The sequence below is a fragment of the Monodelphis domestica genome, chromosome 2, assembly GCF_027887165.1.
Source record: "Monodelphis domestica isolate mMonDom1 chromosome 2, mMonDom1.pri, whole genome shotgun sequence".
In the NCBI taxonomy this organism is placed as follows: Eukaryota; Metazoa; Chordata; class Mammalia; order Didelphimorphia; family Didelphidae; genus Monodelphis; species Monodelphis domestica.
In genome coordinates, this window is record NC_077228.1 from 326,291,829 (window position 1) to 326,436,007 (window position 144,179).

Below are 144,179 nucleotides of genomic sequence, written 5' to 3' on the forward strand. Positions count from 1 at the left end.
TGGGGGGGGAGGAAAAGAAAATGATCTTTGTTTCCAATGAGTAATTTTTGAAAATGACCAAATAAAATAATGTTTAAAAAATAAAAATTAATTAATTAATTAATTAAAAAATAAAATAAAAATCAATTTCTATCTGTAACTCCTTTAATTTTTCCTTTAAAAATTTAGATGTTTTACCATTTGGTGCATATAAAAACAGCAATGATAATACTTAATTTCTATAGTACCTTTTAATGTAATGTAGTGTTCCTGTTTTTTTAATTAGATCTACATTTAGCTTTAATGTTGTCTGACGACAATATTGCTTCCTTTGTTTTTTTCTCAGCAGAAATATATTTTATGCCATCCCTCTCTTTTTACTGTATTCATGTCTCATTTTTAAATGTGTCTCTTTCAAACAACATATTGTTGAATTTTGTTCTTTAATCCACACTGTTGTTTTCATTTTATGGGTGAATTCATCCCATTCCCATTCAAAGTTATAAATATTAGTTGTAAATTTGTCTCTACTCTGTTTTTCTTTAAGTTTTCCCTTCTTTGTTTAATTTTTAATCTTATTTCTCTTCAGAAGTCTAATTTCCTCTATCTACTACCTCCTTAATACTGACACTCTTTTCCACCTTTATTTTCTACCCCTACCCTTCTAAGTTTCCCTCCCTTTTCTCCTCATCTTACCTTCCTAGTCATTAATCTATGTATACCTCTAAAAATCCCTCCGTTAACCCACTCTTGCCCCATTTTTGTTATTATAAATTACCTCTATTATTCTCTACTTTGTGTTATCCCCTTGTTCTATCATTTTCTAATCTATAGGCCTTTCTAAAATTCTCTCTTTTAAGACAAATAATAAATGTTGGAGGGTATGTGGTAAAATTGGGCCACTAATACATTACTTGTGGAGTTATGAAGTGATCGAATCATATTGGAAGGCTACTTGGAATTATGCCCAAATGGCTTTAAAACCCCCAAAACAAAACCTTCCTTCCCCCTTAGAATCAACACTTCATATTTCAAGGCAGATTTCAAGGCAGAAGAATGGTAAGGGCTAGCAATGGTGGTTAAGTGAATTGACCAGGGTCACACAGCTAGGATGTGTCCGGCACCAGATTTGAGCCTAGGACCTCAGTCTCTAGGCATGGCTCTCAATTCACTGAGCTATCTAACTTCCCCCTCCCAATGGCCTTTAAAATAATGTATTCCTTATGATCCAACAATACCACTACTGGATTTGTACCCTAAATAGATTTGTTTTCAATGGGAAAGGTTCTGCTTGTACAAAAATATTTATAGCTGTCCCTTGTTTGGGGAGTGGCTGATAAAATTATGTTATATTATGGTAATGGAATACTATCATGCTATAAGGAATGATGAACTGCTTGATTTCTATGTGAACTGGAAAGACCTCCATGAACATGCAGAGTGAAATATGCAGAACCTGGAAAATGTTATGTACCATAACTAAAACACTGTGGGACCATCAAATGTAATTTACTTTACTACTATAAGCAATGCAATGATCCAGGACAACTCTGAAAGAATTATGCAAAAGACTGATATCCACATCTATAGAGAGAACTTTGGGAGTAATAATCCAGAAGAAAACATATGATTTATCACTTGTTTTTATTGGTATATGATTTGGAGTTTGGATTTTAAAAGATTACTCTATTACAAAAATGAATAATTAAATAGGATTTGAGTAATAATATATGTATAACCCAGTGATATTTTTGACAATTCCACAGGGAGTAGGAGGGAAGAGGAGAGGGAGACAACAATAATCATGTAACCATGGAAAATAATTTTAAAATAAATAAATAAATGAATAAAATTCTCTCTTTTAATTTTTATCCCTTGCCCTCTTATCACCCTATAAGTTGTTTCACTCTTTTATGAATTTTTATTATTTCTTTCACCCAAATCTTATTATAATAAGGTACTAGTATTACCATCCCTCCAGCTCCTCCTTTCCTTTGTTGTAAATTATTTATGTGTTTTTATATGAGATGATTATTCCAATGTATCCCTCCCCATTCATTTTATTTCACTTTTTCTCATTCTTTTCTATTGAATTTTATCTTGAGACTTCTACTTATAAATTGTGCTTCAAATCACATAATCTCAATTAATAATATTATTCTAACAATTTAAGTATAACATTTTGCCATGTGAGAAGTAAACATTTTAATCTCATTAAATCCCTTCTAATTGGTCTTTCATTTTATCTTATGTTTCTTCCCTTTCTTTTATATCAAATTTTCTATAGATTTCTGGACATCAAGAATATATGAAAATCATTTTTAAGGTATCTATTTCTTTAATTTCATGATGATACTGTCAGATAATTTTAGGGTTGTGACTTTTAATCTAGATTTAAAAGGTCACCAAATAAAATTCCCAAGTCAGTCTGGAAATTTATGGTAATTTAATTAATATAGAGGGAAGGAATTTAAGGAGAAGGAGGAAAGAGGATATAGGATTTCTCCTACCTGGCCTATGCCAGGGGATGTTTTAGACTCCCTATCTCTAGGTCTCTGAAAATATTAGAGACATCTGAGAGGAAAAAATTGGAAAGTAAAGGAGCAAAATTCAGCCAGAAACTGACCACCAAACTGGCAATAGCTTGTAGCCATGCTAAGATGCCAAAAGGCTCAGCATGGAGCTCTCAGGTAACTCTTCACCTTCAATCAAGGACAGAGAGAGCGAGAACTTGAGGGACGAAAAATCTCAAATATATAAACCTTTAATCTTTGTGTCTCCTCCTCTAAATTTTCACATATACCAATCACATTAAAGGCTTTTTTTCCAGGACTGTCCATACTTTTAGTTCTCACTTTCTTTGATTTGATTATATCTTTAGAGTTACTTAACACTTCTTTGTTAAGTTCAACGTTTTTGAGTTACTTGACCTTTTTGTGATTAATTTAACCTTTATAGTTACTTAACACCTTTTTGTATTAGATCTAAAAATAGACTTAGCTTAAAGTTCTAACTTCACTATAAGGTGAGAACTAAGTACCTTCATTGTTCAATCAGGAGATTACAACTATATATTCCCCTAAAGTATGGTCTAACTAGGGTGGTGTAGTTTTTAAAGTTCAAAATATTCAGTTTTGCTGGCTAGGTTATTCATGGTTATAAACTCAGATCCTTTGCTCTTCAAAGTGTTGTACTGCATGACCTTCATTGTATTCATGTAGAAGATGCTAACTTTTGTATCATCTTTATTGTATTTCTAGAGTACTTCAAAAAAATTTAGTGGCTTCTATTATTTGCTCCTTAACCATGTCATTACAAAATTTAGCTATAATATTCTTGTGATGTTTACTGTTTGGATTTGTTAGAAGTGGTAATCAATTAAATCTTTCAAATTCTAGTTTATCTTCTATTTCTAAAATTGCAGGGCAATATTTTAAAATAATTTCTTTATGGAAGGTGTTTAAATTCCTTTTTAATCATAACTTTTAAGTTGTCCAAGAATTCTTATATTACCTCTTCTTAAACTATTTTTCTAGTCATGGTATTTCTTAAACAATTCATGAGATATATACTTTCCCCCTTCTTAAATATTTTCTCTCTCTTCTATACCTATGTATTAAATATTAGCTTGCATTTCTAGAGCACTTTATCCTAAAAAGTGCTATTACAATATTAAAATTTGGAAAATCAATTGGGTTTAGTACTTGTAAAGATACCTATGACCCTAAAAAATAGTAGACATAGTATGTCATAGTAGAAAGAGCATAAACTTGAGCATCACGAGCCCTGGGTTGAGTTCTTTCTGATATTAAAACTCAAGCAGTTGACATCATCTTTCTGAATATGTATGTATGTATATATATATATATACATATATATATATATGTAAACATATATATAATGTAATATATAATATATATTAGTATATAATATAATAGTAAAGGTGTAAGCTAAACAATATTTATTTTGCTTAGGCTACAGAATTGCTATTACAGAAGTATGTTGAAATAGTATATAATTTAAAGCATACATTTCCATAGGATGAGCCACTAAGTTGGAATAGAGAAAACTCAGCTGAGCTATCTCAACATGTATAAGTTATAATAAAATTGGTATAGGTGCTAAAGGATATGGTGATAGATGGGATCATATTAAAGTGAAAGTTTGCTTTCCAGATAGGGAAGATTTGTGAGTGTTTGAATCTATTGAAGAAGGTGTGAATTTTAAAACTCCACCCTACTCCACCCTACTCAGATTATACTTTAGAAGATCCAATTTAGCTATTTCCTGATTAGTAACAATGGAGATACCTGGTTTAACAGAATCAGGTCTTGGAACTCTACATTACTCCACCCTACTTAGTTTAACAAGGTCAAGAATGTATACACCATACTCAAGGATTAAGTATCTGAGGAAATGGCCTAAAACAGATATGTGCAGAAACAGCAGACAGACCCCTGGGCTGTCCTAAGTTAAGCTAAAGTATAAGGTATAAGGTACAGATGAGACACAGGAAAGTGATGTAAAACCATCTATATAAGGCACATCACTTCTTTTGCTCTTTTTCTTTCCCTGGAGAGGAGTCTCTGACTGTCAGCATGCTAAGTGTTCTGACATCTTGGTGTGGTGCCAGCTATTTGTCTGGGTTTGGCAGTGAGTTTGCCCTTGAGCTGATTCAGGTTCAGGCATCTTGGCTGAGCCCTTTTTGGAGTTCAGGCTGATTCCTTCCTCCTTACTCTCCAAACCCTTACCTTCCTAGAGCATCTGGTCTTCCTCCTGGCACTAGCCAGGCAGAAGAAATCCTACACCCTTTCTTTCTTCCTTCTTCTTAATTTCTTTCCACTATATCAATTAAATCATCATAAATTTCCAGTTGACTTGGTTATATTTTTTTATTTGGGATATCCATGGCTACCAAATAATTAACTGAGTTTAGGTCACAATGCTAAAATTATCCTTTCAGTTTTGGCTGACCACTTCAGTTGTGAAGAAATACCCTCTATCTTCTTAACTTTCCTAAATGTTTTCTCTACTGTGACTATCCCTAAGTTTAGCTTTTAATAGCTTATTTTGATCAGCTGTAGAGGTAAGTACATTTTGAATTTTTTCCCTCTCTCCAATTAGCCACAGGACTGGGAAAGCTGTTTATCTACAAATCACCTTTTCCTCAGGGAACAACTGCCCAGATTACTCTTAATAAGGAGTGAAGGGGATCTAAAGAGTATATGTGAAGCCCAATATTAAAATAATTACTATATATATATATGAATATACATATACGAAAATATTTATGAATATATATATGAATACTACATTCTTTGACATTCATATGGTAGTTGAATAATTAGGGACATTGAGGAATTCAGCATATCTCCAATTTTTTATATTATTAGGTAATGTCATTTTTGTACTCCTCAGTACTGTGTTTAGAGAGGCTAACATAAAAAAAAATTATTTGAAGCTGAAATTCAGAAAAACATGTAAAATTACAAAGCTAAAATACAAGAAATTATGCAAGAATGTGAAACTAAAATATAGAAAATTATGCAAAAATCTGAAGATAAAACACAGGAAAACATAAAAAACATGCAAAAAAAAAAACACCAGAAAATATTTTTAAAATTGCGGCTAAAATTCAAGAGAATATACAAGTCCAATTGGATGATCTAAAATGTTTCTTACAGGATCAATTGCAAATATCCACCCCACCAGAAACAAGTCTGGACATGACAGACTTTTTTTTTGAACCTCTAAATGAGGAAATTTCCTTCCCTGAAATAGAGATGGAAAACACCTTCCCTATAGGTCAGCTAACAGACTGGTTCTCCCATGGTCTGCAAATATTGGCTGAACTTAATCCTCAAGAACCTTCCCCTGCAATCCCAGTTTCTCATGTTCCTCCTCCTACACAAAACCAAATTCCAGCCCAAAGAAAATCTCATCCTTCTAAAGAAACTTGTCTTAGTCAAACTGACCCACAGGTACCAAATTCAATTAGAGGCATGTTTCCTATAAGAGAAGTATCTGAAATAAGATGGAATGGGGATGTCGTGACTTTAAGGCACAATATATAGTTTAATCTCCAAGAAATAAAGGAATTTACATGAAATATCCCCACATATGAACAAGATCCCTTTCTAGTAACAAAAAAGATGACAGACATTTTTTTCTGTATAATCCGCCTTACAAGGACATTGAAAACTTGTTACAGACTTTTTTAACTGAACGTGAGAAAAATAAAATAATTTCTTATGTCAACAAAACCTGGGGGTGCAATGCAGCACATTGGCCATCTCAGGATCCCGAATGGTACTGTAATGACTCTGAGGATCTTTTACAACTATACCATTATAGAGAGGCCATCTTAACAGCAATGAGAGAGTATGCAGACAGTACAGATAAATGGACAGAATTTGAAAAAATAAGCAAAATGAAGAAGAGACACCCTTCATATTCATGGACATAATAATCGAGTTTGGGGTAGATACCTGGATTTTGACCTATTTAAAGAAAATTGCATAAGATGATTTATAAGGCTCTTTGTCAATAACTCTTGCAAAGTGATTAGGGATTATTTTAGAACACATTGCCCAAGATGGCCAGAGATGGACCTTTAAGAATTGTGGAAAACACCTCTATATGTTTCAAAGGTAAACAAAGAAATGGAGGAAATAAAGAAAGAATTTAGATGTTTAAAAAACTGAAAAGATAGAGATATAGATGGATGAATATAGAAGGAAAAACCCAGAAAGAAAAGTAGTTGTAAGTAAGGTGAAGAAGTTGACTAGGAAAAGCAAGGATATCTTGTTGTATAATGGGAAGTACACTAGATTTGGAATCAGATAACCTGGGTTAAAAACCAGACATGGACACTTAATACTTTATGACCTGGGAAAAGTAGATTAACAACTCTCATCTTCAGTTTTCTCATTTGCAATATGAAGGACTTACACTATATGTTCACTACCATAAATATGTAAGTATATGATGTTACTTCCTTGTGAAAAGAGTAACAATAAGTAATGAGTCCTCAATTTATACCCAGAATATATGAGTTCAAATACCAGTTCTTCTCATTATTGCATTGTTTGCCTTCAGTAAGTCAGCATCCTCTAGAGACTTTGGTAACCCTGTCTGTAAAATGAAGATGCTGGTGGGATATTTTGGAAAATTCCTTCCAGTTCTTAAAATATCATCTAATTATAAGCCTGCACATTATATAAAGACAGAGAATCATAAAGTAGAACAAAGAAAATAAATGAAGAAATGTGTTTGCTATAGTAGATGTTTAATTCATTTGCAAAAAAAAAGGAATGAGAATGGAATTAGGGGCTTGAGTAGAGGTTAATAAATTGAAAACTAGAAGGCAGAGTTAAGATGGCAGCAGAGAGGCCACAAAATTTCAGACTTTTGAAAACCCATCCTTACAGATTACAAACTGAATGCTCCTAGGGGAATGAAAATCAAACCTAACAACAAGACAGAGGCAAGGAACACCCTGCTGGACTCCATTCAAAAGGAATTACCCCCAAAAGCCAGAATTTGAGAATACTCGGGTTGAAGGGGAAGGCTAAAGGAAGGTCGCAGGACCTCTCCCCCAAACCTAGAGTGCTAAGCCTCCAGTGGCAGCAGTAACCTCTGGGCAGTCAAAAGTGATGGGCTTGAGGGATTACCTTGTGTGTAGGGCTGTGCCAAGCTCAGAGTGTTGAACAAAGGCAGTGGGGAAGGAGCTGGAGAGGGAGCACAGAGCAGGCAGCCTGGTCACAGTGGTGAAGACTCTCCATATTGCTCCAGCCTTCCAGGAGGTTTTGGTCTCAGGGCACATCCAGCCCAACCCAGCTGAACTTAATCCCATCAGAAGTCTTCAGAGCTCAGAGAAGCTCAGTTCCAATACCCCTCCCTCCCAGATGGCTGTAATTTAATCCAATCAAAAGCCTCCAGAGGACAGGGAAGCTCAAGCTCCAACACCCCTCACCCACAGACTTCACTGAGAGATCTCCTGACAAAGCTCTAAGATGGGAGACTGACAGAAAACCCCAACACCAAAAATATGAGAGGAGTAAGAGCACAGATAACCACAGGGAGTAAAGAAGGGGTAAATATGAGGAAACAACAGAAAAAGAAAAAAGAAATTATAATCGACAGTTTCTATACAGGAAATGAACAAAGAGCAAATGGAACAGAGGAGGATCAAGGAATGTCAAGCAAAAACACAGAAACTCCAGCAAATTGGACACAGGATTAGGAAGAACTCAAAATAAAATTTAAAACACAATTAAGCAAGGCTAAAGGCAACTGGGAAAAGAACTTAAAAACTAAGATAAGTCATCTAGAAACAGAAAATAGTATTTTGAAAGCCAAAATCAACCAGCTTGAAAAAGAGGCAAAGGAGATGAAAGATGAGGTAAAGATGATGAAAGATGAAGCAAAGGATATGAGTGATGAGATAAAGAGAATGAAAGATGACCTCCAAAGAAAATCAGACCAGAAGAAGAAGGATAACCAAAAAGCCAGGGATGAAATCCAGTCTTTAAGAATTAGAATACAACAAGTAGAATTAAGTGACCTCACAAGGCAGCAGGACATTATAAAACAAAACCAAAAGAATTTAAAAATTGAGGAAAATATGAAACAGAAGATTTAGAAAACCATTGGAGGAGAGACAACTTAAGAATAATTGGTCTACCTACGTGAGGTTAAAGATGCTAGTCAAGAGGGTGTACCCTGTGGGCAGAGCTGTACCAGGGTCAGAGCATTGAACACAGGTGGCAGGGAAGGAGCTGGAGAAAGAGAGAAGAGCTGGCTGCCTGGACAGAATGACTGAGATGCTCCATATTGCTCAAACCTTCCAGGAAGTTTTGCCCTCAGAGCACATCCAGCCCAACCCAGCTAAACTTAATCCCATCAAAAGTCTTCAGACCTAAGGGAAGCCAGGACCCCTTCCCCCCACCTAGAATGCTAAGCCTCCAGTGGCAGTGGGAACCTCTGGGCAGGCAAAGGCACTGGTCTAAAGGTTGTACCCAGCGTGCAGGGCTATGCCAGGCTCAGAGCATTGAACACAAGTGGCAGGAAAGAAGCTTGAGAGGGAGCGACGAGCTGGCAGCCTGGTCAGAATGGCTGAGACCCTCCATATTGCTCAAGCCTTCCAGAAGGTTTTGGTCTCAGAGAACATGAAGCCCAACACAGCTGAACTTAATCCCATCAAAAGTTATCAGACCTCAGGGAAGCCCAAGTTCCAACACCCCTCCCTCACTGACTGCTGAACTTTAATACAATCAAAAGCCTCCAGAGGACAGCAAAGCTCAAATTCCAACACTCCTCCCCCAGAGCCTGCACTGAGAGATCTGACAAAGCTCAAAGATGAGAGACTGACAGAAAGCCCCAAAACCAAAAAAAAAAATGAGAGGAGCAAGAGCACAGACAAATAAGGGAAGCAAAGAAGGGGTAAATATGAGCAAACAACAGAGAAAAGAAGAAAGAAATTACAATAGACAGCTTCTGTACAAGCAACGATCTAATAGTGAATGGAACAGAACAGGTGGGGTCAGCAAACAATAAATCAGAAATCCCAGCAAATTGTATGCAGGCTTTGGAAGAACTCAAAATGAAATTTAAAACACAATTAGGAGAGGCAGAAGACACCTGGGAAAAGAACTTAAAAACTAAAATAAGTCATCTGGAAACAAAGGCACTTGAACTAAAATGAGAAAATAGTTTATTGAAAGCCAAAATCAACCAGCTGGAAAATGAGGCAAAGAAGATGAAAGAAGAGGTAAATAGGATGAAAGATGACCTCCAAAGAAAATCAGACCAGAAGGAGACAGATGACCAAAAAGCCAGGGATGAAATCCAGTCTTTAAGAACCAGAATAAAACAACTAGAATTAAGTGGCCTCACAAGGCAGCAGGACACTATAAAACAAAACCAAAAGAAGGAAAAATAAGGAAAATATGAAGCATCTCATTCACAAAACAGAGGATTTAGAAAATCATTCAAAAAGAGAAAATTTAAGAATCATTGATCTACCAGAAGACCATGACAAAAGAAAAAGCCTGGACATAATATTACAGGAAACTATTCAAGAAAACTGCCCTGATATTCTGGAACAAGTAGAGATTGAAAGAATGCACAGATCACCTCCTGTACTTAATTCCCAACTGACAACACTCAGGAATATTATAGCCAAATTCAAGAACAATCAGACCCAGGAAAAAAAACATTACAAGCTACCAAGAAGAAGTCATTCAGATATCATGGAACCACAGTGAGGATAAAACAGGATCTGTCTGTATCAACACTGAAGGACCAAAAGGCATTGAATATGATATTCCAGAAAGCAAGGAAACTAGGTCTACAACCAAGAATCAATTACCCAGGAAAACTGACTAAATTCTTATAGGGGAAAGTATGGTCATTCAACAAAATAGAATTATTCCAAGCATTTGTAAAGAAAAGACCAGACCTGAACAGAAAATTTGATGCCCAAACAGAGAATTCAGGAGAATAATCAAAAGGTAATTTAAAAAGAGGGGAAAAAGAAAAAAAAAACTTTTTTTAAGAGACCCAATAAGTTAAAATGATATGTATCTCTATAAGGAAAGAGGTCATTGGTAACTCTTAAAAATTATTATTATTACCTGGTCAGCTAGAAGAATTACACTTAAAGGGAACAGTGACAAACTGTATAGGATTAAATGACAATAGATAAATATGTATATACATATATGTATGCATAAATACATATGCATGTATATATATACATATATATACAACAAGAGCTAAAAAGACGTTAATACTAAAATTAGTGGGAAAAGAAACAAAAGGGGCTAAATTTATATGTCACAAAGAAGATCATGGCAGGAGGGGGGAGAACATCAATACACTGGAAGGGTAAAGAAGTTGGAGACAGGAAATACTCAATTCTTGCATGCATTGAAATTGATCTAAAGAGGGAAGAACAATCTAATTCATTGGGGCAGAGAACAGATTTGCACCCTATAGGGAAGTAGGAGGGTAACAAATGGACTGGTGGGGAGGGAAGCAGTACAAGGGTGGAGGTATAGTTTTTAAAAGACTGCAAAAAAAATAAAGGGGGAGAATAAGAAGGGAGGGGGGTAGAAAGGGAAGTAAAATAAGGGTGGGAACTAGGGAGACTGATTATGAACAAATATTGATGTAGAAGGAAATAGTGAAAGAGGAAAAGGCAGAACTAGGATTAGAAATCAAAATGCTGGAAAATACACAGCTAATAATCATTACTCTGAATGTGAATGGAATGATCTCACCCATGAAACACAAGGGAATAGCAGAGTGGAATAGAATGCAAAACCCTACCATATGCTGTCTACAAGAAACAAACAGGAGGAAGATAGATACACATAGGGTGAAAGTATAAGGATGGAGCCAAATCTATCAGGCATAAACTGATAAAAAAAAGAAGGCAGGAGTAGCAATCATGATATCTGCAAAGCCAAAGTAAAAACAAAGCTTGTTACAAGAGATATGTAAGGTAATTACATCCTGATAAAAGGCAGTATAGACAATGAGGAAATTTCAGTACTCAACATCTATGCACCAAATGGCATAGCATCCAAATTTCTAAAGGAGAAACTAGTTGAGCTCAAGGATGAAATATATAAAATACTCTACTATTGGGAAACATGAACCTTCCTCTATCCAATTAGACAAATCAAACCAAAAAGTAAATAAGAAAGAGGTAAGAGAAGTGAATGAAATCTTAGAAAAAGTAGAGTTAGTAGATATGTGGAGAAAAATAAATAGGGACAAAAAGGAATATACCTTCTTTTCTGCAGCACATGGTACATTCACAAAAACTGACAATGTATTAGGGCATAAAACATTTCAAACAAGTGCAAAAGAGCAGAAATAATAAATGCAACACTCTCAGATCGCAATGCAATGAAACTAATAATTAGTAAGGGCACATGGAGAGGTAAATAAAAAATTAATTGTTAATTAAATAATATGATTCTCCAAAACTGGTTATTTAAACAACAAATCATAGAAACAATTAATAATTTCCTTGAAGAAAATGATGATGATAAGACATCCTTTAGCTGTAGTGATTAGAGAAGCAAAAGAAATTGAAAGTATTAAAATAGGCAATGAGGAGACCAAGCTATCATTCTTTGCAGATTATATGATTGTCCACTTAAAGAGCCCTAGAGAATCATCCAAAAAGCTAGTCAAAATAATCAACATCTTTAGCAAAATTGCAGGTTACAAAATAAACCCACATAAGTCATCAGCATTCCTATATATTTCCAACCCATCTCAGCATCAAGAATTAGAAAGAGAAATTCCATTCAAAATAACACTAGACAATATAAAATACTTAGGAATCTATCTGCCGAGACAAACACAGGAACTATATAAACACAACTACAAAACACTATCCACACAATTAAAACTAGATCTAAACAATTGGAAAAACATTGATTGCTTATGGGTAGGACGAGCTAACATAACAAAAAATGACAATCCTACACAAATTAATTTACTTATTTAGTGCCATACCCATTGAACTACCAAAAAACTTTTTTACTAAATTAGAAAAAGCCATAGAAAAGTTCATTTGGAAGAACAAAAGATCAAGGATATCTAGGAAAATCATGAAAAAAATGTAAAAGAAGGAGGATTTTCAGTCCCAGATCTTAAACTATACTATAAAGCAGTGATCATCAAAACAATTTGATACTGGCTAGGAGACCAAAAGGAGGATCAGTGGAATAGACTTGGGGTAAATAACCTCAGCAAGACAGTCTATGATAAGCCCAAAGATCCCAACTTTTTGGACCAAAACACACTATTTGATAAAAACTGCTGGGAAAATTGGAAGACAGTATGGGAGAGATTAGGTTTGGATCAGTATCTCACACCCTACACCAAGACAAACTCAGAATGGGTGAATGACCTGAATATAAAGAAGGAAACTATAATTAAATTAGGCAAATATAGAATAGTATACTTGTCAGATCTTTGGGAAAGGAAAGATTTTAAAACCAAACAAGAGCTAGAAAAAAATCACAAAATGTAAAATCAATAATTTTGATTACATCAAATTAAAAAGCTTTTGTACAAAAAAAAAACTAATTCATCCAAAATTAGAAGGGAAGCAACAAATTGGAAAACAACCTTCATTGCAAAAACCTATGACAAAGGTCTAATTAATCAAATTTATAAAGAGCTAAACTAATTGTACAAAAAAAAAATCAAGCCATTCTCCAGTTGATAAATGGGTAAGAGACATGATTAGGCAATTTTCCATTAAAGAAATCAAAATTATTAATAAGCACTTGAAAAGGTGTTCTAAATCTCTTATAATTAGAGAAATGCAAATCAAAACAACTCTGAGGTATCACCTCACACCTAGCAGATTAGCTAACTTGACAGCAAAGTAAAGCAATGAATGCTGGTGGTGATGTGGCAAAGTTGGGACCTTAATTGATTGCTGGTGGAGTTGTGAATTGATCCAACCATTCTGAAGGGCAATTTGGAACTATGCCCAAAGGGCACAAAAAGACTGCCTGCCCTTTGATCCATCCATAGCACTGCTGGGTTTGTACCCCAAAGAGATAATGAAGAAAAAGACATGTACAAAAATATCCATAGCTGTGCTCTTTGTGGTGGCAAAAGATTGGAAAATGAGGGTATGCCCTTCAGTTGGGGAATGGCTGAACAAATTGTGGTATCTGTTGGTGATCGAATACTATTGTGCTCAAAGGAATAGTAAAGTAGAGAAATCTCATGGAGACTGGAACAACCTCCAGGAAGTGATGCAGAGTGAAAGGAGCAGAACCAGGAGAATATTATACACAGAGACTGATACACTGTGGTACAATTGAATGGAGTGCATTAGTGGCAATGCAGCGATCCTGCACAACTTGGAGGAATCTACAAGAAAAACCACTATCCACATTCAGTAGGAAAACTGTGGGAGTAGAAACACTGAAGAAAACAACTGCTTGAATACATGGGTCGAGGGAATATGGTTAGGGATGTAGACTGAATGAACATCCTAGTGCAAACATCAACAGCATGGAAATAGGTTCTGATCAAGGACACATGTAATACCCAATGAAATTGTGGGATGGCTTTGGGAAGGCTGTGTGGAGGGGAGGGAGGGAAATATTGTTATTATTGTAACCAAAGAATAATGCTCTTAATTGACTAAATAAATTAATTCAAATTTAAAAAAAAATGAAAACTGATTTTTCCATTTGCTATGTATGTTTCTGTAAGCTTAAGTTGAAGTTGAATGGACAGATTCTTTTCAAGTTGATTGTGAAAGATGTATAGTTTCCAGCTTCTCCTCTTGTATGCAAAACAAAGCAAAGAATACCTTCATGTTATTTCTACATTACTCTCTTTCTTTTCTATTATGGAATAATGTGATTTAGATAAATGAAATGTCATCAAATCATGTCAACTATACAAGAGTTGAAACTACAGATATAAGAAGCTACATTTTGTCAAAACATCAAACCTATGTTTTTTTCTTATTCTTCCTTAGTGACAATCTAAAATTGAAACTGCTTAGAAGACACAGAAAATGACAATTAATTCTTGAAAACAAAGATAAAGGAAAACAGACATTAAGCATGGAGACAAGATTAGTTTCTAGGAGACCAGCAAAAGTTATAACTCCAAACAGTTCAAAAGAATAACTAAATAAAGATAAGCAATGGTTCTCAGTGTGTGGCTTTTTTTAAAGTACAAAATCCTAATGAATCAAATTAACTAAACAAAATTTTGAAATACACTTTCTAACTACCATTCACTCTGGAGGGCTACTTCCCAACAAAATTTTATAATTCTTTACTCTTTAAACATTAGGGTTCAAGTTTCAAAAAAAAAAAACAGAAGGGAAAATACATATTTTCCCTTTGTTTTAGTTAAGCAAAAGCAAATTAAGAAATACAACATCTTCAAGAAATGTTTAAAAAGGCAGAAGTCTCTCTGAGATTCTAGAGGGAATAGTATATTTTTTGTATAATTCTGAATATACATATATTCATATGCATGCTATATTTTAATCAAAAGTTGATTTGTAGGGAAGTTAAATGATTGGCCAATATATTTGATAGACTTATTAAGGTGAGAGAAAGTAAGAGATCATTAGCAAACAGGCTGAATCAAGATGTAGGGCAAAGGAGAGCTTACATTGCAGACTTTGGGGGCAGAACTGAGGAAAGGAAATAATGAATGATCTTAGAACCAGAAGGTACTTTAATAACTAAGTAGAGAGTTAAGAGAGCCTTAGTCCTGTATTCTGCATATGGCCATACCCAGCAAGAGAACTGAAGCTTTAGGAAATATAGTAGGTGCATGAGGAAATTCCAATCTTTCCTTGAATCTCCTATGGTACTACACTAAATCGAGGATGGCCCCACTTTGAGGAAACCAACAAACAAATACATGCACTTTAAAAAAGAGCCATCTGAGTCTCGTATTTTAATAATATTTGGGACAGTAGTATGTCTAGGGGAAAGTGACCAAGAAGTAATGGGATTCAAAATTGTTTCATATAAGGAATCATTGAAAGAATTGCAGAAGCATGACATCACTTTAATCTTCATATCCTTAGAGGTCATTGTATGGAAGACAAATTTTCTGTTAATTTTGTCAAAACCAGTTGGTATTGGCTACATTAGTTAACTCTCCTGAGGGTAGCAATGACCATAATGAATCGATGGCAAATTGATCAAATACTCTCTCTCAACTCCCACTTTAATATACATGAAAGTCTGATGGAGAATGTTAGTAATACCCTTGAGAAGAAAGCATCTAGGGTGAGTTATAAAAGGGAGAGAGGAAAAAAGGAAGTCCAATTAAAACTGAGTCTATATAATCCAAAATGCTAATTTAAAATCTACTCATTCATGCACACATATTTGAATAAGTGCTTTGGGGCCTCTTCTAGTTAAATATTCAGATAACTGGCTGAATATTTAGTTTTTATGTAGATATATCAGAACAATACATCAACTTCACAAAAAAGTATCATGAAAGAAAAAAATTAACAATAGGTACTTTTATTCTGTTTTTGGTACAATCTAAGGAAGAGATCTCAGACTCAGACACATGTTTTGATTCAAACCGTTATTTCCCCCTTTAATAAGTTTATTATTTTCTTTTGGCATAATTTTAATTGAGTTTCAAATAATCTCATTTTCCCACCCTTCCCCCACTGAGAAGGCAAGCAATATGATATCAATTATACATGTGAAATCATGCAAAACATATTTCCATATTATCCAGGCTGCCAAAGAAGCAAGGAAAACAAAGAGAAAAAGTTATACCTCAATTTGTACTCATGGTTCATCTCTATGAAAGTAGATAGTATTTTTCATCTCACTTTTATCTCGTTTCATTTCTGAATTGTCCTGGGTTATTGTTTTGATGAGAATAGCTAAGGCTTTCACACTTTGAAGTGTTATTGTGTATAATGTTCTACTGGTTCTGTTCACTTCACTTTGCAAAAGTTCATAAAATCTTCCCATTTTTTCTGAAAAAATCTTGTCATCCTTTCTTGTAGCAGAACAGTATTCTATCACAATTATATGCCACAACTTGTTCAGCCATTCCCTGACTGATAAGCATCCCTTCAATTTTCAAATCTTAGCCATCACAAGACAAACTGCTATGAATATTTTGGAACTTCTAGATCTTTTTTTTTCCTTCTTCTTTGATCTTTTTGTGACATAGACCTAGTAGTGGCATTATAGTTTTACAGCACTTTGAGCATAGTTCCACATAATTCTCCAGAATGGTTAGACAAGTTCGCAATCCACCAATAGTGCACTTGTGTCCCAATTTTTGCACAACCATTCCAACATTTGTCATTTTCCTTTTCCATCATGTTTGCCAATATGATATGTGTGAGGGAATATTTCAGAGTTGTTTTAATTTGCATTTCTCTAATCAATAATGAATTTAAACATTTTTGTATCATTTTAGGTAGCTTTGTTTTCTTCTTCTGAAAACTGCATAAAGAAGAAATTCTTAAGCAAAAAGAGATACAATCCTTAATACTAATTGTTAATAACATTTACTATTTAATGCATTTTGGGGTAAATGAAATCCTTTCGCCAAGATAACTCTTCTGTCCACACATTGTATTATTTAAATCCCAGGAATTTAGTTGTTTTGTTATTGTTGTCAAGGTGTTTTTTTTTTTTAAATAAGCACATAAGGAACCAGAAAGAAATGTAAGAATAGCCAATTGAAAATTCATCAAAAATCTGCTGTATCATCACAATGTAATCCTAAGAAAGCTTGATTATCTACTAATTATTTTGTTCTGATTAATTTAGTGGTTTTGAGCTATGGCATTATGAAATGGAGTCACTAAACAGAGGAAACCCATATTATCTGTTTGTTGAATTACTTTGAGAGTCTGTAGAAGTGATTATTTACATATTGTACTTCATATTTTCTCCTTTTTTGATCAGGTTTATTAAAATGTCCTTATTATATATATGTATTTTGGTATAACTAAAAACAGAAGTGGAAATGCTTGGAGGCTGAACCCTCTTAAAATTTATTTTAATTTTTAAATTTAATCCCCAGTACTATGCATGGAAAGCCCAGGGGAAAATACATGAAGGGAAAAGTAAAGACATCTGCAGAACCCTGGCAAAACGCTATTCAAATTATAGAAATATTATAATAAACATTAGCTAATTAAAATCATGTTTCTAGGCACCTGGTACCTTAACATATTCAAAATAAGTACTCTAATGGTTTTCTTTCATTAGAATGAATATTTCATGGGATTCTATAGAATAGTTGATAGAGCTTACTAGATCTATGATTTCATTAGTACATGAAATACCAATAAGAAGAATCTTCTTGCATTAATGCAAATTGACATCTCTTCCTATTACATCTTTAAAAAGAAACATATCTTCCGTCTTAGATTCAATACTGTGTATTGGTTCTAAGGAAGAAGAGCAGTAAGGGCTAGGCAATGGGGGTTAAGTTACTTGCTCAGGGTCACACAGCTAGGAAGTATCTGAGGCCAGATTTGAACCTAGGACTTCCCATCTCTAGGCCTGGCTTGCAATCCACTGAGCCTCCTATCTGTGCCAACCTCTCCTCTGCCATTATGTTTTAAAGAATTACTTAGAGTGTTGAAAAGTTGTGACTTACCCAGGAACACGAGTCTTCATGGCTTCTGGGCTAACTTTCTATTGAGCATGACAAACTTTCAGTAAGCTTTGATAGCATAATTTAATTGAACGTTAATAGAGTAAAGCTGCACTAAGCCTTTTGGAACACCCATTATTTTGCAAGAAATGAGAAGCAATCTTTGTAAAGTTCCTCCTACATGGCACTGCTCATCTTTTCATGGTTTCTTGTGTAAATGTATGCTCACCAAGAGAATGAAAATATGAAGAAAAATGAGTACAAAGGTGGGAATTTCAGAATGGAAATAAGATGGGAAAAAAAGAAACTAAGCTAAAGAATAATGGATTTCCTAAGAAGTATGCATTTTTTATTAAAATGATCCAGATATTTTAAAGTTTTCAAAATTCCTTTCAATCACATAATTGTAAGAATGTAATAAATGCTCACAGATTTTATGGTTCATACCACTTCTCTCTAGCCATGATGATCCAATGACCATATGATTTAAAACTCCAAAGTTAAATGTTAACCCATGTCCTGCCTGACCATATTTTTTCATCCTAGGAGCTAAATATAAAGGGACATTATCTCACTACCAGGCTTCAGGGACATGAAGAACAATTTTTTATGGAGTTCATCTAGAAAAACAAGATAAAAGCTATGGAGGATGAAAACGTATAGCTGGGTTGGGATTTGAATCATTGGAATGATTAGTGACAGCACTGAAATCAAATTGTTCCAACATTCAATCAATAGCATTTATAAGCTGAAAGCACCTATCTCACACCCACCAACTCAGAAATTTTCTTGTTTATTATCTCTAAATGTCTTGTTCATTTATAAGTATATTTAATGTTTCTAGTGATACAATGTAAGCTCCTTGAAGTCAGGGGTGGATTTCTTTTTGTTTTGTTTTTAACCTTCCATGCCTTGCACAGTGCCTGAAAGACAGTAGAAGCCTGCTGATTAATTACTAAGGGCAAAACCCTGTGAAAGGTACCAAAAATACAAAGAGAAAGTTAAAATGATCCTTGCCTTTAAGGAGCTTAGCTTCAACTAAGGAAATACAAAAAATGTAAATCATTAAATGTAAATATATAATGTAAGTACAAGTAGAAAGAAAGTAAAGTATGGCAGATGGATATCTGACCTCAGCACTAATGAATGGCAGCCGGGTTCCCATTTATCCTCTGATTCTTACTGTCTAGGTGAAAAAGGGCAATTCCTTTAAACTCTCAGGGCATTGTGCAGCTCTCTAAGACAAGAAAATTGAAGGGAAGATGGGGATTTGCATTTGTAAAAGGTTTTTCTCATCTCTGCCAGTGAAATCTTGGCCTGGACCCTAAATATAAGAAGAGAGCTCTAACAACTAAGTCTACATGTACAAGGTGGCCCTTGAGGTGAGCCTTCAAGCAAGTTACAAATTCATATTCAAAGGAGAGGTGTGAAAAGAGAGTATTCCAAGACAGCCTAAAGAAAGACATAGAGATGGGAGTTGAAGTGTCATTTATGAGTCTGGCACAGTTGGAACATAGAGAATAAAACACAGCATAATGTGAAGTCATTCTAAAGAAGTTTTCTGGAATAATTAGCACCAAATGGAGTCTGGAGTTTTTAGGTGGAGACTGAAATGCTCATAACGTAGATAGTGGGAACTTTAAATTTTATACAACAGAAGTTTCATATGTAATTTATTCTAACCTCTATAATTAACAAATAAAGAAACTGAATCTCAGGGAGGTAAAAGATTGTTGATGTTTAATCATGGCTGACTCTTCCTAACCCCACTTGGGGTTTTCTTGGCAAAGATACTGTAGTGGTTTGTGCTTTCCTTCTTTAGCTCATTTTACAGATAAGGAAACTGAGACAAAGATAATGTGATTTGCCCAGGATGACACATGATAACTATCAATGGCTACATTTGAATTTAATTCCTCCTGACTATAGATCTAGCATTTTTATTCACTGAGTTATCTAACTGCCCATCAGGTAAAGTGAGTAGCCTGATATTAAATAAATAATGACAGTACTGATTCTAAAGCTAGCGTCATTTATTTCAACATGGCAACAATATGATTAGATTTTCCTCTCCACACAATATGGAACTACTTTAGATCCTTCTTAAGTGGAGTAGCAACATGGTCCTCCCTGGGCTTCAGGTATATCCATTTAGCAACTGAGTGCAAGAGGGATTAGAGATGGGAGACTAGGGACAGGGAGGCTAATTTCAGGGTTTTGTTTGGAGAGCAAAGGAAGCACTTTTAAGACTAAAAAAGGAGGTTTAGTGAGTCCTAAATTAGTAATAATATGCTACAAAGATATAGTGGTACTTGGGTTCTAAAGATATGTCTAACTTTCTTTCATCTTCATATGGAAAGTCAGTTCAACAGAGCCATATGCTGACTATCTGCAGACATTCAACACATCAGAGGGGTACAAAGATGGAGATAGAATATCATATATAGGGATGAGTATGTAGGCTAGTTAGACAGAAATGGACAGTACATGAAGGGTTGTAATGGGTGGTCATTCTAGAAAGATAAGCTAGAGACAGATTGTAAAGTACTTTAAATATGAGTGCCAGGAGCCAGATTTTTTAACATTAGAAGAAATGAGAAATTGCTGAATCTTCTTGAGCTTCCTGGAATGCTTTTGGAATATCAATTTGTCAGTTATGCAGCATTCTAGGAATATTTATGGAGGAGAGATATTTTAAAGCAGGGAGACTAATAAGGAATCCCTCCCTTAATCCAGGTGGGAGGTAATGAGAATCTGATTGTTGATCATATGAATTGAGAAAAGAGGATGAAAGTTGCAGAAATACAAATATTAAAGAATTTGATGACTGATTAGATATTGGGAAGTAAAAATGAAAACTCTCAGATGATTTTAGCATGACAAACATGGATTACTGGTGATTCACAGACAGATTAACAGGAATAGAAAAATTTGTTCTTGTTGTTTATTTTTTAAAGATAATATGATAAAATCATATCAAAGGACTCAAAATATGTCATCTACAAGCAGAGAAAAAATTTACAGTCTGAGTGCAAATCAAACATACCAGTTTTTATTTTATTTTCTTCATGAGTTTTTTCTTATATGAGTGATATGTCTTTTTTCACAACATGATGAATACAGAAATATGTATTTCATGACACCACATATATAACCTGTATCAAATTGCTTCCTGTCTCAAGGAGGGGAGAGGGATGGAAGTAGGAGAACATTTAGATCACAATATGTCAGAAAACAAGTGCTAACATTGTTTCTGCATGTAATTGGGGAAAACATAATACAATATTATTTAATAAAAATTAAGGCAATATGAGCCAATCACCAAAGATGAGTCTGTTTTTAAATAATAAGCAAAAGTGAACAAAAGCTTCTCAGTTCTAGCATTATTCTTTATCTTCTATTTATTCAGTTGCATGGATTGTCATTTTCATACTATGTGCAGCCACTACATTCAATTCTGCATGACATTCATGAAGGGACACTATACTCTTGGCAACTCTATCTTTCTAGATATTTTGTATTACCCTTGTAGTATAATGAAAATTTTATAAGACTACATGAGTTGTGTTGGTCCTTTTATCAAGGCAAATCATTGCCTCTGCTCTCCATGACTAAGTAGATCAATTAGTATCATATGCGGCGATTGAACCCAGGTCTTCTTGATTCTAAGCCCAGCATTCCCCTAACTACAGCATGATACCCCCCATCTTTGTGAGTTTAAAGAGACCCTGAAGACTGCATGATCCCAAACTCTCATTTTAAAAATAAAGAACCACAGGTCCAACAAGACCAGTGTAAATGACACACAATGAATGAATGTTTTCAAGGATGAACTGATAGCAATTTTCCAGATTGCATGCCATTGAGAAGTACTGAAAAATGGACAAGAGATTTATCCTCTGCTAATGTCTTAAGACATTCTCATCCACCCTTGAGTACTTTTTGACACATTCTCCCTTCATGTAGAAAACTTGCCTGCTTACTTTCTAAATCGTGTGCATTCTGAATGTTACAGAATGTTACAGCATTCTGTCAGCTTGGTAAAAGGATTTGGCATTGATTTCATCTCTGAACACTTCATTTTTTCCAGGGGTCTCCCTATTTTCAAAATCATAGCCCTCTAATTGTAATTATCTAAGACACACAAAAGGGCCAACAATGTATTTGAACCCCACATGAACTGTAGTGTGGAATAGATTAATTTTTGTTTAATTTTATTGTTCACAAAGAAAGTAGAAAGTTGCATGAGGGAATTTTGGAGGCCAAAGTCATCTTTATAAGGAAATAGAATGTTAAAGAAAAACAGATTTAACTAAGAGTTACACATACATAAATGAAACTTGGCAATGTCTCCCATGAACTAATAAAGCCAGAATCAAATAGGAAATAGATGTCTCTTCACTGAAGAAGATATAGTATTATCACTAGACATCAGATGAATGAGAGAAAAATCTGCTTCTCTATTGTATTTTTTGCATTGTTAAAAACCATAATAATTTATAAAATATATAAATGCTTAAAGAGAACTGTTTGTCGCTGAGTGTCAAGGTGCCTCAGGATGTAGGAATCAAGCCTTGGAAGCCCTGAAAGCCCCGAGCTGAAGGTTGCCATTAGCTAAAAGCACTTAACACTGCTTTAATGGCCCAAAAGTGAAAAAGAAAGAGTTTCCTCCAGCATTTGAGTAGAAGAGTGGTCCCAGGCAGTAAAAACTCAATGCTTACTGTAGCATGTTCTCTATAGAGGCTACAGAAACCCAGTTCTTTATTCCATAATTATAAGTTGCCCCAGGTACATGAGTTTTCTCTCCCCATGTACCTCACTGCTAAGTTATTCTGTTTGTGTTTACTTTCCCCAAAAAAGATATTGTACTAATAGTTGGGAGAATGTTACTCAGATTTCTAAATATTTTTGGATTCAAATTTTTTATTTCTGTTTAGCAAATATTATGTTATGATTATTATTAATTTTGAACTCTGGTTTGTGTTCCATGTTTAATAGTTAATATGCTTAGCACAATGTCTGGTACAGTAAGTATTTAATAAATGCTTGATGGCTTAAAATATACATACATTTTTATATATGTTACTCTTATTCTAGAGGTAGAATGCTCTGGAGGAAATAATACTGGAATTAAAAGCAAAAAATCAGTATTCAAATCTTGTCTTTGACGCTTCATATCCACATGACCATGGGCAAGTCAATTAGACTCACTAAACCTCAGTTTTCTCTTCTGTAAAACGGGGACAAAATTAACTGTGTACTATCTCTCTCACAAGGTTGTTTTGAGGCTTCAGTGAGATCATAGTTCAAGGTACTTTTTAAGACCATAATTATTATTACTTTCTACTACTTATTTGACCTTGAGCATGTTACTTTAATTCTTTGGGTTTCAGTTTCCATATCTGTAAACTAATGAGGTTGGTCTAGATAGTTTCTAAATTTTCTTTCCAGCTATAAAATAACTAGAATCTATATTTATAGAACTGTCTTCCTTCCATGAAAATAGGCTCACTTATCTTAAACTAGAAAGGATCCCACAACATAATTGGGAACATCAGTACTCTAAGCATCTATTCCCTAGTTTTATTTGGCCAAGAAAAAGAAAATCAATGCTTTCCATATGTGTACTCAAAACTAAACTCATTCACATTTTCAGAATTTTGCTATCTTAATTCACAGGAAAAGTTTAAGGTAAAAAGGCCAAGATATAAATAGGTAATAAATAAGCTCATTCTTTAATGGTTGATTCAAATGGCTGGAGAGTGTTTCTTTCAGAAAGTCATTACCAATTCCTCCATGGCACCTTTCATCAGGGATGTAAACACCTTGGCCCCAGTCTATCTTTCCAGCCTCATTGTACATTACTAACGCCATCACCTGTAGTCTATAATCTAGCAAATTGTCTTTCTCTCTTTACCTCATACACAATAAATTATCTCTCCTCTGTATGACTCTGAACTGGTTGTCCCCTATCTCAGGGACAGGGACACTTGCTGTTTGTTTCCTCTTTGGTAAGAGCCTTACAAGATCTTGAAAGGTAGATGGCATCTTTGCTTCTTCCTGGGCACCAGAGAAGTTGGAGATCAGCTCCTGGAGAAATTAAAATTGCAATAGCAGTACTAGAAGAGGTACCACCAGACTGCCTAAAGAGAAAGAGTCATCTATAGAGAGAAAAACCACTAGGGAAAAAAAGTCATTTGCCTTTGATCAGGTTATATTCAGTAGAGGTAAAGTATAAAATGGGTAACGAGTATCACTGGTACACATATTCCAATGAAGTCTCCATACTGGCCTCTCAACTTAATTTAATCATTCTAAATTTTTTTTTATTACTTAGTATTGGCTTTCCTGTGTGTAGGAACAAAACTACTTGTCTCATATATGATTCATCTTTGTATTCTATATACTCTTTTTACTTCTTCCTCCAAACCTTCTGTTGGGGAGAACACTTTAGCCAAAAATAGAATTGTTCCTCAGGAAAGTGAGGCAAAGTAGTTAAATTATTAATTGAGTTAATATTAGCCTAATATTAATTAAATAATTTAATTTGTGACATCCTAGTTCCCCTTACAGGATATAGGCAACTCCTGAGCTTTAAACCCAGAGTAAACCTCAAAGAAAAATGTAGGACTGGACTGGAAAAGTCACCAGCTCCTGTGACCTCAGCCTAACCACACCTGGCTGATGATTGTGTTAGAATAATTTTAATTTTCTAGTCATAAAAACAGGGTACTTCTTTGGTCCTGTGATAATGCTTGGGATGACTTCTGATGCTACTACTAGATATCCTGTCCTATTCCTCCAAGAAGTCTGAACATCCTGATGGAATGGTACCACAGAAACTCCCATTGATTAAGCCACCATCTGAAGCTTATTAGCCAATAAAAATGGAGATGAGGGTGAAAAAAGGATCCTTTCTTGGCTTCCTTCAGTTAAAGGTACATAAAAGGTTCTGCGGCTGTATTTTATGACAACTTCTGAGATTATAGTGCCTTCAATTTCAACATGACTGAGTAATTTCTTCCCCACCTTTTCTTCCTTTTCTTCCTTCCTTTCTTTCAATTTCTTTCTTCTTTCTTTCATTTCTCCTTTTTTCCTTCTTCTTTTTACACTTCCTTCCTTTCCTCATTTCTTCCTTTCTCTCTACCAACAAACCCAAGACCTACAAGATTCCTTGTTCTTGATTTCTTAGGTAAGAAACATGTGCCTTCCTTAAGATATCCCCTCTATTGACTTCAAGATTTAATAAGCTTATAGTTGCCTTTTTCATCTGATTAGGGATCTCAAAACTAAATCTTCATGAAAACTCTGACCTTAGGACAATATGCTCTGTTTGGTGTTTTGAAACAATTTGGCCAACAATTTATAGCAAGGAACACACTAATTTAGAAAACTGTTTTTTTTTTAACCTAGATCTCTAGAGGATAACTGACCTCATTCCTAGAAATTGTATGTTTCCATACTCCTCAGTAACATGGGTTGCAAGTTACCATTTTCCCTTCCCCTGAACCTCAAACTTCTGTGTTTTTTCCAGAAAAAAAGATTTTTTTCTGCACCCATCCCTTACTGAAGTTTCTCTTCCTGTTGTAGTCCATGATCTTCTGGTATCTCTTCAGTCAAATTCCTCTTTTGGGGTCCCTTTTGCTCATTGGTAAAGCCTAGATAGAAATACATGTTGTGCCTAATAAAGAAGGGAATCTTTCTCTTGATCTTATCTTTTTTTTTTACTAATTTCTAAGCATTCAGATAACTGGGTCATGGTTAAGGCCCATTTCCTGGTAAGGAGAAAGGAGGTAGCTAGTTTTTTTCTTGTGTAAACCTTATATTATGAATAAAGAATTGAACTCTGATTCTTCCAGGTCATTTTGATTCCTTTCCTTATAAAGAAAGGACATGATAAATAAAACTGCAGTTCAGTGGCCACCAAAAATATCTCTAAGTAACATTTCACTGATGTAATAGATGAATTACTGAAGCTTGTCCTGAAAGGCAAAGGCTGAGAAGACAGCGGGCCCTGGGATTTGAGCCTAAGGTGAGAGAGTGGATTTGAACTAGGAACTAGAGCTATGCTATATAAGAACTGAACTCAATTATGAACCCAGTCCCCCTACCAAAGAATGAGTGGTACAAAGGAGGAGAGGAAGTATGCCTCCATCATGCTGGGTAGGTAATTTAAATAATTGTGATTCTGTCATTGAAGTAAATATTCCTTTGTAAAACCTAATCCTAATATTGATGACTAAATGGAACTTGGCTGTAGGAAACACTCCCAAAACTTATGATAATACTATTACTGGTAACTGGAGTGATTAGCACAGAACCATAGGCATCTCCTAACCCCATTAAGGGTACCAGAGAACCCTGGGAAAGAGGTTGAAAGTAACATAATTGACCTTCAGGCAAAAGGGGACAAAGTGGCTAGTTACAGAGATAATGGATGATGTGTGTTTTTAATAGCTAGGATTTGGACTATATTTTAGGCTATTTAGTTTTTCTGGAACTGGAAAATATACCTACATATCAATAGAAAATTCATACAAATTTCTTTCTAGATCAAACCAAGAGCAAAGCTTTAATTTTATTTGAATTGTAATATTCTTTGTGCTTTTCAAATTATCATTGCTAACCCCATTATTTGGACTTCAGAATCCATAAAAGTCTCTTTAATCTCTATTATAACTAAATTACAATACTAATAGTGCTCTCCTGAGTTTGAGGACACCCAGGGATAAGTGCCAAGTGCCACTACATGTCTCCCTTGACTGCCCAAGCAATCTCAAGCATACTTCTTCATCTGAAAGATACAAGCTCTAGGGCACCTAGGTGGCCCAATGTATCAAGTGCAGAGGCTGAAGTCAGGAGGACCCATCTTTGTGAATGCAAATATGACCACAGACATTTACTAGTTGTGTGACCAAGATCAGGTCATTTGACCCTGTTTTCCTCAGTTTCCTCATTTGTAAAATGAGGTGGAAAAGGAAGTAGAAAAATATTTTAGCATCTTTGCCTAGAAAATCACAGATGGGGTTATGAAGAGCTGGACACAATTGAACAATAAAACAACTGAAATTAATTTTCTAGCAAAGCAAGTAATTTATTTATGATACAAACAGTATGTTTCATAAATGGTTTCTGATAGTCCATTCACTTACCCCCTCCCATCCAATTCCAGCAGGTCAGTGTTCAAGAGCCCCCAGCATTCTCTCTTTATTTGAGGCAGGAAACTATATTAGTAGAGTCTCCTAAGAGGCATAGACCACAAGCAAATCTTTAGGAGGCTATAACAGATATATTAGTTCTCTTGTTTTGTTCATTCTTTAATCTACAGAGAGAAAGATGAAAGGGTGTTCCCTGAGAACTAACCCCCTCATTTTTTGTAGGGATATGCACAAACAGTCCACTTCCCTCTTAATTCAACCATCTCCAGTTTAAGAATTAGCAAAAGGATTACAGAAGTTTGTAAAGCTAGACTCACATATAAGAACAAAAGATACAGAAATCTTCTTCAAGAGACTCAGCTCTTCTATCTATAAAATAAGGTTGATTTTACTTTGGGAACCTACTTTACAAGGTTAATGATGGATGTAAAAGAATATTTACATACATTTTAACATACAGCTAAACAAATGGTAGCTATTAGTGTTATTGCTGTTATTGTTAACCTGGTCCTATGATTCCATTGTTGTGGGGAACTTCTGGTCTTGAAACTCTCTCTGCTAATACACATCCACTCCCCTAAGAACAAGATTTATTTATATTTTTGTGTAGTGAACCCCTTTAGCAAATCAAATGAGTTTACCTATGTAAAAGCACTCTACAATGAATATCTTGGAACTTTGATGTAACAAAAATCATCACTAATTTAAGAAAAAAGAGTATTTTAAATTCATAAAATAAAATAACTAGAGAATTGAACAAGTATTTGTTATGTGCCAGATGTTTTATATGTGCTAAGTTATTTACAAATATCATCTCATTTGGTCCTCACAATAAACCTTTCAGGTAGGTGCTATCATTATCCCTATTTTACAGCTTAAGGAACTGAGACAGAGATTAAGTGATTCTCCCAGGATCACATAGCTCATATGTGTTAAAGGCAAAATTTGGATTTAAATCTTCCTAATTCTCTGCCCTTCAGGATAAGCACTGCACCAACCAGATGTTCTAAGACTCAAAAAGAGGCTAGCTAAGTGTGTACTAGAATTATATGGAAAACCAAAATTTAAGTAAACTAATTAGCAATTTTTTTTTCTCATCCAAAGTCATGGGCCCATTGAAATCTATGTGCAGACTTGAGAACAATAGATTACAGGTTAAGAAAATTGTTGTTTAGAAAGTTGTTTAGGCACTGAGTCATTCTCTGATTTGTCTCATGGTCACAAAGCCAGTATAAGATAGTATCTGTTTAAAATAACACAGCACAGTGCCTAGCACATAGTAGGTGCTATATTAATAGTTATATTCTTCTCTCTTATCTTTCCTATATGTCAGAAGAGATCTGAATCTTGTCTTCATGAAAGTATATTTAGTCCTTCTTTCACTATGCCAACTGTCTCTCTGATTTATTACTCTTAAATTATATGAATGTACACCTAGTCCTTTTTTAATTATGCCAGCTGTCTCTATAATTTTATTACTATTTAATTAATACTATAAAATAAAATGCAGTATTTATACTATATACAGGGATAGATGAGTGTTCATGGAGGACTAGCACCGCTGGTGTGAGGGGTTGCTAATCATTTTTCAGGGTTTCTCATCCAACTTTGGTATCTACCTGGCACTCAATTCTTACCTGTGACTCCAAGAAGCTGTAATATGGGTACCATCACATCCTAGTAAACCAGCTTGATAGATATACTAAACCAGATTGATGATAACCAATGTGACACAATCCCAGCTGTGGTTATTAGGGTATCTACCCACAAAACATGAAGACTTCCCTCTGTAGAATGGATAGATGAGAGAAATGTGTTCCAAAAGAAATGAAAATGTCTGAAGAAGACACTCTGGACTGCTTAGAGCTTGATCAGGCAGCAAAGATCCCAAAGTCATCTCCTGCAAGCTGAACAGTCATCAGTTGTCCTTACTTTTGTCTTGCCACTGAACTTCAATGACTAGAATAAAGAGTAAGGCTGATGACTTTGTGCAACTCGCTCTCACTGAAATCCAATTTATGTTCAAGTCAATATATCACCTCATGATATCATCCATTCTCTTGAAAATGAAGGAAAAAACAACAGCAACAATATTATTTTAAATTACAGTGTTAAAGTAAGATCAACTTAGTTGCAGAATAGTCTGTCTTTAGGCTTTTAGAAATAAAAAAATAATAAAAAGCATACCTACTGTAGAAATAAACATTGAATTTTTTCTGCTTACCTCCATGTGACAATATAATAGATAATTAGGTACAAATTTTCAAAAGAAAAGAAACATTAGCTGCAACAAATTACAAACAAATGCTCTAATAAGCTGGCAGAAATATGATCTCCTTTTAGGCCCACTTTAATTACCACACTTTTCTATTTTAATTTGTCATAATCTATTAATGACATTTTAAAGGACAATTTCTATGCATTTTACATTAAATACTTGCTACTTAGGAAGAATAAAAGAGATGTTTCTATAATAATTCTTTGGGATTTTATCAACCAGGTTATGAAATCTCATCTGAAATAGAATCGGACATTGAAAATCATATCAATAATGTATTCACAGAAACTTAGCTGATTTACCAGTGGCTGATCATGTGGTCAGGCAGTTTATAATAACCAGGTCTCTTGCCTTGTTCACTCTTTAATCCACAACTAGAAAGATGAAAGGACATTCTCTGAGACCTCCCCCAACTTATTTTTTTCCTAGACATATGTACAGACAGCCCATTTTCATCCTAATTCAGCCATCTCTAATTTAAACATTAGAAAAAAGATGATGGAACTTTGCAAAAGTGGAACATACAGGAAAGAATTAATTAATTAATTAATTAGATTTAACATGAATTTAGACAAATTGAAGAAAAGCATTTATTAAAAATTTACTCTATTACTCAGTCCTGGATTAAATTCTAGATAGAAACAAGAATGACAACAGTCCCTATTCTCAAAACGATTTTTATTCTAATAAAGAAAAAAATCAAATCTAGGGAAGTGGAGGCCAGGGAGAGGTGTTATCATTTGGAAAGTTGTAGGGATAGTAAAAGGAACCATAGGAAAATACATAAACCTATTTTTTTCTAATAGCAATGGAATTATTTATTTGACTATGATTGAGAACTGGAAAGGGACCAGCATGAAATAATTGGCAGAGTAGACAGAGAACCAGTCCAGGAGTCAGAAAGATTCATCTCTGAGAATTAAAATATGGCGTTGGGACTTCCGGGTAATCATGACTGCAATCTAGACGCCACACACTTCCTCTCCCCGGCAAGAAGAAGAAACATGCAAAGGGAAAGATTGGGGCATTAAGAAGATTTGGGGAAAGTGGGGGCAAAGAAAGGAAAAGGGAGGGGGGAACTGTCGATAATACTAAGATTAACTTCAAGAAATAGGGGGGGAATCAATAGAATAATCTTTCCCATATAAAGATACACATGTGAAGGGGAGGGGAAGAACTCTCATATGAGAAGGAGAGGAAGAGAGCTTGAAGTGGAATTACTTAAACCTTACTCTCAGTGAACGCAAATCTGAGAGGGAAGAACATCTAGATCCAGTGGGATCCTGAATTCTATCTTATCCATTAGGGCAAGAAAGAAAGGAAAATTAAGGAGGGGGAGGGGTAAGGGAGTACAAAAAGGGAGGGAAGGATAGAGGGGAGGGGAAGGGAGCATAAAAAGGGAGGGGCTAGAAAGAGAAGGATCTCAAGGGAGGGGACTAGGGGGACTGACCTAAAGCAAATCACTGGTTCAAAAGGAGAAAGCTAAAGAAGAAAGGTCAGAACTAGGGGAAGATATCAAAATGCCAGCGAATCCACAAATAACAATCATAACTTTGAACATGAATGGGATGAACTCACCCATAAAATGTAGACAAATAGCAGATTGGATTAGAACCCCAAACCCTACCATATGTTGTCTTCAAGAAACACATATGAGACAGGTTGACACTCACAAGGTTAGAATTAAAGGTTGGAGTAAGACCTTTTGGGCCTCAACTGATAGAAAGAAGGCAGGAGTTGCAATCATAATATCTGACAAAGCCAAAGCACAAATAGACCTGATCAAAAGGGATAGGGAAGGTAAATATATTCTGCTAAAAGGGAGTATAGACAATAAGGAAATATCACTAATCAACATGTATGCACCAAATGGTATAGCATCCAAATTTTTAATAGAGAAACTAGGAGAATTGAAGGAGGAAATAGTCAGTAAAACCATATTAGTGGGAGACTTGAAGCAACCACTATCAAATTTAGATAAATCAAACCAAAAAATAAACAAGAAAGAGGTAAAAGAGGTGAATGAAATCTTAGAAAAATTAGAGTTAATAGACATATGGACAAAAAAGAATACACCTTCTTTTCAGCACCACATGGCACATTCACAAAAATAGATCATACACTAGGTCATAGAAACATGGCACTCAAATGCAGAAAAACAGAAATAATAACTGCAGCCTTTTCAGATCACAAGGCAATTAAAATATTGATTGGCAAGGGTACATGGAGACCCAAATCAAAAATTAATTGGAAATTAAATAACATGATACTCCAAAATTGGATAGTTAGAGAAGAAATCATAGAAACAATTGACAATTTCGTTGAAGAAAATGACAATGGCAAAACATCCTTTCCCAAACCTTATGGGATGCAGCCAAGGCAGTTCTTAGAGGAAAATTCATATCCCTGATTGCATATATTAACAAATTAGGGAGGACAGAGACCAAGGAATTGGAAATGCAAATCAAAAAACTTGAGAATGAACAAATTAAAAACCCTCAGAAGAAAACCATACTAGAAATCCTAAAAATTAAGGGAGAAATTAATAAAATAGAAAGTGACAGAACTATTAAGCTAATAAACAAGACTAGAAGCTGGTACTTTGAAAAAACAGACAAAATAGACAAAGTACTGGTTAATCTAATTAAAAAAAGGAAAGAAGAAAGGCAAATTAACAGCATCAAGGATGAAAAGGGGGACATCACCTCCAATGAAGAGGAAATTAAGGCAATCATTAAAAACTACTTTGCCCAACTATATGGCAATAAATATACCAACCTAGGTGATATGGATGAATATTTACAAAAATATAAATTGCCTAGACTAACAGAAGAAGAAATAGTTTTCTTAAATAATCCCATATCAGAAAAAGAAATCCAACAGGCCATCAAAGAACTTCCTAAGAAAAAATCCCCAGGGCCTGATGGATTCACCAGTGAATTCTATCAAACATTCAGAGAACAGTTAATCCCAATACTATACAAACTATTTGACATAATAAGCAAAGAGGGAGTTCTACCAAACTCCTTTTATGACACAAGCATGGTACTGATTCCAAAACCAGGCAGGCCAAAAACAGAGAAAGAAAATTATAGACCAATCTCCCTAATGAATATAGATGCAAAAATCTTAAATAGGATACTAGCAAAAAGACTCCAGCAAGTGATTAGAAGGGTCATCCACCATGATCAAGTAGGATTTATACCAGGTATGCAGGGCTTGTTCAACATTAGGAAAACTATCCATATAATTGACCACATCAACAAGCAAACCAACAAGAACCATGTGTAAATCCACTGGGAAATATGTTTTCTTGATTTGAACACATTGCTATGTTGATAATATTTGCATTAGAGTGTTCATTTAGAGTCTCTCCTCTGTCATGTCCCCTAAACCACTGTATTCAGGCAATTGCTTTTCCTCCATGTTTCTACTCCCACAGTTTATCCTCTGCTTATGAATGGTGTCTTTTTTCTCCTAGATCCCTGCAAATTGTTCAGGGACATTACACCGCCACTAATGAAGAAGTCCATTACGTTCGATTATACCACAGTGTATTAGTCTCTGTGTACAATGTTCTCCTGGTTCTGCTCCTCTCACTCTGCATCACTTCCTGGAGGTTGCTCCAGTCTCCATGGAACTCCTCCACTTTATTATTCCTTTTAGCACAATAGTATTCCATCACCGACATATACCACAATTTGCTCAGCCATTCCCCAATTGATGGGCATCCCCTCGTTTTCCAGTTTTTGGCCACCACAAAGAGCGCAGCTATGAATATTTTTGTACAAGTCTTTGTGTCCATTATCTCTTTGGGGTACAGACCCAGCAGTGCTATGGCTGGATCAAAGGGTAGATATTCTTTTGTCGCCCTTTGGGCATAGTTCCAAATTGCCCTCCAGAATGGTTGGATCAGTTCACAACTCCACCAGCAATGAATTAATGTCCCTACTTTACCACATCCCCTCCAGCATTCATTACTTTCCTTTGCTGTCAAGTTAGCTAATCTACTAGGTGTGAGGTGATACCTCAGAGTTGTTTTGATTTGCATCTCTCTGATTATAAGAGATGTAGAACACTTCTTCATGTGCTTATTAATAGTTTTGATTTCTTTATCTGAGAACTGCCTATCCATGTCTCTTGCCCATTTATCAATTGGAGAATGGCTTGATTTTTTGTACAGTTGACTTAGCTCTTTATAAATTTGAGTAATTAAATCTTTGTCAGAGGTTTCTATGAAGATTTTCCCCAGTTTGTTGTTTCCCTTCTGATTTTAGTTACATTGCTGTTGTTTGTGCAAAAGCTTTTTAATTTGATGTAGTTGAAATTATTTATTTTACATTTTGTGGTTCTTTCTATGTCTTGCTTGGTTTTAAAGTCTTTCCCCCCCCCCAAAGGTCTGACATGTATACTATTCTGTGTTTACCCAATTTACTTATGGTTTCCTTCTTTATATTTAAGTCACTCACACATTTTGAATTTATCTTGGTGTAGGGTGTGAGGTGTTGATCTATTCCTAGTCTCTCCCACACTGTCTTCCAATTTTCCCGGCAGTTTTTACCGAATAGTGGATTTTTGTCCCAAAAGCTGGGATCTTTGGGTTTATCGTATACTGTCTTGCTGAGGTCGCTTTCCCCCAGTCTATTCCACTGATCTTCCTTTCTGTTTCTTAGCCAGTACCAAATTGTTTTGATGACTGCTGCTTTGTAATATAGTTTAAGGTCAGGGACTGCAAGGCCCCCATCATATGTGTTTTTTTTTCATTATTTCCCTGGATATCCTTGATCTTTTGTTCTTCCAAATGAATTTTGTTATTTTTTTTTCTAAATCAGTGAAGAAGTATTTTGGTAGTTCAATGGGTATGGCACTAAATAGATAAATAAGTTTGGGTAGGATGGTCATTTTTATTATATTGGCTCATCCTATCCATGAGCAGTTAATGTTTTTCTGATTGCTCAAGTCTAGTTTTAGTTGTGTGGAGAGTGTTTTGTAGTTGTGTTCATATAGTTCCTGTGTTTGTCTCGGGAGGTAGATTCCTAGGTATTTTATTTTGTTTAAGGTGATTTTGAATGGGATTTCTCATATCTAGGGATATGACTGAGGAGAGACTCTAAATGAACACTCTAATGCAAATACCAACAACATGGAAAGAGGTTCGAATCAAGGACACAGGTGATACCCAGTTGAATCCCGCATCAGCTATGGGAGAGGTGGTGGGGAGGGGAGAGGAAAAGAAAATGATCTTTGTTTCCAATGAGTAATTTTTGGAAATGACCAAATAAAATAATGTTATAAAAAAGAATTAAAGGGAAAAAAGAATATAAAAGAAACAAGTACTTGCAAATAAAAGGCAAAGGAAGGAAATTGGAAAGGAAAAAAGGAATACATTTCTATTATGTATTTCTTATCCTTTTTATAACTTGGCACATCCTAGAGATTAAGGCACCACACATGAAGAACAATGTTTACTATGAGACAAACTGTTCCTTTACTCTTTATGAGTTGGTGTTTATTAAAAAGTAGCTTAAAAGTCTTTAAAAAGTATTATGAGGAGATGAGGAAGAGAGAGAAGGGAAGGGAAGGAGGAAGGGGAAAGGGAGGGAGAGAAGGGGAGAGAGAGAGAGAGAGAGAGAGAGAGAGAGAGAGAGAGAGAGAGAGAGAGAGAGAGAGAGAGAGAGAGAGAGAGAGAGAGAGAGATGATATGGCTGTATAAATGTTTTCCATTACTATATATATTTGAAATGGGTATAATTTTTCTTGCTTTCTCAATGGGTGAGGTTGCTGTGAGAGAAATGATTTGAAACTGAAAATAAAATAAAATTGTATTTTTTATAAAAAAGTAGCTTAAAAGTATCTTTCTCTCTGTCTCTCTGTCTCTGTCTCTCTCTTCTCTGTGTGTGTGTGTGTGTCTTTCTCTCTCTCTCTCTCCTACCCACTTCCCTTCCCTTGCCACCAAACCTTACACTCTCCACATTATAGCCTCCAATCCCTTGACCCCTCATTATTCCTTCAAAACTGCCCCTCTCCAAGGCTACCAGTGATTTCTTAATTGCCATACCCAATGACCTTTTTTCATTTCTCATTCTTCTAAATCTCAACTTTAACATTGTTGATCACCCTCTACTCCTTGATTCTTTCTTCTACATTCTCAAAAAATGATTCTCTCTTGGTTTTATTTCTACCTATCAGTCAATTCCTCCATATCTTTTGCTGAATCTTTATCCATATCATGTCTTCTAACTGTAGGTTTCCAAATAGGGTTCTGTCCTGGGCCCACTTGTCATCTCTCACCATACTAACTTTACTTGGTCATATCATCAGCTCCCATGATTTTATTTGTAGCCACTATTCTGATGATTCTCAGAATCCATATCCTACCATCATGTCTTTGATGACCTTCATTATCACATCTCCAACTGCCTTTCAAACATTTTGAACTCAACATATCAAAACTCAACATATTTCAACAGTAGATATCTTAAATTCAGCATGTTCAAAATTTAACTCACTAACTTTCCCCCTAAAGCCTCCCTGCTCCTCCAATCCACGTTCCAGCCACTATGATTTTCCTAAAATACAAGTCTAACCAGGCACCCTCCTTGCCCTATGCAGTAAATACTACTAGATCCCTATTGCTCCCTGGATCAAATATAAAATGTTCTGATTTGTGTTCAATGCTCTTCATAACTTTTCTTACCTCTACTTTTCTGGTCTCATGAAATTGGTCTCCTTAATGTTCTTCAAATAATATACTTTATCTTTTGGAACTGTGCATTTTCTCTGTCTGTTACCCATGTCTGGAATACTCTCCATCTTCATCTCCATCTACTGACTTTAGCTTTCTTTCAATATCAACTAAAATTCCATGTTCTACAGAAAGCATTTCCCCACTCCCTCTTAAGTCTAATACCTTCCATAATTATTTCCCATTATTTCTGCATATAACTTGTTGTGTATGTTTATTTTCATATTGTCTCTTCCATTAAATAACAAGATCCTTGAAGGAAGGAATTATCTTTTGCCTTTTTTCATAACCCCAGGATTTAGAATAGTGCCTGGAGGATAGCAAGTGCTTAATAAATGTTTATGAACTAACAGGTGAAAATTAGGAAGAAGTATACTGCAGGTATAGGGAATGCCATGAAAATGAAGGAAGGTGGTAGATCATGGAGGACTTTAAATGCCAGGTTGAGTAGTTTGAATGAGATTGGCATTGTTGTGTCTTTGCTTTAAAGGGATTATTTTAGATGGAATATAAGGAGTTTTAAAACAAGAAAACCATTTAGGAAGGTACAATGGTGGATCATATGTGCTCTGGACCCTTTTTTAAGAATATGTACAATAAGGGGGCAGCTGGGTAGCTCAGTAGATTGAGAGCCAGGCCTATAGACAGGGGGTCCTAGGTTCAAATCTGGCCTCAAATACTTCCCAGCTGTGTGACCCTGGGCAAGTCACTTGACCCCCAATGCCTAGCCTTTACCATTCTTCTGCCTTGGAGCCAATACACAGTAAGGTTTTAAAAAAAGGTAAGGGAAGGTAAGGGTTTAAAAAAAAAGAATATGTGCAACAGTGACTCTTTTTGGCTCAAACATCAATTCTCTTTGACATAGTTCCATTATCACTAAGACCAAGGGACCAAGTAATGATATACCCCTCCCAAGAGATAAACAAGTAATACAATTGTACTCTCAGACACACATCCATCAAACAGGAGAGCTCAGATACCAACCAGTAGCCTCTGGTCTTGGCCCATTACCAAGAGACAAAAATACATGTGGTTTTCCAGAATAAACAAAGGAACAAAGCCATCCTCATGCATGTTCAATGGGAGATCAATAACACATTTACAATACCTTTATTTCCCAAGTATGTGAAGTGCTACAGTGGAAACCTTTAAGGACAATTAGTGATACTGAACATTTGGATTATGAGGAAGGAAAGAGGGAATACAGAAAGAAAGACAATGAAACCCCAAAAGCAAAGATTGCAATTTTGCCTTGAAACACTAAAATCATCTTGCATGTCACCTTTGACCCATATCTGAATAATTGAACTTTCTTACTAACTCAACTTACATCCAGGATTGCATTTTAATATAAATAAAGTTCACTCAATCCTGAAAACAAATGAAATGCAGACAACATTGTTTATAAAAGAAATGTCAGTCAGGAGTAGAATGAAAATAATTGCAACCTTAAAGCACAAAGAATAATTAAAGGTTGGAAAATATCTCATCTAAGACCCAGATTGTAAAAACAGTTTTTGCAAACGTAAAAGTAGAACTGTTAATAAAAACTGTTAACAATAAGCATTGTGACCACAGGAATTTGAAATATTACTGGAAATTATGTAAATACTTTCCCATAAATTGTAACTTTTTGATCAAAATCTGGACTTACACATGTCCTCCACATTTTTTTCTCCCAAGGAAACACTTATTGACAAACTTGGTGGCATTGAATCAACTATTTCTAGGGTGTTAATTTTTTAAAGGAGATTTCATTTTACAGCTGTACTGTTCACTATTGCCTCAGTTTCTAGAGAGATCAAAAGAGTAGTAATGTTTTACAGTAGTGCCTGAAATTGGTGATCCACATTTTATGAATTAGTTGCATGCAGGTTTCTGAGTCTGATATTCAGTTTGAAAATTTTGTTTCAGAAATATCCCAAAAGATGGGGATGAGGAAGAGGGGCAAAACTCATGAAATAATTATAATGGATTATGATTAAATTAAATCTATCCAGTTTTAATCAGAGTAAGTCTATAGAAGAATAACCTTATTCAATGTCATTCTACTAATTAATATCAAGCAAAGTATGAAAAAAAGAAAGTAAGTTTGCCATCATCATATAGGTTATCTAAGGAAAGGTAACAATGCAAGAAAGATCCCTAATAGATGGTAAAAGTCTACAGATATTCCTGTTGAAGACACCACCATGAGGAAATAGAGTCCTAGACTAATATATCTCTTTCTGATCAAAATACATAATCACTCAAAATAATTCTGCCAATGATCAAGTGCATGAGGAATGATTGTAGTCTGGTTTGATACACATTATGTGAATATCCTATTTAGAGGCCTTCAATACATTTATATTGTAAAGACTTTGCAAATAGCTAAGCCAATAGTTAAATAGGAGAAAGAAATGGCTGAATAGATTTGGGAAATACCTTAAGCTATGAAAAATTTAAAATTGAGAGACAATATAAAGGAACATGAAAAGCATGTATATAGTGCCACACACTCCCAAATAAAGACTATACAAAAGAAATGCATATATGAAGTCATCAGAGAACCAGAAAAAAATGTGGGTCATACTTGTGGTCACAGTAAGGAAAAAGTAATAGATAAATCAGGTGCTCCAGTGGAATATCTGCAATATGAAGAGAATTAGAACAAAGTTCCAAGTATATTCAGCAGTTGCCCTGCAAAAAAATTTTGGATGCAAGAGAAACACAGGATGAGTTGTGATCGATATCATTGGAGGAAAAACCCACTGAATCAAAAAATTCATCAAAATATTTAAATAAATCTTTTGGTGTTGCTGTTCAGTTATTTCAATTGTGTTCAGTTCTTCATGGCCCAATTTGGATTTTTTTTTAGCAAAGATACTGGATAGGTTTGCCACTTGCTTTTCCAGGTCATTAAAACTGAGAAAAGGTTAAGTGACTTGCCTGGGACCATATAGCTTTGAAGTGTCTGAGGCAAGGTTTGAACTCAGGAAGATGAGTCTTCCTGACTCTAGGGTCAGCATTCTATCCACTCCACCACCTAGATGCCCTTGAAATAAAACTACAAATAATGAAAGAGAATTACAAGTAGATCTTTCTATAAATTACAACCACAGATGTAGTTAATCTTAATTGTTAGAGAAGAATCCTATGCAAATTCAAAAAATAAGATTGTATTTGAATTTCCATCTCAAGTCTAACAGTCTGCTTTTGCAGTTTAATAGTTTTGCCTTTATAATAACTTCTCACAAGTGAAAGTGTTTAAGGACTTCATAAAGCCTGTATTTGATTATAGAGAAACTGCCTAAGAAACTTTTGATGTTTTAATTACTCCAATCAAAGGAAAAACCCTAGACATCTAATTTTAAAAATAAGCTATTAACTTCACAAATATTAATTTGGAATATTTGTTAACTTTTTTTGCCTCATACTTGACATTATCCAGTATCTAACCATCTGAATATTTTTGAGACATTCTCCTTAATGTCTTAAACATATACAAAGTTTTATGGCCCTTTAAGCCTGGTATCATAGTGTTTTCCAAAATGGTAGTAATAGTGTTTTAGTATCCCAGTTTTACCACAATCCTACCAACCCTTAGTGTGTTCCTTTTTAAGTCATGTTAGCCCATCCTATAGGTAGGAGGTGGCATCTCAATTGTTTTAATTTGCATGTCTCTAATCAATATTGACTTGAAGTGACTTTGGGTTCTAAAAAATAATGCCTAACTACAGAATACTCTCATCTACCAAGTGAAAAAGGCTTAAAGTATACATGTAGGGACATATTGTATCCCTGATGTTCTAGCATAAAGAAAAGGTGTTCGCAACTAGAAGATGGTGAGCATCACCTTGTGATGGTCACACCAACTCATAGAAGCAATCCAAAGTCAAAAGAAATGACAATCTATAATTTTAGAAGTATTCATGCCACTTAAATCACAGATCCATGATATATATCAATCCCCACAATGATTACTCAAAATTGTTTTCTTCTCTCTCCTCACTACCAAAAATAATATCATCCCTTCTCAATATCTATATTTGTAGCATATTATTCAGGCTTTATTTTGCTGAGAATATTGAGGGATTCTTTCATGAACTTTTTCAACTATTTGTCTTCATTCCTCAAGGCTTTTACCCATTACCAGTCACTAGCTACTCTTTTCTTCATGTCCCAGAAGAATAAATATTGCTACCTTTCACTAGTTCTAAAATGGCTATCCATTTCTTTGTACCCTTCTCATGTACCTATAGTAGTTCCAGAACTTTATATAGCAGTCACACTTTACTCCTCAAAGAACTCCAATCTCCTTCACCATTGAGTCCTTTACAACAACCTACAAACATGTTCAAGTTTCCCCGGTACCAAAAAAATAGAGAAACACTCCTTCAAATCGCCCAGGATCACAACCTTTTTGTCATCTTTGACTCTTCGATCTCACCCTACATATCAAGTCAACTGGTAAATTATGTTTTTTTGTCCATATTATTGCTCACATTCATTCCCATTTCTACATTCATATAGTCACCACCCTAGTTTAGGCTCTCATCATTTGTCACTCTTGCCAGGACAATTACAACTAACTCCTAATTACTCAGCTTACATCATAGTTTTCCCCACTCTAGTCTGTCTTTCATCCAACCATCAATGCTTTATTTTTTTCCTAAAACACACATCTATCTGACTATGTCATTCTCAAGCTCAATAAATTCTAGGAACAAATGCTAATTTGTCTAATCATCATATGATTTTTTTTGTGTTCGTTTGTTTATTTTATTACCTGTTCCCATCCTAGAATTCTAATTTTATTATGTGCTACTTTTCTTCACTGTTATAGTAGAAATTACCAAAATAGGGATGAATTTTAAGTATAGTTAAAAGTGGGTTTGAAGAGGCTAGCATGATTTCATGCTAGGAACTCTAAGACGGGAGATTCTGGAATGTGGAAGGAGAGATTTTGAAGGAGTAATGACCAACTGAGTTCTTCCTATCTTGGAGCTGAGAGAGGAATGAGCTTATCTCTACTGATCCTGTTTCCTCCAGCCTATGAGTGAGAAGGGAAACCTTTTTATTTCTCTGGGAGTACCTTTCCTCACCAGAGGAACCATCCTAAAGAAGATCCTACAGACTCTCAACCCTAACAAAGAACATCGTGGTCCAGAGGCAGTTGTTGGTAAGAGGGCTGAGGGTCAAACCTCAAACCCGGTCCATCTGGGTTAAACTACAAAATCCAGAGTTCATCCTTTTCATCCTTAAACCTGTCACATCCTGATAACCAACCAGGGAGAATTTATAGTCAGGAAGAATAGAGAGGACTTTTGGGGTTTTATCCAGAAGCATGAAGGTTTTATAGCAAGTTTCAAGAAGCAGAAGCATCCTCTTTGCAGAGGACTTAGAGGGCAGTGGGAAGTAAGAGAATTAGTGATTAGGGTATCCTGAATCCTAAATTCTCCCTTCCTATCTCTTATTTATGTATAAACCTGTTAGTTTTTACAGAAACTCCTTGGAAGATTTAGTTGCAGCTGGCCCAGTGTAGTAAGGCACAGACTGCTTTACTGCACTAAAAGGGACTGAGGTATCATCCACACACCTCAGTGTACCCCACTATTTCAATCCCCTATTTCATCACCCACTCTTTAAACCAAACTAGCTTTCTTGCTATTTCTCCAAACATGACATTACATTCCCATCTTTGTGGGTTGGAACACCTGAACACAAAATTACCTCAGACTAAGGCCCAGTCCAAGGCCAGGGGCACTTATCAATATTCCTAGTTCCCTCCAATGAAATGGAGGAAATTCCATTAGTTCCTGCCTTTGTAGAGCTACCTATGAGTGCCTGTCCATCTCCTTTAGCCCAGCAAAGAAGGGAGGGGAGAGGGATGTTGACTTTTTCTCTGTAAAGATCCTATCCCCCACTACTCCTGGAAGATGATGGCTCCACACCCAAAAAGAAGCAGTGGCTCCCCTTCTGCCAACCTGGGACACATCTGTCTGCTAACCCTGATAAAAAGTTTTGACTGAGATGAACAGAACTTGAGTGACAAATTCTTTTAAAGTGAGACTGAGCTCCAAATTTGATATATATGTGATAAATATTTATAGATCTGTATATGACCCCATTAGAATGCAAGATTCTTGAGGACAGGTACCATTCACTTCCTAAAATCCAGCAAATTCTAATGTGCAGCTCACATAAATACCTATATATGAATAGATAGAACAGTCAATAGAGTGCTAGGTCACAAGATATAGTCCAAATATGATCTCAAACACATAACTAGCTATATGACCCTAGGCAAATCATTTAATTTCTGTCTATCTCTATTCTTTCAACTATAAAATGAAATAATAATAACATCTAATTCACAGGTTTGTTGTGAGGATAAAATGAATTCATATTTGTAAAGGACAGTATAATTTCTGTAAGCTATAACTACTGCTAATTTTAATAATAATGATAACTAACATTTATATAAAGCTTACTATATTCCAGGTAATATGTTAGATGTTTTATAATTATTATCTCATTCAATCCTCACAACAATCATGGCAGGCAGGTATTATTTTTATCCTCATTCTATAAATGAGAAAACTGAGGCAAATGTAGATTAAGATCACTTGCCCAGGGGGTGGAGTCAAGATGGCAGCTTAGAAATAGCAAAAGTTCAGACCTCTGAAAACCCTTCCTTACTGATCAGAAACTGAATGCTCCTAGGGGACTGAAATTCAAACTTAACAACAGGACAGAAACAGGGGAACCCTCCTGCTGGACTCAATTCAAAAGGTATGCCCCCCAAAAGCCAGAATCTGAGAACACTCAGGTCTAAGGGGAAGGCAGAAGGAAGGTCCCAGTACCCCTTCCCCCCAACCCAGAGCACTGAACCCCCAGTTGCAGCGGGAAGCTCTGGGCAGACAAAGGTGTTGGTCTGTAGGGTGAACCTTGTGAGCAGAGCTGTGCCAGGCTCATAATGTCCAACATAGGTGGCAGGGAAGCAGCCAGAGAGAGATCAAAGAGCTGGCAGCCCCGGTAGCTGGGTCCTTCCATTTGGAGGTTTTTGCCTAGGGGCACATCCAGACCAACACAGTTGAACCTAATCCTCTCAGGAGTCCTCAGAGCTCAGGGAGGCCAGGACCCCTCCCCCCGTACAGTGCAGGGCCTCCCGCAAGGACAGGAACCTCTGGGCAGGCAAAGGCACTGGCCTAGAGGATGTAACTTGTGGACAGAGCTGTGCCAGGCTCAAGGCATGGAATGCAGGTGGTGGAGAAGCAGCTGGAGAGAACTGGAGAGAGTCTGGGCTGCCCAACATTCCAGGAGTCTTCCACCTCAGAGCACATACAGCCCAACCTAGCTGAACTTAATTCGATCAAAAGCCTCCAGAGGACAGGGAAGCTAACATGCCTCCCCCAGGGACTGTACTGAGAGATCTGACAAAGCTCCAAGAGGGGAGTCTGACAGAAAGCCCCAAAACCAAAAAAAAAATGAGAGGAGCAAGAGCACAGGCAAATACGGGGAGAAAAGAAGGGATAAGTACAAGCAAACAACAGAAAAAGAAGAAAGAAATTACAATAGACAGCTTTTGTACAGGTAACAAGCAAAGAGTGAACAAAATAGAAAAGGAGGAATCAGCAAAGGAAAAATCAGAAATCTCAGCAAATTGGATACAGGCTTTGGAAGAACTCAAAATGCAAATCAAAACACAATTAAGAGAGGCTGAAGACAATTGGGAAAAGAGCTTAAAAACTAAGATAAGTCATCTGGAAACAGAAAATAGTGTCTTGAAAGGCAAAATCAACCAGCTGGAAAATGAGGCAAAGGAGATGAAAGATGAGGTGAAGAAAATGAAAGATGAGAAAAAGAAGATGAAAGACGAGGTAAAGAGGATGAAAGATGACCTCCGAAGAAAATCAGACCAGAAGGAAAAGGATGACCAAAAATCCAGGGATGAAATCCAGTCTTTAAGAATCAGAATACAACAACTAGAATTAAGTGACCTTACAAGGCAGCAGGACACTATAAAACAAAACCAAAAGAAAGAAAAAATTGAGGCAATATGAAGCATCTCATTCACAAAACAGAAGATTTAGAAAATCGTTCAAAGAGAGACAATTTAAGAATCATTGATCTACCAGAAGACCATGACAAAAGAAAATTCCTGGACAACATACTACAAAAAATTATTCAAGAAGACTGCCCTGATATCCTAGAATAAGAGGGAAATGTGGAGATTAAAAGAATCTACAGATTACCTCCTGTACTTAATCCTCAACTGACAATACCCAGGAATGTTATAGCCAAATCCAAGAACTATCAGACCAAATAAAAGATATTACAAGCTGCCAAGAAGAAGTCATTCAGATACCACAGAACCTCAGTGAGGATAATGAAGGGTCTGACTGCATCCATACTGAAGGACTGAAAGGCATGGAATATGATATTCCAGAAAGCAAGGGAACTAGGTCTACAACCAAGAATCAACTACCCAGCAAAACTGACTATATTCTTATAGGGGAAAGCATGGTCATTCAACAAAATAGAAGAATTCCAAGAATTCTATCAGAGTCACACAGCTGGGAAGTATCCGAGGTCCGATTTGAACCCAGGACCTCCTGTCTCTAGGCCTGGCTCTCAATCCACTGAGCTACCCAGCTGTCCCTTAAGATTAAAGGGAAGAAAAAGAAAAAACTGCTGATTCCAATTTAACCTAAGGAGAAAAGAGAAGAGAGAAAAAGTTTTTTATACTCACGTGTTCTAGCAGCTGTGTCTTTAAGCCAAGTTTTTTTTGTTAAAAAAGGGACTAAGTGGTGAGACGGTATAGTAAAAAGGCAAGGAATTTCAGAAGTTTATTGAGAGGATTCTTTAGACTCCCATGTGGTCAGCCACAATGTGACAAGGAAATCACTTTAAAAGACTGATATATATTAATTTAAGGTCGCCAAGGAATTCAGCTATGTACTTCCTAAATGAAAACTCAAGTCAGCCATCAACCTTTTATAGAGTTTAATTACAGACAGGAGGAAGAAAGGAATTAGAGAGAGAGAGAGAGAGAGAGAGAGAGAGGGAGAGAGAAAGGGGAGAGAAGGGAATAGGGCTTAAATACCCCTTCTGTTTAGGCTGGGCCAAAGGGCCCAAGCCCTTAGATAGCTGGGGCAAAGAAAAGAGATCAGTCCCTATTACTCACGTGACCAAAATGGAGAAACAGTCTCAGAGGCCCCCACCTTCAGCTTCCTTCAGAGCAAGCTTCTCAGAGCACCTCTCCAACCACTCAGAGCCAAAACTCTCCAACCACCCCCCAGTCCTCAGACCCCTCTCTGTTTAAGGAAACAATCCAAGTTCCCTCCCCTCAGTTCTCACATCTACCAATCACTGTCCATCATTTTCCCTGTGCCAATGGTGGCTCTAGCTCAACCCAGGACCGCCCAGAGGTCTGGGCTTTGCACATGTCTGTTGGAGGTCATATTCTCAAATAATTAAATTTTGATCTATGCTGCAGCCCTTCCTAAATCCTGTTAGGACTGAGTGGGGTGGTTCTGTATTTCCAAGTATCTCCATTGTATCAATTCTAAAATCAATCATGACTCAAAGAAATTCCTGTTCTATGCTTAAGCATAGGTCAAAGTCCTTTCCATTGTTCAGCAAAAGGTTTCTGTCCTAAAGTAATCTTAAGAAGGGAGGAGAAGGAACCTCCCATGCCAATGGGGTTCACATTCCAATACACTGTCAGTAAGAAATTTTCCAAGTATGAAATTTCCCAATGGTGAAATTTCCAACATTTATAAGTCTAAGAAATTTTAAGGTTTACATTGGTAACTCTTAAAAGCTGTTGCTATTCCCTGGGCAGATAAAATAAGTGCACTTAGAGGGAACAATGACAAACTGTATAGGATGAAAGGACAAGACATAGATAGGTATATAGATGCTCTTTCATTGTGCCATGCCACCTTCATCTTAATTACAACTCATTCATATTTAACATTTTCCCAAAAACAAGTGATGTGGTTCCTACCCACAAAAGTGCTCAATGGGTATTAGGCATGAAATATTTATTCACTCCAAAGAAATCTCATAAGACACAAAAGATGCAAAGACAGGAGTGAATAAAAGGAAAAGTAAGACAGTCAAATTTCCAACTACACTCATTCTCTGCCCCAGAAAATAAAGGATCATTGTGGGATGTCCAAACAGATTTTTCATATTCATTTAGGATCTGCTTTGTCTGAGAAATTCACAGTAATTATCATGAAGAACTGGAAAAGTCAAACCTCTTACATAGTTTAAGCATGGTTTTCTTTAATTCTCCAGATCCTGATTCTGAAATTGAAATCCTCTTTAAAGCATGTTCTTAAGGAAATCTCCCTCTAGTAAATAGACCTCAACTCCTCATGCAGGAACTCTCAGTTCCCTCGATCCCTAGATAACCACCAAGACTGGAAATGTCCCTTACTTGCTACTACTGGACAATATCCTGTGCTTAGAAAAAAGACCAACTTACTACTCTGCTACACATCCCTATAACTTTCTGAATCAAAGCGTTCCTTTCTGACCACCATACCTCTTTGTGTGTTGTTCCACTACATATAATTGTATGTAAATCACATGAAGGCAAGGATTATATGTGCTTTTGTTTCTGTATATCAGGACCTGATAAGTAGTAAGCACTTAATATGGTCTTTTGATTAAATTATTCAAATAAAAAGTCAGAACAAGACAATCAAGAGTCTTGTGACCAAGTCTTAGTCTCCCTACTCAAGTACACACTGCCCCTTGCTGCTGCTACATGATACTATTTTCCATCATGGTGGAAGAAAGAAAGGAAAGAAATCAATTTACCCCCCTTCTCTGGGAGTTAAGGGAGATCAAAGCACTGGAAAAGAATTCAAAGGCATGAGGGTCGAAAAAGAGTGTAATTTGGTTCTTTAAAAATTATGTATGTTTGACTTCCGGTTAAGATGGCGGCTTAGAGAAAGCTAAAGTTCAGATCTCTGGAAAACCCTTCCCGACCGATCTCAAACCAAAAGCTCCTAAGGCGCCGAAATTCAAAACGATCAACAGCACAGACCCTGGGAACCCTCCTCCTGGACCTGGACCCGGATCAAAAGGTACGGCTCCCCTCAAAAGCCAGAACCCGAGATCACTCGGACCTCAGGGGTAGGAGCGCAGAGTCCAAGGCTCCCGGAAGCCTCAGCCCTGTGGGCTCAGAGAGCAGAGTCCTCCGAACCACAACCCTCAGGGCCTTCTACCTGAGTCCAGGTGAAAGTTACTGCCTGGGGCTTCCGCTGCAGAGAGCTGGTCTAAACAACAGCAACCCTCAGGGTGGGCAAGACAGCCTCACGGGCTGGATCCTGCTATCCAAGTCTCAGTGAAAGTCCTTACCCTCGGAGCTTGGGAAAGCTGCAGCCCATCCCCCCCACAGGCTGACGAAACAGCCTCATGGCCAGCGATTCTGAAGGCAACTTCCGGAAAGCGAGCCGGGGGGAGAGTGTGGCCTCGTGGTCCGACCCTTCCATTCCAGTTCCAGTGAGGCATATTCAGTTTAACCCAGGGAAAGCTCATAGAAGGGACAATCTGCCCCGGACTAAAGCCTCTGATCACCAGATAGAGATAAGAAAAGCTAATCCTCCACATTCAGAGATGGCAGCAAACTCCACAGAAGCACAGAAGCCCCAAAATACCAAGAAAAATAAGAAGAAAGGGGCGACTTTGGACACATTCTATGGAGCCAAAATACAAAATACAGAGCAGATAGAAGAAGATATACAAGAAAATTCTCCAAAATCTTCCAAAGGAAATAGAAACTCTCCACAAACCCATGAAGAATTTGAATCAGAAATGACCAAAAAGATGGAAGCCCTCTGGGAGGAAAAGTGGGAAATAATGCAAAAGAAATTCACACATCTACAAAACCAGTTTGACCAAACTGTAAAAGAAAACCAGGCTTTAAAGCAAGAACTAATAAAGCAAAGCCAAAACACCAAGAAATTAGAAGAGAACATAAAATATCTCACCGACAAGGTGATAGATCTGGAAAATAGAGGGAGAAGAGAAAATTTAAGAATAATTGGACTCCCAGAAAAGCCAGAAATAAACACCAAACTGGACATGGTGATACAAGATATAATCAAAGAAAATTGCCCAGAGATTCTAGAACAAGGGGGCAATACAGCCACTGACAGAGCTCACAGAACACCTTCTACACTAAACCCCCAAAAGACAACTCCCAGTAATGTAATTGCCAAATTCCAAAGCTACCAAACAAAAGAAAAAATCCTACAGGAAGCCAGAAAAAGACAATTTAGATATAAAGGAATGCCAATCAGGGTCACACAAGACCTTGCAAGTTCTACTCTGAATGATCGTAAGGCATGGAACATGATCTTCAGAAAGGCAAGAGAGCTGGGTCTCCAACCAAGAATCAGCTACCCAGCAAAACTGACTATATACTTCCAAGGGAAAGTATGGGCATTCAACAAAATAGAAGACTTCCAACTTTTTGCAAAGAAAAGACCAGAGCTCTGTGGAAAGTTTGATACCGAAAATCAAAGAGCAAGGAATACCTGAAAAGGTAAATATTAAGGAAAGGGGAAAAATGTTATTTTCTTTTACTCAAACTCTCTTCTATAAGGACTACATTTATATCAATCTATGTATACTAATATGTGGGGAAAATGTAATGTATAAATAGGGGGTAAAGAAAGACCAAATAGAATAATCGTTCTCACACAAAGATTCACATGGGAAGGGGAGGGGAAGAAAACTCCTATAAGAAGGAGAGGAAGAGAGGGTTTTTTTTTTTTTACTTAAACCTCAATCTCAGGGAAATCAACTCTGAGAGGGAAAAACATCCAGATCCATTGGGATCTTGAATTCTATCTTACCCAACAAGGGTAAGGAGAAGGGAAAACCAAGGGGGGTAGGGGGAGAGGGAGAACAAAAAGGGAGGGAAAGAGAGGGGGGAGGGGGAGAGGGAGAACAAAAAGGGAGGGAAAGATAGGGGGGAGGGGGAGGGAAGAAAAAGGGAGGGACTAAAAAGGGAAACATCAAGGGAGGGGACAAGGGGACTGATTCAAAGTAAATCACTGGACTAAAAGGTAGAGCCGAAGAAGAAAAGGTTAGAATTAGGGAAGGCAATCAAAATGCCACGGAGTCCACAAATGACAATCATAACTTTGAACGTGAATGGGATGAACTCACCCATAAAACGTAGACGAATAGCAGAATGGATTAGAATCCAAAACCCTACCATATGTTGTCTTCAAGAAACACACATGAGGCGGGTTGACACCCACAAGGTCAGAATTAAAGGATGGAGTAAGACCTTCTGGGCCTCAACTGATAGAAAGAAGGCAGGAGTGGTAATCATGATATCTGATAAAGCCAATGCAAAAATAGACCTGATCAAAAGGGATAGGGAAGGTAATTATATTTTGTTAAAAGGGACTATAGACAACGAGGAAATATCATTAATCAACATGTATGCACCAAATAATATAGCACCCAAATTTCTAATGGAGAAACTAGGAGAATTGAAGGAAGAAATAGACAATAAAACCATACTAGTGGGAGACTTAAACCAACCATTATCAAATTTAGATAAATCAAATCAAAAAATAAATAAGAAAGAGGTAAAAGAAGTGAATGAAATCTTAGAAAAATTAGAATTAATAGACATATGGAGAAAAATAAATAGGGATAAAAAGGAATACACCTTCTTCTCAGAACCACATGGCACATTCACAAAAATTGACCATACATTAGGTCACAGAAACATAGCACACAAATGCAAAAAAGCAGAAATAATGAATGCAGCCTTCTCAGATCACAAGGCAATAAAAATAATGATTAGTAATGGTACATGGAAAACCAAATCTAAAACCAATTGGAAATTAAACAATATGATACTCCAAAACCGTTTAGTTAAAGAAGAAATCATAGAAACAATTAATAATTTCATCAAGGAAAATGACAATGGCGAGACATCCTTTCAAACCTTTTGGGATGCAGCCAAAGCGGTAATCAGAGGCAAATTCATATCCCTGAATGCTTATATTAACAAACAAGGGAGAGCAGAGATCAATCAATTGGAAATGCAATTGAAAAAACTCGAAAGCGATCAAATTAAAACCCCCCAGCAGAAAACCAAATTAGAAATCCTAAAAATTAAGGGAGAAATTAATAAAATCGAAAGTGATAGAACTATTGATTTAATAAATGAGACAAGAAGATGGTACTTTGAAAAAACAAACAAAATAGACAAGGTACTGGTCAATCTAGTTAAAAAAAGGAAGGAAGAAAAGCAAATTCACAGCATTAAAGATGAAAAGGGGGACAGCACCTCCAATGAGGAGGAAATTAAGGCAATCATTAGAAATTACTTTGCCCAATTATATGGCAATAAATACACCAATTTAGGAGAAATGGATGAATATATACAAAAATACAAACTGCCTAGACTAACAGAAGAGGAAATAAAATTCTTAAATAATCCCATATCAGAAATTGAAATCCATCAAGCCATCAAAGAACTTCCTAAGAAAAAATCCCCAGGGCCTGATGGATTCACCTGTGAATTCTATCAAACATTCAGAGAACAGTTAATCCCAATACTATACAAACTATTTGACATAATAAGCAAAGAGGGAGTTCTACCAAACTCCTTTTACGACACAAACATGGTACTGATTCCAAAACCAGGCAGGTCAAAAACAGAGAAAGAAAACTATAGGCCAATCTCCCTAATGAATATAGATGCAAAAATCTTAAATAGGATACTAGCAAAAAGACTCCAGCAAGTGATCAGAAGGATCATTCACCATGATCAAGTAGGATTTATACCAGGGATGCAGGGCTGGTTCAACATTAGGAAAACCATCCACATAATTGACCACATCAACAAGCAAACTAGCAAGAACCACATGATTATCTCAATAGATGCAGAAAAAGCCTTTGATAAAATACAACACCCATTCCTATTAAAAACACTAGAAAGCATAGGAATAGAAGGGTCATTCCTAAAAATAATAAACAGTATATATCTAAAACCAACAGCTAATATCATCTGCAATGGGGATAAACTAGATGCATTCCCAATAAGATCAGGAGTGAAACAAGGATGCCCATTATCACCTCTACTATTTGACATTGTACTAAAAACACTAGCAGTAGCAATTAGAGAAGATAAAGGAATTGAAGGCATCAAAATAGGCAAGGAGGAGACCAAGTTATCACTCTTTGCGGATGACATGATGGTCTACTTAAAGAATCCTAGAGATTCAACCAAAAAGCTAATTGAAATAATCAACAACTTTAGCAAAGTTGCAGGATACAAAATAAACCCACATAAATCATCAGCTTTTCTATATATCTCCAACACAGCTCAGCAGCAAGAACTAGAAAGAGAAATCCCATTCAAAATCACCTTAGACAAAATAAAATACCTAGGAATCTATCTCCCAAGACAAACACAGGAACTATATGAACACAACTACAAAACACTCGCCACACAACTAAAACTAGACTTGAACAAATGGAAAAACATTAACTGCTCATGGATAGGACGAGCCAATATAATAAAAATGACCATCCTACCCAAACTTATTTATCTATTTAGTGCCATACCCATTGAACTACCAAAATACTTCTTCACTGATTTAGAAAAAACCATAACAAAGTTCATTTGGAAGAACAAAAGATCAAGGATATCCAGGGAAATAATGAAAAAAAACACATATGATGGCGGCCTTGCAGTCCCTGACCTAAAACTATATTACAAAGCAGCAGTCATCAAAACAATTTGGTACTGGCTAAGAAACAGAAAGGAATATCAGTGGAATAGACTGGGGGAAAGCGACCTCAGCAAGACAGTATACGATAAACCCAAAGATCCCAGCTTTTGGGACAAAAATCCACTATTCGATAAAAACTGCTGGGAAAATTAGAAGACAGTGTGGGAGAGACTAGGAATAGATCAACACCTCACACCCTACACCAAGATAAATTCAAAATGGGTGAGTGACTTAAACATAAAGAAGGAAACCATAAGTAAATTGGGTAAACACAGAATAGTATACATGTCAGACCTTTGGGAGGGGAAAGGCTTTAAAACCAAGCAAGATATAGAAAGAATCACAAAATGTAAAATAAATAATTTTGACTACATCAAACTAAAAAGCTTTTGTACAAACAAAACCAATATAACTAAAATCAGAAGGGAAACAACAAATTGGGAAAAAATCTTCATAGAAACCTCTGACAAAGGTTTAATTACTCATATTTATAATGAGCTAAATCAATTGTACAAAAAATCAAGCCATTCTCCAATTGATAAATGGGCAAGGGAAATGGATAGGCAGTTCTCAGATAAAGAAATCAAAACTATCAACAAGCACATGAAGAAGTGTTCTACATCTCTTATAATCAGAGAGATGCAAATCAAAACAACTCTGAGGTATCACCTCACACCTAGCAGATTGGCTAACATGACAGCAAAGGAAAGTAATGAATGCTGGAGGGGAAGTGGCAAAGTAGGGACATTAATTCATTGCTGGTGGAGTTGTGAATTGATCCAACCATTCTGGAGGGCAATTTGGAACTATGCCCAAAGGGCAACAAAAGAATATCTACCCTTTGACCCAGCCATAGCACTGCTGGGTCTGTACCCCAAAGAGATAATGGACACAAAGACTTGTACAAAAATATTCATAGCTGCGCTCTTTGTGGTGGCCAAAAACTGGAAAACGAGGGGATGCCCATCAATTGGGGAATGGCTGAACAAACTGTGGTATATGTTGGTGATGGAGTACTATTGTGCTAAAAGGAATAATAAAGTGGAGAAGTTCCATGGAGACTGGAACAACCTCCAGGAAGTGATGCAGAGCGAGAGGAGCAGAACCAGGAGAACATTGTACACAGAGACTAATACACTGTGGTATAATCGAACGTAATGGACTTCTCCATTAGTGGCGGTGTAATGTCCCTGAACAACTTGCAGGGATCCAGGAGAAAAAAACACCATTCATAAGCAAAGGATAAACTATGGGAGTGGAAACACCGAGAAAAAGCAACTGCCTGAATACAGAGGTTGAGGGGACATGACAGAGGATAGACTCTAAATGAACACTCTAATGCAAATACTATCAACAAAGCAATGGGTTCAAATCAAGAAAACATCTAATGCCCAGTGGACTTACGCGTCGGCTATGGGGGGTGGGGGGGAGGAAAAGAAAATGATCTATGTCTTTAACAAATAATGCTTGGAAATGATCAAATAAAATATATTTAATAAAAAAAAGGAAAAAAAATTATGTATGTTTATAATTTATCCTTCTTAACATCACTCAAGTATTGAACAAAATGAAAAACAAGAAAAACAAAGGCCTCATCATATATACTTAAGCAATACAATTTCTCACATTTGCCATGCTTGAAAATGAACCTGTTTTTTAATTTCATCACCATTATGACAAGAATTGAGGTCTATGTTTTAGCTAGGTGGCCTAGTAGAGAGAGTACTAGGTCTAGAGTCAAGAAAACCTGAGTTCAAATATATCTTCATTCATGTACTAGCTTATTCCCCTGAGCAAATCACTTAAATTTGTTTCCATTTCTTCATTGAAGGAGGAGGAATGGGAGTAAAAGAACACATATCCCAGTATTATCATGAGGATTAAATGAGATAATAATTGTAAAACACCGAACACAGTACCAGGCACATATTAAGTACAATACAAACATAGTATTAGTTATTTTTAGCTATTATCTTATGTTCCAAATTCATAGTTTATTAAGTTTGATTACTATTTGGCCAGAGTTCTAAAGCATTTCAGTGTCATTTTTCTCTCGAATATTAATTCTATAAATTCTTCTCCTAATTTAGTATACTCTAAAACTTAGGATATATAGTAGGGAGATTCTTTCAATATTTGTTTGATAGTCTTCTCCTGCCTTATTCCCCCTAGACTCAATCATCAATCATCAGTTACTAGGGGTGAATCAAGAGTTCCCCAATCATCTCAGTTAAGTGTTAGGTGGCATGTCTCTGGAAAGATACTATGTGCTTACTCACCTAAATGGAGGTGCTCACCTATGTATGGACAAAGGTTCATACCTTGTAATCTCATCATTTAAATTGTATTATAGGTGTGAAGGGGAGGAGAACTCATCAGAAAATTTACTGATCGGTCTTCTCTATTATATAAATTTGGTGATGGGAGAAGAAATTTTGGTACCTATACTATTTATGAATTCATCCACAACTGCCAGGGGAGCTTGTAAATTTTTATTTCACAAAATATTAACAGTAAGAAATTTGTGTTTTGAAGTTACTTTGTTAGTAAATAAAATAAAGTTGCAATTCTGTGAAGGATGCTTTAGATTTTAATAGTGTCTTAAATGTTTCAAGGCCTGGTGGTCAAAGACACTTATTAAGCCTATAGGCTCATCTGACCCATCATACCCTTTTATAAGTTTGATGAAATGATAAAAGGTAATTTGGCTTTTACATATTTTAAGTAAAATGTAACCATGATATTGTGGCTTTCAACATGTTTAACATTATTCATATGCTTATAGTGTTATGTTGTCAGTTGAGCTGTGTTCACATTCAGACAGGGACTCAGCATTTGTAAATTATAACATCCTATAACAGACCAAAGAAAATATTTAAGAAAAAATATCCATTGCCACTTCAAATCCAACATGTCTAAAACCAGAATTGTGCAATATTTGAGCTATAATATTCCACCAAGTTCACCTCCATTACTTTACAAATAAGACTGAGTCCTCCAGGAGTGGAGCAAGGTGCCTAAATTCACACAAAATGTTAGTGACAGAGTTGGCAATAAATCCAAATTTCCAGGCCCCTCATCCAGGGATGTTTATGTTTTACTATGTGGCCTCTTGTCTTCTATTCCAAACTAAATTGTTGTCCTAATTTCTCTCCCTCTGCTAATGGCAGTGACATTCTCCTTGTTAACTTTATAGAAACTCTGGAATCACCTTTGACTCTTGCCTCTTCCATTTCTGATTCCAATTGAAGAATTTGCAATATATATTCCAAACCATATAAAGATATTAAGTGTAATAAAATTTTTAAATATTAAGCAATTGTTGTTTGCATTATAAAAATCCTCCCAAGTGAACATTCCTAGCAATGTCCTCACTGTAGTAAAGGATTTGACAGAAGGCTCATCTCACTAGTCATCAAAGGATTCACACATGTGAGTAGTTTTGTCAATGTATTGCCAAAGGCTTCATTCACAGAATAATCCTGAACATTCATAAGCGTCCATTCATGAAAAAAAACACTTTTTTGTATGGCAAGTGGAGGAAAGGATTTAGCCATTCCTCACATTTCTTAGAGATGTCAGAACATATTTTCAATTCTTTCTTCATTATGTCTAATCTACTCAAAAACCTACAAGGACTGGGTGTTCAATGAGACTTAGCTCATCAAGTCTAAATTTCTTTGCTTAGATTTCAAGGCACCTCACTATCTGATCCTATCCAATTGCATTTCCCACTCTGAACATGTTTGCTCTGGCCAGGTAGGTCTCATCATCTTCATATGCAAGGTCTCTGCTCTAACCAAACTGAATTCTTTATGTTCCCTAAATTCACTTTGAGCATTCTTGCGCATATATTTATTTATACTATAGTATATGCCTTTTGTCACTGTTCCTTCAACATTTAATATCTTCTTATCTATGTTCTTCTGGCCTCCATTCTATGTTTCCTTCACAGACTAGCTCAATTCCCACCTTCTCCAAGAAGACTTGACCATCCACTGTATTCCTGGGCAATCATCTCTTTTTTCTGGACTTCCATACCAAGTATTGTTTCTGCCACTCTTTTTCTTTATGTCTGTGATTGTGTGTAGATTCACCTAGCTCTGTCCTAAATACTCTACACCATGTAGCAAGCACTGTACTGAACAGGTTACAAAAGTAAAGATAATATTTGCCCTCAATGAATTTGTGTTCTAAGAAGAACACACTTAGAGGAGTAGTGGTCAGACCAGTTCTGAAAGCTACATTGATCGTTAGTCATGCAATAGGAGAATACATTTACACTGCTTATCCAAGAACAATGCCAACATCTATTTGATGGTCTATGGTTCATTACTCCAGAATTAGAGGAGAATTAGGAAAGGAAAATTCTACAGGAATGGAAACAAAGGGTTTGGAAAGGCTATAGAGGAAATGACTGAAAAGTATGATTAAGGCTTTTCTGAAATAAAAATACAAAATGGACAGTCACTGAATAAGAGCAATGGGGTCCTATGGTGGAAGCACTTCAACAAATATTCTCTAGCACAAATAATAAGGAATTTTTAGGACTGATGAGGAAATGGTCAGATATACAAGAATAATAGCAGGCTGGCAGCAGGGTCAGAGCAGTGAAAAAACTTCTACAAATCTAAGTGAGTGGTATAAGTTTGCAGCCTGGTACTTCTAAATATCATGGTGATTCATTAGCACTTTAACATGATTGAATGGGGGGAAAAAAGGAGAAAAGCAAAAGCAGAATTAGTGGAATTCCTTTTTCTCCAGATATCACAAAAAGAAACATAGATTAAAACAACTTGGAAATGTCTATGTCCTACTCTCTAAGAATAATTAATTGCAAATGACACTGATGACTAAAATAGGCAAACCACAACTGAATGAGACATGCTGAAATCACAAATACTTCATTTATGTACCAGTGTTAGCTTATGATAATATTATAAACACCTCCCTGGTTATAGGCAAGGGCTTCATTTTGTCTTATGTCAATGCTAACTTCAACCCCAAGCAATATAACAATATATTGATAACCAATGAAATTAAGTTATGAATTAAAAGAATTATTAATTTTAAAAATTCCCTTTAAAAAGATTAGGAAAAATGAAAGATAAAACCCAGGAGCTACTATTGATGAATAGCCATTATTTATTAAACACTAAAATCTAAAGAGAAAATAGTTGAAAAAGTCATTGAAAATGTTTTTGTGATTCCAGCTAAACAACAACAACAATAATAATAAATTGTTTTTATATAATGATTAAGGTTTGCAAAGCTCTGCATGTATATTATCTCATATTATCTATTTGTATTTTCTCTGTAAGGAAGGTGTTCCTATAATTCCCATTTTACACACAAGGAAACCAAGGCAACAAAAGGTTAAAAGATGGTAACACAGTTCATAAGTGCTTGAGACAGGATTTCAACTTAGATTTCCTGACTCTAAGTTTAACACTCTATTCACTCTGCCATCTAATTGCCTAAAATTATACCTTATAACTAAATGGACAGAAAGCTAGATGAACACCAGTATCACAAATACTTTTAAAGGAGATGGGAATACATGGGAAAATAGGAGATAGACATAAATCAGGTCAGTTAGAAAGTTATTTCAATAGTCCAAATAAAATCTTGAATTTGGGTGATAGCAGTGCAAGTAGGAAGAAGGGAAAGGATGCATTACATATTGTGGAATTAGAATCAACAAACCTTGGCAACTGACTAAGGGAAGCAAGGGAAAGGTCAAGGATGATTCCACAATTAAGAACCTGGAAGATGGGAAAAATGCTAGTGCCCTTTGAGAATCTGTAATTCTGCTCAATAACTGTTTCTTCTTTAGATAGCTGACAAGTACTAATAACTATGGTTCCAGTTTATAAAAAGAAACTAACTAGATAGATCATGCCTATGATGTCAAAAATTCAACAGCAGGAATGCTGAATATATGTGATAGAAGTGTCTAGCAAGAGTAGGAAGAGAAAATGTGAACAGTAAAAAAAACCCTTACCTTTCACCTTAGAATGAATATCATGATTGGTTCTAAGGCAGAAAAACAGTAAAGGTTAGGCAATTGGGGGTTAAGTGACTTTCTCAGGGTCATACAGCTAGGAAGTGTCTGAGGCCATATTCAAACCTAGGACCTCCTGTCTCTAAACCTGGCTCTCAATCCACTGACCTACCCACTTGCCTGCTCTAGACACACTTTTAATAATTCTATTCATTATTCATAATTCATAATTCAAATTTATTCATTATTCATAAAACAACATAAACACAACTTCTCTGGTATAATTAAGACACTGTCACATATGTGTCATACACATTCCCAATACTTACATGCATAATAAGTGGAAAGTTTCTGATTCAGACAACTTAAAGGATCAATTTCCCATCCAACTGGCAGCTTGTGTAAGTAGTTAGTATTCCCGATGACTTCAACAGGAAATGTACACAGATGTCACTGAAGACGTATTTGTCTTAGAATGGTTGTTTGTAAGCCTTTAAAAAAGACATAGTTCTCTCTTCCTCCACACTCAAATTATTGAAACAGATAAGTCTTTTATGTGAGGAAATACATAAAAGAAAATAATACACTTGCCCTTCACCCATAACCCCATCCTCTATTATTGCCTATCTAAAATGAGGGTGGACAAGAGGTAAATTAAATGATCACAATTGTTCCTTTTAGCTCTGACAGGCTATAACTCTCTTCAATGGATAGGAAGCATTCTTGCCTCAATTGAGAGATCTCATGGTGGGGCAAAACTTAATGAAAAGTGAATGGAAATGTTCTCTTATTAAATCACTAAAAATGTGTCCATGTTCAAATGTACAGCTTCTAAAAGTAGAAGTCAATTAGTAGCATGTAAAACTTGTCTTCCTCGAGAAGATGTTGTTCACAAATGTTGTAATGGTTAGGAGAAAACCAGTGTCTAACCAAATTAATTAAATAGTTGGAAAAATCTCAAGTGTGAAAACAAAGTAAATTATGTCTTGTTTAAGGAAAAATGTTTCTTTGACCCACAAGCTAAAAAAAATCACATGGATTAAATCCATAAAGACTCAAAGTTATTTTCAAAGATTCATGTTTCCTTGGAAGAGAACTATAAAACACAGAGAAATGTTTTAAACTGATATTCCAACAGTCTTTCAGACTTGTAACAGAGGCAGGTAAAATATAAAATTCCAACACCAAGGCACAATACAGTAATCCCACCATCCTCTTCCCAAAGGAAGTAGTACAGGAAATGTCTCTCAGATTTACCACAAAGTCTGATTCATGACTTGAGGTTTGTTGCTGATGTTTTCTGTTACTAACAATGAGAAGGTGTCCCAAAGGTCTTATTGTAACTTTCAATAGCAAAGATTTAATACCTTTAAAACTGCATTGAGTCTTTTGGGACATTCTTTATGAGGAAAAAAATAAAATTAGCAAAATAAGCAAATATTATTAGTTCTTCATTAAAAGTATAACACTGTGTTTGCTGTCAGGAAGGAACTAATAAGCTTATATAGCCATTTGAATGAATATTTAGAGTGATAATTCAGTATAACACACAAAATATTTCTTGTCTCCTTTGGGGAGACCCCTGTGTTAAGTGCTGGTAGTGATAAACACTTAGATAAAATGGAAAACAGAAAAAGGAAAGATGTTTACTCTACCATTTTTCTTAGAATATTTTGATCAGTTTGAGGCAATCATCACAATGGAGATAACCAAATAAAAAGTACAAAATTCCTTTTCCCAACAGGCATTGCATCTCTTCACCAAGTGAACAGGCATGATTACCAAGGCATCAAGAATACAGAGTAAAAGCTAATTTGAAAGGCTTTACAGCAGAGGATAGAAGATTTTGAATAAAATACTCTTAGGACATAAGAAGTTGTTAAGAATAGTTACATTAAGAGAGCTTACAGTGAGATACAGTTATAACAGATAACCAGTGTAATGTAATAATAGTAATGATTTGTAAAGATTAAAATTTAGGAATATGGGGAGACTTAGGCAGGTGAGGCAGGTAGAAATTAGTTTCTCTCTGCAAGGAGTATTATATTTTTTAGAGGTTTATTAAAGGATAAAGATTAAAGAATATACAAATAAGAAACATGTGCCTAGGCCAGAGGCCTAGACAAAATAACCTCACATCACGCAAGAGACCGCCTGCTCCAAAACGGAAGTCCAAAAAAGCCAAGTGCCAAGAGAGCACGTCAAAAGCCTTTGAATCAGCTTAAATACCTTCTCAATCTCGGCCCAGGTGAGATTACAAGGCATTCTGGGGAAGTGGAGCAAGGGCTCGTGGGGATTGTAGTCCTGTATTCGAGTCTATTTTTTACATCCCCTCGTGTGATCATTTTTGGAAAAATTAATTTTTCCCCAAAAGGATCATAAAAACATAATAAACTTAAAAGATTACAATAGTGTGAGGATAAGAGAAAAAAGAATAAAACGAATAATTGCTGAACACATTGACAAAAAGCCGTTAGGGGGCAGTCCCCTTTGGCATAAAAGTATACATACAAATAAATGTTCAATCAACCACACCCAAAGTTCAATTTTGTGCAACTTGTGGTCTGGAGGCTTCTTCATGGTGGCTTCTCCAACAGTTCAGTTCTGGATTCAGAGAGGTAGCATCTTCTTTACCTAAAATTCTTCTCAAAAGGAATTTAAACTTTGCAATTTAAATAATGATTTTTTTTTTACATTCCCCCTGTGTTGTGGGTGATTGAAAGATTCAGAATCAGTTAGGGATGCATGGCTGAGGTATGAGGTATATGAATCAATTGGCAAGAGATATTAAAAAGACATCAGAAAATCCAAAAGAAAAGAAAAATTTCTGGATGAAAATATAGACTATCAAAGTCTTATGTGTAAAAATTCCAAGTAGAAGAAAAATAAATCTATAACAGGTCCTTCAATCAGGGCCCAATCAAAATGATCTAAGTAATGATGCATTTACCCAGTCAGTGCCAGGACTACAGAAAGGTACCACATTATGAGAGCAGAAAAGGGGACCAGATTATTAAAAAAAATTCCAAAAATCATATTTAAAAAACCCTTAAAATCAAATCATTTGAGGTATTTAGCACATTAAATTTTCCAAGGTTGTTAATACAATTATAACCAGTTCTGAAGTCCATCTATCTTCAGCAAAATAGAAAAAAGCTGTTTTTTCATATATGGGCTTATTCACAATAATATTTGTTCAACACAGTTATAGGGGAAAAACAACAGAATTTTAAAACTCAGTACATTCAAAATAAATTCAATCAACCTTCAGTTCACAGAATAATATTCAATCCAATAATATATGAACTTAAAATCACAAAGTTATATCTTAAACAAAACAATGCAATAGAATACAGAGATTTTTATATAAACCATTGGAGTCTGAAATGCCTTAGAAAATAGCCTTTAGTCTCTTCAAAGTTCCTTGGGTTTTTTGTTTGTTTGTTTGTTTGTTTGTTTGTTTGTTTTTAATTATGCATTTAAATGTCTATTGTCCGAAGGTAGAGTAGTAAAGGCTAGGCTATGGGGTTCAAGGGATCCGTCCAGGGCTCCATAGCTGGGAAGCATCTGAGGCCAGATTTTAGCTAGAGACCTCCCATCTCTGGGCCTGGCTTCCAGTTCCCTGGGCCACCCATTTTCCTCCCCAAAGTTAAAGTTGAATCTTTGGGCTGAGTCTGCTCCCTGACAGGCAGGTAAAATCAATGAAATTGCCAGAAGAGTCAAAAATCCTTTTAAACCCATTGCTTTTTAGGTTTCTGTTTGAAAAGATCTGTTTCTTCTCTCTAGTCTTTTCTCTCTTTCCCCTCTCTGATCCCCCTGTGGCCAATACCCCCATCCATGTGGAGGCTTAGCCTAAGGGAAAATTGCCCATTCTCCTTTCCCTCTCTTCTCTCCCCTCCACCCACATGGCCAATACTGTTACCAGCTGGTCTCAATGAGTCCTGAGCCATCTGCTCCAAGGATCTGGGTGATGAGCCAACTGGGGTCATGCTCGAGGGTCTGGGGCGCAGAAATAGGCAGGCAGCAGGCCGGTGAGAGGCCAGGATAAGGAGCGGCTGCAGGGGTGGGCAAGGCCGGGACCAGGTACCAGGTGAGGATGATCAGGGCTGCAGGCTGCAGTCAGGAAGTGGCGGGGCTGAGCCAGGTGGGGTGGGCAGCAGGTCTGGAGCCTATAGCAGCTTTGAGAGGGTAGAAAACCTTGGCCAGAGAGATATGGCTCAAAAAAAATTTTTTTCTAGGTACTAGATATTAAAAGTTGAACTAAAGATCAGAAAAGAATTGAGAAGATTGAGGTTTTTTGTCCCTTCGTGGTCGCCAAACTGTAAAGATTAAAATTTAGGAATATGGGGAGACTTAGGCAGGTGAGGCAGGTAGAAATTAGTTTCTCTCTGCAAGGAGTATTATATTTTTTAGAGGTTTATTAAAGGATAAAGATTAAAGAATATACAAATAAGAAACATGTGCCTAGGCCAGAAGCCTAGACAAAATAACCTCACATCACGCAAGAGACCGCCTGCTCCAAAATGGAAGTCCAAAAAAGCCAAGCGCCAAGAGAGCGCATCAAAAGCCTTTGAATCAGCTTAAATACCTTCTCGATCTCAGCCCAGGTGAGATTACAAGGCATTCTGGGGAAGTGGAGCAAAGGCTTGTGGGGATTGTAGTCCTGTATTTGAGTCTATTTTTTACAGATTACAATAGCACTTTAAGGTTTGCAAAATGTTTTACAAGTTGTCTCATTTATTATGTGAGGAAGTGAAAATGGATCTTAAGATAATTAAACCCATAGGAGGGCCCAGACCCAGTTTATTAACTACAGAAAAAAAACCTATGCTTTGGTTAACAGACTTTTAAAGATAAATTCATCACATATACGAAGAAGAATAAAATTCCAGAAGAATGAAAAAATTTTGAATATTCACAATCAACATATTCATAGGCTTTTCTAACTGCCTATCCTCCAAAATAAGGGCAACTTAAAAGGTAACTTCATCTATGAACTTAGATGCCTATTTTCACATCTTTGCCAAAACTTCATTAAAATGGTCTATGAAGGAATCAAAAACAGGCTTGATAAAAATGGGAAAAAGAAAAAGTCAGCCTTCAGAATTTTCTAGAGTGAATTTCATCTTCATAGCCATGCAAATGCCTTACAACTATAAACAATACAAAATCCTATTGTGCCTATTTTCTTATCTATTTAAAGACAAATTTGATAGAACAAAAATATGCAATTTTAATGATTTTTCAAAGCAAGTTGCTTCCCATTTATCTATGACTAATGTGAGATTTTTATGATGGATATGATTTTGGAGATAATCTTTGCTCAGGTAGAAAAAACTGATCATTAATAGTCAGAAATGTATAAAACAGGAAAGCATATATAATTCTAAAGTATTCACAGAATAACAAGAGTATGTTTTATTCAAAAACAAGAATAATTCCTATTAATTGCAGAATTCTCCCAATCCTAATATTCAAGAATAAAATTGTACTAATTTCATTATCTTCTGTAATATTAAAGCCAAATCAGTGAGATATATAATGATTTGAAAGAGATATATTTAGGTAATTTATACCAGAAAAACAAAATGAATCAAAAGCTTAAGACTCCTTAGATTTTGGTTAGGTGCTGCAGATAGACAGTGAATATATTCCAAAATCCACATGTAACTGAGAGAAAGATAATTTAAAATGATCCATGTCCTATTGTTTTTATTTATTTTGTTATGTATTTCAGAATTGTTGTAATTAAGTTTCAATAAAATTCACAGCAATGTGGTAGACAGCCCATTTCTGATGTATATTATAGAGGATGACTGGAGGTCGAATTTGAGAGTCATACTCAGAGAGGTGATAGAGATTGAAAGAATAGATGATGTATTTCTAGGAGAGGGCATAAGGAGGTAAGAAAAGGAAAGTGATGGAATTGAGGTGGAGGAACTAGGGAAATGCTCAAGATTAGAGGATAAAATAAGGAAGATTTGTAAAAGGTGGAAAATAAATGGAAATCAGAGATATAAAAGGAAAACCAGGATGGTCTCCTTGTAATATTATAAAAGCCGAGAAAGGTCCTTCTAGTAAGATAGAGAGTCAGCAGTGTCAAAAGTTGCAGGATAGTTCAAGGGATGAAAACTAGAAAAACAGTTTTTGTATTTGGACTTGGTAAGTCATTTATTACTTTTAAGACAGGTATCAAAATGAAATTATTGAAGTATTAGAGGAAGGAAGAAAGTAACTGAATGAATTCACCATGAATTATGAATAAAAATAGGTATTTCCTATTCTTCCTGGATTCACCCTGAGGCCTCCATGTGCATGCTTCAATATTTTAAAAAAATGTCTATTTCAGGGACTGAGAATTTAATAATCCATAAAATCAAATTATCTGGACAACACAAAGAAAAAAGGGGTTTTTGTCAAGAAAAAAAGTTAAGACTATTACCCTCAGCAAAACTGGTTGAAAAGCCCCCCAAAATGTAATCAACTCAATGTTTTGTCTATATAGTGACAATAGTTTGTCTATTTAAAAAAAATTAAATGATGAAATGACTTGATGCAAATAGAGATAGACAGGTAGACAGGCAGACAGCTGGTAGGTAGGTAGGTAGATAGATAGATAGATAGATAGATAGATAGATAGATAGATAGATAGATAGATAGATAGATAGAAAAAAATAAAAAAATATTACTTTGGCATCCCCAAATAACCAATATAAAAACATTAAAATTCTACATTTTTGTTATGAGAGGTGCAGAGATTTGATAGTTTTTCTAGTTTGTCAATGCCAATAGAACAAACTTTTGTACAGTCTATCAAGAAGGAGTCAAATATGATTTCATGGTCTTCAGATTGGGTGATTGGTCAAGATAATAGAAGAATAATTAACAATAAGTATTAACCAACATGGTAGAACCAGGACATTATACATATATCCTTCTTAGGCAGATGACAGTAAAGCAGTGATGGCAAATCATTTGGAGGGGTGGGTGATATGAGAAATGTCCTAAGGTACATGTGTAAAGGAAGAGGGGCCCAGCCAGACCCTCCTCCCTCTGGCTTTATACTAAGGAATTATGACAAACACTGTGCTGGGGTGATGGCAGGTGTGCCCAGAGAGGGCTCTGAGTGCCCCCTCTGGTACACATGCCATAGATTATCACCATGGACCTAGAGCAGTGATGGAGAACCTTTTAGAACCTTTTAGATACCACATGCTATGCCTGATTCCCTCCCCAAACTGGGTGCAATGTCCTATGGTCCCAGAGACTGAATGACTACCGCAGAGACGGAATGGCCCTCCCTACCATCTTACCCCAGACAGGGGTGGGAGAAGGGAGGAAGTTTCCCAGGTCCTCCACTCAGGGGAAAGAGTAAACACTTCCAGTGGGCTATTGGGTAGAGGGACAGGAAGTCATGAGGAGGGCAGTGGTCCCAGTGTCCCACTTAGAGGAGGGAGCAAGTTCTTCCATTGGACTGCTGGGCAGAAGGGTGGGGAGGCACACTGGAGAGGAGTATGGCAGTAGATCCATCCAAGTCTCTGCCTTTTTAGTAACCAACTCTTGTGGGCAATGACATGTATGCCCACAGAAAAGTCTCTGTGTGCCAGCTTTGGCACATGTATCATAGGTTCACCATCATGGATAATGGACATAGAGCCAGTCTTGGCACTTGGAAGACCTAAGTTCAGATATAGTTTCCAACACTGTCTATGTAATGCTTCTCAGAGTTCTAGGTGACTCTCTAAGGTTAAATTGCCAAGAAGACACTGATGTGCATTGCTAGAGTTTTCTTCATTCCAGATTCCTTAAACAAATACATCTTATGTCCTGTCTCTCTGTCTCTCTATCTCTCTCTATCTGTCTGCATCTCTTGATGTCTCTGTTGTTATAAGTAAGAGAACAGATGAAGTGGGTCTACAGGGAGATGAAGTTGAAGAGAAAAGATTCTAGAATGTGGGTGGAAAAGTATGAGACAGTTAACTGAGATTGGATCTGGGGTCCTTCTCTGGGTTTGACCTAGAGGGATCAGCTGCTTTCCCTTGGTGGTTGTTTGTATCTTGTCTTTCCCACCCTACCTGCTTAACTGCTGGCTTGTTGTCATCTACTGAGCTTCCTGATGTGATCCTAAACCATCTGTCTGTAAGATTAGGTCTGGGGTCCTTCTCAATCCATGACCTCTCCCTGGGTCCTGTCCTGCAAAACTGTCAAAACTCAATACCACTATTACCATCAAAAAGGGGGGGGGGTTGGGGATAATGTAGATTTATCAATATTAGGGACTGATGTCTTTAGTCAGATACGTAAGGATTAGGTTAGCTCAAAATCTGTGAAGACTCTCAGTGATGAGACATTTAGATGTGGGGGAGGTTTAGGTAGTTGTTATTAGTTTAGGATTATCCAAATCCTCTTTTCACCCTTCCTTGGCATAATAAATCCAACATCCATCCCTGTTATATGGTGGTCTGTGTTTGCTATCTCAGGACAGGTTCTGCCTGGACTGGTCTATTAACTTGTCAACTCACTGGTTCTGTTGGCCTTCCCAAATCAGTTACATCTTCTGATCCTGACCCTATTAAACCATCTAATCTCATCCCCAAACCACCATCCATTACACTGTCTTTCTATATAAATATACTACATATGGATGCATATAAAAACCCTTAATTTTCTCTTCTCATAAGGGGCCTACCAATGTGCTCTATGTCTTACTGTAGATTTCTTGATATATGGATACCAATGAAGCATCCTTTGTACAGATGAACCAACTTTATTTTTCAATCACTTATCTTTCTAATGAAAGCTTTTCTATTAATTCTTGCAATATTTAAATTTTTATGGCCTATTCTTACCTGCAATGCACCTTTCCTTTACTTTTCAGGTAATCTTCAACTTTCACTTTTTCATGATTGTGGAAATTCCAAGAAATATGGCCATATAGAATACTGGAAGACTATTGTCATACAGAATGGGTGAGTGGATTGATTACAATTTGCATCATTTTATAAATGAGATTACAGGCCCATCAAAATGAGAAAATACAGCTATGCCTTCCACATCACAACTTTCCCCATCTCAGGTTTCAATATATCACAGATCAGTATAAGAAATTAAATGGGGATTGTGGAGACATTTTTATAGAAGCTACAGACAACACAAAAGGCAGAAGATGACACAAAAAAGTTTAGAAACTCAGAAATGAATAAAATATAGGTGTAGGATCATATAATATTAACATAGTTTATCTTTTAATACCATAAATATACAGAATTTCTTTTACTGTAAACACACTATAAAGAAAAAGAAAAAAAATCCTAATTTCTTCCCTGGTATTAAAACATAGCCAAATAATTTTACATGGAATTTTCAGGTCATAGGCTCCCCTACCCCTAACCCCTGTGATATCAAAGGGACACTTTTATATGTAAAGCTACCCAATTGATTGCAGTAAAGCAGTAGAACTGAGTACTGAAATGTCCTGATACCAAACTTCATTCTCTACACATTTCATCACATTTCCTGAGATAGATATTTTGGCATACCCTCACTTTTTGTAACATACTTAATGGCCAAATCTATTACAAAATCTAATCCTCATAGGAATTTACTAATCCCAGCCTCGATGTTTCAAAAATAATATAATATCCTAAAAGGAGAGAACAACATGTGATTTGCTAAAGAGCTACCATTGGAATGGAAGACTTGCTAACTCTCGTTCCTGTTCTCACACTGCAACCTCTCTGTATTCCATGTGTTTTTTAAAGTAATTCCTGGATTAAATATGTGGCTAAACTTGGTTGTTGTGTATGTTTAAGAAAACTGTTGCTATGCTCTGGTTTGCATGTTTAAATATGTTATGATTAAAATTACTCCCAAGAGAAACAATCCTTCATAAATAGTCTAGGTTAAGGAGGAATTTCTGTCAGCAGAAGGTTAACAGAATGGTTACTACTGCCTTGGCTTCCTAAATGCAATTTGAAGCCATAGAGACAGAAAAAGCTAAGCACTCTAATGGAATTGAGAAAAAAAAACAAACCTGAAAACCCCAGTCTCTCAACATATAAATCAGGGTGTTTTAACCATTGGACCCCTTTGACAGTCTGGGGAAGTCAATAAAGCCTGTCTAGGAATAAAGTTTTTTAGTAGAACCTGTCTCAGAATAAAGTTTTTAAATGCACAAAATAAAATACTTTTATTATGAAGTAAACAAATGGCATTGAAATGCAATTATCAAAACCTTTTTTTTTAAGTTTATCAACAGAGGTGAAAGGGAAATGAAATATGGGTAAGCATGGAAGAAAACGGGTTCATGAGTACTAGGTTAGCAACCATAATTACAAATGCATGCCAAATCTCTTTTGAAAGGCAATCAAAGTAAGTCCCATGAACAAAGAGATCTGAGAAGCTTCTCCTTTCTTGTCCTTGAATTTCCCGTTCAGAATTGGATCATGTGAGAATGACACATAGAAGGGGTCATTCTAGCAGAACCTGCCTCAGCCTAGTATTTTTAAAGAAGTAATTGGTTTAGTTCATTGAAGCTTAATCACCTCTGGCTTTGCAATTAACCTTGGCAGTTCCATAATGGAGATCAGAGATGTAATGAGGAATATCTGTACCTTTAGATCTGTTAGAAACAGATGAGAAACCCACAGTTTGGTGTGGGATAGATAGATAGATACCCCACAACACTCTTTTCGGGAATGGATGAGGGTGAGGAATTCACTCTGGGTTCATCTAGTACAGTGATGGCAAACCTTTTAGAAACTGAGTGACCAAACTGCAACCATCATACCTGCATGTGAACCTCCTGCCTTATCCCAGACATGAGGGAGGAAGCATTCCCATTGGGCTGCTAGACAAAGGGGGGTGGGTAATGAGAGAAGTGTCCTCAGTCATGTGTGGAGATGGGAAGGGGAGTAGCCCCCTCTGGCACATGTGTCATCATAGGTTTACCAACATGGATCTAGTAACTTCTAGTCCAATCCTTCCCTCAAGAAGCTTACATTCTACCTGACGGTACCGAATTTAATTATAATGTAACTTAAGGAAGCAAATAGGAGAATACACTCTCTTATTCTAAACACTACATTTTTTTAAATTTTAAACTAATTTTAAAAAACATACAAAAGTCTCATTAGCTTTTTTGGATGCTTTATAATGATGGTTACTTCTACTGATCTTTTAGATCCACAAAACCTCTTCAATCTTTTTCACATGAGCCATATAACATTCATCCTGAACTTACATGGTCCATATTTAGATGCATATTGTATTTAACTTCATTAGCTTTTTACATTGATTTTGTCATTCATTATATTGCTATTCATCTCAGATTCATATCATTTACAAATTTAACAAGCATTCCATTTATTCCTTTATCAAAGTCATTAATGAAAATATTAAAAAGAAGATAATGATAATAAATTCCTGTGGGACTACACTAGTCAAAGCCTTCCAAATGGACATCAGTCTTTATGTTCTAGCTAATTAGGTTCAGTAATTAAAACAATTTCAAATCCATATATATATTATGAGAGCCAGTGACATAGTGAATAAGTTACTGGACTTGGAATCAGGAAGACACAAGTTCAAACCCTACTTCAGATTTCTAAATGCATGTCTCCAGACAAGTCACTCACCCTCAATTTCTTCATCACTAAAATAAGGATATTGGACTAAATGACTTTCAAAACATCCTATGTCCATAAATCTGGATCTTTTTAATTTTTTAGATATATATCTATGGCATTCTTATAAGAAACCTTTAAAAAAAAAGTAAACCTGGCACAACTGAACATTGATGAACCCTAGTGGCCAAGTGCTCACAAACCATGTCTTTGATGATATACTCTAAAACTTCTTTATCAGTCAATACTAGATGTATATGGCTAGATATTTCACCATCACAAAATATGTCTATAACATGTGGCAAAGTAAAAGATATGGAAGTATTGATTTTTCTCAGGAAGTTAACAAGAAAACTTTGATATAACAAATAAACAAATACAAATTTTAATTTTTTAAGTTAAAAAAAGTTGTACCATCATACATTTTCCACCGAATCAAAACAATAAAAATAAAAAGTTAGAAAAGACATAATCTGTAATGATATAAACCAAAAATAGGAGAGAAACGTGTATATTGTCACAATATATGTCATCTGTCTGGAATCTGAAATTCCTATGGTTTTAGGCAGATGGTTTCAATATAGAAAGAAGCAACTATATTCTGGTTTCAATAAAGATCTATTGGTTTTGTACTGAAACTATCTAAAATAACAAAAGGAATTGGTCAAGCTAAACTTGGAAAGACAGATGAATACATCTGGACCAAAAACGTTGTTTAAATAATTTCTACAAATAAGTGGCTGAAATAAGCAAAAAGACAAAGGGAAAATGAGTCAAAGCCTTCTGAGTTTTTAACTCTTTCTCCTTATATTTCATGTGCACAACAAAAAATCTCAGTGCTTATTGTTTTGATTTTAAAAATAAGAAAAGTGAGTCTTAATAATGGGAAGTGACTTGCCCAAGGCCACATAGTGTTAGAGCCTCAACTCAAATGGAAATTTCTTGACAGAACCAAACAGGTCAACTAGTGATAAATCTCTAGATTTGGACTGAGGAAGACATGAGTTCAAGTCTATCTACTGACACTGACTAGCTCAGTGACCCTGGCAAACCACTTAATCTTTGTCTGACTTAGTTACTGGAACTCATAATTGAAGATAATAACTGCAGCCACATCTAGGACCTCTGTAAGAATCAATAGATCCTATTAGTTAATAGGATGGATATCTAATAAAATAACAGAATCAGCATGGATAACAGAAAAATCTAATAAAGCTAAATGTAAAAAGTATTCAACATGAACTATAAAAGTGCAGGATAAGTGGCAAATGGCTTGGCAATAGCTCATGTGAAAAAGATCTAAGATTTTTTGAGGATCACAAAAATAAGTAGAAGCAAATGTAAAAGATAGTACCTGATATATAGTAGGTACTTAAGTGCTTATGTCCTTCCTTCCTAATAATATTTCCTTCATTGTTTATAAAAGAAGAAGCAGAATAATAAGAAGAATTTTGTAATAATATTTCTCCTATTTTCTCTGTTGTCATTTTTAGTCATATATGATTCTTAATTTCCCCTTTTGGGGGCTTTTGACAAAGATACTGGAGTAGTTTTACCATTTCTTTCTCCAACTCATTTTATAGATGAAGAAAATGGGGGAGAGTTAAGTGACTTGACCAAAGTCACACTACCAGTAAGTATCAGAAGCTAGATTTGAACTTGGGAACATGAGTCTTCCTAACTGTAGCTTTGATACTGTGCTACAGCTAAACATATACAAAGTACTTCTCTTTAAGTGTAAATGATGTAGGTCATTGTCATAATAATTTTATAAGCATAAGAAAGTAGGCTTATTGTGATCTTGATCACCTTGTGGAAAGTATTTAGATTATCCATGATTTTTTTTCATTTTTAAAATCTTTCATATTCCCAAGTACAAATAGCAAAAAAGATTCTTTACAAATGACAGATGTATCTGTTGGTCAATTGTACTATAGTGTTTATATCAAGCACTAGAATGTCACAAGGTGTTTTCAGTGAGATGTACGATTACTCAAAAGAAATTAGATTTTTTTTAAATTTTCAATGGAAAAATTAAAAGGATGAAAAATATCTACCCTTTGGCATGATACACTTTGAGCTTCAAGACCTGGAATAATTAGTTCTTTGAGTGAGTAGACAAGCATTTATGTCTGTGACAGAGTCAGCAAAAGAAGGATGAATTGGGCCTAAAATTGCATAGCAAGAGACATGTGTTCTGTTACATTTGGGAAATCATATAGTGCTGTCTACCTTTCAAATCCAAATGTTCTCTGAATGATTATTTATTGTTGGAAATCAGTGAGATTCTTTTGGTACCTACACTTCCCTAGAATATAAAACTATTGCACAGTTATTTTAAGATCATATCACCTGTGGCATAAATTCCTTCAATGTGAACCTTGCTTATCTAGGCCTTCTTCATGATGGTATCTTCTAAGAGTTGTTTCAACTTCTGTGGGAAAGGAAGGAATTTAAGACCAAGCAATAACATTACAAAATGTAAAATGAATGACTTGGATTACATCAAATTTAAAAGGTTTTATACAAACAAAACTGATGCAGCCAAAATTAGAAGGAAAACAACAAACTGGAAAAACATTTTTATAACAGAAATCTCTGACAAAGGTTTAATTTCCCATATATGTAAGGAACTAAGTCAATTGTACAAAAAATCAAACAATTCCCCAATTGATAAATGATCAAGGGACATGAATAGGCAGTTTTCAGATTAAGAAATTAAAAACTATCAATAAGCACATGAAAAAGTGTTCTAAATCCCTCCTGATTAGAGAAATGCAAATCGACACATCTCTGACATACCACCTTACACCTAGAAGATTGGCCAATATGACAGCAAAGGAAAATAATAAATGTTGGAGGGGCTGTGGCAAAATTGGGACACTAATACACTGCTGGTGGAGTTGTGAATTAATCCAAACAATTTGGAATTATGGGCAAAGAGCTTTAAGTGAATGTTTGCCCTTTGATGCAGCCATACCACTGGTAGGTTTGTACACCAAAGAGGAAACAAGGAAAAATAGTTGTACAAAAATATTTATACTCCTCTCTTTGTGGTGGCAAAAATTGGAAAATGATGGAGTTTCCATCGATTGGGGGAATGGCTGGACAAAATGTGGCATCTGATGGTTATGGAATACTATTGTGCTGAAAGGAATGATGAACTGGAGGAGTTCTATGATTTCTTTATGAACTGAAAAGACCTCCAAGTATTGATGCAGAATGAAAGGAGCGAAACTAGGAGAACCTTCTACACAGAAAGTAATACATTGTGGTACAATTGAATGTAATAGACTTTTCTACTAGGAGCAATGCAATGATTCAGGATAATCCAGAGGAATTTATGAGAAAGATTATCCACATTCAGAGAAAGATCTGTGGGAACAGAAATGCAGAAAAAAAAATATGATCAATCACATAGTTCAATGGGGATATGATTAGGGTTTTGATGTTAAAAGATCAATTTATTACAAATATGAATAAAATATAAATAGTTTTTGAACAATGATACATTTATAACCCAGTGGAATTGCTTTGTCATCTCTGGGAGGGAGGGGATCATGAATCCTGTAACTTTGGAAAAATATTCTAAATATTTTAAAAGAATTGTTTCAACTTTCACATATCAGGGGCTTATATTTTAGGGTCTAAATGTGAAGCTTTATTCAATGATGATGAAAATAGATCATTATTGAAATATTGATAGATTTACTACATTTTCCTTCTGTTTGTTGTTCTTCTGTAAAATTCATGGTCAATGTTTTTGGAACTACTTGGAACTCTCTCCAAGTCTTTTGTAGACATTTTGACTTCTGATTTTTTTTTACTGTTTTGTGAGGCATACTGTTTATAATCATCCTCCATCAAAATATTTTACAAATGAGTTTATAGTCTAACTGTTATTTTTGTTTCTACATTTTTGCTTGGCAAGGAAATTGAGTATTTGTTGCTAAAGTGGGATTGTGGAATCTTTTCTCGCCCTTACTATGGTTATTACTTTACATCAGTTGAGTTGTAACAATGATCATAATCAAGATCAAAAGGTTTGATTTTTTCCCCTTTCCAATATGAGGGAATGGGAACACCTGCCAAAATTTCTTTTGAACATGACAAACATAAGCTATTGTAAACATTAAGAGTAACTTCACGACTCTTACTCCTTGCTTCTAACTTAAAATTGAGTATAATCTTTTGCCAAATTAATTGATATTCTGACTCATTACTCATGCTATTGAGATTACAGAAAATGAACCATAGTTTCAAGATAACTGAAGGAATAGCTGGAACGCGTAGAAACTAATGGTCTGAGATCCATATACATGGTCTATAAAAGCAATATGGACCCACTCTCTGGTGTACTCAAATCTTGATGACTCACTTTTCAGAAGTACAGCAATAAAGAGGAAATAGATTATTATCATCCCCAAAGGTAGTAATGGTAGCACATACTAATGGAAGACACTCAGCTAAGGAGAGAAATTCAAAACAAATCTGAATTTCAACTTTTGTAAATGCTAGGAAGTTTGATTTCATTAGAATACAAATTCTTATGAGTAAGGACTATTTCATTCTTTGTGTCCTCCCCAGCACTTAGCACAATACCGGATATCTAATAGATGTTTAATAAATGCTTGTTGATCAATTGATTGATCTCAACATCTAGCCTTTCATTAGAGGAAGAGTAGCTCCTCAGCAGTACCATCTTTTAGAGTTGTCTTATTGGTAACAGTTCAACAGTCACTGAGACTAAGTATCCAGGCACTAGACCTTCTGGGAGAAAAGATTTTCTGATTCATCCTACTATTTTTTAAAAGATAGATAATCCACATAATTCCTTTATGGTTGTCCAAGTTGAAAAAAGTTATAGTACATGGACATTGCAGATCCTGTGAAAAATGGGGATAAAGTGGACCTTGTTCAATAAGCCCCAAAATATACTTACCTTTCAGTCAAGGGTAACTAAACAACATAATGGAGCTTCAGAACTTTGGGGGAAAGAGTCCTACTAGAAGAAGAAAAAATTGTCCTAACAATCCCAATTTTGGGTCTCTTGGGAGACATAGGCAGTTAAAATACTGATTATTTCATTCAATATATCCATGGATTCCTGTGAGTACTTACCATAAAATTGCAACATTTCTAGAGGATGAAATAGAGGCTATTCTATATCCAATAAACATATTGTTTGTTGAATGCCCAAATAAGATTTGTGGATTCTGCCACTCACATTTGAAGATATTATCTACAAGCCATACATAAGAATAGTCTTAGAGGCTTTGCTGTGTTAACCAATCAGTGCTAAGCACTGGAAACAAAAACCAGTGGAATGTAAACTGACATATGGGTCAAGTTCCTATGATGAGACCAATATTCTGGGAGATCAGAATCCATAAGACTTCAGATCCCTTTGGTGAAGTTTCTCTGGGCTATAGGTTACAATGCCATATAGATGTTGCTCTTTACCAACAAAGGGAAGGAAGAAAATATATTTTACCCTGCTAGATGAAAGGAATTAAGGACCATGGGAGGCAGTTTTGAAACTTCAACATTGCTGTTATTTCATTGGCATAGAAACTTCTTTAACTAATACAGATAATAACCCATCCGTGCCTTCTCAAGCTAAGAAATTTTGGGTATATCTTTGCTTAAATCCTTCATACAAGACAAAAACCATTCTCTGTTGCTCCTGATATTTGAGGAACACCAGTGCAATGACGTATTATGCTATAAAGTATAAGAGTAACTTTGGAACAAGAGAATCAAAAAGATTATACTGGGGCTTACAAAATGTCTTCCTTAAAAAGTAGCAGAATAAATCAGGAAATCTTATCTCCCTAGAAAATCCAGTGGCTATGAGCTATATAAAATATAATACTTGTGGGGTTTTTTTGGTACAGGGAACACTGTTAAGAAAATCCTATTTACTGACGCAAATTGGCACCTTCTTTTCAGCATATAATCATAAATAGTTGCCTAGAAATGAAAGGTTTAATGACATGCCCAGAATATCTTAGCTAGAAGGCACGAATTGAATTCAGGTTTTTCTGGCTTTGAGATAGACTTTCTAATTATTTCACCATTATGCCATTATGCATAAGTGTGGATGTGAGTGTGGCCTGGAGACAGAGAGAGAGAGAGAGAGAGAGAGAGAGAGAGAGAGAGAGAGAGAGAGAGATCATTACAAAAAATAAAATAATAACAAATGAGTGAAATAAATATTAAAATCATTCTCATAGTAAATACCAAGTATTTCATTCCCATGTTTTAAACTATGACAACCATTTCAGAGGTGCTAATTAGTGCTAATAATACCAAGTCATACTGTCTAATTCTTAGTAAAACAATACTCATAGGAAATAAAATTGAAAATTCAAATAAATATTTTCATTCTGAGTTATATGTTTCCAACACCAGAATATTAGCCATGAACTGAATACTTTTTTCTAGCTATAGAAATACACTTATACCATTTGAAAGTTACAAATATATTATGAACTGCATCATTGGAAAAATGCTAACTTTAATTAAATCATTCAGTGGTCCAAGTATAATATAAGGATATATGACTTATAGAATTTAATTAAAAGGTTGTCTTCATATTAAGATCAGTAGCATTAGCTATCATTATCATAAAAATATACATTTTAAATAATGTAGATAATTCTCTAGGACTGTTTATATTCTAGGGATTTGTCTGTAAATCATATTTCTAATACCAATGCCATCTCATTTATTTATATCTCAGTAAAAGGCCTCAGAGTTGTGTTCTGGATCCAGAGTGAATATCTCCCAACAGCTTGATTGTTAAATTTTCAGTGCAGAAACTGACAAATTTTACTTGAAAGTGTGTCACAGGTTTATCTTTTTTCAGATAGTCAAGTATTAAGTGTTTACCAACACATCCCTGAAATAGATATTCTCTAACTACAAATAATTGAAAGCACAGATTTTATTGATTCTATTAAATAAGGTAAGGTTTTGTTGTTTTCTCTAAAATCTCAATTGTTAAAATAATAATCACATTGTTAACTGATCTCTACTTGCTAACATCCATATAACTTATTAAAATGATACAATTAGATCAAGTTTAAGAAATGTATAATGTGTTTTGGTAATTTTCTTATTACCTTCCAATTTCTGATAATCCCTGGCCCCATGCCTCATTCTTTTATGATTCATTAAATGTGGAATTTTTGTCCAATCACAAAGACTGATTATTCTACTAAAAGAATTGAATTGTATCAAACTTGACATTTGCATCATGAATAAAATCAGATGAAAGAAGAAAGTTGCATCAAATTGGTCAGAGCTCAGGTTTCCCTTACAGAGACAAATAATGGATTTGGGAAAGTTGTTTTATAATACAATCAAAGACAAAAAATATTTAACATGGCATTTCATCCTTCCATATTATAGTTTTCTTCCTAAGTATTTACCACCATTTACCAGCATCATCATCATTTGCCACCATGAAAACCATTGAAGTTTATATATTAGTGTCTATTGAAGTGAAGTGGTAGAGAAATTTTTGGAACTTAATAACATTTTCCAAACTAATTCAGCATATACTTTGATATTCAGTAATATCAACTCAAAAGTGGAAATAGATGGGATCATACATACAAAAACAAATAAATTGGAAAATATGGATGAGGAATAAGAACTGAGAAAAAACAAAAATTTTTAAACTACAAAGAAGCTTTGAGTCTATAGATCATTAACATAATCTTCAATGAATTAATTTAAACAATATAATAGGGTAACACTAAATACCAACACCCAGAAAAAATGCAAATGATTAGATTTCTACAGGAAGTTACTCATTATGAATGTGAGTCATTCCTGAATTAGTTGTATCTGAACACTCTGGTCACTAACTTGTTAGAGTAAAAATGAAAATTAATTAAAAGCAAAAAGAATGAAAGTATGACAACTATTAAAATAATATGCTACTTGAAAAAAACAATGATAAAAATAGAAAGTGGCTCAAGAAAAGGATATTGATAATTATTTCATACAGAAATTTAACAATTGTGAATCAGTTGTAATAAAAAGGACATTCATTTGACAAGTAAAGAATACAGTCAAGGAAAAACACTAGTTTAGAATATTAACTCAGATGTAAAAATTACAGAAAGGAATTGTGGAATACTATAAGCAGTACCACCTCCTAAAATCGTGAAAACAATGGAAAGACAAAACAGTTTAAAGAAAGCTTAGGGAGAGAATTAACTAAACAAAATGAACTCAAAAAAATTGAGGATGACACTGGAAATAGTGCAAAAAATGAAAGTTGAAAAAGATCTTCAAAAGATTAAAACAATACTTCCTAGCTGTGTGACTCTGGGCAAGTCACTTGACCCCATTGCCTAGCCCTTACCACTCTTCTTCCTTAGATCCATATTACTGGTTCTAAGACAGAAGCTAAGCATTTAAGAAAATTAAAACAATTTATTTATAATAATAATAGTGTAGATACTATATACAGATGTTAATGTTTCAATACCAAATGTGCTAGTAAAGGAAGTCAAAATGGAACTGAAGAAAATGTAGATAGCAAAATTTGCTAGATTAGGAATATAATGCACAAAGAAAATCAAAGCTAGAGGAAAGCAATTTTTAGGTCATTAGAGATTGACTCTAAATATATCTATAGAATAAGAAGTCACTAAAGATGTAGGAGAAAGTTCAGACCCAACCCATAAAAAGGATTATGAGAGAACATCAATAATTACTGACCTTTAATTCAAACCAAACATTCATAGGTGTCTATATTTTATGATAATAATCTAATTTTATAAGAATTAGCTACATATTTCTTGAGTATATCCTTTAAGAAAATTATAGAAGAGAACAGGCAGGTTTTTACAAGGGATTCTTCAAAGGGTATCCTTTATTATGATGGATTCATTAAAACATAGAACATTCTGTAACAAAATTATAACCATAATGTGTCTCTTCCAATATCTCTCATGCATTCATAAAAATAGGAACATGTGGCCCAGAAAAGGTTCCTACTGTCTTGGAAGAGATGCAGCATAGAATTAAAGTCAAAGACAAATGCCCTATATGTCGTGAGGTCTACCAGATGTTCCTGTTTTTAGATAAGCTTGTGATGACTATATGAAGCCCTGAACACTGAAATTATATTTACAATCATTTAAAGGTATTGGCCTAACTATGCACATGGAAAAAATAAAGTTAATAATGAATGTATATAATGGATGTAATCCAGTATATAATCCTTCAACATTTTGTTAAAAAAAAAATATATATATATATATGCATGTGTGTGTATACATATATAAAATCTTGGATTGCTTTAATCTGATAAGGGGTTCAAACTGAACCAGAAATGAGAATGGGATTGATTGTTTTGAAAAATTACAAAACTAGCTTGATAACCACAAACTTCTACCTAGAACAAGGCTCTTCCTTCTTTCAGGTGTGTGATAGGCCTGCATGTTATGGAGTTTACAGTGTCTGAAGAACTGCAACAGGTTAATCCATAAAAGAACAGTAATAGTAAGCTATAGCAAGCTATTAGATATCATGATAGAGAAATAGTGTAAATTATGTTAAACAAAAATAAGAGCAAAAATATGAACTGTTCATATGGAACTTATGATTTATAAAATAGATGAATTAAAATACCCCTTAGGATAGTAGTTGTGTTTTATTTACAATGTTCAGAGAAAGTGAGGAAGGTCAGGAACATGTTGGTTTACATGCCTAAAGCTGAAAATGTTCTCAAAACTCATTTAATCCAATCCCCTCATTTTACCTAAAAGAAAAATGAAGCCAAGGGAGGTTGATATCTGAAGCTAAATTTGAATTCTGGTCCTATGACTCTAGGGTTAGTACAATTTCTATTTTATCCCACTGTCTTACACTTTTGGAAAACTTGTCTATAGACAAGGACAAGAATCACATAGAATGGACAAGTATGATTGAGTTTTGATCCACACAAATTTAAATTTGTCATCAAGATCACATCGACGAGCTTATTTAGCCAATGGAGTATTTGAGTTATCTCACTATGGTTCTATCCAACAGGTTAAGTAAATCATTCTTCTTAAACCAAATCTTTGAGTCAAAAGACTCCTAAGTTCAATAGCACTGTTTGACTTTTCAGCTTTGGATTCCAGAGAATTTTGATAAATCTTTAGCACATTAAACTATCTACAATTTAGAAGAAAAGTGATTAATCTCATGCCTAGCATTATCATATAATTCTTGGATTATTCTCTACATTTATTGATTTCATTTCACTGATAAATTACTGACTTTCTTCTCTATGTGATCCTATGGTTTATAGGGTCTGCTTAAACTAGAGGAAAGGTAGATTCCCCAACCACTTTTCCTGCCTAGGTTTTTATTAAATGAGAAAATGTGACTGGCTCAAAGGCCCTTGTTACTATATTTTTCCCATCAGAAGAAAATAGATTTCTTACCTGTTTCTCTTCTTCTTAATTCCCTGCCTCTAAAATCCAAAAAGCTATAAAAAAAACTTCCCTCTCACTGCTTAGAATTAGCCTTTAAATATTCTTTCAGTGTGCCTTGATGGTTTATTGCCTAACCTCTGCCAGAAACTTCTTAAATGAACCAGACTTACTGTTCTTCTGAACATCTTAGCACTCCTTTAAATAGAAAAATAATGGAATCTTCAATAAAAGCATATAGCAGTTCCCTTATAGGGACCAATGAAGAAGTAAAGAAATTTCTAAATGAAGTCAACTTCACTGCAGTCAACATTCATGAGCCCTCCCCAAAACTTGAATTTTCCAAATAGAATCCATGCTTTCTCAAGTGAAAAGGCATATGGATCATATTGCCATATACCCTAATTCAACAACATCCTCTCATTGCCTTGTTTCTGTATTCATCATAGAGGAACATATTAACCTATGTCACTTGCAAAATTAATGAAGCCTTTTATTTTTTTTTAATTTTTATTTGGTCATTTCCAAACATTATTCATTGGAAACAAAGATCATTTTCTTTTCTTCCCTCCCCTCCTCCCACCACCTCTCCCACAGCTGACGCACAATTCCACTGGGTATCACATGTGTTCTTGATTCAAAACCATTTCCAAGTTGTTGGTATTTGCATTAGAGTGTTCATTTAGAGTCTCTCCTCAGTCATGTCCCCTCAACCCCTGTAGTCCAGCAGTTGCTTTTCCTCGGTATTTTTACTCCCACAGTTTATCTTCTGCTTGTGGATAGTGTTTTTTAGATCCCTGCAGATTGTTCAGGGACATTGCATTGCCACTAATGGAGAAGTCCATTACCTTCGATTGTACCACAATGTATCAGTCTCTGCGTACAATGTTTTCCTGGTTCTGCTCCTTTCACTCTGCACCACTTCCTGGAGATTGTTCCATTCTCCATGGAATTCCTCCACTTTATTATTCCTTGTAGCACAATAGTATTCCATCACCAAAATGTAGCAAATTTGTTCAGCCATTCCCCAATTGAAGGGCATCCCCACATTTTCCAATTTTTGGCCACCACAAAGAGTGCAGCTATGAATATTCTTGTACAAGTCTTTTTCCTTATTATCTCGTTGGGGTACAAGCCCAGTAGTGCTATGGCTGGATCAAAGGGCAGACAGTCTTTTATCGCCCTTTGGGCATAGTTCCAAATTGCCCTCCAGAATGGTTGGATTAATTCACAACTCCACCAGCAATGAATTAGTGTCCCTACTTTGCCACATCCCCTCCAGCATTCACTACTTTCCATACACATAGCCAATATGCTATGTGTAAGCTGATACCTAAGAATTGTTTTGATTTGCATCTCTCTGATTATAAGAGATGTAGAACACTTTTTCATGTGCTTATTAATAGTTTTGATTTCCTTATCTGAGAACTGCCTGTTCAGGTCCCTTTCCCATTTATCAATTGGAGAATGGCTTGATTTTTTGTACAATTGATTTAGCTCTTTGTAAATTTGAGTAATTAAACCTTTGTCAGAGATTTTTATGAAGATTGTTTCCCAATTTGTTGCTACCCTTCTGATTTTAGTTACATAGGTTTTGTTTGTAAAAAAAACTTTTTAATTTGATGTAGTCAAAATTATTTATTTTACATTTTGTGACTCTTTCTAAGTCTTGCTTGGTTTAAAAATCTTTCCCTTCCCAAAGGTCTGACATGTATACTATTCTGTGTTCTCCTAATTTACTTATAGTTTCCTTCTTAATGTTCAAGTCATTCACCCATTCTGAATTTATCTTGGTGTAGGGTGTGAGGTGTTGATCCAAACCTAATCTCTCCCACACTGTCTTCCAATTTTCCCAGCAGTTTTTATCAAATAATGGATTTTTGTCCCAAAAGCTGGGGTCTTTGGGTTTGTCATAAACTGTCTTGCTGAGATCATTTACGCCAAGTCTATTCCACTGATCCTCCTTTCTGTCTCTTAGCCAGTACCAAATTGTTTTGATAACCACTGCTTTATAGTATAGTTTGAGATCTGGGACTGCAAGGCCTCCTTCCTTTGCATTTTTTTTTTCATGATTTCCCTGGATATCCTTGATCTTTTGTTCTTCCAAATGTACTTAGTTATGTTTTTTTCTAATTCAGTAAAGAAGTTTTTTGGTAGTTCAATGGGTATGGCAATAAATAAGTAAATTAATTTGGGTAGGATTGTCATTTTTATTATGTTAGCTTGTCCCACCCATGAGCAATCAATGTTTTTCCAATTGTTTACATCTAGTTTTAGCTATGTGGAAAGTGTTTTGTAGTTGTGTTCATATAGTTCCTGTGTTTGTCTCGGCAGATAGATTCCTAAGTATTTTATATTGTCTAGGGTGATTTTAAATGGAATTTCTCTCTCTATTTCTTGGTGCTGAGATGTGTTGGAAATATATAGGAATGCTGATGACTTATGAGGGTTTATTTTTTATCCTGCAACTTTGCTAAAGTTGTTGATTATTTCGAGTAACTTTTTGGTTGTTTCTCTAGGATTCCTTAAGTAAACCATCATATCATCTGCAAAGAGTGATAGCTTGGTCTCCTCAATGCCAATTTTAATACCTTCAATTTCTTTTCCTTCTCTAATTGCTACTGCTAGTGTTTCTAATACAGTGTTAAATAATATAGGTGATAATGGGCATCCTTGTTTTACTCCTGATCTTATTGGAAAGGCTTCTAATTTATCCCCATTGCAGATGATGTTTGCTGATGGTTTTAGATATATACTGTTTATTATTTTTAGGAAAGGCCCTTCTATTCCTATACTTTCTAGTGTTTTCAATAGGAATGAGTGTTGTATTTTATCAAAGGCTTTTTCTGTATCTATTGAGATAATCATGTGATTTTTGTCAGTTTGCTTGTTAATATGGTCAATTATGTGGATGGTTCTCCTAATATTGAACCATCCTTGCATTCCTTATATGAATCCTGCCTGGTCATAGTGGATGACCCTTGTGATGACTTCCTGGAGTCTTTTTGCTAGTATCCTTTTTAGGATTTTTGAGTCTATATTCATTAGGGAGATTGGTCTATAGTTTTCTTTCTCTGTTTTTGACCTGCCTGGCTTGGGATCAGTACCATGTTTATGTCATAGAATGAATTTGGTAGAACTCCTTTGTGGCCTATTCTGTCAGTTTGTTTGTTTAATATTGGGATTAGTTGTTCTTTGAATGTTTGATAGAATTCATTTGTGAATCCATCTGGACCTGGGGATTTTTTCTTAGGGAGTTCTTTGATGGCTTATTCAATTTCTTTTTCTGAAATGGGGTTGTTAAGGTAATTTATTTCTTCCTCTTTTAGTCTAGGCAATTCATATTTTTGTAAGAATTCATCCATATCACCTAGATTGCCATATTTGTTGCCATATAATTGGGCATAGTAGTTTTTAATGATTGCCTTAATTTCCTCTTCATTAGAGGTGAGGTCTCCTTTTTCATCTTGGATACTATCAATTTGGTTTATTTCTTTCCTTTTTTTAATTAGACTAACTAGTACTTTGTCTATTTTATTTGTTTTTTCAAAGTACCAGCTTCTAGTCTTATTTATTAAATCAATAGTTCTTTGACTTTCAATTTTATTAATTTCTCCTTTGAGTTTTAGGATCTCTAATTTAGTCTTCATCTGAGGATTTTTAATTTGTTCACTTTCTAATTTTTTAATTTGCATGCCCAATTCATTGACCTCTGCTCTTCTTAATTTATTAATATATGAACTCAAGGATATAAATTCGCCCCTGAGTACTGCTTTGGCTGCATCCCATAGGTTTTGAAAGGATGTCTCATCATTGTCATTTTCTTCAATGAAGTTATTAATTGTTTCTATGATTTGTTCTTTACCTAACTGGTTTTGGAGAATCATATTGTTTTATTTCCAATTAATTTTCGATTTACCTCTCCATGTTCCCTTACTAATTATTATTTTCATTGCATTGTGATCTGAGAAAGTTGCATTTATTATTTCTGCTCTTTTGCACTTGTTTGCAATGTTTTTATGCCCTAATACATGGTCAATTTTTGTAAATGTACCATGTGCTGCAGAAAAGAAGGTATATTCCTTTTTGTCCCTATTTATTTTTCTCCACATGTCTACTAACTCTAATATTCTAAGATTTCATTCACTTGTCTTACCTCTTTCTTATTTTATTTTTTGGTTTGATTTATCTAGTTCGGATAGAGGAAGGTTCAGATCTCCCACTAGTATAGTTTTTCTATCTATTTCGTCCTTGAGTTCCTCTAGTTTCTCCTTTAGAAATTTGGATGCTATGCCATTTGCTGCATACATGTTGAGTACAGATATTTTCTCACTGTCTATACTGCCTTTTATCAGGATGTAATTACCTTCCCTATCTCTTTTAACTAGATTTATTTTTACTTTTGCTTTGTCGGATATCATGATTGCGACTCCTGCCTTCTTTTTGTCAGTTCATGCCCAATAGATTTGGCTCCACCCTCTTACTTTCACCATATGTGTGTCTACCTTTATCATATGTGTTTCTTGCAGATAGCATATGGTAGGGTTTTGGACTCTAATCCACTCTGCTATTCACTTGCATTTTATGGGTGAGTTCATTCCATTCACATTCAGAGTTATGATTACTAGCTGTGTATTTCCCAGCATATTGATTTCTGCTCCTTTTCCTGCCTTTTCTTCTTTCACTATTTCCTTCTACACCAATGTTTGCTTTTGAACAGTCCCCTTTGTTCCCACCATTATTTTACTTCCCTTTCTACCCCCCTCCCTATTTATCCTCCCTCTTATTTTCCCTATAGTCTTTCTAAAATTAACCCCCTACTCCCTCCCTCTCCTGAACTGCTTCCCTCCCCACCAGACCGTTTGTTACCCTTCTACTCCCCGATACGGTGCAAATCTATTCTCTGCCCCCAATGGATTGGATTTTTTTCCCTCTTTGAGTCACTTTCAAAGCATGTAAAAGTTGAGTATTTCCTGTCCCTGACCTCTTTACCCTTCCAGTGTATTGATGTTCTCCCCCCTTCCACCATGAGCTTCTTTATGACATATAAATTTACCCCCATTTGTTTCTTTTCCCATTTCTTTTAATATTAACCTATTTTAAGCACTAGTTATATATATATGCATACTCATGCATATGTATTTTTGCATGCATATATCTATATACCTATTTATATCTTGTCCTTTCATCCTATACAGTTTATTGCTGTTCCCTCTAAGTATACTTCTTTTTGCTTCCCAGCTAATAACAACAGTTTTTAAGAGTTACCAATGACCCCTTTTCTTATAGGGATACATATCATTTTAACTTATTGAGTCTCTTAAAAAATTGTTTTGTTTTTCTTTTTTCCCCTCTTTTTTAATTACCTTTTGATGATTCTCTTGAGTTCTGTGCTTGGACATTGAATTTTCTGTTCAGATCTGGTCTTTTCTTTACGACTTCTTGAAATTCTTCTATTTTGTTGAATGACCATACTTTCTCCTGTAAGAATATAATCAGTTTTGCTGGGTAGTTGATTCTTGGTTGTAGACCTAGTTCCCTTGCTTTCCGGAATATCGTATTCCATGCCTTTCTTTTTTTCAGTGTGGATGCAGCCAGATCCTGAGTTATCCTCACTGTGGTTCCTTGGTATCTGAATGACTTCTTCTTGGCAGCTTGTAATATCTTTTCCTTGGTCTGATAGTTCTTGAATTTGGCTATAACATGCCTGGGTGTTGTCAGTTGGGGATTAAGTACAGGAGGTGATCTGTGGATTCTATCAATCTCCACTTTTCCCTCTTGTTCAAGGATTTCAGGGCAGTTTTCTTTAATAATTTCCTGTAATATAATGTCCAGGCTTTTTCTTTTGTCATGGTCTTCTGGTAGGCCAATAATTCTTAAATTGTCTCTCCTTGAACAATTTTCTAAATCCTCTGTTCTGTGAATGAGATGCTTCATATTGTCCTCAATTTTTTCATTCTTTTGGTTTTGTTTTATATAGTCTTGCTCCCTTGTGAGGTCACTCAATTCAAGTTGTTGTGTTCTGGTTCTTAAAGACTGGATTTCATCCTTAGTTTTTTGGTCATCCTTTTCCTTTTGGTCGGATTTTCTTTGGAGGTCATGTTTCATCTTCTTCACCTCATCTTTCATCTACTTTGCCTCATTTTCAAGCTAGTTGATTTTGGCTTTCAGGACACTATTTTCTGTTTTGAGATGACTTATCTTAGTTTTTAAGTTCTTTTCCCAATTGTCTTCAGCCTCTCTTAATTGTGCTTTGAATTGCATTTTGAGTTCTTCCAAAGCCTGAATTCAATTCGCTGGGATTTCTGATTTTTCCTTTGCTGGGTCCTCCCCCTCTGTTTTATTCGCTCTTTGCTCATTACCTGTGCAGAAGCTGTCTATTGTAATTTCTTTCTTCTTTTTCTGTTGCTTGCTCGAGTTTATCCCTTCTTTGCTCCCTGTATTTGGCTGGGCTCTTGCTCCTCGCATTTTGTTTTGGTTTTGGGGCTGTCAGTCTCCCCTCTTGGAGCTTTGTCAGATCTCTTGATACAGTCTCTAGGGGGAGGAATGTTAGCTTCCCTGTCCTATGGAGGCTTTTGATTGGATTGAGTTCAATTGGGTTGAGCTGTATGTGGTATAAAGCACTGAGGCTCTGAAGACTCCTGGAAGGCTTGGCCGCCCAGGCTCTCTCCAGTTCTCTCCAGCTGCTTCTCTGCTGTCCACAAGTGCCTTTGCCCGCCTCCCTAAACTCTGAGGAGTTCTGATGGGATTAGGTTTAACTGGATTGGTCTGGATGTGCCCCGAGGCAATGGTGAGACTGGAGCTGGATGGAGGGACCCAGCCACCGCCAGTTTCTCCCTGGCTTCCTCCCAGCTGTCCAAGCTGGATGCTCTGAGCCCGGAGCCCCACTGCTCACAAGGTAGACCCTGCAAACCAGCACCTTTGCCCGCTCAGAGGTTCCCACTGCTGCTGGGGGCTCAGTCCTCTGGGTTGTGGGGGAGGGGTCCTGGGACCTTCGCTCTGCCTTCCCCTTAGCCTTGAGTATTCTCGGATTCTGGCTTTTGGGGGGCATACCTTTTGATTTGAGTCCAGAAGGAGGGTTCCTTGCTTCTGTCCTGTTGTTCAGATTGAATTTCGGTGCCCTAGGGCATTCAGTCTGTATCTGTAAGGAAGGGTCTTCCAGGAGGTCTGAACTTTTGCTGCTTGCTAAACTGCCATCTTGACTCCGCCCCCAACCAAGCCTTTTAGTAAATAATGAGGAAATATCTTATATACCCCTTTGAAGTTTAGATAACCTAGTGGTTATTAATAAAAGAGTGGTGATCACCTCACAGAGGGCATAAATTAAGATCCACAATAAACCCTGATAAAAATGAGTTATTTTCTAAGTCCAAGAAGTCTAACCCTTGAGCATTGCTTAGAATTTTGATCTGAAATTTTTGCTATTCCTTACGGATGATTATCTTAACATTTTTTCCTATATGATGTTTTTGTATATGATGTTAAACTTCTCTAGTACGCATTTTTCTTAACTACTAAATAAAAAGTTTAAACAAAATGCTGATGGAAACAGACTTCTTGAATTGTACCTGGACCTAAATCCATAAACTGTAGCAAATTATACTGATTTTGGAGAAGTCCCTAGTGAAATGACTGTTACACTTCATTCACTTGTTCAACAAATATGTATTGACCATCTAAGGCTGTGTGTTAGGCAGAGGGTAAGAAAGTCAGAGGCAATAATACTCCAGGAATTTAGTTGCATTAATAGTTGTCTAAGAATGTCTCTTATATCAAGAATTTGTGTGAGTGATATTTTGAAATCTAGTGCTGAATTTCACATCCCTCTCTATTAAGTTTCATATTACTAAGCTTTCTCCATCATTTTATCCTTAGATCATTTGTATACATAATTTCTCTTATCCAGCTATCAGGGATCTCTCCTAGTTTCACATCACATGCAAATTTACTTAATGTGCCATCATCTAAATTATTGGTAATTATGTTCAATATAGTAAACTAGAGTTATTCAATAAATGAAAGAGAAAACACTAAGTAAGATCTTACTTTGTGCTGAACACTGAACAAGACAGTCTTTTCTCAAGGAACTGACACATACAGGAAAACAACACATTTTTAGAAGTTGAACTTTAGAGTTTTGGAAAGATCTAGGAGTCCAAAGGGTACTGTACAGAGTAAAAAAGACTAATGGATCCCTTATGGTGCCTCATAATTTCATAAAATTACTTAACTTTTGGGGAGAATATTTGGAACTCTTAGAGGAGAGCTCTTAGAGGAACCATCCTTTTCCTATGTCAATTCCGTAATTATGTAAAATGTTCATACTGAGATAGGGATCTTGAAGGTATATTTGTATTGAAAATGGAAGAGACAAGAGGAATTTAGGTCAGAGTGGCAAGGCACATAAATCATATGGCCTGCATGTCCTCCATCTTATTGAAATGATTATAATTTATAATTTCCCTGATAGTTTAAGTAGTGAAAACAGCCAAGTTTTCTCTCTCTGAGAGAAAGGGGGAGAAGGGGGTTAGTGGGAATTCATATACTACCACTGAGAATGAGGGTGTGGAACTGAGTAAAGAAGTACTATGTGTTTTCTTTGTTTCCTTTCACAATGGTAGGGATGGGGACATTAAATATCTAGTCAGCAAAAGAAAAGAGAAGTTTCTAGGGAAATTAGAGAAGGGTACAATTTATGGCATTTAATTCCTTTAGGTCCTCAGGCCAGACTGAATTCTGAGCAGCAGTGTAGGGGTGGGAGGAAAAATGGATCCCCAGTGGTAGACCACTTAATAGCAAAACAGTAAAACAAAATAACGTAATTCATTATAAAAATGGTATATTTTTTATGTGATACTATTTTCATATTTTATGAAAGTCTTATATAGCTATATTACTCAACACCAAGAAATTTACAGATTTTGAGGATATAACACATATAGAAGATCAGAAATCCATAAAACTGTGCAAAGTGTGAGCATTTTACATAATTAAGGAGTTGGACTGCAGGTAAAGGATGGGTGCTTTGAGTTCTCCATAGTTCCAAATATTCCTCCCAAAAGCCAAAATATTTCTATAATTTCAGAATAAAGTTCTTTTGACAAATCTTTTTTCAAACATAAGTGTGATCACTCTCAGATTGTCATTAAAGGAACTGAGATAATATCTTTAACCATACATGACTAACATTAAAATTAAACTTGGCCCTGGAGAAAAGTTAAGACTACTGCATCTTTTTTGATCAATGAATGTTCTCAATAAAAATTATTTTTAAATGTAATAAAAATAAGGCAATGGATCTTCCTCCCTTTATTCCAGATTTAGTAATGTGTTAGTATTGTTAGACATGGTCAATATTGTCTTTTTGAATTGTTTTTTAAATTTTTAAACTTTGTTATAAGAGTTGGATTTCTAAATCTATGGGAAGAATAATATATTTGGAAATGATTATTATATCAAAACAAAAGTCATTGATAACTTCTAAATTATAAAAATTAAAAATAAACTGAACTCTGTCTATATGTGTATATGTATATTAAAAATCAAATTTGTAGATCATACATGCATAAACAGAACAACCAAACTATACATTACTCTTAAATGCTTTTTTCAAAGACCACATTCTCATGTTATATTTATTTTTGTGAAAGTTTCTTTAGATGACAAGTAGAATCATATAATTATGAAATATTAGAGCAAGGTGGAATGTTTGAATCATAGTCCAATTCCTTTCTCTAACTGATGTCAAAATGAGAGGTTCTGGAGAGGTTGAAAGATTTTCCTAAGCAAAATATTGATTAATTATTAAAGCCATCTTCTCTATGATTCTTCTCAGTTAAAGCACATAAAGAGATACTTATTACCTTAAATATATTACTTTTAAATTTTCCCCACTTCAACGCAACCATAACCACTAGGAGCCCTCAGGGAAAGTGACTCCGGTGATGATTAGAAGGTAAGTCAGATCTCACCTCAAGCCTCTATAACTGGTTAGTTTCCAGTTTGAGGTTCAACCTATTCAGCCATCCAACTAGGACACCATGTTCTAGTCAATATGGTCTTCTTACCACTTTTTTTTGAGTCCCCTCTCCCTCTAACTTCAGCTCAGGGAATAATAATCAAATTGATGTTTCCATTGCTACTGTTAAGGATATAACAATCTAATCACCTTGAGTTCTACTTAGAATCTCTGCAGTTCCTTCATCACAAATTTCAAAGGAAAAACTTTCTTGGCCGCCATCACTTCACACTGATCCAGGTCAGAACTGTCATGCTCTGGACATTGTCCAACACTATCTTTCCCTTTCATTGTTCCCTGTGGAAGTCGCATTTTAATTATTTGTCTCTTGCATTATAGTCATTTACAAATACTTTCTTTACCCTATCAAATACAAAGAGAACCTTCCTAGCTCATAATGATTTTAAAAGAAAGATTTAAAAACTCAGTCCAGTGAAACCAACAGCCTACCCACATCTAACATCATATACAATATTGTATACCTATAGTTCCCCAAACTCTGAAATGATGGCATTTTCTCAACTTTTCTCTGAAAACAAGCATTGTCAGAATTGTAACATTATACTCATAACATTTGATTTTATATTCTTTTTGTTTAAACTATTGTAATCATTATATGTATAACCTTCTCGTTTCTGCTTACTTAATTCAAATGTAATGATTTATTTAATCATTTCCAAGTAGATGAAGAAAAGAAAAAAAGCATTTATTAAAAATGTACTATATTCCAAATGTATCTCATTTTGACACTTCTGACAACCTTGAGAGGTTGGTACAATTATTATCCCCATTTTATAGATGAAGAAATTGAGGATGGAGGCTAAGTGATTTGCTTAGATATAGATATAGATATAGATATAGATTATATGATAGCATAGATAGCTAGTGTCTGAGGATGAATTTGAACTCAGGCCTTCTTGATTCCAGGCCTACACATCAACTATGCTACCAAATGATAATAAGTACCTAACTTATTTCTAGTTTCTTTTTAAAAAGTACTGCTGTGGATATTTTTTTATGCCTATAGTATTTTCCTTTAGTCTTCAACCTCTTTGGAGTATATGTCTAGTAGCAGAATCTCTATGTCAATGGATAAGATCATTGCACTCACTGATTTAACATAATTCTAAATTAATTTCAAAAATAATTCAACTAATAAATCCACTGACAATGTATTAGTATGAATATCTTCTTATTGGTCCATTATCATTAAATATGCTCATATTTAATTTTACCAGTTTTCTGGTGGAGTAAAAGCTATCTGTTTTTATTTTAATACAAGAGTATTTTAGTTGTTTGGAAGAATATAATTGCTAGTTTATGGGAAAGTTGAGAAATAAAGTTGGAACTGGATCTTTAGTTTCATTTCATAGGGAATTTTAGATAAAGAAATTTCCTCTCTTATTGGCACCTGAGAAAATTATATAATAGTTTCCTAGTCATTTTTGTTCCATAGTGATATAACTATTATGTGTTAGAGGCAATATTTGAACCCATTTCTTACTGAAACCTTCAGTGTCCATTCTACCAATCAGTCTCTCATGTAATAGGGATACCATGAAATTTAAATTCATGGCTAAAAGAGATTTTAAATATTACTTTGTCTAACAGTTTTATAAAGGAGGAAACTGAGGCTTTAGATAAAAATTTCATTGTAGATGTAAATGGAAGAGTTGGAGCTTGAACCCCAAACCTCTCATATCAAAGATGATATTCTTTTTAATTTTATATTTTCCCAGATGACATGTAGATACATAATTAATAATCATTTTCTGACATTCAGCAAGCCATGATTTCTTTCTCCCTCTCTCCCTTCCTCTTCTCTGAGATGGCAGTTAATATGATGATAGGTCATACATGTGCTATTAAATGATATATATTTCTATATTCTATATGTTGTAACAGTGCTAATACTAGAGAAAATTTATGAAGGAAATACAGTAAAGAATGATATCCTTCAATCTGATTTCAGAGACCATCAATTTCTTCTACGATGTACTGTAATTTTTTTTTCCTTTTTCTCATGGGTTCCTTGAGGTTGTTTTGGATCCTTGCATCGATGATAACAGTTAATTCATTCAGAGTTGATCATACCACTGTTGCTGTGTTCTGTTGATTCTGCTCATATTACTATGCATCACTTCACTATAAGTCACTATAAAGAGCTAAACCAGTTGTACAAAAAATCAAGCCATTCTCCAATTGATAAATGGGCAAGGGATATGAATAGGCAGTTTTCAGTTAAAGAAATCAAAACTATGAATCAAAACAACTCTGAGGTATCACCTCACACCTAGTAGATTGGCTAACATGACAGCAAAAGAAAGTAATGAATGCTGGAGGGGATGTGGAAAAGTCAGGACATTAATGCATTGCTGGTGGAGTTGTGAATTGATCCAATCATTCTGGAGGGCAATTTGGAACTATGACCAAAGGGCGATAAAAGACTGCCTGCCCTTTGAGCCAGCTATAGCACTGCTTTGTTTGTACCCCAAAAAGATAATAAGGAAAAAGGTTTGTTCAAGAATATTCATAGCTGTGCTCTTTGTGGTAGAAAAAAATTGGAAAATGAGGGGCTGCCCTTCAATTGAGGAATGACTGAACAAATTGTGGTATATGTTGGTGATGGAATACTATTGTGCTCAAAGGAATAATAAAGTGGAGGAATTCCAAGTGAACTGGAATGACCTTTGGGAACTGATGCAGAGTGAAAGGAGCAGAACCAGGAAAACATTGTACACAGAGACTGATACACTGTGGTAGAATTGAATGTAATAGACTTCTCCATTAGTGGCAGTGAATGATCCTGAACAACTTGGAAGGATCTATGAGAAAAAACACTATCCACATTAAGAGGAAAATCTGTGGGAGCAGAAACACAGAAAAAAAAAACAACTGCTTGAATACATGGGTAGAGATGATATGGCTGGGGATGTAGACTCTAAATGAACATCCTAATGCAAACACCAACAACATGGAAATGGGTTTTGATCAAGGACACATGTAATACCCAGTGGAATTGTGTGTAGACTACAGGAAGTATGAGGGGAGGAGAGGGAGGGAAAAATATGATTCTTGTAACCAAGAAATAATGTTATAAATTGACTAAATAAATTCATTTAAATTTAAAAATAAATAAAATGAGATACTTATATGAATAAAAAATAAAAATAAAAATAACTTTCGACGTTTTTCATGATCATTGTTATGTCTTATGGTGTAATAGTATTGCATTATACTTATCTATTTTGGTCTTTCATAAAAAAATAAGTGCTTTCTAAGGTCATATTATTCACCTTTTTACTTTCAAACTCAAATGAAAAGAGGAACACTTGAATGGGATGTGAAATGTTTAAACTGGGCAACCCTAGATCTGCATAGAGAACTTTTCCAAATGAGTTGGAGGGGAGGCTTTTACAGGAGAGCCTGGCATTCAGTTCATACCAAATTAAAACATTTGGATTCTCTTGTGTTAAAATATAATTTTAAATACCCAGCTCTCACAATTAATACCAAATGAATGGTTTCTGTATGGTTAGTAACTTCAACGTGCCTTCCATTTATCACTTGGGGGAAACTAATCTACTCCACGCATATTCAAAATTCACAATTCAGGTCTCAAGATGTTTTCTTTTTCCCAAAAGAACTTCCAGTCTGCATTTTTCCTCTAAAACCTGGATTTAGTTCATCTCTCCATCTCCATAGACCTCATTTCCTTTCTTCCCCCAATACTGCATTGTGGAAAAAAAAATAAAATAAAACCCTGATGAAACACTTACAATCTTAACCTCAGCTATGTCTGCAAGAGAAGAAGGACATTTTTAAATTTTTTTTCCTTGACTGGATACTTATTCATGGCTCAGTCTTGTCCAGACATATGCCTAAATACCTCTTCTCTATTCCCCACCTTATAGGTCCCACAGTGTCTGAGAATGTGACAGAGGAGCCCTTCAATGTCTGGGAATGTGACAGGGAACACATTATACCTATTTTTAAATCTCCAAAATTCTTGTAATATCTGAAACCTGGAAACCACACTTGGATTATTTCATTGTTGGACCTCATCTAATATCTAGTTATTCCTACCCTCAATCTACATACTTATAATGGTCTCCTTTCATTTTCCTCCTTCTCCATACCACAACCATTCCCATGGTAAGCTTCTCTGGTTGTTCCATAACGATGCTGCCAGAAATGAGTGACTAAATGATAACCTACTGGATGGAGAAAATCCATGCACCTCCCTGAATGTCAAACTTAATTCTAATCAAAGCATTAAATGCTCTATGTCTTTGTCCATCAATATCCACTTCCTGCCAAGAGGTAACTTCAGAAATGGACTGAACAGAACCCATTGCTGTTAGACATGGAGGGGTGGAGAGGAAGGCAACCCAGGATGACAAGTCTGGATGCAAACTTTTTCTTGATACTAACATGATTTCCCCTCTGAATATGCTTTATACAGAAAGTTGTGTGCCTGGACCTATTGCAGTGAGATATAAACTTTAGGGGAAGTAAATGGTGACCCCACTATAATATTACAGGTTATTTAAAAGCAAAAGAATGTAAATATTATAATTGTACATTCAAAAGGTAAATCAATAGTAGTAGCTATTAATCTCTCATCATTTCCTATGGTGGAATAATATTCAATTAGATTTGTATACAACTATTTATTTAGACATTCCCCAAAGGACAGGTTCCCCCTTTGTTTCTAGTTCTTCACTACATTAAAAATAAAAACTTTGGTATATATGGGCCCTTTTCTTCGTTGTGATATAGTGTTAGTAGTGCTATCACTGGGTTAAAAATTAGGCATAGTTAATTTTTTTTAGTCTAGTTGCAAATTGCTTTTCAGAATTGCTGAACCAATTCACAGATCTACCAACAGTGCAAGTGTGCCTGTCTTCCCTACACTCCTCTAAAAACAGTCATTGCCATTTAAAAAAACTTTTGCCAATTTAATTGTTATTAGGTATAATAACCTCAGATTTTATTTAATTGGAACTTCAATAATTATTAGTTATTTGGAGAATATTTTCATGTGATTGTTGATAGATTGGCCTTCTTCCTTTGAATATTGTCATTGATATCCTTTGATCATTTACTTAATGGCATATGTCTCTGGGTTATTTATGTATTTGAATCAAGCCATTACACAATTTAGCTATCAGATATTTTACGGAGAAATTTACTTCAAATATTATTTTCCATTTAACTGTTTTCTTTCATTTTAACAATTGACTATTCAAAAATGGTTCAGTTGTATGTAATAACATCTTTTCTTTTATCTTCTGTGATCTTAATACCTCATAGCCTTAAACTTTTTAGCCATAGTTTTACAAAAGCATAAATTTCCTTCCTTGCTCCTATATCTTGTGTTTTCTTTTGCAGTTAATATTTTGATTTATCTGCTCATGCTCAAACTCTTTGAAGTTTTATTCTTCCTGAAAACTTTGGTAATTTCAGCACTTTCAATCACCCTTTATTTGCCCATATTGTTCAGTTTCTGCCTCTGCTCTGATGGTAGCTTGGTCAACCTTCCCCACTCTGGACAATTCATAGTTGACCATCCCAGGTCTCTGCCCTGGGTGACTTTTAGGGAGGTACATGTCTGCAGTGCTCATTCCCATAGGCTTAGTGAAGAGTCTCATAGCAACACACATATGATGTCTCATCTGCTTCTCAATGTTCTTGCCCAGCAAACAGTGTTGCCTTGTTGCTGCCATTGAAGCCCAAGATGATTTTTGAAAATTGGACTTCAGATTTCTAGGCCTACAAAAAGGAGGAAGGAGGCTGGGAAACGAGAGGAGCTCTATTTCAAACTCAGACATGTCACATTTTTCTCTTTTTGTTTTTCCCCACTCCTCTAGCTGCCTTTTGCAGCACAAAATGCTGCCAACTTCTGTCTATGAAGACCTTGGCAAATTTCTGCAGTTTGTAGCTTTAATCTCTATAGTCTGGAGGGGGACTCCAGGATGAGGGAATGCATATTGTTGAAAGTTTAAGGATTGGATGGTGAGTACGGCTTTCCTGCTAGTAGTGCCAGGAGTGGTTGGGGAAGATATGGTGGTTAATCCCAATCTCTCAAATTAAGCAATAGTTCATGGAATTTTTTTGCCTTCTTTTGGATTCCTAGCATCCAAAACTATGGAGACAACTGAAATTATGTCATCTTTGAAGCATAATTTCTATGTTGGGGAGTCCAAGAGGTCATGAATATAAGAGAAAATTCTGGTTCTCATTTTGTTTGTCACATGACCCAGAACATTCTAATTTATTCATTGTATCATTTTTTATATATAGATCACATAACCATTTGGAGTTTATCTTGATAAATGGAGTAAGATGTTGGTCTAAACATAATTTCTACCATGACTTCTTATTTTTCCCATTTTTTCAAATAACGTGTCCTTCAATAACAGCAATATTGTACTACAATGATTATTTGTGAAACTTGGCTACTTTCAACAATGCACTGATCTGAGACAATCCTGAAAGACATATAACAGGGAAGAGAAAGAACTGTTGGAGTCATCTTTCATATCACTGTATTTATGGTTTTATTTGGGGGTTTTGGTCATGTATAACTTTGCTCTTACAAAAATGACCATTATAGAAGTATGCCTCCATGACAATAAAAATTAAAATTTTCAAAATAATAATGTGACCTTATCCTAGTACTTGGGGTTTTTGTATTTATCAAGCAATGTGGAAGGTTTTTTGTGGGAATGGTTGCTTCTAAATATTGTATACATTAAAAATGTGATGCTTTATAGATTTGTGTGTTATCTTTGCTCAGGATCTTCAATGTATCATTCCAAATTTTAACATATATGTATATATGTGTGTGTAGCAAAATGAGCACTCACAGTACTCTCTCTACTCATATCTGACTAGATATTTAAATCCAAACAATGTCATATTTTTTTCAAAGAATAAGTCATTGGACTTATGCCTTCTACCCTTGGAATAAGTTTAATGTTATTCTTTCTGCTCTTACACATCACCATATAATTTAAAATTTATGGAATAACTGAACTATGTATTTCCTCATACTTGTTTAAAAATCAATACTATCAAAAGGATAGAAAGTATTATCTAAGCACTATATTAAAAACGCAAATATCCAGAGTGATACAAATAATAACAGTTAATGCATCTTTGTGGATTCCCTTCCATTTTTATTGTTCATATTCTTATTTAATCCAATGCAACAAATATTTAGTAATCATTTAACATATATAATTCATTGTGCTAGAGAATAGGGATGCAAAAAGAAAAGTGAAAACTATTTCTGCCCTCAAGGCTTTTACATGCTTCTTAGAAATGGAGAAGATCTGATATGAAACATGAAAGCAGACAAATGTATACAAACCTGTATAAAGACATATAAAAATCTATGATGATCAAGACAGACTTCTGATATAAGGCTTGAAGGAAACCAAGGATTCAAAGAAATAAGGAAGGAGGGCAATCCAGGGATAAAAGTTATATCCTTTTTAAAAGCATAAATGTCAAAAATTAAATGCCAAGTTTAGGGAATCTCAAGCAGAGAAGATGGATCAACTTGCCAGATCTTCATGTTGGAAAAATATTTTTAAAGTATGAAAAGGTAGGCTGAGACCAAGTTATGATTATTGAAATTCATTTCTTAGGCATCTGATTGTGGCTGGTTTCTAGGGAAGAGAACCCATGTAATCTGTATCATGGCATCATACCTTTTTACAGGTCTGGAAATAGAGGGCACTGTAGTCAGTGCAAATTGGATTATAAGAAGTAATTGGTAAATTATCAATGTAAATCTTTACTCCTCAGAAACAGGCAAATATTACAAATCAAGACCTATTTATTGTTTTATTGATTTTCTAGACTAAAAAGTAATGGATAAAATGTTAATAATGCAAAATTCAACTTAAATGTAAGTGTATCATCTAGGTGGCTCAGTGGGTTGAGAGCCATGACTAGAGATGGGTTCAGATATGACTTCAGATACTCCCTAATTGTGTGACCCTGGACATATCAATCAACCTCCATTGCCTGGGTCTTACCATTCTTATGCCTGAGAATTAATATAGAGTGTTGATAGCATTGGTTCTATGATGGAAGGTAAAGGTCTTGTTAAAAAAGATTATTGTGTAAACATTTTTAAAGAGAGCTTGTTGTTAAAATTAATTAGCACATCTCTGCCTGGAAGGAACATTTACAAGGTCATATCCAATCCCTTTCCTTTGCAGATGAAACTAAGATCCAAAGAGATTAAATGACTTGCCTAAGGACACAGGTACGAAGTTGTGAAATCACAGTTCAAAATAGATATTTTGACTCCAAATCCAGCATTCTTTTCACTGCAATAAGTTGAGGAGTCATGGCAGCTCCAAGTTTAAATATCTCACAAATGGGTATTCAAAAGGAAAAATCAGAAACAGAAGCTTTCAACAGTAAATGAAGCATGAACCCTGGAGTTTCTAGTACTTGAATTTAAAGCCAACCTCAGACATAAGCAGTAAACCATAGACAAATCACTGAACCTTTTTTCTGCCAATAGTTTAATCAAAAAATGCATCAACAAAATGCATCAACAAGGCAAGGATCCAGAACAACTCTAAGAGATTAATGAATATATATATATATATATATATATATATATATATCCATCACCAGAAGGAATAGATATTTTAGTATGAATACAAATTGAAACATACCATTCTTTATTTTATTTCCTCCATGAATTTTTATTTAGTGTAAGCAATGTGTCTTCTTTTACATGCTGAACATAGAAATATGCACAATATAATAATATATATGCAACCTATATCATATTACTTGCCTTCTTTGAGAGGACCACACAGTGGGAAGGAGAGAGAAACGTATTGCAAGATATCAGAAAATTAATATTGAAAAATTGTATTTAATGTAATCTGAAAAAATTATTATAATTCTTTTTAAAAATCATTTATCATTTTAACTTCCTAATCAACTGATAAATAAATCAACAAATACAGCTACTTGATGAAGAAATCACAGGATGAAAAAAGCAGGTAACAAAGACAACTACATATAAAATATTTTACCTTGCAGACAAATAAATTAACAAACTCATTGAGATGTAAAGGTTTACTCCTTGGACTTTGAAGTGGCCCATTGGTCCTTTGTAACATTCCAAACTTTTGCCTATGTAAAGAAAATAGAGAAAAGTATAAACACATCTTGATTCTTTAAAAGATATGAAGCTCTTCAATCAACTTGATAGAATTATGTAACAGCTCAACATTGGCTTGCTGAAATATCAGCCATGATCCTGGTGCCCTTAGAAAGGAAAAGCAAGCTCCAATTATACCTAGTAGTTGAAAGAGGACCTCTGTCAGTTGAAAAGACAGATCTTGGGAAAGGGCTGCATGATTGAGAATTTACTTTTTACCTTTTCTCTTACACATTTTAATTAAAGCAAAGGGGATCTTTCTCTCTGTCTTCTAACCAACAGAATATTTCAGTAGATTTTCAGAGGCATAAGAATCTTATCCAACAAGGAGACATCCCAGAAAGTTGAGCTCTTGAATGCAGGAATCCCAGGGACCCAGAGATTTAGCCTATTCAACAGATATTCTAAAGCCAAGGGAGATAGTGTGAGAACATTATAAGAAAAGACATCAATGTCCCATATTGCCAGAAGTGTGTTACCTTGGCAATATTTGTCCCCAAATATGTATTTGTCTACCAGTATATTATATGAGGATATTCTATATCTAAATAAATCTATAGGAAAATTGGCTCCAGATTTATAGAGTGCCATTGTTCATGCTATACCACTTTGGTAAATGCCTTTGTTTTTATCTAATTATTTAGATTTGCTGTTAGAGGTCAAAACATTGGTGGGGGCTCATGAATTATAGTTTTAAGATTATAAAATCACAAAGAACCTGAAACTTAGAAGTCAGACCACAGGAGTTCTGAATCAGTGAGCAAAAGTTTGGAGGAGGTAGTATTAAGGGGGACTACATATAAATGATATGATTTGAAACACATATATTTTATATTTCCAATTATTTCTATAAATATAGCCAAAGTAGAGACATAAAGAAATGTGTTAAAATAACTTAATGGAACAATAGACTCTATATCTCCTGAAAATAACTTAATAAAATGCAAATGTAGACTAGGAAGGTAGCCAGGTTCCCTGAACACATCATGTCTATAATCACAGATTTTTAACAGTTTGGAGATGAAGAATCATGTTGTCTTTTAATAGAAACATTACTGTGTAAAGTTTTAAAGAAATTTTAGACCTTAAATAAAACTACAGAAGTGCCTTTGCATTTCAATTACCTTATTTAGGCATTAAATTGTAAATGTTTTATTTAGAATAATGATTAATCATTTTTGCAAGGCTTATAAAATACTTATGAGAGGAAACCGACCTTCTGGTTGGAAAATTCCTCTCAAAGGAATTCTAAATGTCACAAAGAACAAATGGAGCCAGATTTTTTTATTCCCTTTGCATCATCATGTGCAATTTACATACAGTCTGAAACTGACATGTTGAGTCTCTGTTTATGGATCATCTTTATCAGAGAGAGAAAAATGCAACTGCAGTAAAGTGGGACCCAGTGTAACTGAAATCCCACATGGATCTCCCTCAATGAAGTCTCTGAATATGGTTTCATTCTGAAGCCAAAGAAATGGAGCCAACTCATGAAAGCATTTTTGTGTGAATGTGAAGCTGATTCCCGCAGTGTCCTGACCATAGGAATGTAGGCACTTTTTGACTGATACTTTTTTCCCTCTGTACTCTTCCTCTGTAACAAAGATTCAGAACTAACTAAAATGTTGTTACAGAAGCTGTTGTCTTTCTGCTCATATAGGTCTAAATTAGGGAAATTTTGTTCAATCTTTTAAATAATTGGAAATGAGAATTTATTGGTTTCCACAGGGTATGAAAGTTTAAATTCTAGGTTTCTATGGATAATTTTCAGGAAAAAAAATAATTCACTATGTAGGATAATATATTTAGAACTCAAAGGAGTCTCAAAGATCATGTAGTTGGACTTCATTTTTCAAAGGAGAAAGCTAATACCTGGAGAGATTAGGTGGCCTGCCAAGATCACATAGATAATGTCAGAAGTAGAGATTTGAACTTGTATTTTAACTATAGAGCTAGAAATGTTCCATTTACTGCTACTTAGAAAAGGTATGAGGATGTTGTAAAAAAAGATGCTGGACTTAGAGGTAGAGAGACCTGATTCCATGGAATATATCCCACTTTAAACACTGACTGTGGGACCCCAGACAAATCACTTAACTTCTCTACTTCTCAGTCTTCTCATCTATTAAATGAGTAGGCTGCACTTGATGGCCTTAAATTCACTTCTAGCTCTAAAGCTATGATAAATAAAATAGATAAAAGATGAAATAGAGAATAGTAGAGTAGAGAGAGAGAGAGAGAGAGAGAGAGAGAGAGAGAGAGAGAGAGAGAGAGAGAGAGAGAGAGGAAGAGGGAGGAAGGGAGGGAGAGGGAGGGAGGGAGGGAGGGACAGAGAGATTGAGAAAGCATCTGTTAAGTGCTTATTGTGTGCTAGAATTTATTCCTAATTGGGAATACAACTACAAAGAAGTGAATCCTTACCCCCAGAGAGGTGAGAGGAAGGGAATATATAAGGTGAGTTGGAAAAGGAGGAAGGGTAAAGCTATTGGAAAAGAGGTAGAGAAGTCCATAGAGTGCATCCTGTCAGGAGTGAAATGAGAATGGTTTGAGCCTCTCACAAAATGGTCATCTAAACTAAGGCCTCACCAATTCTGAGTAAGCCTCATAATAGAGGTATCTTAAGAATGGGAATGTGATTCTGTGGTCCTCTTACTCTACTCTCATCTTTGCCAATAATAAACTTCTCCATATCAAATTTATAGGAAAAAGATCTATTTTTTCTTCATAGGAAGATTATAGAAGAGATAATTATTTGAAGCTCTGTAACTACAGTCCAATAACATCATCCCACTTCACTTAGATGAGAAGAGACAGATGAAAAGACTGATAGTCAGTCTAGGAGTGTAGACCTCTAAATTTCAGGAAGTTCATACTCCTTGAGTTTAATATTATTCAAATTGTTCATAATTGATATACACAAAGGTATCTCAGTGAATGCTTACTCTAGATTGGATCATCTAGCTCCTTTATCATATTTCAGTATAAAATTATCCAACTCTTAAGATCTATAAGCCATTCAATAGTTTGGTTTTCTGTGTGCCTTTCACTGACTTTCTAGGAGCACTTATTTATGCAGTTTTATTTACCTAAACCAGAAAAGGGGGAATACTGTAACAGAGAAGTAAATGTGCATATATCTTGTATTCTTTATGCATATTAATGAATTTTATGCCCATATTTTATGAATATGTCCACATTATCTATTATTTAGTGAATCATGTATTTAGTTAAAGGTTATTGTGACTGTATCCATTCCTTGACATCCTGGATCTCACTAACATACAAATAATTAGTTAGAATTACAAAAGGGAGAAACAGAAATGAAGAATAAAGGAATTTAGAAGAAAAGAGGGGGAAAGATATTTCATGTATCTGGACACCACACAACCAAAAAACTCTTGTGTATGATCAAACAGGGATCCTTTGTCCTTTCATACTCCCTGGGCTATTAATATCCCAACAAATGCTTCTTTCCTTTTTTCCCCTCTCGTTTCTCTCTATTGGACAGAAAAAGTAAAAAGAAGGAATAAGACTAATGGATTCATAGATTTTCCATTTAAAAATTCTCTAGATGACAATTATAATTAAGCAATATCTAGAGATTATATCAGTTGGCAAAGGTAAGTGAATAAAATAGAACCTTAGTTGAGAAGAGTCTCCCTCCTTCTGAAAGCTCAAGTAACTACTTGGTAACACATTTGGTATAATAACATATAGCAGGCACTTTTGCTAAGAGTAGATTCAGATAGAGGCTAGGGGAATTCATTCTTTAGATAGGCACAAAACCCAAAATCCCATTCAGCTTTCTACATAATATTTTAAGATTTTCTTAACCTCACTCTCTTAGACAATTGATCAGCAACTTTTCACATGATTTTTCAACATGTAAACTATCTCAAAATTTTTATAGTCAGATTAATATACTAACAAAACCTGAATTCCTTTCCTACAAAATTACACATTTATGATCCCCTGTAATTTTTCTGAGCTACTTTTGGAAGAGTTGCTCAAATTGCAATTATTTATCTTTCTATTTTGTTGTTGTTGTTGTTGCTAAAGCTCTCAATTATGGTAATGGCCCTAGAACCTGGAACCTTCCTTTTCTTCCTTTGGGACTAACTCCCACAGCCTCCTTGCTAACTAGTGAACTACCTTCACCAGAGACAATGCCCTGGAAGAAAATACTCATTTTACTGACTGTAACTGCCCCTACAGGAACTATTTCAGCATTGCCTAGTCATATTTCACTTTACTCTCTCCAATCTAGTCTTCTCCTTCACAATTCCCTTATCAATTACCTTTCTTTTCTATTCTTCCCCAACATACACTCTAATCTCAAATTCTGGATCCAAGAATCATGATGAAATTGATGCTTCCATTGTTCCTGTAGGTGGGGTATATCAATCCACTCCCCTTTGGTCCCACTCACTTTCCCAATAAATATTTGTACTACTGTTATTAACAAGAATTGGATGGTTTGGGAGAAGATACTAACCTTGAGCTTTAAACCAAAGATGAAGGGATCTCAGGATGAGGAAAGCCCAAAGGCTGACTCCTGGATAGCAGAACAGAAGAAGCTGCCAACACACAGACACATGACTGAGTGAATATTCTTGGTGAAACCTCAGTCTGAGGCCTATAACTCCCACCAGAAGGTTAAAGAGTTTCATCATCTCCCAAGATGACCAGAGCAGTACCCACTAAAAAGCCATACTTCAAGGCACTGCCACAACACGTAGAATTGTAGCCTAAGCTGCTTGCTCCATGAGCTCAACAGGAGATCTGAATGGCTGAATGCCAGGATTCCCTAACAGGGTGGAACTAGAGCTGGAGCTGAATAAGACTATCTGGAGTTGGAACTGGATCAGAGCTGGGAAGAATTGGACAAATTCAAGGACAATTTCCAATGATTACAAAACAGCTATATAGCATCCCAAAGGATTACCCAGGAGGTGGAAGACAAGTTGTACCCTGGTCTCTCTTAATTATAATTGGATTTTTGCAATTAAAAAGGCCACAATGAACCAGAAAACCCACTAGAAGATTGTGAAACTGACCAACAAGATATTGGTTGCAAAGACCACCATTAACAAGCTAGAGGAGCTCAATGAAGTACCAGCAGGAATGCAACTGGTTGTCCGGTTCTTAAGCACAAGTCCCATTTCTGAAATCATAAATTTGCTAATCTGCCCTATGAGCTTCAGGACATGATTAGTAAGCACTTGCATAGTACCTGACCATAGCCTTGTCCTTAGCATGGCCCAGGAAGCTGTGGTAGTCACTTCAATCATTGCTTGAGTCCTGGGGAAAACAGAATGACTCCTGCTCAACTTTATCCAGTCTGGCAGTGCCAGATTCCTCTGGCTGAGGATGTCTTTGTATATTTGGACATAAGTGAGTAATTTGGCAAATATGCCAGTCCCACAGCCCCAATGAGTCCCACTTCCCAAATCAATGGGATTAGGGGAAATCAGGTCTCATTAGGCCACCCTGTGAGGAACTGGGTCCTTACACTATTCTGCCACACACTCCTATTTGTTGTACTCAGACCTAAAAGTTATTGAATTCTCTCAGGACAAGATGGGAATTGTCAAGGATATCCCTCAGTCCAACTATACCCATGCCACCTGAGAGGCCATCTCTCTAAGCCTAGAAGAGGAGGGATTGGATAGTGCAGACTCAGCCTTGGTAGGCCTGCTTCCCCCCAGGCAAAAAAAAAAACAAACTAACAACAATAACAACAAAGCCTCACCCACCTGCCAATCTGCCCTCTGCACTTGGAAATATTGACAGCTCTGAAGAAGACCTGCCATTAGCCAGCTAAGGGCGAGTATTTGTGGATCAGCCACCCCCACCTACCTCTCTGACCCAACACATATCCTTTGGTTATGATGTGCTTCCAGATATGTGCAGTTTTGATGGCAGCACTCAAATAATGAAGACCATGCTCTTGTCTCCTCCTCCTCAATTGGTGAGAGGCATTGAGCATTGCCTTTTCCCTGCCCAAAAGCCCTGGAAAGAAGCATCAGATATCAGACATCCTTCCTAGAGAGGTCAGAGCTGAAGTGACCTCAAATTGGCCCCAGACAAGCCCCAAGCAGATGGGTGTGCACCATTTACACTAAAAGAACAGCCTAACCCAGGACCAGGAGCAAGGCAAGTTGCTTAACTAGGGGCTTAGCATCTCCTCTCCCTGCTAACCTTAACCCACATACACACACAAAGGATACTAAAGCACCCTGTTCTTTCATTCTAAACTCAGCTTCCTCAGTCCCCTGCATCTTGGACCAGCCAGTTCAAGCCACTGAAAAGCAGGAACTTTATCTTGGAAACAGCAATGAAAATCAATCCCTTCATCCAACTTGACCTTGGCCATTTCTAGAACTGGGGCACCAAATGCCTGTCCAAACAGGGACCATTAGACCTTACTGATTCCTGCTGAGCACAAGAGACCCTATTTTTCCCTAATCTTGACTATTTCATGTTTTGGTCTGCACTGAATGTTTGAATAGGTTAGGGTAGTAGGGGAAAGGTTTCTTCAGCATTTGCCCTTAAGTCCACTTCTCCTTCAAGGGTGTTTATTTTGGGAGGAAGGAGATGTTTTTGAATCCCAAATTCTTTTACTTATTGCCTGATACTTTTTCTGTGGCAGGGACTATTGTTGCAGATCCTTCCAATTTAAGTGGGGCCTACAGTGTCCAGGGTGAAAAGAGGAGGGCTTAGGGCTAGGGAGAGATTTCCTGCTGGGGCTGGTCTTAGACCCAGGGAAGACTAGAATTGTCCCTCACCTCCTTTGATTCTAGACTGTTACTCTCACCTTTGGTAAATTTCCACATTAATGAGTCTATTTTAAAATAAAAAATAAATTAACCAGAAATAAAACCAGAAATTAATTGAACCAATAAAAAATATCTTTTCCCCACATCATTCTTGAGTGTAGAAACTGACCTGGCTTTTCTATTTGTGTTCCCAGCATTTAAAACTGTTCTTGTTATATAATAAGCACTTAATAAACTTTATTAATTCTTCTTCATTCATTATGTCCTAAACCATTTTCTGACTTAATGCACAAAAAAAATTATATAGAATTTTAGTGGGGAAAGGTGAAAGCAAGAAAAGAAGATACATTTGTTAGAAAAAGAGTTCCAGAACCTCTGGACCCAAAATGATATCAGTGAAATATTAGCACTATATCTACTTCCCAACTAACACCTTTCACGATGGATTCCTATACCAAAAATCTGGAAATGGTTATGTTATATATATGGTAATTTAATTCCTAAAATCTCTCAAACTCCATTGGCAGGTTTCAAGAAGATAAGCAATAACAACAAAAATAAAAAACATAGGATAACTATTTGTCATTGATTCTAAATGCACTTATTCTCTCCCCTCATCAAAGCTGACATAGGGATAGGGATAATAAGTGAACTTAGACCTGAGAACTGCTATTCACATGATCATCACTATAAATAGTGGCATCTAGTTGGCTTAGAGGGTTGAAATTCAGATCTAGAATAGAGAGGTCCTGGGTTCTAATCTGGATTCAGACACTTCCTAGTTGTGGGACACTGGGAAAGGCAACTTAACCCCCCATTGTCTAGCCATTACTACTCTTCTGCCTTAGAACTAATTCACAATATTGATTCTAAAAGAAAAGGTAAAGTTTTGGGTTTTTTTTACTATGCAATAACTCCTTCGGCAAATTTACTCTGATTTAGCTATAATGATGTTAGTATCCCCTAAAAAGGTATTAGAATGAAATCAAATTATTGATTTCCATAGTTTTCACCTTAAAAAAATATTGCACAGCAGTGAAAATGTTATTTCCCCTGATAAAATGTAAGCTTTTTGATGGCATCAATGTCTTTACTCAAGTCTTTAATAAAAATGCTTAATAGCACAGAGTGAATCCCTTATCAGTAAAGATCTCTCCACTTCAGACTTCTGCCCATTTTTACATTAAGCCACTAACAACTGTTCTTTGATTCCATCCTTCCAACAAGCTGTGAAACCATCTGTACATATTGTAGTCTAGTCAAAACCTCATCTTCCTCAGAAGACTAATATGAGATAAATCATTCAGAGATTTAATGTGATACAGGTAAAGTATATACAAAGCCATTCCCTTCATCCACTAGTTTAATGATCTTGTCAAAAAAGTATATGAAGTTAATTTGAGATAACCTGTTCATGACAAAGCCAAGCTAGTTCTTTGTAATCATTGCTTCCCTTTCTGGGTGCTTACCAACCATATTTTAATTAATATTTTCTAACAAATTGTCCCAGGAAATGAAGTAGAGCTAACCAAAGGTTCTGTTGTCCTGATCTAATCTCATAGTATTTTCGCTGTTTTCCACAGTCTTTCAAATATAATTTTTGTTTCTTTTCCAGTAGAAAGATTATTCACCTCTGCACAGAAAATAGCAAAATAGTTATATATGAGCAACTCTACCTTCTCTTCTTTGTCAATTATCAACCTCCTATCCACCCCAAAGAAAAGTCATATAACTTCTATGATCATCCTTTTCTCTCTTAACATATCCTTAAAAACACTTTTATTGCCCTTCTCTCATTTCCTAGCCTCCCCTCAATCAGGTGGTCAATAAACATTTGTTGAAAATTTATTAAATGCCAGGCCCTTTGCTAAATATCACTGGGGTTACAAAGAAAGACAAAAATCATACCCTGCTCTTGAAGAGTTCACAATTTAAAGGGGAAGACAATATACAAATAACTGCATATAAAAATCTATATAGAGACTTCCATTCAAGATGGCGGCTTAGAGGCAGAAAAAGTTCAGACCTCTGAAAACCCTTCCTTACCGATCAAAAACTGAATGCTCCTAGGGGACTGAAATTCAAACTTAACAACAAGACAGAGCTGGGAAACCTTCCTCATGGACTCAGATCAAAAGGTAAGCCCCCCAAAAGCCAGAATACTAGATCACTTGGGTCTAAGGGGAAGGCAGAAGGAAGGTCGCAGGACCCCTCCCCCCCAACCCAGAGCGCTGAGCCCACGGCAGCAGCTGGAACCTCAGGGCCAGCAAAAGGGCCTCAGGGCCAGCTGTTCTGAAGGGCACACCTTGAAAGCAACCTGAGCCAGTCTCAGGGGCCTCCAACACAGACGGCAGGGAAACAGAGAGAGACGGGGGTTATGGGAGGGGGCCTCCATCTGAGTCTCACCAGAGGTTTTTGCTTCAGGATACATCCAGACCAACCCAGCAGAACCTAATCCCATCAGGATCCCTCAGAGCTCAGGGAGGCCAGGACCCCGCCCCCCTTATAGTGCAGGGACTTCTGAAAGGACAGAAACCTCAGGGCTGGCAAAGGCACTGAGGTACCTTGCAGACAGTGCTGTGCCAGGCTCAGAGCATGGAAGTAAGGCAGCAGAGAAGCAACTGGAGGGAACTAAGAGCAGCAACACCTGAAACACCAGCAGGCAGGGGAGGGCAGACCCTGGGTTTCCCCAGAAGACAGCACAGCTGTGGAGAACAGACAGTTTGCCTGGGGATAAAGCCTCAGACCATCAGACAGATACACTAAGAGCCAGTCCTCCTCACTCAGATAGAGATGGCAAACAGTACAGAAGTGCAAAAGCCTCTAAACAGCAAGAAAAGCAATAAGAAGGTGGTGAATTTGGACACATTTTATGGAGCAAAAATACAAAATACAGAGGACATAGAAGAGGAAACACAAACAAATGCTCCAAAACCTTCCAAAGGAAATGGAAATTCTCCAGAAACTCTTGAAGAATTTAAATCGGAAATTATCAAAAAGATGGAAGCCTTCTGGCAGGAAAAATGGGAAACAATGCAAAAGGAACTCAGCAATATGAGAGACCAAAATATGCACATGCAGAAACAGCTCGAAGCATCAAAAAATAGATCAGAACAAACTGAAAAGGAAAACCAGTCTTTAAAGGTCAGGATCGGGCAACTTGAAGACAATAATCTTGCAAAAGAGAAAGAATTAATAAAGCAAAGTCAAAAGACTAAAGAATTAGAAAACAACATAAAGTATCTCACTGACAAGCTGACAGACCTGTAAAACAGAGGAAGGAAAGACAATCTTAGAGTCAATGGTCTACCAGAAAAGCCAAAGATAAACAGTAATCTTGATATCATACTACATTATATCATCAAAGAAAACTGCCCAGAGATTTTAGAAAAAGGGAACAAAATATGCATTGAAAGAGTTCACAGAACACCCTCTCCACTAAATCCCCAAAAGACAACTCCCAGGAATGTAATTGCCAAATTCCAAAGCTTACAAGCAAAAGAAAAAATCTTACAAGAAGCCAGAAAGAGACAATTTAAATATAAAGGAACACCAATCAGGGTCATACAGGACCTAGCAATCTCTACTCTGAATGACCGAAAGGCATGGAACATGATATTCAGAAAAGCAAGAGAGCTGGGTCTTCAACCAAGAATCAGTTATCCATCAAAACTGACTATATACTTCCAGGGGAAAGTTGGGGCATTCAACAAAATGTAACATTTCCAAGCTTTTGTAAAGAAAAGACCAGAGCTATGTGAAAAGTTTGATATCCAAACACAAAGAGCAAGAGAAACATGAAAAGGTAAATATGAAGGAAAGGGGAAAAGAGAAAAATGTTATCTTTTTCTTTTTTTCAAACTCTCTTCTATAAGGACTACATTTATATCAATTTATATATATTAATATGTGGGGAAATGTAATGTGTAACTCTCAATAATTATATGCATCATTAGAGTAGTAAGAAGAATCACACATAGGGAAACTTTGGGGCCTCAAGATGATATTGAAAAGGGGGAGATAGAAAGAAAAAGGAAGGGGGAATCGTTGATGTTACTAAAATATACTCCAAGAAATTGGGGAAAAAAACTAAATAGAGGGGGCAGCTGGGTAGCTCAGTGGATTGAGAGCCAGCCCTAGAGATGGGAGGTCCTAGGTTCAAATGTGACCTCAGACACTTCCCAGCTGTGTGACCCTGGGCAAGTAACTTGACACCCTTTGCCTAGCCCTTACCACTCTTCTGAATTGGAGCCAATACACAGTATTGACTCCAAGACAGAAGGTAAGGGTTTAAAAAGAAACTAAATAGAATAATCTTTCTCACACAAAGATACACATGGGAAGGGGAGGGGAAGAATTCTCCTGTAAGAAGAAGAGGAAGAAAGTTTTTACTTGAACCTTACTCTCAGTGAAATCAACTCTGAGAGGGAAGAGCATCCAGATCCATGGGGATCTTGAATTTTATCTTATCCAACGGGGTAAGGGAGAAGGGAAAACCAAGGTAATAGGAGGGGAGGGAACAAAAAATGGGAGGGAAGGAGAGAGGGAAGGGGGAGGGAACAAAAAGGGAGGAGCTATAAAGGGAAACATATCAAGAGAGGGGACTAGGTGGAGTGATTTAAAGTAAATCACTGGATTAAAAGGTTAGAGCTAAAGAAGAAAGGTCAGAATTAGGGGAGGATATCAAAATGTCATGGAGTCCACAAGTGACAATCATAACTTTGAACGTGAATGGGACGAACTCACCCATAAAACGTAGACAAATAGAAGAATGGATTAGAATCCAAAAGTCTACCATATGTTGTCTTCAAGAAACACACATGAGGCAGGTAGACACTCACAATGTCAGAATTAAAGGGTGGAGTAAGACCTTCTGGGCCTCAATGAGATAGAAAGAAGGCAGGAGTTGCAATCATGATATCTGACAAAGCCAAAGCAAAAATAGACCTGATTAAAAGGGATAGGGAAGGTAATTATATTTTGTTAAAAGGGACTTTAGATAATGAGGAAATATCACTAATCAACATGTATGCAACAAATAGTATAGCACCCAAATTTCTAATGGAGAAACTATGAGAATTGAAGGAGGAAATAGACAGTAAAATCATATTAGTGGGAGATTTGAACCAACCATTATCAAATTTAGATGAATCAAATCAAAAAATAAATGAGAAAGTGGTAAAAGAAGTGAATGAAATCTTAGAAAAATTAGAGTTAATAAACATATGGAGAAAAATAAATACGGACAAAAAGGAATATACCTTCTTCTCAGCACCACATGGCACATTCACAAAGATTGACCACACAATAGGTCACAGAAACATGGCATACAAATGCAGAAAAGCAGAAATAATAAATGCAGCCTTTTCAGATCATGAGGCAATAAAAATAATTATCAGTAAGGGTACATGGAGAACCAAATCAAAAATTAATTGGAAATTAAATAATACGATACTCCAAAATCAGTTTTGAGAACAAATCATAGAAAAAATTAATAATTTCATCGAGAAAAATGACAATGGTGAGACATCCTTTCAAACCTTATGGGATGCAGCTAAAGCAGTAATCAGAGGAAAATTCATATCCCTGAGTGCATATATTAACAAACTAGGGAGGGCAGAAATCAATGAATTGGAAACACAAATAAAAAAACTTGAAAGTGAACAAATTAAAAACCCCCAGAAGAAAACCAAACTAGAGATCCTAAAAATTAAGGGAGAAATTAATAAAATTGAAAGTAATAGAACTATTAAACTAATAAATAAGACTAGAAGCTGGTACTTTGAAAAAACAAACAAAATAGAAAAAGTAGGGGTCAATCGAATTAAAAAAAGGAAAGAAGAAAAGCAAATTAACAGCATCAAAGATGAAAAGGGCAACATCACCTCCAATGAAGAGGAAATTAAGGCAATCATTAAAAATTACTTTGCCCAATTATATGCCAAAAATATACCAATTTAGGCAATATGGACAAATATATACAAAAATATAAACTGCCTAGACTAACAGAAGAAGAAATAGAATTCTTAAATAATCCCATCCAACAGGCCATCAAAGAACTCCCTAAGAAAAAATTCCCAGGGCCTGATGGATTCACAAGTGAATTCTATCAAACATTCAAAGAATAGTTAATCCCAATACCATACAAACTATTTGACATAATAAGCAAAGAGGGAGTTCTACTAAATTCCTTTCATGACACAAACATGGTACTGATTCCAAAACCAGACAGGTCAAAAACAGAGAAAGAAAATTATAGACCAATCTCCCTAATGAATATAAATGCAAAAATCTTAAATAGGATACTAGCAAAAAGACTCCAGCAAGTGATCAGAAGAGTTATTCGCCATGATTAAGTAGGATTTATACCAGGGATGCAGGGCTGGTTCAATATTAGGAAAACCATCCACATAATTGACCATATCAACAAGCAAACCAACAAAAATCACATGATTATTTCAATAGATGCAGAAAAGCCTTTGATAAAATACAACACCCATTCCTATTAAAAAACACTGGAAAGCATAGGAATAGAAGGGTCGTTCCTAAAAATAATAAACAGTATATATCTAAAACCATCAGCTAATATCATCTGCAATGGGGATAAACTAGATGCATTCCCAATAAGATCAGGAGTGAAACAAGGATGCCCATTGTCACCTCTATTATTTGACATTGTACTAGAAACACTAGCAGTAGCAATTAGAGAAGAAAAAGAAATTGAAGGCATTAAAATAGGTAAGGAGGAGACCAAGTTATCGCTCTTTGCAGATGATATGATGGTCTACTTAAAGAGTACTAGAGATTCAACCAAAAAGCTAATCAAAATAATCAACAACTTTAGTAAAGTTGCAGGATACAAAATAAACCCGCATAAGTAATCAGTATTTCTATATATTTCCAATACAGATCAGCAGCAAGAACTGGAAAGAGAAATCCCATTCAAAATCACCTTAGACAAAATAAAATACCTGGAACCTATCTCCCGAGACAAACACAGGAACTATATGAACACAACTACAAAATATTCGCCACACAACTAAAACTAGACTTGAGCAATTAGAAAAGCATTAATTGCTCATGGGTAGGACAAGCCAATATAATAAAAATGACCATCCTACCCAAACTTATTTATCTATTTAGTGCCATACCCATTGAACTTCCAAAAAAATTCTTCACTGATTGAAACAAAAACCATAACAAAGTTCTTTTGGAAGAAGAAAGGATCAAGGATTTCCATGGAAATAATGAAAAAAATACAAAGGAAGGGGGCCTTGCAGTCCCAAATCTCAAACTATATTACAAAGCAGCAGTCATCAAAACAATTTGATACTGGCTAAGAGACAGAAAGGAGGATCGGTGGAATAGACTTGGGGCAAGTGACCTCAGCAAGACAGTATATGATAAACCCAAAGATCCCAGCTTTTGGGACAAAAATCCACTTTTCGGTAAAAACTGCTGGGAAAATTGGAAAACCGTGTGGGAGAGATTAGGTTTAGATCAACACCTCACACCCTATACCAAGATAAATTCAAAATAGTTGAATAACTTGAACATAAAGAAGGAAACTTGGGAAGGTAAAGACTTTAAAACCAAGCAGGACTTAGAAAGAGTCACAAAATGTAAAATAAATAATTTTGACTACATCAAATTAAAAAGCTTTTGTACAAACAAAACCAATGTAAATAAAATCAGAAGGGAAGCAACAAATTGAGAAACAATCTTCATAAAAACCTCTGACAAAGGTTTAATTACTCAAATTTACAAAGAGCTAAATCAATTGTACAAAAAATCAAGCCATTCTCCAATTGATAAATGGGCAAGGGACATGAATAGGCAGTTTTCAGTTAAAGAAATCAAAACTATGAATAAGCACATGAAAAAGTGTTCTACATCTCTTATAATCAGAGAGATGCAAATCAAAACAACTCTGAGGTATCACCTCCCACCTAGCAGATTGGCTAACATGACAGCAAAGGAAAGTAATGAATGCTGGAGGGGATGTGGAAAAGTCAGGACATTAATGCATTGCTGGTGGAGTTGTGAATTGATCCAATCATTCTGGAGGGCAATTTGGAACTACGACCAAAAAAGGGCGCTAAAAGACTGCCTGCCCTTTGAGCCAGCCATAGCACTGCTGTATTTGTACCCCAAAGAGATAATAAGGAAAAAGGTTTGTTCAAGAATATTCATAGCTGTGCTCTTTGTGGTAGAAAAAAATTGGAAAATGAGGGGCTGCCCTTCAATTGAGGAATGACTGAACAAATTGTGGTATATGTTGGTGATGGAATACTATTGTGCTCAAAAGAATAATAAAGTGGAGGAATTCCAAGTGAACTGGAATGACCTTTGGGAACTGATGCAGAATGAAAGGAGCAGAACCAGGAAAACATTGTACACAGAGACTGATGCACTGTGGTACAATCGAACATAGTGGACTTCTCCATTAGTGTCAATGCAATGTCCCTGAACAATCTGCAGGGATCTAGGAGAAAAAACACTATCCCCAAGCAGAGGACAAACTGTGAGAGTAAAAACACTGAGGAAAAGCAACTGCTTGACTACAGGGATTGAGGGGACATGTCTGAAGAGATACTCTAAATGAACACTCTAATGCAAATGCCAACAACATGGAAATGCGTTCGAATCAAGAACACATGTGATACTCACTGGAATCGCACTTTGGCTAGGGCAGAGGTGGGGGGGAGGGAAAGAAAACGAACTTTGTCTCCAATGAATAATGTTCGAAATTGATCAAAGAACTGATTCCAAAGAACTGGTGATTAAAAAATACTCTTCACTTCTTGACAGACAAATGATGTATTTGGAGTGCAGAATAAGACACACTCACACACACAAAAATTCAATCCCAGAGATGGATTGATAAAGATATCATGTCTTCCTAAGCTTTTTGTCCAAAGGTCTCATTACTCTTCTTCTATTGTTTTAATTTGCATGATATGTAACCTTTAAACTCATATTTATTCCTTTACAAATTCTAGTTGTATTTCTGTCCAAACTGGTTTATTTGAAATTTTGCTTACAGATGTTTAAAGAGTATTCTCTTCTTCTGAGTTTATCTGAACTTGGGTGTCTCTATCATTACAATAAGTTTGTATTCTGGGAATATTTTACCAGCCTTACTTTTCAAGTGAAACATTATATTAATACCAATATCTGTGTACTTAGATAGATTATCTTGAATTTATTTATTTCTGATTTGTATTTTCAGGGATTTGTATTTTCAGTGAATCCACAGCTCCTTTGGGGTTTGAGGGATCTGATCCTCTGTAGGGATGTTGTTTGAGATGTCAGACTGATAATAACTTTGTAGAAGAAACTTGAATATTGAAACAGAATAAATCACCTTCTGTTCTTGGTGAGGTTCTCAGTAAGGAACTTACGTCCTGCTTGGACAAGGTCCCAGCACAAAATGCCAAGAATTCCATCTGGATCTTTCCCAGGTCACTTTTAATTTCCCAGCATGCTTTGCTCTCCAACTGATGTTTCTGCCACTGAAGTCCCCCATGTAAAGTTCCAATTTCCATTTTTGCAACCATCATTATGCCATACTAGATCCTCACCTTCATATACAGCTGCAAGTCCCAGTTTAGCCATCATACTGACACTATGTGTGTTTCTTTTTCTGGCTGACCCTCTGCCCCATCCCCAATGCTTAAGCACCCCTCTCTGCTGAAATGTGATGGAAAAGTGACTCTTGGTTTTATTCCTTAGATTTCATGATCACAAATTCTTCTAATATTCTTTATGCATTTTGTATTGCTTTCTCCTGCTCCACCATTTCTGCTGGTCAATAGTAAATAAACTATACTCACAAGTTATATGGTATTTCATAGATATTATCAAGTTGTGCATTATATAAATGTATTATAAATCTGTGTATATATATATATATGTGTGTGTGTGTGTGTGTGTGTGTGTGTGTGTGTGTGTATCTACACAAGTGTAGTCGACTCTTGTTTAGGCTGTTAGTAGACAAAGACAGTCCTACATATAGTCAATAAAGAATTACAGTTATAATTTAAAATATTTTGTATGCACTGAATAAGGCTTCTGAAATATGGCAGGATCTTGGAGCTAGGATGGGGAAGAGGAAAAAAAGGAAGGTGTTCCAATAGAGCTACTACTTTGAACTTATATGGAAAGTTCACCTGTTTTTAGAAAAAGATGTAATAACATGGAACTTTTGATGTAGGGCAGGAGGCATAAATGAATTCATTTTATTTATTCCGTAAAGCACAAAGTAACCTGGTTTAGCACGTTCATTTCAGAATCCCCATATGGTAGACTCATGTGGACTGTCGATTCAGTGTCTTTGGTATTATAATCCTTAAAAGAAGGAAGGAGGCCCACAGATTCCAACGAGTGCACTGCTACTGGTGTCACAACATCAAAAGGAAGAGAAACCAGCTGCTAGAATCAGAATCAGAAAAGAAACCACTGGAGTTTGTTTATAGCAGCCCAGATGGCTAAAAAGGAAAACAGCATTCACTGAAAAGACTTTGCCAGGACAAACAGTGGCAGGACACAGTGACACGTTGCTAGAACAGCCTTCATGTCAGAAAAAAGTGTCCTAATTTAACTGCAGAACAATTATATTTGACATTCTGTGCATGCATAATTTATACACAGGTTGCCTTTATAGGAAACTGAACTGAAAAACATCCGGATGAAGCAACACCAACAAAAAATGTTTACCTAGCAGGGAATCTGGTCACTCCATGACCTTTTGAGGACCTCTAAAGAATGACAGAACCTTACAGATGGCCTAATACAGAATGGAACTCAAGCATGACAAAAACAGAATTTTAAAAATATAGCCAATTTTATAATAGATAAAAGAGGAGACAGACAAAAATAGTTTCTTTTAAAAGAACTAAAATTCACAGTGCAGATATGGTTAATTTTTTTCCAAAAATAAATTTTAAGGTCATAATCTTAATTGAATAGAAATTTAAATAAATTAATGTTTATCATGTTACTTTGATTTTAATTTAATACACATCAAACTAAAATCTATGGATTTAAAAAAAAGACTCACCACTAAACACTCCCTTATTGTGAAGAATTAGTGAATACAACATGACCTGTTTTTTTATTATTTACTTAAGTGAGAGAAAAGAGAGAATGGGAACAATTCCTGGATGCCTGGTTTTCTATTTTTTCTATTTGTCTATATTTTCTGATGTTTTTTATATTGCTAAATGCAGCTGGTTGTTATAGTGGATTGAGTGATGGACCTGATGTCAAGAAGAAATGATTAAATCTGGTCTCAGACACTTACCAGCTATGTTACCATGGCTGAGTTACTTAATCTGTCTGCCTTAGTTTCCTCAACTGCAAATGTGAGATAATAATAATACATCACTCCCAGGGTTGTTGTGATAATAAAATGGGATAATTGTAAATAGCTTTGTAAGCTTAATTATTGATATTTTCAAAATATACATATATTTTCTTTTATATCCAACTCATTTATATAGGTGCATGAACATATTTTGTTATTCTTTGTTATACTTGCATATACATATATTTACATATTAAATTTTCTTAAGTATATTGTTGTGATACTGGATTATGTTACCAGCAAGATGATAGAGAAGTTATTTTTCTACTCAAAGCAATCCAAAAGCCTCAGATAAAGAAATTACATGACAGATATAATTCTAATTAATAAAAAATATCTAATTCCATTAGATAAGAGCATATAACCCCATACAAAGTTACATTAAAAAATTTTAGGAAACAATTTTAATGTTTAAAGTACCTTTGTCATCTCTTCTCCTAACCTATTCCATAACTGCCATCTGCACAGTGGAAATATGCAAATTTGTAACAGCTTTATGACACATTCAAGCTGTAGACACCACTCCTTGTCCTTTCACGATGAGGTAGACATTAGTTCGGCCCATTGACACAAAGAAAAAGGGAAAATTAGTGGAGTAAGGAATATGGGGAGGCGGAATATAAGCTGTGTAAGATTCATAGGCAATAGAGAAAAGAACATGAGACTTAATGGAAAGAGAACGTGAAACTGAGTTAAGACCAGTCTTCTTTTCTCAGGGTTTACTAAGGGCAAGGGCACTGACCAGCTGATTCTTATGTCACCCAATACAATGAAGCCAAGAAACAAAGCAGCCCATCCTTGGATGTCTATCAAGCCTCAGAAAGGGAAGGAGTCAAGAGTGAGGAAGGAAGCCAGAGGCAAATCATCAAAAATATGAAAGAAATATTCACTCACGAAGAGAACAGATATCAAGGAGGAAAATGACAAATGAGTAAAACCTCAAAGAAAAACCATAATACACCAAACCATTATCATAATGTCAAGGAAAATAAGTCAAAAGGTAAAAAAGAGAAAACAAACAAAAATAGTAATAAAAACAAATACTCAAATTGACCACACCCAGAAATGTGTGCTGAATTCTGCATTTTAGTTGATAACCTCTTTGTCAGGAGATGAGTAATATTATTTAACATTTGTTCCCCTGAATCACAGTTGATAATCATTGTGGTTAGTTCTCAAGTCTCAAAATTATTCAGTTTTACAATATTAATATTATTGAATAAATTGTTTCTTTGGTTCTACTCACTTCACTCTGCATCCTTTCATACAAATCTTCATAGGTTTCTCTGAAATCTTCTTTCTTAATAGCACAATTATAATCCCTTACATTCATATACCACAATTTGTTTATCATCTCCCAATTGATTAGTCCTCTTTGGTTTCCAGTCCTTTGACTTTTAAAAATTGCTCTAAATTTTTTTAACATGTAAAACATTTTGTTCTTTCTTTGATCTCTTTGAAGCATATTCATAATAGTGATATAACTGAATTAAATTATATAAATAGTTTAATAAATTTGTGGGAAGAGTTCAACATTGCTTTCCAAAATACCTGGACCAATCTACAGTTGCACCAACAGTATTACACTAGTGTATCTGTTTTCTCACAACCCATGAGTATTTGCCATTCTCCTTTTTATGTCAGTTTTGCCAGTTGTATGCATATAAAGAAAAATATCATCTAGTTTCCGCTCAACAACTCAGTCTTATTTCATATTGCACTCTCTTATGAATTTTCTCTTCTTGTCAAATCAAACTGCTAGCTATTCTACATACACAAGATTCCATCTCCAATCTCTAGACCATTACACAGATCCCTGACACTATAATGCATCTACTAATTACCTTTGATTCTTAAAATTTCTAAATTTCTTCAAGACATAGCTCAATGTATTTACTAATCCCTCCCATTTTTAACAAAGTCTACCTCTTGACACTATTTTCACCTGTGTATTATATATTTACTTTTGCCTATATATTGCTGACCCAATAGAACACAAAGCCATTGATGTTTAAATTTTGTCTTTGTAGCCCCAGAAGATAGTTTTATTCTGTAAATATGGTAGCTGTTTAATAAGAATTAATTGACTTAAGTTTAATTGAAATGGTATTGAATTAGCTCCTAGTTCAGGTTAATAAGGTTTAATAAATGCTTGTTAATATATTGGTTTATATAATATGTGTACATATTGCACTATTAAAGATCAGTTAGAAAATTAGTATTTGGCTTTTCATTACCTTCACATTTAGAGTATGGCAGACCCATAGGCTAAATATAATGTCAGGCCTTCGTTAACTCTGACCTAGATCTTTACAGATGCTTTTGGAACTAATACTTTGACAGAAGTTCTTAAATAAAAATGTTATAACAAAGTGGGAAGGGACAACCATTTACTTAGAAGTGGTTATATGCTAGTCATGGTACTAATTGCTTTATAAATATTATCTCATTTGATTCTCACAATGATTCTGAGAGGGAAGTTTCAGTATCATTCTTATTTTGCAAAAGAAAAGACAGACAAGTCCATTCACTTGCCCAGAGTTACACAGCTAATAAGTTTATGAGGCCAGATTTGACTTCGTCTTCCTGACTCAAAGTCTAGTAATATATCAGCTGCATCATCTAGCTCCCTAGGTGGTTGATAAGCACTAGGAGTAGATGGAAAGTAGGAGAGCAAGTACAACATACTTTTGGAAGAACCAGGGGGAAAAAAGAAAGCATGATGCTTATATTACAGAAATTACAGATTGGAAAGTGTCTCATATTTCATTTATGGAAGCATAATTTTCTGAAGACATAGCACAACTCAAGTCATGTCTCAAGGATTAAAATTATATATTTCTGCTTCAATGATTTAGAGCATAAATATTTTAATATATGCTATTTCCAAAGCAATGTGGAAGAAATAAATATAAATTTAGTCATTAACCTCTCCTTCAAAGAGTTTACCATCTTTTTGTTAGGGACATATAATATGCTAAAATAGAGTGGAGTAGAATATATTAAGTAAATGAAAGAGGTAAAAATAAGGTATGGTTATCATCCAAGAGAAAGGGAAATAAAATCTATTTTATCTAGCAGAAAATACTGGTAATGCAAGTTTGATTTGAGGTTATAAATAAATGATTTCATAATATTAGTAAGAACATCATTGAAAATGGCTTCAATTGAAATCTAAAATGGGGAAGTAAGAGAGTGACATTCATTTCCATTTCATAAAAATTAATTTTAATGTAAAATAATAATTGACCCACACAATAAATTTTGTTATCCATTACCTAAAAATGATCTCTTGTGCTTCAGGTAAATAATTGAATCTGTGTGTTTCAGTTTCTTTTTTGGAAGATACCTATGATTCCTAACAGGAACACACACTATAAAAATGATGAGTTCTTAAATTTATTACATGCCTACAAGTGGTAAGAGTTCAAATCCAAATTCTAAACCAAAATCTCTTAGTATAGATTAGATGAATTTCTTTAACTTTAAAATATGTTCATAAACTGGGCTGATAACATAAACTGGGCTGATAACATGAGACATTCTAACTCTTTTTTTGTTTTCTGTTTTCTCAGCCTCAGGCACAGCCATTGCACTAGAAAGAACAGGACAAAAATTTGTAATAGGGAGTTGATATCCAAAATAATTAGGGTATGTAGGAAAAGAAGAATGGAATATCTTGGTACCTTTGCAGTGCAAAAGTCACTGGTCTTAGATAAATCACACAGTAGGATATGCTTAATTGTTTTACTCTATAACCCTAAAAGAGGAAAAAATTCAGACTTTATAGAGTCTCTCCTTCTTCCTTTAAATCTATATGCAGTTTGAACAACTCACAATACTAGCAAGTATCAAGGTATATTCCTCCACATTATAAATCTGATACTTGATTGTTCCTAAGTTCTGGCTACTACTTGTTCCTAGACTCCCCATATTTGTTTCATGAAGAGTACTAATCAAGACCTCCTCCACTTTCTTTGACTTAGTCTTGAATTCTTTCACTTATCTACCAAACTCTCTCATTCTGCCACTGCTGTTCTATTTCTACTGGCTCTTATTTGTACAACTTTCATCCTGACAATGAACCTCTTTGTCCCTTTTTCTGTTTTTTTTTTCTATATAATAACATCTCTAGACACAGGTAGTGCCCAGGAGGGGTGCTTCATATGTGCATGCTATTCATTCTAGAAAGCTGGATCCAGGTCTCTTTATGTAACCTCTCATTTTTCTGGGTCTCTCAGTTTTTATTCTCTCCTCTTTTATGGGCTACATCTTACTTTTAAAGGCCAAATCCAAGGGTATGTCTCAGGTATTTGTATAGTCATGACTCAATGATCCTTAGTGTGGTCTAAGTGAGTTAATAATCAACCCAAAGCAAGTTCATAATTTATTTGAAAGCTACCAAGAAGGCTGGAACAAAGGCCTCATAATAAAAATAGCACACAATAATTACCACAGTAATAATTACCATGGGTGATATTTACATAGCACTTGGAGTATTACAAAGTATTTTGCATACAATTTAATACTAACAATATTTTTACCAAAGAAGTACCATTATAGATAAAGAAAATTATGTTTAAAAGCATTAAGTGACTTGCTTATGCTCACACGTCTGACAAATATTACAGGAGATATTTGAATCCATGTTATTTCTAATTCCAAGTCCAGTGCTTTTTTTCTACTACATCACTACCAAGACCACTTTTGGAGTTAATGTAATGATCAACATTATCACGTAGGCTCTCTGAATACTGTAATTGATGTGTAATTTTCATGTTTAACCCTAATGGTTTTGACAAGAAATGCGGTATTGAAAAGAAAGGAAAGAAGCCATAATTTGGTGCTAACATATTTCTTAGAACCACAAAACATGAATTTTATAAATACTGGCTCAAAAAGAAATAGAGCTATAAAAATTGTTTCTTTTTTTAATGCACTGCTATATGTCTAAAATAGCATAAAGAACATTCCTGACAGCTACAAATAACATCTAAGAGATATTCTTTTAAAAATAATAATAAAAGTTGGATATAAATAAATTAATAATTGTGTACCATGTGTTAGTTTCAATTGGCAGCAACTTACCAAATGATTATTGTATAAAACTCTTATGCTAGAAGCTATGGAGAAAACAAGAAAGATTAAGACAATACTCTCAACTTGCAAGTGCTTAAAATTTAACGCAAAGGTTGTTAAACCATTATCTAAAGATTTGTTGATATATTCTATAGAGTCCATGAAATAAGATGAAAAAAATTACATCTTTACTTTCATTCAACTCTAATTGAAATTTGGCATTTTCTTCAGTTATTTAAAATATATTCTGAAAAGGTCCATAGGTTTCACCCAATAATCAAAGGGCTCCATGACACAAAAATGTAGTTAGTTATTCATTCAGTGGTGTCCAATTCTTTATGATCCCATGGACCATAGAATGCCAAAACCTACTATACTTTATAAGTTCTCCTAACATCTGTTCAAGTTCATGTCCCTTGCTTCCATGATAATATATATCCATCTCATCCTCTGGCATCTGCCTTTCTTTTTGCTTTCAATCTTTCCCAACATCAGAGTCATTTTCAGTTATTCCTGTCATTTAATTATGTAGCCAAGTATTTAAGTTCCAGCTTTAGTTTTGATCTTCCAATGAATTGTCTGGATTTATTTCTTTAAGTATTGCTTGTTTTGATCTCTTTGCTATTGAAGAGACTCTCCAGAAAGTCTTCTCCAGCATGACAATTTGAAAGTATCAGTTATGTGATGCATAGCTTTCCTTATAGTACTACTCTCATAGCCATACATTTCTATTGGGGAAAAAAACATTTGAATATATAGACCTTTCTTGCACAGGTAATGTTTATGCTTCTGGTGTGATGTACAGATTTTGCATAGCTTTCTTTCCATGGGGAAAACTTTCATAGGTGCAGTTGCCATCCACAGTGATCTTTGAGCCTACGAATATAAAATCTTACACTGCTTCCATTTCTTTTCCATCTTTTTTCCAGGAAGTGATAGGACCACTTGGCAAGACTTTAGTTTGTTTAGTTTTTTTTTTTTTTATGTTAAGCTTTAAGCCAAGTTTTACACTCTCCTTTTTCATCCTCACCAAAAACTTCATAATTCTTCTTCACTCTCTGCCATCAAAGTGGTGTCATCTACATATATGAAATTGTCGATATTTCTCTCATTAAGCTTAATTTCATTTTTGAGTGATCCAGTCTGGCATTTTGCATGATTACTCTAAATACAAGCTAAATAAATAATGTGATGATATATAGCTTTGTCATATTCCTATTCCAATCTTAAACTTATCAGTTGTTTCAATGTTTGATTCTAACTGTTGCTTCATGGTCCACCTACAAGTTTGCTCAGGAGACAAATAAGATGATCTGGTATTTTCATCTCTTTGAGCATTTCCCACATTTTGTGATTCAGACAGTGAAATACTTTAATGTAGTCAATGAAAACAGAAGTAGATTATTTTTGTTTTATTTTATTCTGTTTTTCTGAAACTCCTTTGCTTTTTCCATAATCTATGGAATGTCAGCAATTTAATCTCTAGTTCCTCTGTCTCTTCGAAAACCAGCTTCCTTTTTTGGAAATTCTCAATTCACATATTGCTGAAGATTAGCAGAATTTTAAGCATAACCTTGCTGTCATGAAATGAGTGTAATTGTTTGGTAATTTAAACATTCTTTGAAACTCTCTTCCTTGGGATTAGTCACTGTTGAGTTTTCTGATTTTCCTGGCATATTGAATGCAGCACTTTAAAAGTATCATCTTTTAAGATTTTCAATAACTCAGATAGGATTCAATCATCACTATATTCTTATTGTTAAGAAGCCAGGCATAGACCAACATCTTAGGCCATGAACCAAAATAAAGTCAAAATGAATACATGATTTATAAATAAAGGGTGATATAATAAACAAACTAAGAAAATATAAAATAGTGTACTATATAGGGGAGAATTTATGACTAAACAAGACATAGAGAATATTATGAGATATAAAATAGATGAGGTTTATAACATTTAATTAAAAGCACTTTGCACAAACAAAACCAAAACAACCACAATTAGAAGGGAAACAAAAAACTGGGGTAACAATTTTATAGCAAGTATTTCTGATAGAATACTCGCTTCTCAAATGTAGAGAGAATGAGTCAAATTTTTAAGAATATAAATCATTACCCATATGATTAATAGTCAGGATATGTGAAGACATGGAGCCAAGATGGCAGCATAGTAGCAGAATCTTGGAGCCTCTATCTTCCAAGCAATTATTACAAAGCATCTCAAAAATAAAAACTAGAAGAGTAAAGGGACTCTCCCACTGGACACAGCATGAAAGGAAGGCAGTGAATGTGAATTCCCATGCTATAAGGGGGCAAAACTGCACAAATCAAAGCACAAGGTAACCACCCCTCTCCCCAACCACCTATCATTCCAGAGTTAAAGTCAGGGCCAATGTGACAAGGAAATCACTTTAAAAGACTGATATATATTAATTTAAGGTCGCCAAGGAATTCAGCTATGTAATTCCTAAATGAAAACTCAAGGCAGCAGTCAGCCTTTTATGGAGTTTAATTACAAACAGGATGAAGAAAGGTATTAGAGATAGAGAGAGAGAGGGAGAGAGAAAGGGGAGAGAAGGGAATAGGGCTTAAATACCCCTTCTGTTTAGGCTGGGCCAAAAGGCCCAAGCCCTTAGATAGCTGAGGCAAAGAAAGGAGATCAGTCCCTATTACTCACGTGACCAAAATGGAGAAACAGTCTCAGGGGCCTCCACCTCCAGCTTCCTTCAGAGCCAATCCTCAAAGCACCACCTCTCAGACCAAAAACCTCTCCAACCAACCCCCCCAGTCCTCAGACCCCTCTCTCTTTAAGGAAACCATCCAAGTTCCCTCCCCTCAGTTCTCACATCTACCAATCACTGTCCATGTCTTCCCTGTGCCAATGATGGCTCTAGCTTAACCCAGGACCACCCAGAGGTCTGTGGCTTTGCACATGTCTGTTGAAGGTCATATTCTCAAATAATTAAATCTTGATCCTTTGCTACAGCCCTTCCTAAATCCTGTTACCCTGAGTAGGGTAGAGATTGGAATAATTAAATTTTAATCTATGCTGCAGCCCTTCCTAAATCCTGTTAGGACTGAGTAGGGTGGAGATTGTAATTTCCAAGACCTGGTTCTGTCATTCCAAGTATCTCTATTGTATCAATTCTAAAATCAATCATGACTCAAAGAAATTCCTGTTCTATGCTTAAGCATAGGTCAAAGCCATTTCCATTGTTCAGCAAAAGGTTTCTGTCCTAAAGTAATCTTAAGAAGGGAGGAGGAGGAACCTCCCATGCCAATGGGGTTCACATTCCAATAGAGTTCCCACTATCAATAGGAAATTTTTTCAAGTATGAAATTTCCCAATGGTGAAATTTCCAACATTTATAAGTCTAAGAAATTTTAAGGTTTACACCAAGGAAATTATTTTTCACTTTATTTCCTTCATGAGTTTTTCTTGTATAAGTAATATGTTTCTTTTTTGACAGCGGGACAAACATTAAAATATGTATTACACAATAGCACAGGTATAAATTTTATCATATCACTTGCTATCTTGAGGAGAGGTATAATGTAGAGAACATGGATGGCAAAATGTCAGAAAGCAATTATGAAACATTGTATCTACGTTTAATATGGAATATAAAAATATAATTACTTTTTTTAAGATTTAGAACTGCAAGGTACTAAAGAGATCATTTAGTGAAATCTCCTCATTTGCCAGATGAAAGAGTTAAAGCAACAAGGTTCAATGATTTGTGCAAGGTCAGATAGCTAGTAAGAGACCCAGGCCTTTATGTCTTATTTATGAAACAGTAAAACATTGTCTGGCACAGTATTTTTTCTTTAGGAAACTAAGGGAAAAATGTTCTGTGATCAGTTTGATGAGGTGAATGCAAGGCTAAAAGCTAATTGCATTCTATCCAAATTTAAAGAAAAGCCAGTGAACATTTTTGAATAGGGATATGACACTAGTTTATAAAAATAAAATAAGGGAAAACTTGAGACCAGTTCAGAGACTATTACAATAGTGGAGAAATAAGCAAGCTTGGACTGAATTAGGTTTGTGTTAATAAAAATGAAAAGGAAGGATTGGATGGAACAGATATTACAATGAATATTTGGATTTATGAAGTATGAAGAAAAAGAAGCTAGGAGAAGGATCTAATGGAGGTGAGAAGCTGATGCATTTGATACCTGTTGGATTTAAGCTGTTTTGGACATTGAGATGGATGTAGCCAGCAGGCCATACTATATACAAGAAAAAACAATAGACCTAGAATTAGAATATCTGGGCTCCCATCCTGATTTTGCATCTTCTTCTCTGGTTAACCTTAAGCAGTAGGACACAGTTTCCTCTTATCTGTCAAATGAGGGAGTTGGACTAGAGAATCTCCAAGGCCCCTTTTAGCTTTAAATTCTGGAATTTTATATTTGGGACAGAAAGCCAGAGAAAGATTTCAAGTGGAAATGCAGATTTACTTTTCTTAACTAGAAATGGTTAGTACAGCTAAAATGTTGAGATATAGAAAGGGCATTTCTCCGACATTCCTGCCTTAAGCTGGAATGGAAAGATTTGGAATATTTGTTCCTCCCCACCAAAGTCACTAAAGAGCTCAATTCAACAGAAGAGGGATTTGTGCTGGCTAGCCAAGACTTGTATGCTTCCTGATGCCAACTTATTTTCAAACCTCTTTCCTACAGCCTAAAGTATAGAAACATATGCTTTCCTCTTCCCCTCCCTGTCCATAGCACATCCTGTAAAAATTCCATCCCTATTCAGTTAAAGTTCAGCTTTAACAGAACACAAGTCTTAAAATAAAAGTTTTGGGGCTCAAATAGGCAATGAGTTCCTACTGGAAATATGCTATTAAGTTAAAATCAATCAAAAATAATCAAGTTTCTTAACCTGTACCTCTCCAAGGAAGACTTTCAAGAATGCACTGTTTTGTTCAGTTTATTTTTTTTCTTTTTTCTATTTGAAAACAATATTGTTCCCTATGTATGTAGTGTCAATGAAGTGCACTTCATTTTCCAAGAAAGGTACACAAAATTTGAGCTTTTTCTCATCAGAAAAAATTGCCAGCCCAACTTGTGGACCTTCTTTGCTTGCATAAAAATCAGAGGTAATCTTTTAAAGCTTTCTCAATTACTCATCTGTAAAATCCAATTCATAAGTAACTCTGATAACAAAGCCAATAGTTTAAAGTTTGATGATTAAATGTGGATTATAGCAAATAATTTTTCCACTTCCTTTCTGAGTTTAGAAACTTACCAAATTCGTAATGCCCACTGACTAGGATGACTAATGTCAACTATTAAATAACATACAGTCAATCCGAAGTCTGAAATGATGAATCAGTGAGGGAAGACATGAAATTTGGAACTTTTCCCAGATGGATCAAATTTTTTAACATCAATATTTCCAGTGGATATGATCCCAGAAACAGCAGTTATACTGGATTTTGAATATCCTTCTGAGATAAATTGTAATGGAGATATGAACTGTTGATCAGAGCAATGGTTTAATTTGACTACAATTTGACCATAGGTGGAACTAGAAAAACATGAGAACAACACAGAAATATGCAAGTGTTATTATCATCATTTAAAACCTATGGGTACTGCCAATACAAAGAATTTAAGTAACTTTGTGAAAATCAATTCATATTTTGGTGATTAGATATTTCTAACTTCCAAAGAAAAGTTGATCATTATAAGATTGATTTCTGCCATTTGTTTTCAAACAGAATTTTTCAGAAATCTCTAATTAGCCAATAGTCCATCACGTCTGGAATGTCCTCCTTCGTCACTTTACCTTAGATTTTTTAACATTCCATCTACACGTTACTCAAGTATCCCCTCATAGCAGAATTTTATGTTCATCTAGTTAGTTCTCTGCCTCTTGCCCCAAATGCCTCTACATTACTTTACATCAGTAGATTAGCCTTAAAGAAACTCCCTTTACCAATGCTGTTATTCCCCTGCTCTACAAGTTAGAATCTTCCAAAGTTAGCTATAGCTAATGATGGTTAGTTAGGTGACTTGCCCAGGGTCATACAGCTTATGTGTTTTAGAAACAGAGACTTTTTTAATTCCAAGGAGAGTTCTTTATCTTTTTCACCACATCATCTCTCTGTGGAACTCGTGTACCTGTATTTTTACTTATTTAGTTCTTATAAAGTTCCTTCAGATGATGTTAGATTATGAAAACTGAGACCCTGTTAGAGATGTTGCCAATGAGTCAGAAAGGGAAAAGAGGGAACTGAGGATCTGTTAAGTACACTATCACACACCCCTTTAATTCAGAGATGGTAAGATTTGTACTGTTAAAAGTGACAGCCCAAGAGGGATTAAGGAAAAGGCACCTCATGCCAGGGAATACAAGTACTGGATTTGAGATAGAGCTGCCAATTATTTACAATGTAAAAAAGCATGACTGAATCTGTAGCCCAACCCTCACTATCCCACCTTATCTTTCAGCACTCCCTAGGAATGAATCTTCTATTACAATCTCTTTATTGCTCCACCCACTCCTTTCACTTTATTCACAAGAACCATATGCATCTTCCCACCACACAATTACTCCATCTGCGTCCCCCACATGAAAAGCCTTATTTTACTCCAATTCACATCCTCTCCAGTCCAGTTTCCAACTCTTTTGTGAAGCCTACCTGAACACAAAATGATCTCTTATTTTACCAACTCCATTTGTATTTCAAAATATCGAAAAGCTAGAGCTAGAATGGGACCTCAGAGGTTATTTAATTTGATCTTATATGATAAGCTAGGAAACTGAGGTACACCCAAGGTCACAGAACTTGTATATGGCAGAGACAGGATTTGAACTCAAGTCCTGTGACTCCAGGTTCAATTTTCTACTATGCTACAATGTCTAGTCCTAGAAAATTATACAAATTGTTCCTCTCCTTAACTACTGAATCAAGTTTTCATCAAAGTTTAGAAATGATTTTTAGTCTTCTCTATCTCTGTGTGTGTTTTTATGTAATGATCTACATATGTATAGTATCTATTCTGTTACAATGTAAGCTCCTTGAAGGCAGAGATTGCTTTGTTTTTCTCTGAGAATCCCAATGCCTAGCAAAACATCTAGAATAGCATCACTGTGTGATATGTAGTTGCTTGCTCCTTGGATTAATTTACTGTCCAGGTTAGTTAACTGCTTGACATCACTCAACAGGCAATGAATTTGAAGGAATGAGTATCCACATGAATTAAAGAATTTTAAAGCACTGAAATGTATAAATTATCTTCTTGTTAATTATTTCCTGGTGTTTTCCCAACTAAGTTATAAGTACATAATGAATCAGGATATTTTATTTTTTTACTAGCCCCTCAGTGCCTATCTCAGTGCTTTGTAAATAGCAAGTACTCATTGATTTTATAGCCTAGTGGCAGTACTTTGGCAGGCACCAAAGTATTTGACATGTCAGGCAATATTTCTATAAGATAGTTATGATAACTAAAGGAATAATAATTCAAGATTGGCACACATAGAAGGCAGGAAATTCCCCAGCCCTGCTGAGCTATTGAGCTATTATGTCAATTAAATTCCTTTTTTGACAAGTACTGAGAAGCGATGCTTTTCAAAGATTCTCTATCATTCCCAGAGTCTCTCATCCACATTGCCTATGGTGATTTTGAGCTAGAGAAACAGTGCTGCAGAAATCGAAAGGTCTAATCACTGAACAGATTAGGTACACAACAAAAAGAAAAATAAATAAATACAATAGCCTAAAATTTGGTGAACTGAAGGAACTTGGCTTTAAATATTGAGAAATCAGACAGCAGTAGGCAGAAACTAGGTATAGACCAACAATTCACACAACATATCAAAATAAGTTCCAAATGGGTGTATGATTTACTCATAAGAAGAAACATTATAAACAAAGTAAAGGAGCCAAGAAAGGAATTACAGTTCAGATTTAGGGCTAAGGAAACATTTCAAGACTGAAAAATGGATAGAGAGGACCAAATAAAATAAAGTGAACAACACTGATTACACAAAATTATGGAGTTTTGCACAAGCAAAATCAGTGCAACTAAAACTAGAAAAGATATATGTAACTGGGGGGTGGGAAATCTTTACAGCAAGAAAAATAAGAAACTGATTCAAATTTGTAAGAAAAAGATTTATTCCCTGATGGGTAATGGTCTAAGGATATGAACAGTTTTGAAGGGAAGAAATCCAAAATCTATGGACAATTTTTTTAATGTTACAAACAATTACTAACTAGCAAACATAAAATTAAAGTAATTTTGAAGTTCCACCTATCAGCATGTCAAATAATGATAAATGTTAAACAAGCTATGAGAAAAATAGATAAATGAATGTCTGTGGAGCTCTGCGGTGGAACTCTCAATTGGCTCAGGAATTCTGTAAGACAGTTTGGAATTTGCCCTCCAAAATTACTAAAATGTTCATATTCTTTGACAAGAAATGATCTACTATGCCTATACACCAGATATCAAAGGAAGAGGGATAGGACTCATATGTCCAAAAATATTTATAGCTTTTCTTTGTAGTGACACAGAACTGTAAGCAAAGAGGATATGCATCAGTTGGTAGAAAAGGTTATACATATAAAATTAATGGCAAATAATTGTGTAATAAAGAATACAATTTTAGAGATATCTAGAAATATATGTATGGTGTAGTGCAGAATGAAGTGACTAAATCTAGCAGAATAATGTATATGGTAAAAGCATTGAAAACAACAAACTAGGCATCCAGGTGGCTGAGTGAATTGGGTGTCAAGTCTCAAGTGAGAAAAACTCTTCTTCCTGAGTTCAACTCTCACCTCAAACTCCATGATGTGTGACCCTAGACAAGTCATCTAACCCTGTTTGTCTCTATTTCCTTATCTGGAAAATGTGATAAATTATATTCCACACTGCCTTTCAAGCAAAGAAATATACCAAAAGTAAACAAATCAAAACCTTTTAGCAAATATTACGAGCCACTACCATTCCAGGAAAAAGGACCTAGGTCTACTGTTAAAAAATATTCCACAAATCAAAATAATTTCTAGTTTCATTTTCTCCAATATGACACCAATCTGAGCAAGATCTATGTTTTGAAAGTCAACCCTATATTTTTCTATTTTTCTAGCTTAAAGAATTCCATAAATTAAAGAGACATCAAGATTCACCTGATGCAAAATGAGTGCACTGTTCATCAACACAACCCAAAATCCATCTAGTCTGACCAAGAACTGTTTCATTTATGTCTTTGAATTCCCAGCGTCCTTCCTGGAATATAGTCAACACTTAACAAATGCCTTTTGTGTTGATCGTTCATATTTCTGAATATCATATTTATTGCCTTATTTAATTGGTCAAATATTTTGCATAAAGCAAATTTTATGTGAAATTTCATCAATTCCTGCAATATTTGTTCATCAATTTCTTCATTAATGATTTATCAAGCTCCTATTTAACTACTTGAATATAACTACTTGAACCCAAAAATACACATATATGTATAGGATATGTCCAAAATGAATCAAATATTTTTAAATACTTTTCTTTCTCATCTTCTTTATGATGACTGCCTTTATCATTAACTAACATTGAGCCCACACTTCAGACATTGAACTTTGGAGACAATGGAACTACAGAAGAGTACTCGGGGAGATAACAGATGGTTTTCTGACTACATGGGGAGATAGAACCTCCAATTTAAAAAAAAAAAAGGATGAATGATCCTGAGTGGATAATGTGTAATTCAAGGAGTTAAATAAGAGCTTGATAAATCATTAATGAAGAAATTGATGAACAAATATTGCAGGAATTGATGAAATTTCACATAAAAATAGTAATTTGTTCTTCTCTATTAAGGTCTACACTGGTTCTAATTCTAGACTGAAGTTTGTGGGATGTCTATATTATTACTTCTTTGTAAAGTGACTCCATGGAATTAACACTGGCACTAAAACCATGGATGTGGATTTTCAAATCTTACCCTTGATTTTTACAAATCTGGGCAGTTTTACAAAGACTGGCAAGTTATTTGAAATCTATGGGCTTCAGTTTACTCAAGTGTAAAATGAGAGTTCAGGGTTAAATGTTTTATATCATGTTCATAGTGTTAAATTATTTAATTTGCTAAACTCTTTTAGATGAAGAATTTAATTTTTTTCCCTTATTCATGGAGTGTATTATATATATGTGCTCCTTTTTCTCCAACTTGGATACTCCAGAATCTGTCAAGAAAATTTACTTTTCTGAATCTTTTGTACACATTAGAATTAAACACATAAATATGTCAGAAACAAATAGGTTGTTACATTAACCCAACCTTTAGTCTAAAACAATAAACATAATTAAACAAGAAATTCTTCCATTGGGAATGAATTAAAACTTTTTTGTCAGTCCCAACAAATAAACTTATAATAAAATTAAAGGCAAATAATTTATGAATTCATTAAAAAACTCACTTTCATGAAATTAATATCAATTTGAAAACAGAGATCTAGGATATTTGGTCCAAAGTAACACCAATGATTGCCATTAGAACATGCTATACTTCCCCTTAAAGTAGTAGTTTATACACAACCCACTATATAACTTTCATTTAGTTTATGCACACACCCCCATTAAATAAAAAGAAAGAAAATATTTTAAAGAGAAAAGAAGATTTACATTCCCTTTAAAATTGGGAGATTTATTGCCCTTTTCTTCTACTAATAAGGACTCTATAGTGCATATAACTTAATAAAAATATCCAAGTGGGTATGATAGCATATTAAAAGAATAACATACAAATAATGTGAGATTTCCTCAGTGTAGAAAACTCCCTACACTATAGCAATACAACTAGTCCCTCACTTAATGGAGATGTCTGAGAAAGTTTATACATAGATTGAAACTTTCAAATACTTATGCAACTGTCAAAAACATGATTTGAACCAAGATCTTCCTGATACTCAACCCATTGCACCATGCTGCTTCAATAGTACAAACTTCCACAGATGTGGCAGAGCAAAATTTCCAACATACGTGTTTCTACTGGCTGATCAATGTCTGACTCTTCCTGACCCCATTTGGGATTTTCTTAGCAAAGATACCAAAGTGATATACCATTTCCTTTGCAAGTTCATTTTACAGATGAGAAAACTGAGGCAGAGTTAAGTGACTTCTTCCGGGTCACATAACTATCTGAGTTATCTGAGTATCTGAGGCCAAATTTGAACTCATAAAGATGAGGATTCCTGACACCAAGGCCAGCACTCTACCCAATATACAATCTAGCTGCCATCACATTTTAGCTTGTGTCACTAATTGTAGGAATGACGACTGGACTTAGTGATTTCACTAGTAAAGGAGGAAACTCCTTCTACCAGAAATATATTATCTAATGATTATCTAGGCATAAATTACTTGACCAAGATCACACAGCCTGAGAAGAGCTTGAACATAGGTCATCCTGGCAAATTATACTCCACGATGCCTTTCATTGATAATTAAATAAAATTATTTTACTCCAGTAGAAGCTCTCATCCCAAATATCCCAAAGTCCAATGTTTTACCTCTAAAAATATTTCAAATCATCTCCTTAGCATTTTTGCTATCACTTTCATTATTATAAACATTTCAATACACAAAAAAAAGTTTTTAAAAAAGGCAATTTGTACATGAAGCTATGAACCAATTTGGATAATTCCACCACATAAAGCTTTTTTAAGTTAAATTACATTTTTGATTTAAAATATATTTCTCTTCTTCCCAAATTTCCTTGACTAATATGAGAAAATCTCATTGTGTGACATGCATAGTCACACAATACAAATTCCCATATTGACTATGTCCAATGAAAAATGTTTCATTCTACACTCTGAGTCTATCATCTTTCTTTCAAGAGGTAGATGGTATGCTTAATTATTTGTCCTCAAGAATCATAGTTAATCATGACATTAATCAAATTCTTTTTTCAAAATTTAGAGTGAGAAACCTAGTAGTAGCAGCAACAGCAGCAGCAGTAGCAGTAGCAGGAGGAAGAAGAGGAGGAGGAGAAAAATGAGGAGGAATAACTTTAAGAGGTAGTTTTAATTATTTTCTAGAATTTCTTAATCAATTCATAAGCCCACTAACAATAAATCAGTGTTTCTATTTTCCCCTAACTCATCCAGTATTTGTCATCTTTTTTGTCAAGTTCATCAGTCTGATAAGTGTGAGGTGGAACCTCAGGATTGGCTTAATTTTCATTTCTCTAATTGTTGATTTTGAGCATTTTAAATAAGTATGGCTTGAATTTTTTCCATAGAAAATTGATATTGGGGGCAGACTAGAAGAAGAAACCTATGAAAATTCTTCCAATGTTCCCCTCCAAATAATTTTAAAAGAACTTCTCAAATTGAATTTTGAAGTGGTAGTCATCAAAAGGTCAAGGTAAGACATTTTACCTGCCAAAGGCAACTTTGGAAGTTGGCAGTGGAGATAGAGTGACACCAGGGTTAGAGCTGACCAGAACCTACAGCTGTGAGTATTGAATGGAGTCATGAGAAGAGCAAAAGCATCAGCTATAGAAGCTATCAGTTTAAAAATGTTAAGAAGGTCAGGCAACAAGCCAGAAAGAGATTAAAGGAGAGCCTTTGCTGGTACTTGGTAAAGCTGGCACTAATTAGCAAATTTATTAGACATACACAGTTGTGGGTAACAACTTCAGGACAGAGAAGAGTGATTGTGGTGGGTCAAAAGGGGACAAAGTCCCTGGTCCCAGTTCCAGGGACAAATGGAAGGACTTGTAGCTACAGAGGAGTACAGGCCTTTCCAGAATAAAGAACAGAATGCAGACCAGGAGAACAGGGACCACATCTCTCCCAAGATCAAACCATGTTAAAAATAGCAAAACCTTGCAGACCCTCAGAACTATCTAACTTAGAAAACAGAAGCATGAAAAAGCCTGGAGCTTGAAACAATGCCTCTCCATTCAGGGGTGAGCAGAGCCAAACTTTCACAGAGACTTTTGGAGTCAAGAAATAGGCTACAAAAATGAGCAAATAGCCAAAAAAAAAAAAAAACCAAACCTTTGACCATAAAAATCTACTGTGGTAGCAATGAAGACCAAGACACAAATTCAGAAGACAGTAGACCATAATATGAAAGTGTCTACAAGCAAAGCCTCAAAGAAAAGGATAAGAATACACAAGCACAAGAATTCCTAAAAATATTTAAGAAAGAAATAAAGGTAAAAAAGAAAATTAGAAAAAGAAATGAACAATTCAAGGAAATTATGAAATAAGAATTAATAGCCTGATAAAGCAGCACAAAAATACAGAGTGAGGAAAATAACACTTCAAAAAATAGAAATGGCCCATGGTAAATGGCCTATGGTAATGCTAAAATAACTATAAAAGTTCACTAAAGAAAATAATCCCTTAAAAATTAGATTTGAAAAAAATTAAATTAAAAATAAAAATTAGAATTCAACATGTAGAAGATGATGACTCCAGAAGACATCAATAAACAAAATTTAAACTTAATTTAATTGGTAATTTTTTTGTATTTTAAATGCTTATAGCTTGAAATTTTTCCTTAGAAAATTGATATTTTGCACAGAACTAAGATGGCAGAATAGAAGCAGCAATCTATTCAAATTCTCCCAACATTCTCCAAGCAATTAAAAAAACAAAAACAATAAAAAATTAAAGTCAAAGAAATGGAAAAAATGTAAGAAAATATTAACTATCTCATAAGAAAAACAGCTAACCTGGAAACAGATTGAGGAGAAATTATTGAGGAATTATGAAACTACCTGAGAACTAGGATCAAAAAATAAACTATATGCCATATTTCTAGATATTAGAAAATTGCACTAATGATATCTTTGATCTCTAAGGTAAAATAGAAATTAAATGAATTTGTACTTCACCTTGTGAAAGAGATCCCAAAATAAAAATGCCTAGGAATATTATAGTAAAATTTCAGAACTCCCATGTCAAGTAGAAAATATTGCACACCATCACAAAGAGACAATCCAATTATCATGAGGTCACTTTCAGGATCACACAAGATCTAGTAGTTTACATCTTAAGAGAAATGGAAGACTTGGAATATATTTTAGGAGGAAAAGTAGCCAGGATTACAATCAAAAGTGTCCTAACAACTATAACCCTTCAGGAAAAAATGGATATTCAATGAAATAGAGAAGTTCCAACCTTTGCTCATAAAAATATAGGATATCAACAGAAAATCTGATATTCAACATGTTATATCTAAATTAAACTCTAGCCCTTAATTTCCATGGAGTTTATAAATATTTACTTGAGTAAGAGAAGGCAGACAGAGAAAAAGTTATTCTAAACTAGTCATGTGATTGCTCTCCACATGGCTCCCTCAGATGTCTTCCTTTCCCCATGTACCAGAGAGAATAGAGAGTGCCCACTTCCTAGAATCCTCTCTTTTATTCCTTCTCTTTACCCCAGATCAATAACCTGATTCTTTCCAGCTCAGGTTCCTAGTTCAATGCCCCATTACCTACACTGGTAACTGACATGATGTACTAGAAGTACCAAGACACAGGTAGGACCCCAGTGCATGATCCTGTGAGGTAGTTCCCTTCACATAAACACAAGAATCAAAAGAAGCATAAAATGTAAACATAAAAGAGTCACAAAGTTAATAGGAGTTGGGGTAGTTATCTTTGATAATTTCTCATAATATAGCTTCCAAGGATTTTTCTTGATCATGGCCTTCAGGTAGTCCAATAATTCTCAAGTTGTCTCTCCTAGATCTATTTTCTAGGTCAGTTGTTTTTTCAATAAATATTTCATGTTTTCCTCTTTTTCCATTTCTTTGATTATGCTTTGTTTCTTGATTTCTCATGAAATCATTAGTTTCTAGAGGGTCAATTTTTATTTTTAAGGCCTGATTTTCCTCTGTCAGCTTTTTGGGTCTCCTTTTTCAATTGGCCCATTTCTTTTTGCATCACTTTTATTTCTTTCCCACTTTTCCTCTGTCTCTCTTAATTGGTTTTTTAAATCTTTTTTGAGTTCTTCCAACATCTGTGTCCAATTCATATTTTTCTTTTGGACTTTGGGTGTATTTTCTTTCACTCTCCCCTCCTATGTCTGTACCTTGATCTTTGTCTCCATAAAAATTCTTTAAAGTTAGGTGTTTTTTGTTGTTTGTTCATATTTCCTATCTAATTATAGCTAGCCTTGGTGGGATGTGATGATCTGAGAGCTTAGAGCTCTGAGAGTCCCCTCTCCCTGCTGATTCAATTAACCCTTGACAAGCTGATAACTTAAAGATTTGCCTCAGGCTTAGGTGTAAACTTTTTATCTCATTCTGATCTTGATCATATCAGGGGCTGATCAAATTCTAGTTTCAGGCTTAGGCTCAAGTTTTTGGTGTACTTGATCCAATAAGTCACACTCTTGATTGTCCTGTCTTGTAGCTCTACCCAAAGCTTTAGGCAAAAAGATCAGTACTTAGTACTTAGTACTATAAGTACAATCAGCCACCCCAAAGTGTCAATTAAGTCCCAAACCCAGTATAGAATTCCCTGGGCTGGGGCTCTGGACTTTTTGATAGTTTTGAAATTTCAAGGGGTATTGGTTGGCTTGTACCACTATTTTCTCAGGATCTCAGGACCTGGATGTTGTTTTGGACATATGTTCCAAACCTCAGGCACCAAATGTGGGTTGGAGGTTGGAGGAGCTTGCTCCTGGCTCTTCCCTCCTTGCTACTGGCTTCTTGCTGGCTCTGCTCTTCTCTCATCCCAGTGCCCCAGATGTTCTTTACCTACCTTTTGGGTTTTTCTTTTCTTGAAAGTTATTTCACTCTGGCTTCTTGTTGATTCTTTCACTCCTGTATTTGTTTTGTGGTGATATTTTAATCTTGGTCAGAGAGGATTCTCAGAGAGGTGGCACAGAGCTGTTCTGGATAACTCTGCCATCTTGACTCCAACCATGGAACTCTCCCATACTATCACTTCTTGTAGAACTTTGTTTGGTGATTTATAGAAATGACAATGGTTTATGTGGCTTTGTTTTATGTCTTACTACTTCACTGAAATTATTGATAGTTTTGACTAATTTTTAGTTGAATCTCTAAGACTTTCTATTCATATCATCATATAGTCTGCCAAAAGAGATTGCTTTATGACCTCTTTGCCCATTCTGATTCCTTCAATTTTTTTCTTCTCTTATTGTTATTTCTAGGATTCATAATGCTATAATAAAGAATATTAATGATAAAGGGCAACCTGGTTTCACTCGATCTCATAGGGAAGGCTTCTAACTTATTCCTATTTCAGATACTATATTAGCCTGAATATAATATGATCCTGAATATAGTATGATCCCAAGTTTTTTGAAGGGTAACTCAGAAAAAGGAAACACTCATTTTATTTTTGCCTTTTAAATTACAACTTTCTATTAAGTTGTGAATAATGTAGGCAATTTCTATTTGAAGTTTTTTTTCAATGTCCTGAAAATAAGTTAAAGAAGTTTTAATAAATCATTTGAGTCATTGCTGTCACCCTCTTCTTCCCACAAAACACCATCATCACTACCATCCATACTATTTGATACAAAACATTTTTAAAATCCAAGCACAATGGACTTAGTGGCAATTTTGTCCCAAGCAATTTTGATCCAGTTCCCTTTGGTTTCTTTATTTTTTCTGATGGAATAAATTCATAGTTTCTAGTCAATATCCACTCTCACATTCTTTCCTCATATGATCTTTGAATGGCTTATTAATTACTACATCTAACACTTTTATTTGTGCCATCATTCCTCCAGGAATGACAACTAGGTCCATGCGCATTTCAGCAATGCTTTTCTTTACATTTTCAGACAGGTGACCTTTGAACACATCTAGTAAGAAAATTCCTCTCTGACACAGTAACACACCCAGACACCAACCCCAAACGGCATTCAACCAATCTAACACAAGTTCTTCATTCATCCATCCCTTTTCCTGAACCCAAAAGATTACTGGAAATGTGTTGGTAACATTTCCTTAGGTAATGTTTTACACCTTAAAATTATGTAAAGAGTCAGTTTTTGCACATCAGCTGTGACTGCAAGCATCACAGTTATTCTAGTTTTCTAATTTCCAGTAAATTTAATCAACCCTGGTTTGGGTGCCTTTAATATTAATGGTGACATTTGAAGGAATATCAAAACAAACAGGCATTTGATTAGCATTTCCCATCTCCCCCAGCAGATAGCAATGCTTTTTACATATGATGAGGTGCACAATACTCAACTTATGGTTTCAAAGCTGAAAGTACTCAAATATACTGCAAATGCAACTTTCAAAGGTAAATAACTATTGGGGGGGGGGAAAGTTGCACTATATCAGGCTAATATGGTAATGTTTGCTGACAGTTTTTAGTATATACTTCTTACTATTCTAAAGAGGAAAAACATTTATACCAATGTTTCAAAGGATTTTAATAGGAATGAGTTTTGCATTTTGTCAATAGCTTTTTTTGCATCTATTTATATAATCATGATTTATGAAAATATTTGCTGATGTATTCAATTATTTAATAGTTTTTATCATATTGAACCATTCTTGCATGCCTGGTACAAATCCTACTTGGTCATAATGTATTATCTTTGTGATATATGATAGTATCATTGTTAATATTTTATTTAGGATTTTTGCTTCCATATTTATCAATGAAATTTGTCTATAATTTTCTTTCCCTGTTTTTGCTCTTCCTGGTTTGGGTATCAGAACCATATTTGTATCTTAAAAGAAGTTTGGCAGGGCTTCTTTACCAATTGTTCTGAATATTTTATTTGATATCAGAAAAGTTATTCTTGGGAAAAAACAATAAAATAAACCATAGTTTAATATGATTTAAAAAAAGAAAGAAAACAAAATCACTAGCATAAAAAATGAAAAGGTCAAATTTACCATTAATGAATTAAATCAAACAAATTATTGGGAATTAATTTTGCCCAATTATATGCCAACAAATTTATCTATTTGAATGAAATGGATGAATACTTACAAAAATATAAAATGTCTAGACTAACAAAGGAAGAACTATAATATCTAAATAAGTCTATTTCATAAAAAGTAAATGAAGATTCCACAAATGAACTTCATTAGAAAAAAACATCAGGACAAGATGAATATACAAATGAATTAATCAAACATATGTTCTATCACACAATATAAATTTCCATATTCATCATGTTATGAAAGAAGACATATATCACTTAGACAAGAAAAGAACTCATAAAGGAAATAAATTGAAGAGTGCTATACTTCAATCTGCATTCATTCTCCAATAATTATAGCAGTCACCTTTTTTTGCTCATGAGTCCCTTGGAGATTTACTGAATTCCTTGCATTGCTGATGATAGTTGTCATTCACAGTTGATCATTATACTTCATTGATGTTGCTGTGTAGAGTTCTGCTGGTTTTCCTCACATTTTGCATCACTTCATGTAAGTCTCATGACACAATAGTAACACATTACAGTCATATATGACAACTTGTTCAGTCATTCTCCAATTGGTGAGCATCGCTTTAGTTTCCACTATTTTTTATCTCTTCAGGATACAAACCTAATAGTGGTATTGCTGTTTTGAAGAGTATATGCAGACTTATGGCCCTTTTATCATGTTTCCAAATTGCTTTCCAGAGTGTTTGTATCAATTCACATCTCTACTGATAGTGTCCCAATTTTCCTACATCCCCTCCAATATTTATCATTTTCCTTTTTTGTCATATTAGCTAGTCTCATAGGTGTGAAATGTTATGTTCATTTTTTTAAATTTACATAACTCTAATTAATAATGATTTGGAGCATTTTTATGACTAAACATAGTTTTCATTTCTTCATCTGAGAACTGCCTGTTCATATTCTTTGACCACTGGGGATTAATTTACTTTTTAATTTAGTTCATTTTACACATATTTGAGGAATGAGGCCCTTGTCAGACACTTGCTATAAAAATCTTTTTTCCTTAGTTTTTTGTTTCTCTTTTACTCTTGGGTTCATTGGTTTTGTTTGTATAAAATATTTTTCACTTAATGTACTCAAAGTTATCAATTGTACCTCTCATAATGAGACATGTTTGTTTTGTATAAATTCTTCCCTTGTTTAACAAGTATATTGTGTTCCTATATTTTCTTTATGTTATCACCCTTTCTTTCTACATAATATATCCATTTTTGACTTGGTATATGACATGAGGCATTGGTCTATGCCTATTTTCTGTCCTACTGTTTTCCAGTTTTCCCAGGCTTTTTTGTCAAATAACGATCCAAATAAATCCAATAAATCCAAATAAAAATCCAAAAGTTTGGATCTTTGTTTTTGCCAAACACTAGTTTATTATAGTCATTTATTGTTGTACATTCAATGCCTAATCTATTTCATTGATCCACTACTCTGTTTCTTAGTATCATTGTTTGGTATTGGCACTTTATAATACTATTTGAAATATGATGAACTTAGGCCACCTTTCTTCATTTTTTTCATTAATTCCCTTGATATCCTTGGCCTTTTGTTCTTCCAGATGAATTTTTTTCTAGCTCTACAAAATATTTTAAATAGCTTGATTGGTTTGGCACTGAATAGGTAAATTAATTTAGGCAGAACTGATATTTATACTATATTGGTTTGTCCTGCCTATGACCAATTAATGTTTTGTCATTTGTTTAAATCTTAATTTATTTGTGATAAAGGTATTTTGTAACTGTGTTTATATAGTTCCTGGCTTTGTCTTGGAAAGAAGACTTCCAGGTATTTTATATATTTTCTGAGATCATTTTAGATGGGATTTCTCTTTCTATCTCTTACTGGTGGACTTGATTGGTAAAATAAAGAAATTCTTATGATTTATATGAGTTTATTTTGTATCCTACAATTCTACTGAAGTTGTTAATTATTTCAATTAGTCTTTTCATTGACTCTCTAGGATTTGATAAGTTTACTATCATATCATCTGCAAAAGTTAATAGTTTTCATTTCCTCATTTCTTACTCTAATTCCTTCAAACTCTTCTTTTATTGCTATTGGAAATAATTGTAATACAATTCTGAATAGTAGTTGTGATGATGGGCATCCTTGCTTTATCTCTGACCTTACTAGGAAGATTTCTAATTTATCTCCATTACAAATAACTCTTGCTATGGTTTTAGATAGTGTTTATCACTTTAAGGAATATTCCATTTATTACAAATTTCTCTAGTGTTTTTAAAAGGAATGGATCCCATATTTTGTCAAAAAGGCTTTGTCTGCATTTATATATGTAAAGTGATATATTTATATTACTTTGTGATATATTGCTATAATCTCCTTGTTAGTGTTTTATTTAAAAATTTGTATTCATATTGATTGAAGAGATAGGTCTATAATGTTCTGCCTTTTCTCTTCCTGGTTTAGGTATCAACACCATATTTGTGTCCTAAAAAGAACTTGGTAGATTTCCTATTATACCAAATAGTTTATATAGCAATGGAATTAATTGGCTTTTTTCAATGTTTGCTAGAATTCACTGTTGAATTCATTTGACCCTATGGACTTTTTCTTAGGGACTCCATTAATGGCTTGTTTAATTTCTTTTTCTGAGATGAGGTTATTTAAGCATCTTTTTCCTCTTCTGTTAATCTGGGAAATTTAATTTTTTTAATATTGAACAAAATAATTTCTAGCAATTGCTTTAATTTCATCTTCATTGATCATGAATTCATCCTTTTCATTTCTGAAATTGATTATTTGATTTTCTTCTTCTAAAATCAAGTTAACCAGTGGTTTATCTATGTGATTGTGGGATTTAAAAAAAAAAACTAGATACTTGTCTCATTTATTAGTTTAATGGTTTCCCTACTTTCAATTTGATTCATCTTTCCTTTAATTTTCAGGATTTCTAATTTGGTATTTAATTAGGGACTTTGAATTTGTTCTTTTTTTTAGTTTTTTTTTAGTTTCATTCATTGAATTTAGTTGCATTCATTAAAATGTCTCTATTTTATTGATGTACACATTTAAAGTTATAAATTTTACCTTGATAACAACTTTGGTTGAATCCAAATAATTTGTTATATTGTCTCCTCTTATCATTCTCTTTAATGAAATTGTTAATTGTTTCTATGATTTGTTCTTTGACCCAACCATTTTTTAGGTTAAGGCTATTTAGTTTCCAATTTATTTTTAGTATTTTTTCTGCAGCTCTTTATTCAGTATAATTTTATTATATTATGATCTGAAAAGGATGCATTTAATATTCCTGACTCTATGCATTTAGTTGCAACATTTTTGTACTCAATTTGTACTCAAAAATATGCTCAATTTTTGTGAAAGTGCCATGTACTTCTGAAAAGTATGCTCCTTCCTATTCCTATCAATTTTTCTGGAGAGGCCTATCAAATCTAATTGTTCCAAAATTTCATTGGCCTCCTTAATTTTTTTCTTATTTATTTTTGTTTTGTATCTAGTTCTGAGAGCAAAATTAGTGTCCTCCATTGATAAAGTTTTATATATTTCCTCCTATAACTCATGTAACTTTTCCTTTAGGAAGCTGAGTGCTATGCCATATGATGCATATGTGTTCAGTATTGATATTACTTCATTGT

The 144,179-nt window shown here is 35.2% G+C and overlaps 1 pseudogene; it reads left to right on the plus strand.

Annotated features, from left to right (window-relative positions):
• The first annotated feature begins 104,075 nt into the window (after nucleotides 1-104,075).
• LOC100618438 (tight junction-associated protein 1-like) lies at nucleotides 104,076-105,443 on the plus strand (annotated as a pseudogene).
• The last annotated feature ends 38,736 nt before the right edge of the window (nucleotides 105,444-144,179 follow it).